This window comes from Mytilus trossulus, chromosome 3 (assembly GCF_036588685.1).
Source record: "Mytilus trossulus isolate FHL-02 chromosome 3, PNRI_Mtr1.1.1.hap1, whole genome shotgun sequence".
In the NCBI taxonomy this organism is placed as follows: Eukaryota; Metazoa; Mollusca; class Bivalvia; order Mytilida; family Mytilidae; genus Mytilus; species Mytilus trossulus.
In genome coordinates this window covers 48,295,618-48,403,099 of record NC_086375.1, presented here as the reverse complement: position 1 = coordinate 48,403,099, position 107,482 = coordinate 48,295,618, and the positions used below count along the sequence as shown (strand labels likewise).

The 107,482-nt window shown below is 31.4% G+C and overlaps 7 protein-coding genes across 11 annotated transcripts; 3 read left to right on the top strand and 4 right to left on the bottom strand.

Annotated features, from left to right (window-relative positions):
- The first annotated feature begins 291 nt into the window (after positions 1 to 291).
- LOC134711701 (serine/arginine-rich splicing factor 4-like) lies at positions 292 to 12,577 on the top strand. 3 transcript variants are annotated; one of them, XM_063572482.1, is made up of 10 exons: positions 292 to 397; positions 1,907 to 2,041; positions 2,555 to 2,625; positions 3,426 to 3,545; positions 4,239 to 4,280; positions 5,358 to 5,393; positions 8,919 to 8,988; positions 10,605 to 10,678; positions 11,389 to 11,520; positions 11,982 to 12,577. In XM_063572482.1, exons 2-10 carry the CDS (start codon positions 1,919 to 1,921, stop codon positions 12,181 to 12,183), a joined length of 870 nt encoding a protein of 289 aa, XP_063428552.1. In that variant the 5' UTR covers positions 292 to 397; positions 1,907 to 1,918; the 3' UTR covers positions 12,184 to 12,577. The 3 variants fall into 3 exon arrangements, with proteins under 3 accessions (XP_063428552.1, XP_063428553.1, XP_063428554.1); XM_063572483.1 differs by lacking the exon at positions 5,358 to 5,393 and having other exon boundaries at positions 324 to 397; XM_063572484.1 differs by lacking the exons at positions 4,239 to 4,280; positions 5,358 to 5,393 and having other exon boundaries at positions 324 to 397.
- Positions 12,578 to 20,741: 8,164 nt separating this feature from the next.
- LOC134711700 (serine/arginine-rich splicing factor 6-like) lies at positions 20,742 to 34,339 on the top strand. Of its 2 annotated transcripts, XM_063572480.1 has the most exons (10): positions 20,742 to 20,903; positions 23,526 to 23,660; positions 24,993 to 25,063; positions 27,506 to 27,631; positions 27,914 to 27,958; positions 29,039 to 29,074; positions 30,750 to 30,819; positions 32,570 to 32,643; positions 32,867 to 32,998; positions 33,781 to 34,339. In XM_063572480.1, the coding sequence occupies exons 2-10, from the start codon at positions 23,538 to 23,540 to the stop codon at positions 33,980 to 33,982; spliced, it is 879 nt and encodes a 292-aa protein (XP_063428550.1). In that variant the 5' UTR covers positions 20,742 to 20,903; positions 23,526 to 23,537; the 3' UTR covers positions 33,983 to 34,339. The 2 variants fall into 2 exon arrangements, with proteins under 2 accessions (XP_063428550.1, XP_063428551.1); XM_063572481.1 differs by lacking the exon at positions 29,039 to 29,074.
- Positions 34,340 to 47,945: 13,606 nt separating this feature from the next.
- Positions 47,946 to 59,908, bottom strand: LOC134711698 (fasciculation and elongation protein zeta-2-like). Its single transcript, XM_063572476.1, has 8 exons — positions 59,547 to 59,908; positions 53,309 to 53,417; positions 52,493 to 52,651; positions 51,958 to 52,066; positions 51,393 to 51,649; positions 50,287 to 50,362; positions 49,697 to 49,762; positions 47,946 to 48,167 (listed from the first exon to the last, which is right to left on the bottom strand). The coding sequence occupies exons 1-8, from the start codon at positions 59,858 to 59,860 to the stop codon at positions 48,151 to 48,153; spliced, it is 1,107 nt and encodes a 368-aa protein (XP_063428546.1). The 5' UTR covers positions 59,861 to 59,908; the 3' UTR covers positions 47,946 to 48,150.
- Positions 59,909 to 62,046: 2,138 nt separating this feature from the next.
- On the bottom strand, positions 62,047 to 68,943 carry LOC134711697 (uncharacterized). Its single transcript, XM_063572475.1, has 2 exons — positions 68,741 to 68,943; positions 62,047 to 67,740 (listed from the first exon to the last, which is right to left on the bottom strand). Exon 2 carries the CDS (start codon positions 67,717 to 67,719, stop codon positions 66,988 to 66,990), a length of 732 nt encoding a protein of 243 aa, XP_063428545.1. The 5' UTR covers positions 67,720 to 67,740; positions 68,741 to 68,943; the 3' UTR covers positions 62,047 to 66,987.
- A 2,964-nt stretch (positions 68,944 to 71,907) lies between these two features.
- Positions 71,908 to 82,207, bottom strand: LOC134711696 (retinol dehydrogenase 13-like). Of its 2 annotated transcripts, none has more exons than XM_063572474.1 (8): positions 82,122 to 82,207; positions 78,712 to 78,849; positions 78,135 to 78,250; positions 77,200 to 77,355; positions 76,460 to 76,564; positions 75,160 to 75,369; positions 73,785 to 73,992; positions 71,908 to 72,104 (listed from the first exon to the last, which is right to left on the bottom strand). In XM_063572474.1, exons 2-8 carry the CDS (start codon positions 78,789 to 78,791, stop codon positions 72,005 to 72,007), a joined length of 975 nt encoding a protein of 324 aa, XP_063428544.1. In that variant the 5' UTR covers positions 78,792 to 78,849; positions 82,122 to 82,207; the 3' UTR covers positions 71,908 to 72,004. The 2 variants fall into 2 exon arrangements, with proteins under 2 accessions (XP_063428544.1, XP_063428543.1); XM_063572473.1 differs by lacking the exon at positions 82,122 to 82,207 and adding an exon at positions 82,090 to 82,106.
- Positions 82,208 to 82,290: 83 nt separating this feature from the next.
- On the top strand, positions 82,291 to 91,074 carry LOC134711694 (retinol dehydrogenase 12-like). Its single transcript, XM_063572471.1, has 7 exons — positions 82,291 to 82,471; positions 84,953 to 85,071; positions 86,005 to 86,160; positions 86,957 to 87,061; positions 87,320 to 87,529; positions 88,091 to 88,298; positions 89,061 to 91,074. Exons 1-7 carry the CDS (start codon positions 82,365 to 82,367, stop codon positions 89,173 to 89,175), a joined length of 1,020 nt encoding a protein of 339 aa, XP_063428541.1. The 5' UTR covers positions 82,291 to 82,364; the 3' UTR covers positions 89,176 to 91,074.
- A 2,471-nt stretch (positions 91,075 to 93,545) lies between these two features.
- LOC134709496 (uncharacterized) lies at positions 93,546 to 104,869 on the bottom strand. Its single transcript, XM_063569656.1, has 9 exons — positions 104,650 to 104,869; positions 103,223 to 103,362; positions 100,660 to 100,801; positions 99,331 to 99,452; positions 98,254 to 98,364; positions 97,137 to 97,182; positions 95,448 to 95,508; positions 94,716 to 94,806; positions 93,546 to 93,741 (listed from the first exon to the last, which is right to left on the bottom strand). Exons 1-9 carry the CDS (start codon positions 104,750 to 104,752, stop codon positions 93,604 to 93,606), a joined length of 954 nt encoding a protein of 317 aa, XP_063425726.1. The 5' UTR covers positions 104,753 to 104,869; the 3' UTR covers positions 93,546 to 93,603.
- Between the last annotated feature and the right edge of the window lie 2,613 nt (positions 104,870 to 107,482).

Below are 107,482 nucleotides of genomic sequence, written 5' to 3'. Positions count from 1 at the left end.
GAGTGGGTCGACTTTTTAAGAAGTGGGGCGAGTTTGCTAAAAGTAGGGCGATTAGTTGTAGGGCGATTCGTGAATAGTATACAAAGAAGGATAACTCTTGGTCTACATAGGATATTGATAATTCGGAGTGGTGTAAATACCCTATAAAGTCAATATTTATTAAAACTAACAGATTAAATGGTTTTGGCATGCAATTTAGTACATTTGAAATAAGAAACTGAAAATAATTAATATGATATATGTGAAATATCACCACGTGACGAATACTCATGGCCGCGCATTTTTGTTGATTTTCACGTCTGTAAAACTCTTTATACAAGCACCGGATCAACGTAATTTAAGTTTAAGCTCTTTTGAGAGACTGATTTTGGAAAATGCTGTAAAGATCTGAAGAGACGTAAGTAAGCTTCCCTAATCATTTCTAAGTTAAATAATTTGTGTAACATGTTTATATTATTTAGTTCTAAGTATAAAATTATTGAGATTCCTACAACACAACAGTAACTGTTGGAATTATACTAAGATGCTGTGAACAAAGCACAAAAATGTGCAAAACAATATGCAGTTTTGGTCGCGTCGTCGGTCGGCTGCGCTTGCTTCCCATTTTCTTGTGTAATGGATTTTGCATTGTTAAATAAAATATAAATGCAGTCAAGGATTTGTATATGCAGTTAAGTGAAAGTTTTTACGCGGCATTTCTTGTTAATTTTTGCAGCCTAGGCTAATTTGTCCTAGCTGCCGCAGTTAAATTTGTCCTCGACTGTTTAGGTAACGACTAACGGGTTGTTTCGTCCTTGACCATTTCGCCCCCATGTGACTAATTTAGAAGTGTTTTAAGGTAAAAAAAAAAAAAACCCATCAAAATCCAAAAACGATTACATTCTTTTGAGATGCAAAATAAATTTAACTTTGATACATCTAGTGGATCACTTGCCTTAAAATTTTATAAAATGCTCAAGTACATGGTAAATAAAGGCAACAGTAGTATACCGCTGTTCAAAACTCATAAATCCATGGACAAAAAACAAAATTGGGGTAACAAACTAAAACCGAGGGAAATGCATTAAATATAAGAGGAGAACAACGACACAACACCGAAACGCAACACACACAGAAACGGACCAAGCAACAGGCAAACCACCTCGAGAATAACAAATATAACATCAAAACCAAATACGTGAATTTGGGATAGACAAGTACCGTGCCACGTCTTATCTCAATATCCCAAAAATTAGAGAAAACACAAAGGACTTAACGTTAAAATGCAACACACACAGAAACGAACAATATTATAACAATGGCCATCTTCCTGACTTGGTACAGGACACTTTTAAACGGGAATAAAAGTGGTGGGTTGAACCTGGTTTTATGGCATGCCATAAATAAGTTTGTAAGTCGGTACACAGAATAGTTTATGTCATGATGTGAAAACACAACCATGTTTGTCTATTTGTTATGATTACCTTGAATGAAGATTTGTTAAAATGATTAAAAAAAAAATACATGTGAATCCCCTCACAGGAGTTAAATAATCCTGTTTTCAGTAGTCTGCCCCCAATTTTAAGATAAAAAAAAAACATGAAAAATTTTAAACTTCTAGTTACTTTAATATCTTGTAAACTATTATAGATTGATCATATAGATAGCCACTGTAAAAAAAAGAAAAATTATCAGCTGCTAGACTAAATCTTCGAATAAGACAACAAAGCTGAAACCGTCCATCAACTCCTTAATGGAGAATAAGCTCTTAAATGAAGGGTGTTCTGAACATTTTACTTTTATTCCTTTTATCTTGTTTCTATCTATAAATCAACACGACATGCAAGATGTACCATTTTAAGTATAAAAATATTGCAATAAGGAATGAATAATGTGAAACATAAATTTGTCTCTTGTTCCTTTTCAGAATAAATTCAAAATGGGAACCAGAGTATATCTTGGAAGACTGTCACATCATGCAAGAGAAAAAGATGTTGAAAGATTTTTTAAAGGCTATGGAAAAATAAGAGATGTTATGTTGAAAAATGGTTATGGTTTTGTTGTAAGTTGTAAATCATGTAAATAACAGTATAATATCTACATATTATTGCAAATAATTTTTAAACTTGAATAGTGCAGGGATACAGGCGATCCCTCTATCAGTCTCTCTGGTAAATGACTTCATAAAGGCACACTTAACTGATGAGTTTCTTCGATGAAGGACAAACTCGAAAGTGGTCTATTACTTCTGCAGAGATATGTCTACTTTTTGAGTTTTGTCTAATACTTGAAAACACAAGAATTTAGAAATGTTGTATGCACCTTCTTTAAGTTTATAGTCTTCTTTGATAAATTAAGGAAAATATTTCTTTGTAAACATGCCAGTGATCATTAATTGTATGTTGCACATAAACAGATGAAAGTTACTGGCCTTAGACCAGACATTTATTTTTTTGGACAAAATTTCAGAAATTTCTCATTTATAGACTGGTTAGGCAATTATTTAGTTGCATATAGAATTTCATGGTTTACAAATTTTATTAATGATAAATATGATGTCATATATTATTTCCAGGAATTTGAAGACTACAGAGATGCAGATGATGCTATTTATGAATTAAATGGGAAAGATTTGTGTGGAGAAAGGTATAAAGATGCTCAATTTATGAATTGTTTAAAATAATAACAGATTGTTATGCCCCCTCCGTATCGTGGAGGGTATTTAGTATTACCATTGTCCATCTGTACATCTCAAGTTTGGTTTGTGTTTTTTAACTTTAGTTTTCCTCAACCAAGAATTATGAAACTAAAACACAATGCTTATTTTGGTAGCATCAGTTCAACCGTTCTAGATTTATGGCCCTTTTAAAAAAATATTGTATATTTGTTTCATTCTCTATCTTAAGTTTGCCGCAACCAAATGTTATTAACTTTATACACAATGTTAATTTAATACTGCAAAATACAGATCAAGCTTAAATTTTGAGGGCTTTACAATGTATGAATATGTGTTGCTTGATTATTACAGAATAATATAATAGAAAAGAAAGAATACTGTTGATTCATTTTAATTTGTGGTATAGCAATTATTCGTGTATTTCGTACCATTGGCGGCATTGACAAACCACAAATTAAAATGTAATATAAAGTATCAGTTTTCCATAGGTTTGTATGGAAGCCATATCCTTAACCTACAACAATAAATGAATCTACAGTATGGGGTGTCTATCTGTGACACAAAATTTGTGTTGCAAAGACAGGTCTTTTATTGCTGTTCTTTATCTTAAATGTGCAGAGAGGTTTAGAAAATGTTCTTGGCAAGTCAGAAAAGAGGAACAGTAACAATTCATATTAAAGGGATTACAGGAAATTTAAGGCGACCTGCATTGATTATAAAGTAAGGCATGTAAGGGCCAAATATATTTTTGATTTGAATTTGTTTTCAGATGTACTGTTGAGCATGCTCGTGGAGCTCCTCGAGGTGATGATAGACGTGATGGGGGTAGAGATAGAGGAGGTTATAGGGACTATCCTCCACAGCGTAGCCGACGAGGAGGAAGAGACAAGTAAGACAATCAGTGATGCATGACAATCAGAAATCTTGTATTTTATGGTTGGACTAACTTCATCAAGCAATGTTTTGTTTTTATCTCCTTATCTAAAGAAGTTAATCGACACAAAATCTCATTGTAATACTAGTTCAAGGCAGTGGATCAACATTTAAGCCAAAGGAAAAAATGGAGTTAAAGTATACCTTTTCTACCACCTGAACAGTGTCCTACATATGCATGAAATAAGTGCCAAATTTGATCCATCTTAATAAACAAAACTTTTTGAGGTCATATAGTATGTACCTGTAAGATATACATAAATTGACCACAATTCTTCCTGGCAAAGCATAGTGTTGATGATGTTCAAAATTATATTTTATATTGATGAGAAAATCCCATGTGAATTAAATAGAACACTATAGATTACTTGACATGACCTAAGGTTTCATAAATTTCAATTTTACTTAATGACTCGCTAACATACTCAGTAACAGTAACTAAGTCATAAGCAGGAAAAAATGTGCAGAAACCATTAGAACTTGACTGATATTCCATGTTTTTTTGTTTTTTTTTAAAGCTATTAGAATGTAGTATTAAACTACCAATTTTCAAAGATACATGTATATAACAAGCGTCAAATTTTGCTTTTGATCTCGAGTATTGGTGAATCGTGTGGTTTATCTGACAATGACTTCTTTTGAATTATAGTAATAGAAGGGGTGGCTTTGGACAGAACAACAGTGCTGACAGGTACAGTATTATATATTTTACATAGAAAATTAATGGCTTAAAGTGGAGATTCCTTATTGTTAGTCCTTCTATTTGTTTTGATTTCTTGTATTTCTGTTGTTAAAAAATTTGGGACCTCTCAGCACTGTTGGTTTATGATTTATATATATCCGTCAGGGTTGATCAGTTAATCCATGGAAGTACCGATGAATGGATATCTCCTTAGAAGCATGATGTGAAAACAAATATATTGAACATTGTGTGCATATATAGAACTGTCCTCAATTGAGGATACAGAATGATATTAAAGATGTTGAAGATGAAAAACGAGGTTTAATATGTTCCTATGTTGGTGTATAAAAATGATGATTCCTTAGTTGATGTAGCAACATGACGATAAAGATGTTCCTTTGTTGGTGTTGCAAATGAAGTTAAGATGTTCCCTAGTTGACATAGCAAACGATGTTAAGATGTTCCCTTGTTGACGTAGCAAATGAAGTGTAGATGTTCCCTTGTTGATGTAGCACATGATGTGTAGATGTTCCCAAGTTGATGAATAAAATGAAGTTAAGATGTTCCCATGTTGATGTAGCTAAATGATGCTTCAGATGTTCAAGATGTCAGTTTCTTGGTAAAAACTTAATGAATGTAGCTTTTCAGATCAGCTTTATACTATGAACATAAAAATTTAAACGCCAATCTTGAACCTTCTGAAGAATTTTCTAAAAATGAAAAGGATAAGTATATATGATTTTCATCAAATTGTGATTTAGTTTGTATAACAATGATTCTTTAAATTTCTTTACATGAATTGAGTATTCACTCTTTTTTTAAATTTGATTATTAAAATGATAACTATACTGAGATAATGAAAGTCATGACTTTACAGTAAAATACTTAAATATATAGGTAAAATATGATTGTCAACATAAATAAATATTTTCAGGGAACCAATAACTCGAAACATTGTAAAATTGTGACTAGAAGATCATATTTAAAAAAATACATTTTTAAAGTTCAGTAAAAGATTTCATTAAATCTAACATTCAGAATGTTATTGTATCATCTGACAATGACTTTTTTGAATTATAATTATAGAAGGGGCTTTGGACAGAACAACAATAGTGCTGAAAGGTACAGTATTATATGTTATTTAGAAATGAAAAGCCCTGATTCTCAAATTTCTTAACAATGGTTTTATTTGGCTTGATTTCTTGTTAATTTCGCTGTTTTCGATATGGTGGTACCTTTCAGCACTGTTAACTTTTGATTTATATATCTATCCATTGGTCAGGGTTGATCTGTTTATCCATGGAAGTACTGATAAATGGATATCTACTCATTGAAGCATGATGTTGTTAAATTAATGCAACTCCCCAATTGAGGAAAAAGAATGATGATTCCTTAGTTAGATTAGCAACATTGCCATTAAGATGTTCTTTCGTTGATGTTGCTTATGATGATTAAGATGTTCCTTTGTTGATGGTGAAAATAATGATTAAGATGATGATTGTTGTTGTTTCAAAGGAGGATTAAAATATTCCTTATTTGATGTTTCAAATGACAATTAAGATGATTCATTGCTGATGTTGCAACTGACGATTAAGATGGTTCATTGCTGATGATGCAAATGATGATTAAGATGTCTTGTCGATGTTGTGAATGAAGTTAAGATGTTTCCATGTTGGTGTAGCTAAATGATGAGTCAGATGTCCAAGATATAAAAGAATCTGTCAGTTTTTTGGTAAAAATATAAATAAGGTAGTATAACATGCAATAATCCTGGATATAGACAGCTTTATACTATAAACATGGAAACAGAAATTCCATTGTTGAGGTATCCAACGGATTTCTCAATGATAAAGAATATAAGCATCTTTAGAATTTCAACCATAAAGATATGTTTAAGTAATTGACAAAATTAAAAGAGAAACTTGTGTAAGAAGTAACATTTGTAGTGTTTTTTCAACATAACTATTAAATACACCTTCAAATGTAACATGTTTAAACATTAAATGAGCAAATACAATTTCTTTTTCTTTTAATAAGAACTTGTAAGAGTACTCTCTTAATAAACTATGTGTTAAATGAGATTTTAATAAACCTTTAAGGACAAGCATTTTTGAACTATGAATTTACCAATAATCATTCAGATTCTGAAAAAGTAAATTTTTATACGACCGCAAATTTTGAAAAAATTTTCGTCGTATATTGCTATCACGTTGGCGTCGTCGTCGTCGTCGTCGTCGTCGTCCGAATACTTTTAGTTTTCGCACTCTAACTTTAGTAAAAGTGAATAGAAATCTATGAAATGTTAACACAAGGTTTATGACCATAAAAGGAAGGCTGGTATTGATTTTGGGAGTTTTGGTCCCAACATTTTAGGAATTAGGGGCCAAAAAGGGCCCAAATAAGCATTTTCTTGGTTTTCGCACTATAACTTTAGTTTAAGTTAATAGAAATCTATGAAATTTTGACACAAGGTTTATGACCACAAAAGAAAGGTTGGGATTGATTTTGGGAGTTTAGATTTCAACAGTTTAGGAATTAGGGGCCAAAAAAGGGCCCAAATAAGCATTATTCTTGGTTTTCGCACAATAACTTTAGTTAAAGTAAATAGAAATCAATGAAATTTAAACACAATGTTTATGACCACAAAAGGAAGGTTGGTATTGATTTTGGGAGTTTCGGTCCCAACAGTTTAGGAATTAGGGGCCAAAAAGGGACCCAAATAAGCATTTTTCTTGGTTTTCGCACCATAGCTTTAGTATAAGTAAATAGAAATCTATGAAATTTAAACACAAGGTTTATGACTATTAAAGGAAGGTTGGTATTGATTTTGGGAGTTTTGGTCCCAACAGTTAAGGAAAAAGGGGCCCAAAGGGTCCAAAATTAAATTTTGTTTGATTTCATCAAAATTGAATAATTGGGGTTCTTTAATATGCCGAATCTAACTGTGTATGTAGATTCTTAATTTTTGGTCCCGTTTTCAAATTGGTCTACATTAAGGTCCAAAGGGTCCAAAATTAAACTTAGTTTGATTTTAACAAAAATTGAAACCTTTGGGTTCTTTGATATGCTGAATCTAAAAATGTACTTAGATTTTTGATTATTGGCCCAGTTTTCAAGTTGGCCCAAATCGAGGTCCAAAATTAAACATTGTTTGATTTCATCAAAAATTGAATAATTGGGGTTCTTTGATATGCCAAATCTAACTGTGTATGTAGATTCTTAATTTTTGGTCCAGTTTTAAAATTGGTCTAAATTAAAGTGCAAAGGGTCCAAAATTAAACTAAGTTTGATTTTAACAAAAATTTAATTCTTGGGCCTCTTTGATATGCTGAATCTAAACATGTACTTAGATTTTTTATTATGGGCCCAGTTTTCAAGTTGGTCCAAATTAGGATCTAAAATTATTATATTAAGTATTGTGCAATAGCAAGTCTTTTCAATTGCACAGTATTGTGCAATGGCAAGAAATATCTAATTTCACAATATTGTGAAATAGCAAATTTTTTTTTAATTAAGAGTTATCTTTCTTTGTCCAGTATAGTAAGCAAGAAATATCTGCAAGAATTTTTTTTAATTGGAGTTATCTTTCTTTGTCCAGAATCAACTTAAATCTTTGTTATATACAATATACAATGTATATTAACTTTTTACTACCAACTGATAAATTTAAATAATCTTTACTATTCAGTGATAACAAGCAGTTTTTTTACATCTTAATATTTTATGATGTATTTAAATGAGTAGTAATTGTTGCAAACTCCATTAGAATATTTTAATTGAAATTAGTTTTGGAATAAGGGAAAGGGGGATGTGATTAAAAAATTGGGTTCAATTTTTCTCATTTGAAATTTCATAAATAAAAAGAAAATTTCTTCAAACATTTTTTGGAGAGGATTAATATTAACAGCATAGTGAATTGCTCTAAGAGAAAACAAAAATTTTAAGTTCATTTGAATACATTCATTCTGTGTCAGAAACCTATGCTGTGTCAACTATTTAATCACAATCCAAATTCAGAGCGGAATCCAGCTTGAATGTTGTGTCCATACTTGCCCCAACCGTTCAGGGTTCAACCTCTGCGGTCGTATAAAGCTACGCCCTGCGGAGCATCTGGTTAAAGCCTAAATTCTGACTTCAATTTGTTAAAAAAAAATATAATGTTGCAGGATATTTGAATCTATGAGGGGATGGGAGGCACTGAACTTATTTTACAAAATTTCCAAGAAAACACAACCCTATCAATTTGAAAACCAATTTGTAGGCAAATTACTTTGGGATGTTCAAGTTTTGAATTGCATGAGGGGATGGGAGGCACAGAACTTATTTTACAAAATTTTCAAGAAAACACAACCCTATTAATTTGATTGCCTATCATCCCAACAAGAATTCAAATTTTGAACATCCTTTAATCTTAATGCTACTTGATTATTAAAATAAAGAAAAAAATATATAATGCACAGATATAGAAATAAGTTAACATTAAAATAAAATTGTGATTCCAAAAGAAGCTATAGTACTTGAAAGTAAGCTGAAAGATTTAACAACAAAAATATATGGTGAGCGGAACATTAATGTCATGACCAATGTAAAACTGCATGCCAGAGTTAATATTTTGAGCAAAGGTCTAAAGAAATTATTCTGTTACAGGTATGGACCCCCCACAAGAACGGAGAACAGGTTAATTGTAGAAAACCTTTCTTCAAGAGTAAGCTGGCAGGTATGTATGTTATTTGTGCTTGGGTTTTATTTTTTCTCAATAGATTTCAAAGTCCTAATAAAATTTGAAGATACTAGACCTTTGTCATTGATAAAAAAAAATTATTTTATTTATATATATATATATAATGAACCAAGATGGAAACTAATAAATCATTGAATGTTCAACACAAAATTGAACATTTAATCACTTCCTGTATATTCCTTTTAAAATCACCAAAAAAAAAGAATACAAAAACAAATCAAACCTTATATAAAAAAGCTTGTTTTTTGTAAGAAGATAGTATTTTATGTCTTGTGAACATGATTTCGTAAAAAAATGGTTCCCTGCTTTCTTTCATTCAATTGAAAGAAATGCAAAACTTATTTATTAATGTGGAAATATAACCTATATTTGGCACATTTTAAGGAATATATAGATTGTGATATTTTACATATTAAAAAAATAATGTTTCATATCTAAATAGTATTGTCTTCTCTCATAAGCACCCTCAAAGATGAGGTGACAGGAGCATGATGAAGGATGAAGGGTCTAATCACAGCTTCCTCCCTTAAAGTGCCACAAGAAATGGCAACTTCAATGTGTTTCACTCTTGTTCTTGCTTATGATGTGTTGACTGTGAGACGAGGGGGTCTAGCTAGCTTGATGTTCATCCTTCAGAAGACAAAGAGGGTCATACGCTGATGGGAAAGTCATGCTTTTCATGACTAGCATGGTCAATCTTTGGAAAACACAAAAAATGATGAATGTCAGTTGGCTAAAGCTATCCATACATCCAGATTGCATAGATCTTGCTATCTTCTCATGTTCAGAAAAAGAGCAGAATACTGCTGCAATGTAATGATGAAATAAACAGAAATACACTAGAAGTCCTGATGCTCTCCCTAGCAAAGTTTCATAAATCTCTCAGGCGATGTCAGTTTCTATTCAGTAGAGGTAATTCTGTTATAAAATTATACACATCTTTTTAATGTATAGAGTATAATGTAGTAGAAGTAAGAAAATTTGGATTTTCAAAGCAAGTGTTAAGAAAATCGGTAATGATTTAAAATATTGAAACATTAAAAATGATTGGAACACGGAAATACATGTAGATGTGCAAAAATGAAAAAGAAATGTGAGGATCGTAAGGCTTTTTAGTGTACTGGTGTTTATCAATGTCCTTGATTTGTTTTTGGATGTTCATATTCTTTATATGTTATTTTTATGACTAAAAACAAATATGTTCAATGTCATTGATACTTATATTTCACTAAAAGCTTTGTGATTTTGATTCTTTAATAGATTGTTTAAAAGGTTGCATTCCCCCCAAAAAAATCGTTTTATGTAAATTTTAATTTTAATGATTACTCTTGTGATTCCGAACTTTTTTTCAAATCAGCCTTGCTAAAATTTACTTTCCATGAAAGCCTATAATTCAAAATGCCAACAATATTCAAGTAGTTGCTTCCATTCCCCAAGATTTGAGCAAGTTTCTCTTTACAGAAAACCAAAATATTTTTAAAAACAAGGTGTAAATAAAGGTAGGTTGGTAGGTATAATGCAGTCATGAGGAAATTGAAAAGATATTTTTTTTAAAGTGCATATCTAACTTTATTATGCAATTTACTTTAAAGGATTTGAAAGACTACATGAGACAAGCTGGAGAAGTCACATATGCTGATGCACACAAGCAGCACAAAAATGAAGGGTAAGTCATTACAATATTTGGAAAGATAAGAATTGATCCAACTCTTTCAAAAGGCACTAGCCTCTAAAAAATGAAGTTGACATATTTGTTACTAAATAAGGGACGACCTCAAAAGATTGATGTAGGATAAAAAAACTTAAATCAAATAGTTTGGGGGTAGGGGTCAACATTGCTGCAAGTTTTGTTCATCAGCTCCTTATATATCCATATAGGTAAATCAATTTTTCCCAAATTAAGTTGAGAAGGAAGGGTTCAGTGAAAAATATAGGTGAATTAAGTTTTTTTTATCCTACATTGAACTTTTGATGTCGTCCCTAAGTAACTGAATTTACACACAAACATAAAGTTTCCAATCTCATGTCTGTAAATGAAGCCCTTGGGGATGGTTAACCTTTGAGTTCGTATCAATAAGTATATATCACTCTTATCAGAAAAGGTACTGCAAGTAAATTAAAATGAAAGGGCAAAGATATTTTTTTTCTTTTAGAGTTTTTTTTCCTAATGCATGTAGTTTAACGTGCATTAGGAAAATAGCTATAATTTTTAAAGTATTGAGGATTTTAAACCTTAATACTGGATTAAAAAAACATTGGTGGAAAAGTTATTCTATTTACAGGAAATTGAATAAAGATACACGAATTGTTCATGCCATCATGGCATTATAAAAGGGTTTTAAGGAAATTTTTAGTAGATATATAATTCTTTTGCAGAGTTGTTGAATTTTCCTCATACTCCGATATGAAGGCAGCTTTGGATAAATTAGACAATACAGAAATCAATGGTAGAAAAATCAAGTTGGTAGAAGACCGACCAAAAAGTAGTAGTAGAAGCAGTAGGAGAAGGTTTGTACAACTTATATTGCAAAATTATTAAAATTATATTTATTGGGATATAATTCGATTTGTCAAAATTTTACAAAGACACAAATAAAAAAAGTTTTATGGATAAAATAAGGTAGTGGTTTTTTTTAAGATTGTCACATGTCACTCACACCATATCGGTCTCCTGACTAGCTTTAACTTGCAGGTCTGTTATATTCATAGCAGGTTGGTTTTGGAAGATGATATGGTCTGTTGTACTAACCATTCTTTTGATCTTTCACATGAGATATAGTAAAATGCACATTGCTGTAAAATATTATATGAATTATGTTTTCAAAAGTTGAAAATTCTGGTCTGAAGTTATTGAAGACAATTATACCCAACGTGTACTTATTCACTTGTTAATTATTATGACTTTGAGGTATTACAAATTACAAATTGCCTGTGAGTAAAGAATTGACCATAGATTGAATTTATTTAAGATCTCCAAGTAGAAGCAGAAGCAGATCCAGGTCAAGAGGAAGAAGGTCCAGGAGTGCAAGCAGAAGTCGCAGCAGGAGTAAAAGTTCAAGAAGCAGAAGTCGTAGTAGAAGTAGAAGTAAATCAAGGAGTCCAAGTGTCGACCGTAAAGAGGCTTCAAAGTCCAGATCAAAATCACCAGAAGAGAATGGAGATAAAGATTGAAATTACAGAACAGTTTGATCATCTATTGATATTTTCATCATCTATTCATCAATTGCTGTTAACTATATGAACAAATATGAATTATTTAGTACATGTTAAAGGTTAAGTAGTCAATGGCATAATATAGCATTTGCTAGATAAATGCTGCTTTGCGTGATGTATTAATGTTTTTAGACCATTTCTGCAGCATGATATATCACAAACCATTTTTTTTAACTCTTTATGTTGAATTTTCTTTCAGGCAATGAAGATGTAAGAGAAATATCATTGTAAATATCTTATATCTTTTTATAATACTGTATTGATCACCTGTGAATAAATGTCATTCATAATGTTCATTAAACTGAAGAAAATCAAAAAAAAATGTTGACTTTTAAGAGTCGCCCCACCTGTTTCTTGTATCATTATTTTGGATGAAAACCCCTTCAATGATTAAAATACAACACATTCTAAATTTCATGCATACCAATTGGACATGAAAACAACACTGAAAGTCATGGTCCAGAACATATTCAACTATGTCACCCTTCGTATATGTACACAAAATTGTTGTTTGATCTCCAATTTAAAACCCCTTGGAGATTGGGAATGAATAAATGGGCCATTAGTAAACTTCTACTCCTGTGGGTATAAATGATAATTAGAAGATGTGGTATGATTGCCAATGAGACTATTCTCCGTGTATAAACCCCCATCAATGTAGACATAAAATCAATACTTGTACCAAATATCTAAGTATATATAAACTCTGAATATAAATGCCATAAAAGGCTATAATAAATACCAAAGACTGTAAAGTGGATAGTTGCACGACATAAATCTACACATATATAATAATATATAATTCAAACATCAGTATCAAACTAAAAACTCTTCAAGTATAAAGATTGACTGTGTCATGCTACACAGGCAATAAAATACTGCAAAATTCATTTTTAAGTGGGAAAACCCAACGCCGAATTTAATTATTACAGAATTATACCAGTTTCGAGATGTGTGTTTGAATTGTTGAAAATGAGAGTGATGAAATTACCCAGGAAAAATTCATTTAATTATTGTGAACTTTCCGTTTAAAGAATGGAATTGCAATTCTCCACCATAGATATTAACAACTATATGACATATTACTGCTATTCAACAATGAGCAAAACTCGGTACTGCATAGAAAGCTATAAAAGGCCATGTAATGACAAATGTAAACCAATTCAAACAAAAAAATGAATCACCTGTTTTATGAAAATAACAACAAAAAAACAAATATGATAAACAGCAACAATCAAAATGACAAGAGTTTCAGGCTCCTTACTTGAGACAGTCACATACACAATGTGGTAGGGCTGAACATGCAACTAACCCCTAACCTGGGAATCTGGTATAAAAAGTACTGTTCAAGAACAAACTAAAAATCAGCTGAAAATTGTTTAACCCATCAGATATATACCAAGCAAACTTGTCAAAAAAACATCTAATAAACTAGTAAAGTGATGCCCCTATACTCCAAAGTAACTATTATAACAAAATCGTTGTAGGATTTTCTTTGAGATATAATTGAGTCTGAGAGACAAATGATGCTGCAGATGCAAAGGTTTATTTTAAAGTACAAAAAGTTGAGCAGTACACATGTCTGTGATTCTTTAAAAAAATGACCTCCAACCTCCTCCATAAAGAGTAAATAATAAAAAAAGAGCATTCATAGTGTAAAAGATGTTTTGCACCTCACATACAAGTATATACTCTAAAAGTGATGTTCAACTATCTCTTAAAAGGAGCAAATATCAATATGAATCAAGAAAACAACCACATGCACACCTTCAATATTGGTACAAACTGTTAAATAGCCAATAAAGTGTAAACTTTCTAGCATTCAAACCCTGTCCTACTTCATTTATTTTTGTCGGCCAAAAAAATGAAAATTGGGAAGTAAATCCATCATAGAAGAGCTGTCAGCATATCGCAATGAAAAATTCAGAACTATTATTTATGTTGAGCCGTGCTTGGAGTTTGAATTGTATAACCTGGTAGGGTTATATGTCTTCCTGTGGACAATTACCTTGTGAAATCCTGCTCAGCATGTTGGTCAAAAGTAGGGTTAAAATTCATATTACATTATACACCTGTTCTCGACCTAATTATTCATTTAAATTACCGTTTGCCAGTGCAGTAGCGGGTTCAGAAGGGTAGGAGTTAAAGTTCAGGTTTAGAACCCCCCTTTTTTGAACGATCAATGCATTTACATGGGGACAAAAAGTTGGACCCCCGCTCCCCTTTATCCTGGGTAAGGTCACCCCTTTTAAAAAAAATGACTGGACACGCCCCTGGGCCCCTTATTCGTAATGGATATTATAACTTAAAGACATAAAACAGTCTTGTTTAAAATTGACAGGTGAATAAAATGACAACAAAAAAATATTATTAAAATGAAACTTTTACTAAAACAACATATACCCCTATATAGCATGTTATAAAAAGTCATGAGAGAAACAGGATGCCACCATTCTTTTCTATGAAGATCTATGAATACTCACACTTTTTTAAAGTACAAGCATGTGTGAGTTTTGAAGTACAAAAGTAAATACTGAAAAAGTACTCCCCATAACAAACAAATATTCACCTCAGAAACTAACAAAACCTTTGCATAGACTTATTAAGAAGGGATATAGTTACGATACTGTTGTCAGGTCATTAAAGATTGCATATTTTGGCGTTAATAGTGATTCACTTGTAGTTTTTTTGCATCTGAACTAAACACATTTATTCAAAAAACAGTTGTTGGGATGACACGGGTTATGTTCTTCTCATATATGTTATGATGGTATGATACTAAACCCCTAACGGGAAGGATTGTTCCTGATGTTCATAGAATGAAATCATAATTTTTCAGTCAGTTTTATTGAAGTCTGGAGCTGGCATGTCAGTTAACTACAAGTAGTCTGTTGTTGTTTATGTATTATTGTCATTTTGTTTATTTTCTTTGGTTACATCTTCTGACATCAGACTCGGACTTCTCTTGTACTGAATTTGAATGTGCGTATTGTTATGCATTTACTTTTCTACATTGGCTAGAGGTATAGGGGGAGGGTTGAGATCTCACAAACATGTTTAACCCCGCCACATTTTTGCGCTTGTCACTAGTCAGGAGCCTCTGGTCTTTGTTAGTCTTGTATTATTTTAATTTTGGTTTTCTGTGTACATTTTGGAAATTAGTATGGCATTCATTATCACTGAACTAGTATATATATGTTTAGGGGCCAGCTGAAGGACGCCTCCGGGTGCGGGAATTTCTCGCTACATTGAAGACCTGTTGGTGACCTTCTGCTGTTGTTTTTGTCGAGCCTGCAACTTTTGTTGCAGAAAGCTCGACATAGGGATAGTGATCCGTCGGCGGCGGCGTTAGCTCTTAATAGCTTCATATTTTAGAAGGTACAGGACCTGGATGCTTCATACTTTGTATATAGATGCCTCATGTTACGAAGTTTCCGTCTGTCACATGTCAAATGTCCTTGACCTCATTTTCATGGTTCAGTGACCACTTGAAAAAAAATCAGATTTTTTGTAATGTTGAATTCTCTCGTATTATAAGTAATAGGATAATTATATTTGGTATGTGCGTACCTTGCGAGGTCCTCATGCTCGTCAGACAGTTTTCACTTGACCTCGACCTCATTTCATGGATCAGTGAACAAGGTTAAGTTTTGGTGGTCAAGTCCATATCTCAGATACTATAACCAATAGGGCTAGTATATTCGGTAAATGGAAGGACTGTACGGTGTATATGTCCAACTGGCAGGTGTCATCTGACCTAGACCTCGTTTTCATGGTTCAGTGGTTATAGTTAAGTTTTTGTGTTTCGGTCTGTTTTTCTCATACTTTATGCACTAGATCTACTATATTTGTTGTATGGAATGATTGTAAGGTGTACATGTCTAGCAGGCAGATGCCATCTGACCTTGACCTCATTTTCATGGTTGAGTGGTCAAAGTAAAGTTTTTGAGTTTTGATCTTTTTATCTAATACTATATGCCATAGGTCAACTATATTTGGTGTATTGAAATATTTTATGATCTATTTGTCAGTCGTGCAGGTTTTATTTTACCTAGACCTCATTTTCACGGTTCAATGCTCAGTGTAAAGTTTTTGTTTATTTTTCTTATAACAAGATCAACTATATATGTTGTATGGAAGCATTGTTAGCTGTACATGTCTGCCTGGCATGGTTCATATGACCTTGACCTCATTTTCATGGTTCATTGGTCTTTGTTTAGTTATCTTGGTTAATGTTAAGTTTATGTGACAGTTTTTAATAATGCTTTATACTTAGGATTTTCAACATAACATCAATGATTAGTAAAGGAGGCGAGACATTTCAGCGTGTGCACTCTTGTTTTCTTTGGTCGGGTTGTCTCTTTGACACATTCTCCATTTCCATTCTCAATTTTAAATACACCGTAGCTGCGCCATGAGCGCATAAAACGCCCTTTGCTTATTCAAAGAATAAATTTCAATTACTTCTCAATGTCATATCGGACATTCATGAAAACTAAAGGGATATACCATTCACCAAAGTTTCATGATAACTTCTCAAAGCATTGACTGAAAACTGGTTAAATCCCCCCTTTTTAATGAATAAAAATCACATAACTATGAAACGTAAAATCTAAAATTTATAAAAATCAAAAAGAGATATATAATGATGGTAAATTGAGGTGAAATATTTAAAGAAATAAATTTTAATATTTCACATAAAACGTGAATCTATTCTTTCTTGTAATTGACAAGCACTTGTCTCAATCTGTTGTTCCTATTTACCTTAATGGTACTTAATATATTAAAGAATATAGGTGTTGGGGGGGGGGGGGGTATGAGACAAGTGCCTGTGATGCAATTGTAGAAAATAACTATTCTTGTATAAAAGGTTTTGTTTAAAAAAGATATAATTAGAATGTCTTTAATGTTATGTAACTTTTAAAATATAATTTTTTTATGTGAAATTCTTCCCATTTGACACTTAGAATATATATAAGGTTTGACAGCTTAAACTCTAAGAAGGATTTCCTTTAGCAAATATATCTTATTCTTTTCATTGTTCACCTAAAATTCTGTCTTATGCAACTGTCTTAATTATTCAACCCTTCCAACTCTTTCCTGTACATCGTACATCACGGGAAGTTACGTAAATAGATATAAATAATTCACCGAAGTTTCTTGAAAACTGCTAAAAGCATGTTTGAATTATTGTCCGAAAACTGGAAAATCACCCTTTTAAGAAATAAAACCCCTCTGATAACACTGAAATATAGAATCGAAAATTTATTTTAAAAAAAACTAAAAGGGTAATCATGTCAATAGATATAAACAATTTATAAAAGTTCCTTGCAATTTGGTAAAAGTGTTTTTGAGTAATTATCCGAATATTGGAAAAATCCCCCTTTTTCAATGAAAAAAAACCCTCAAACTTGAAATCTAAAATTTAAAAAAAAACAGAAAGGGAGCTCACGCCAATACATATAAACCAAAGTTTCATGAGAATTAGTTCAAGCGTTTTTTTTTAGTTATTGTCCGCCAGACATCAAGTTACGGACGACGGACAACGGTATACCATAATACGTCCCGTAAGCGGGCGTATAAAAATTACTGTTAAGTTATCATCCATTCTGGCAAACCATAAAATCTCAACGAATTGGTAAAGCGAAAATAAAGTTTACCGGCACTTCCTGCAATCAGGGCCGTAACTACACTGAGGCAAAGGAGGCAAATGCCTTATGTTAGAAAAAAAAATGCAACAAAAGATTGTCTTCAAATCAATTTTTTTCACGGAAAGTGTCTTGCAAGAGGCAAGTTCCCTTCACTCTCTGGTGTCGCCCCTGCATGTTTTTCGTTATCTTCTTTCCATTTTCCTTTAAGTTTTCAGAGTTGATGGTCTATTGTTTGTACTTCTAGATCGGTGTCCCGTGTTTGTCTTTTGTTCATTTTATATGACTATATAGTCTGAGTGTTGATATTCCTTTGTAAACGCGGTTTTGCAATGTTGTTTGTCTACCGATGTCCATACATTGTGCGAGAAAATAATTTAAGAATATACGATGCTACTGGACACAAAAAAATGTCCTTTCTGCATGGATAATTGAAATTTATATCAAATAATATAAAACAGGTTTTGTTTTGATAATAAAACTAGATAGCTGACATGGTTTGAATAAAATTAAGGTCACCTTTTCCCCGTTATCAAATAATTTGAAAAATAACCAAAAAGGGTTAAAATTGCATGACTCGAAGTCGAGTTGAGATCCTTTAACAGAAAAGAAAGGAATATGGTGTATACACGTTCACATGACCTATAATCACACACAAAGTCAATGCATAGAAAAAAATACAAATGATCAATGGTCAAAGTTTTTGTTTCTTTTCTTTATCTTGATAGGTCTTCAACAATACTTTGAAAGAATCATTAATGCCGTAAAACAAGGTGAAGATGGTCCGTAGTGTGGATTTAAGCAATACTAGTGCATTGTCACTATATTTAAATCTAGTCATAAAAAGTATCACCCGAAGAAAATCTAAGCACAATACAAAACAAGAACAAACAGACAGACAGACAGACAGATCCGGTATAAATAATTATGAGCATGACGATTTTCGCTTTATCCTACATATCGGTCTTTTAATATTAATGTTGTCTCTAGAATATAAATTTTTTAAATTACAATGAATCTGTGTTTTTGCTTTGGGACCAGAATATCGTCGATTTTTTTTTATAGCTAAAAATCAATTAAACCGAATAAATGCAAGAGAGAGTCTGGGAAACGCTCAGAGTGCACGATTTTGCGTTATTTTTCTCAGAGCTTCTGGTGGCCTTGAGCGGCCCCCAGACCCCTCGCCAAATTTTGTTCGCTATGCTCCGCGAATACATTTTTGCCTCACTATTAAAAGACGCTAGTTACGGCCCTGCTGCTGCGCTTTATGGTACAAAATATAAAAAATATAGATAGGATAGGTCGCGGATTTTTCATCAATTTATTGTCAATCTGGAAATATTTTGTTAAATGGGAGAATATGTCATGCAATAGATACTTCGAACTGAAAGAGAGTGTCTCGTTTATAACGCAGACCAATGTGATTTAAAATTGCATCGGACTGAACTCAGTTTCTTTCGCAGGTTATAGTTAGTATAGTTTAAACATATTTATTTATAGTGGATTGGGAAACAAGTTTTGCAACTTATGTTAATCCATTTCGATTTTGCGGGTGCGATTGCTGCCTTGTAGCGGCATTAGCCTGATATTTTCGGAAATTTACATGGATGTCATTTACGTGCAAGAGACATGGCTCTCTCTTAACACGGGGCAGCCATTTATCGTCCCCTTTCGACGGACTATATCGTTTCTTCAAGACCATACTAGCAAATGTTGTCAAGGGAGAGCCGAAAATAAAGTCCCTGAATTTTTCATCCCGGAACAAGAATCGAACCAGGAACCTTTATGTTAGTAGTCCGATGCACTAACCACTACACCACGGCTCTTGCAGGTTAGTGCGGCCAGCTCAGTGAGTTTTTGACACAATGACAATAATGAGTATATCAATAATATGGCGTACATGCACTAATGTATATATATATAAATTATATGTCTCTGGTTATAATTAATGTGGGACTAATTAAGGGATTTACCACTTGATTTTTAAGAGGGGGGCTTAGATGAATTTTAAAAAAAAGGCAGGACAGTAGTTTTGAGTAAAAAAAGGCAGGATGAGCAACTTAGCAAAAAAAAAGGCAAGATGACAATTTTAAGTAAATTGATCGGTATTGGCACCCTGAACAATTCCAAAAAAGATAAAAAAAAAAATCCGGCTATAGGGATAAAATTATCGTTTTTCTGCCATAGGCAATTGTTTCTGTCAAGTGGGGTTTACTATCCACACCCGTAGGGAAAATCACGTGATTTTCTTGCAGGTGTGGATAGTAAATCCCACTTCTGTCTGTTTTTCCCACTTGTGTAATTAGGATGGGTACACAGATTCCTTACGGCTATTATGTGACGGGTTGGTCTGCGCACAATTAGTCGCGCTTGCTGAGGAGTGCTGATTTAAACTCCGCGGTAGTAGTGGCGCACACTACTGAGTCTTCCAGATGGTTCCAGTTTATTGCAGTGCGCACAAAAACATCTACACAAAAATAGAGTTCTTGACAGAAACAGATACTACAATATATCTCTTACAGAAACAAGTGCCGTTTCTGCATGATATTATGGTCCACAATTTGTCCCGCATCGTTTCGGTCGTGGCACTAAATAGAAATGGTCCATAACACAAAAATAACTAAATGCTAAAAAAAAAATCGCTTCTATTGGTACCAAGTTAACAAAATTTGGCCAGGAATAACCACACAAAAAATTTGAAAAAAAGCTAGCAATCACACAGGGACTTGTTTCTGTCCATAGGAAGGTCGACTGTATATGTATAAAAGCTATTTATATGGTTAGTCAAGGATTTGTATAGTTATAACTATACAAATCCTTGGGTTAGTCGACCTTCCTATGGATAGAAACAAGTGCCTGTGAGCAATCAATAGTGAAAAATCACACGTGACGGATACTTATGGCCACGCACTGTCCTTGATATCCAAGTCTCAAAAACTCTTTAAACAACGATCATTTGAAAGCATTTTATAAAGTTAAAGCTCTTTTACGATACTGATTTTGGAAAATGCTGTAAAGATATTTGGAGACGTAAGCTTCCCTAATCATTTTATGAGTTTAATAATGTGTTATAGCATACTTAAAGCATTTATTTCTACACGCGCAGCAATTGCTAAGCTAGTTGTTAACAAGCTACTATTATTATTTACATTATTTGAATTGTTTTTGTTATCAAACCATGTCGAAGTTGGGTGAACAATGCGCAAGTAAAATATCGATAAAACATTTTCTTTCATGCTTTTATGTCTATTTTAATGTTTTGATGTTTGCTTGCATTCTCCTTAAACTAAATTTTGAAGTAAAAGTGACCGTTACGGAGATTCTTTTCTACATATTTTAATCGACCTAAATTTTTTCAACCGTTAAAGGATTAGGTCGTTTCGCCCTATTTCCATTTCGCCCCATATTTAAGATATTTTTTTTGAGACCCAGCCGAGATTAGAATTGCCAATTAAGAAAAACAAATTTCCCTCAATGAAGCGTATATAATTAATGTACAAACTGAATTCAAAATTTTAATTTTCGAAAATGGAAATTCTTGTCCATCAATTCAAATTTTATGGTCTTTATTATATCTACAACAATGTAGATATTTTTTTACTCTTTGGTTTGAGAAATTAAAAAAAAATAATGAAATCAGAGTGTTATCACAGTCCCCAAAAATATGTGTGATTTCTCTGAACAGTGTCTACAGATATCTTATGTGTATGCAGAGCTCCAGATAAGATTTCACAAATTGGGGTTTTTACCCACCATTTTCTTAAATAATTGGGTGATGAAGTTTTTTAATTGCATTATCAATTCCAATTCACCCCTCAGGTTGATATCAAATTGGGTTTTTCACCACCAAGCTCCTTAATGAATTGGGTTTTTTCATCGACACAATATTGAATATTTAGGCAATATCAACCCCAAGTGTTTTCCATCTAAATATGTTCCTTTCTTTGTTTAGCTGTTTTATTTGGTTTGAGGTTATGGTTAGGGTTATTTGCTAGCTGTTTTATTTGGTTTATTCACTGAGGAGCAGTTGTAGGTTTACATTGTGTCCCGTTCCAAACCTTTTGCCAGTTTTGTATTTTCTCACAGAAAACCAGATATGTGTATTCACAGGCACTCGTCTTATACCTTCATATAATAAATTCTGAGACCAGTGCCTGTGTGCATGGTAATGTGTATTCATTAATTAACCGTAAAATAAATAAAAAATAGTATATAAACTCTAATTATACTTGAATGATTTTGTTTTATTCAATTTACATAAATCTGGGTTTAGTTGTCTTTTATTTAGAACTTTTGGTTTCTGATGCTTTATCATTTTCATAATTGTTTTGGCCTTTCACTTTTTTCAACTGATTTCGATTTTGATGAAACCCCGTGTTTATTAGAAATGTTCTCGTTATGGTACACACACACGCCCGTGCATTTGATGGACGCTTTCTTAAAACACTGGCTGAGTCTTGTTATCATCATAACTTTCCCTCAGCTTTTCAAAAGAAGCCGAAAACATGCTTCTATTCAATATTTTTACCGGACATTCACTTTCGTTTTAATTCAATGTATGTTATGATAAATCCCGAGCAATGCGAAAAAAATATGACTACATGACACACGTTTATTAGATAAAAGCCGAGAAGATCGAAATGTTTACAAAAACACGTGTACCTCTTGAGCAAGGGAAAACTCAAACAGGGACCCATTTCAGGTACTTGATGCAGGGATCTATTTTTAGACCGACTGGAAATTTCCAATTACAAATATTATAAAAATAGTTTAGGCGACGACTTTAAACAGTTAAGGGTAAATAACGCAAACGGTAGTCTATAAAAGGATTGAGAACTCATGGTTTCGGCATATAATTGGGTTTTCCGTTGAATTAATTGGGTTGTTGAACCCTGCAATGGACAATTGCATTGGGTTTTCTAATATTTGTATTGCGTGATCACGCAAATATGCAGCTTATCTGGAGCTCTGTGTATGCCTCTGACCTAGCAGAGGGGTATTCAGTTACCCTTGTCCATCCATACATTCCAAAGTTTGTTTCCGTTCTCCAACTTAGTTTACCCAAACTAATGATATGAAACTTAAACAATATACACAATGCTGATTACCACTAAACACAGATCAAGTATAAATTTTGGTGACAACTCTTTAGCTGTTCTAGAGTTTAAGCCCTTTAAAAATAAAAAAAAATGCTGAATTTTTCGTTTCTGTTCTCTTCCTTTGCCTCAACCAACTGTTATGAAGCTCATACATAATGTTTTTAACCACAAAATACATATCAAGTTTGAAATATTGGTGGTGTTACTTTAATTGTTCTAACTTCTACAGTTATACTGTTCTTGATTTATGTTCCTTTATTATGTTTTATGCAAGTGGGGGCATCATCTGTCCAATGGATACATTGGCCATTTATTTACTTAATTTTTTAAATCTTAACTCGCATGTATTCATAAGATAATGGACAGAAATGTTTTGTGTATAAACAAACATTGAGAAATAGTGGCAGACCAAATAAAATTTTACTACTTGGGTAAAAGTTTTCATCATTATTCATGAATATGTGCCAAGTCTAAAAATATGGATTGGAAATATCTTATTTAAGAAATGAAACATAACATTTTTTATTTGTACATATATCTTGCTCTTTTTCAGAATAAATTCAAAATGGGAACCAGAGTATATCTTGGGAGACTGTCACATCATGCAAGAGAAAAAGATGTTGAAAGATTTTTTAAAGGCTATGGAAAAATAAGAGATGTCATGTTGAAAAATGGTTATGGTTTTGTTGTAAGTTTTAATTACAGTATACACATGTAACATCTATGCCAAGGCTCTGGGTTAAAGACCAAACCTTGACCTATAATGGTTTACTTTTATAAATTGTGACTTGGATGGAGAGTTGTCTCATTGGCACTCATGATACCACACCTTGTAAATCAGATGTACATGTATGTGTGTAACATAATTCTGAAGTGCAGTTATTACCTTGGCACTTCGCAGTGATGTGTCTACCGTAATCAATGCCATTTTGCCTGTCTTTTTAATCTTAAACAGAAAACACAGAAACATTTGTCTTCATTGGTATTTTCCAAATTACAAGATTGTTGTGGTTCAAGCATTTATTATGGGAGAAGCTAGTTATTGGTTTGCTGTCACCGTGTTGAAATCCAATGACAATTAGGTAAACGCTAACCTTTAAAAGTCATAATCATCTTTGATTAAGTAATGCACAAGGATATAGGTAGAGAAATAAAATGAAAAATATTTGTTCCAAGTTTTGAGCCTTTATTAATGAAGTTTTTAAACTTTGTATGTTTAGAAGTTTCATATGGCTTCCATTTTGCTGAACTAGTTTAAAAAATTGTTCAGGGGCAAGCTGATTTTCCCACTACATTGAAGACCCATTGCCTGGTGGCCTTGGGTTGTTGTCTCTTTCACACATACACCCTTTCTATTCTATTCCTTGGAAGAATGCCAGTGAACCCATAAAATATTAGTAGCACACAAACAGAAAAGTTATAGGCCTGAGACCAGACATATTAAACTATTTCGTCAAATTACCATAGAATAAAAAAATATTATACATTTTTAGTTTATAGGCTGGTTAGACAAATGGTAGGTTTATAAAAAAGAAGATGTGGTATGATTGCCAATGAGACAACTATCCATAAAAGACTAAAATGACACAAACATTAACAACTATAGGTCACAGCACGGCCTTCAACAATGAGCAAAGCCCATACAGCATAGTCAGTTATAAAAGGCCCCGATAAGACAATGTAAAACAATGCAAACGAGAAAACTAACGGCCTTATTTATGTAAAAAAATTAACGAAAAACAAATATGTATCACATAAACAAACGACAACCACTGAATTACAGGCTCCTGACTTGGGACAGGTACATACATAAATAATGTGGCAGGGTTACAGCACATTTACCTTACCTAACAATGACTTCACGGTTCAGCTAACAAGCAAGCTAACCAAAGATATTACCATTAGCTACATACTGAATGAAATGTGCTGTAAACATGTTAGTGTTTGCATAATCATTCATGAAATTCCATGGCTTATGATTTTTATAAATGATAAAAATATTGCAATATATTATTTCCAGGAATTTGAAGACTACAAGGATGCTGATGATGCTATTTACGAATTAAATGGGAAAGATTTATGTGGAGAAAGGTATAAAGATGTTTAATTTATAAATTCATAATAGTCAATTTTAACAATTTTTTTTACCTCTTGTAAAGAAGGTTTATAACATTCAATCTTTATAATTGTTAATTTTAGTTTTCAGTTCAAATTACCAAATTTTAGATTATAACTTATTTAATTGATTTAAATATACTTTTCAAAATATTAAAAACTATCAATGAGCTTTAAGGCAGAACTTGTGTGAACTTTTTGTTGGAATCAATCTTAAATTCTTAAAAAAAAATGTAACCTTTAAGGCAGAATTGATTGTTTTTGATAATAGAATAAAGCAGAATATATACATGAATATGGATTGCTTGATTTTTATACGACCGCAAATTTTGAAAAAATTTTCGTCGTATATTGCTATCACGTTGGCGTCGTCGTCGTCGTCGTCGTCCGAATACTTTTAGTTTTCGCACTCTAACTTTAGTAAAAGTGAATAGAAATCTATGAAATTTTAACACAAGGTTTATGACCATAAAAGGAAGGCTGGTATTGATTTTGGGAGTTTTGGTCCCAATGTTTTAGGAATTAGGGGCCAAAAAGGGCTCAAATAAGCATTTTCTTGGTTTTCGCACTATAACTTAAGTTTAAGTTAATAGAAATCTATGAAATTTTGACACAAGGTTTATGACCACAAAAGAAAGGATGGGATTGATTTTGGGAGTTTTGGTTTCAACAGTTTAGGAATTAGGGGCCAAAAAAGGGCCCAAATAAGCATTATTCTTGGTTTTCGCACAATAACTTTAGTTAAAGTAAATAGAAATCAATGAAATTTAAACACAATGTTTATGACCACAAAAGGAAGGTTGGTATTGATTTTGGGAGTTTCGGTCCCAACAGTTGAGGAATTAGGGACCAAAAAGGGACCCAAATAAGCATTTTTCTTGGTTTTCGCACCATGACTTTAGTATAAGTAAATAGAAATCTATGAAATTTAAACACAAGGTTTATGACTATAAAAGGAAGGTTGGTATTGATTTTGGGAGTTTTGGTCCCAACAGTTAAGGAAAAAGGGGCCCAAAGGGTCCAAAATTAAACTTTGTTTGATTTCATCAAAATTGAATAATTGGGGTTCTTTAATATGCCGAATCTAACTGTGTATGTAGATTCTTAATTTTTGGTCCCGTTTTCAAATTGGTCTACATTAAGGTCCAAAGGGTCCAAAATTAAACTTAGTTTGATTTTAACAAAAATTGAAACCTTGGGGTTCTTTGATATGCTGAATCTAAAAATGTACTTAGATTTTTGATTATTGGCCCAGTTTTCAAGTTGGCCCAAATCGAGGTCCAAAATTAAACATTGTTTGATTTCATCAAAAATTGAATAATTGGGGTTCTTTGATATGCCAAATCTAACTGTGTATGTAGATTCTTAATTTTTGGTCCAGTTTTAAAATTGGTCTAAATTAAAGTGCAAAGGGTCCAAAATTAAACTAAGTTTGATTTTAACAAAAATTAAATTCTTGGGCCTCTTTGATATGCTGAATCTAAACATGTACTTAGATTTTTGATTATAGGCCCAGTTTTCAAGTTGGTCCAAATCAGGATCTAAAATTATTATATTAAGTATTGTGCAATAGCAAGTCTTTTCAATTGCACAGTATTGTGCAATGGCAAGAAATATCTTATTTCACAATATTGTGAAATAGCAAATTTTTTTTTAATTAAGAGTTATCTTTCTTTGTCCAGTAAAGTAAGCAAGAAATATCTGCAAGAATTTTTTTTAATTGGAGTTATCTTTCTTTGTCCAGAATCAACTTAAATCTTCGTTATATACAATATACAATGTATATTCACTATTACTGCCAACTGATAAATTTAAATAATCTTTACCATTCAGTGATAACAAGCAGTTTTTTTACATCTTAATATTTTATGATGTATTTAAATGAGTAGTAATTGTTGCAAACTCCATTAGAATATCTGAATTGAAATTAGTTTTGGAATAAGGGAAAGGGGGATGTGATTAAAAAATTGGGTTCAATTTTTCTCATTTGAAATTTCATAAATAAAAAGAAAATTTCTTCAAACATTTTTTTGAGAGGATTAATATTCAACAGCATAGTGAATTGCTCTAAGAGAAAACAAAAATTTTAAGTTCATTTGAATACATTCATTCTGTGTCAGAAACCTATGCTGTGTCAACTATTTAATCACAATCCAAATTTAGAGCGGACTCCAGCTTGAATGTTGTGTCCATACTTGCCCCAACTGTTCAGGGTTCAACATCTGCGGTCGTATAAAGCTACGCCCTGCGGAGCATCTGGTTATAGAATGTTTAAGTTTAGTTTATGATTTAATTTGGCACCTTGTGAAATAGGAACAATTCAATTTAAAGAGATAAATAGGAACTCTGAGAATTTAATGCAACCTATCTGGTTGACAAAGTAAGGTCCAAATTTATTTTAGATTTGTATTGTTTCAGATGTACCGTTGAGCATGCTCGTGGAGCTCCTCGAGGTGATGATAGACGTGATGGGGGTAGAGATAGAGGAGGGTATAGGGACTATCCTCCACAGCGTAGACAAGGAGGTAGAGGAGGAAGAGACAAGTAAGACAAACTTTAGTTCTGCATGACAATCAGAAATCAGTTGAATTTAATTATTGGACAAACTTCATCAGCCATTACTTTGTCTTGATTTCCTATACATTAAGAAGTTATTACAGTTTGCAGTAAGATCTTGACTGATATTCCATGTTTCATAAAAAAAAAACCAATAGATTTTAGTATGAAAGCACAAAGTTTTGAAGAATAGAAAGACAAAAATTGCTTTTAATCATAAGTTAGTGAAAAATTTTGTATTATCTGACAATGTCTTCTTTTGAATTATAGTTACAGAAGGGGCGGCGGCTTTGGACAGAACAGTGGTGGTGACAGGTATAGTATTATATATTTTATGTAGAACATTATTGGCTATAATGTGGAATTCCTTGTTATTAATCCTTCTGTTTGATATCTTTACATTTGGCTTCTGTTGTACTTCTCGGCACTGTTGAGTGTTTTATTTATATATATGTTATTATATATACAACTCGTCTAAACATCAACCCAACAATGTTAGATCTGTAAATTTGCTTTCGCAAATATTTTGTTCTTCCCTCGCCGGGATTCCAACCCATGATATATATATATATATAGAGAGTCTATAAGAATCTACCAACCAGTAAACTTAATAGGTAATATCCATCTATCAGGGTTAATCAGTTTATCCATGGTAGCATTAAAAAAATATAGAACTGTCCTTACTTGGTGATGCTGAATGATGTTGCAGATGTAAATTGATGTTCAATATGTTCCCATGTTGGTGTTTTAAAATGATGATTCCTTAGTTGAAGTAGCAACATGACAATAAAGATGTTCCTATGTTGATGTTGCAAATGGAGTTGAGATGTTCCCATTTTGATATGGCCATTGATGTTAAGATGTTCCCATGTTGATGTAACTTTATATTAATAACATAAAATAAAACTGACCCCAAAGCTTTAAAGGATTTTTTAAAAGCAAATAGCAGGCTTTTGTCATGTTTATTGGTGAAAAAGAATGTTTCTGTTTTAATGAGTTGCATTTTGTTGAGATTGACCGTTATAATATTGATTTATGATTTGAAGTAAAATTGGAAAAATATGTTTGAATATATTGGTTTGAATTGGTTATGGATCACAAAATAAGGAATTATTTGAAATTTTTAAGAGCAAGAGAGTAACTCAAACTTCAGTTTTGCATAACATAAACATACTAAAACAATAGTATCATAAATATAAAATAAAAGACTAAAATATTTTAGTGAAAATCTGATTTTCAACATAAAAAAAATCTATGCAGGAAACCAATAATTCAAAAATGTAAAATTGCATAGCTTCAAACTACAAATTTTCAAAGATCAATTGAAGTTAACATTAATTCTTAGTGCAAAATGTGGTATCATCTGACAATGACATTTTCAAATTATAATTATAGAAGGGGCTTTGGACAGAACAACAATAGTGCTGAAAGGTACAGTATTATATATGTAACATACAAATTAACAGCCTTCATTTTCAAACTTTATAATGCAAGTTTTGTTTGGCTTGATTTCTGATTAATTCTGTTGGTTAATACGGTTGGACCTCTCAGCACTGTTAAGTTTTGATTTATATATCTATCCATACATCAGGGTTGGCTAGTTTACCACAGAAGTACTGATGCATCTACTCCGAGAAGCATGATGTTGTGATAAATTAAAACATTGTGTGAGTTAATGAGACCAATCTTAATTGACGATACAGAATGATGATTCCTTAGTTGAATTAGCAACATGAAGATTAAGATGTTCCTTTGTTGATGTTACTAATGATGGTTAAGATGAGACATCGTTGCAAATGACGATTCAGATGATTCTTTGTTGTTTCAACTGATGATTAAGATGTTCCCATGTAGAAGTAGTTAATGAGGCGTGAGATGTATATGATAAAAAGAACCTGTTAGTTTTTCAGTAAACATTTAATGAAGGTTTTTATACATGCAATAAACCTGGATGAAGGCCGCTTTATGTTATTAACATTAACATATAAACCCTATTATTTGAAAGCATCTGAAGTAGTTTCCCATTAGAAATGAAAGTAAACTGAAGAATTAATGAAAAGAAAATGTTTGACTTTATAAATGTTTGTCCATCAAATTATGGAATTATTATAATGATAAATCTACTTAATGAAAATTTTAAATCTAAATTTAAATAAGGATGCTTAGATAAAATAAGCAAAGTACTTTAAATTGTAAGAGCAGTACATGCTAAATGCTACATTAATAGTTGTATAATTTTTTTCAAATAGCTTTCAGCTGAATTAATTGTACATTTAATCATTGAATAAATAAATACAATTTTGTTTTCTCTTTAACAAGAATTTGTTGTCGGAGATATAACTTGAGCCTTAAAATGTGTCTGAAATGAGATTTGAACATTTAAGGACAGGCTATCTTTGTTTGAAGATGTTACAATGTTGAAAACATTCAACATTGTAACAAGTTGGGAGTGTTATTGATAGAAGTGCCTGATGTGGGTTGGTTATATTTTCTAAAGCAAATGTGGTGGATTTACAACATCAATTGATAATCAATCAATAGAATGATATACTGTAAATTCAGAAATTATTGCGTGCATTTATTATTGCAATTTTGTCATTTTACACTTGAATGCGATTTTTACGATTTTGAGAAAAGTCATGCTTAATTTAGTTAAAATATTACAAAATGCGAGTTTTAATTACTGCGTTTACAACTCATTCGCATTATTCGCAATAATAAAAACCTCGCAATAATTTCTGAATTTACAGTAGCATAAAAATTAGTTTTTGTGTGCGATTAAGGATTTTACCACTAATAATTAAGATTCTTAAATGGTGAAATCAGAAATGAAAACCAATTCCTTCATTCATATATAACTTGCTGAATCCTAAAGCTTGTAGATTATTAAATAAAGACAAAACTATGATACACAGGTGTAGAATTAAGTAAATATTAAAATTTCTGTGGCTCCAAAGAGGGAAAAGTACTTGAAAGTGTATTATGTAGTCCTGAAAAATTTAACAACAAAAATTTAGTGCAAGCAATATGAATAGTGTGAACAATGTATAAATAATGCAAGGGTTAATATTTTAAGCAAAGAAGTATAGTAATTATTCTGTTACAGGTATGGACCACCTGCAAGAACAGAGCACAGGTTAATTGTAGAAAACCTTTCATCAAGAGTGAGCTGGCAGGTATGTGTGTTATATCTGTAATAAAATCTTTATGGCTTTCCTAATTTATGTTATCAATGCTCTTGTTTTATTTACTCTCAACACATTTTAGAGTCTTTAAGGTAACTTTTGAAGATACTAGTTGTTAGTCATCAATAGAAAAATTGAACTTGTTTATCTCTTTATATACATAATGAACCTTGACACAGAAGTTAATAAATTATTTAATGTTCAACACAAAATGGAACACTTTCACTATCTTTATATTCCTTTTAAGATTATCTCAAAAAATATTCAAACTAAATTATATCAAAAAGTAGTTAATTTTATAAGGTGATAATGTTTTATCAGTCTTGTGAAATTTATTTCCTAAATTTTGGTACCATGCTTTTCTTTTCAATGCATGAACCATTTGCACAAGCGTTAATATAATCAACATTGCAACATTTAAAAGGAATAAACAGATTGTGACATTTAACATATTCATGTTTTATACCTAAATAGTATTGTCTTCTCTCATAAGCGCCCTCAAAGGTGAGGCGACAGGAGCATGATGAAGGATGAAGGGTCTAATCACAGCTTCCTCCCCAAAAGTGCCACAAGGAATGGCTACTTCAATATGTTTCACTCTTGTTCTTGCTTATGATGTGTTGACTGTACAACCGGGGGTTTAGCTCGATGCTCATCTGTCAGAAGACAAAGAGGGTCCTACAAGGATGGGAAAGTCACGCTTTACATGACTAGCATGATCAATCTTTGGAAAACAAAAAATATGGTGAATGCCAGTTGCTCAAGGTATCCATACTTCCAGATAAGATAGTTCTTACTATCTCCCTATGTTCAGAAAAAGGGTAGAATACTGCTGCTATGTTATGATGAAATAAACAGAAGTACACTTGAAGTCCTGTTGCTCTCTCTAGCAAGGGTTCAATAATCTCTCAGGCGATGTCAGTTTCTATTCAGTAGAGGTAATTCTGTTATAAAATTATACACATCTATTTAATGTATGAAGAGTATAATGAAATTATAAAGATAAAAACAGTCATGTTTTTTGTTGAACTTTCAAAGCACTTGTCAATTATACCTATATAGATTTGAAATGTTGAAGAAACATTTTGAATAAGAGTAACATAGTAAAAGTTATGCAAAACATACAAAAAGTATTAAGGCATGTGTTTGTAAGGCTTTTTGGTTACAGTTGTTTAAAGATGCTATGATTAATTGATACTTGTTTGTTTTCGTCCTTTGGCAAATGTTTTGAATGTCATTGATGTTTTTTTGAAGGATATAAAGATTCAAGATTTGGAAACTATTTGAAAGTAGTGTAACATGTCAAGTCATAAAGTTTCAAATTTATTTTTTTATATAAGGATAAGTTTCCATAAAGTACAAAAACCTAGGTGTCAATTGTTATTATTATGAATACTCAAAACATTAAAAAAAGCCTTAAAACTTGCACTGCATTCAGAAGTTCATTTAATGTGCCTTACAATCACAAGCATGATTCGATTCCCTAAATTTGGCCTAACACAAGAGCTTTGAAATCAAAACACCAAAAGTTTTCATGCAGTATTGTTGTTCCCATTCCCCATCATGCAGCCAGGATTTTTGTAAGTTTTTCTTTACATTGATAGCTTGATAAAACCAGAAATATTTTCCAAGAATGAGGATTAAATATAGGTAGGTAGGTATAATGCAAAGTTATGTGGAAATTGAAGAGATGCAAATTTTTAAGTACATATCTAACTTTGTTTTACAATTTTCTTAAAAGGATTTGAAAGACTACATGAGACAGGCTGGAGAAGTCACATATGCTGATGCCCACAAGCAGCACAAAAATGAAGGGTAAGTCATTATAATATTTTTATTAGATGAATATTGTTGATTTATTTATAACCAAGCAATAAATGTTCATGCTTTGAGAGAAAATAATCTATTTTAAATGTACCTAGTTTGTGTTTTCATATTTACTCCTTTCAAAGGAACCCAAAAATATTATTCTTGTAAAACTATTCTTTTTGAAAAGGGTTCTAAGGAATTGTTTAATAAATATGTAATTTTTTTGCAGAGTTGTTGAATTTTCCTCGTACTCCGATATGAAAGCAGCTTTGGATAAATTAGATAATACAGAAATCAATGGTAGAAAAATCAAGTTGGTAGAAGACCGACCAAAAAGTAGTAGTAGAAGCAGAGGGAGGAGGTTTGTACAACTTATATTACATTTAATGAGATTTAATGTATTGTGTTTTAACCATATTTTTAATAAGTTGCCTTTTAAATACAAATTATGCAAAACGTTTCATCCTCTACTGTAAGATATTTTTATGATATTGGCAAAACAAAATATATAAATTTAAAATAAATATGTATCCTGTTATATTGCTTAGGCCAAAATAAAATAGTATGTGTGGTTCCAGATCCATCCTTGTAGTTAGGGTAGGAAGTAAGGACTTTAAAAATAACTTATGATTATTTTTACATTGAGTCCATGGAAGCAACATTCTGACTTCAATGGCGCTGAATAAAAAATGTTTGTAAAAAAGAACTATAGGGTAGATACTCTACTGTATTTTTTGTGATGCTTGTTATCCTTATGTTTTACATAAGATATGTTGAAGAACAACTTTATAAATATTCTATGAATTAAGTACTGTAAATTCAGAAATTAATGTGAATAATGTGACTTGGTGAATATTGGTATAATAAGAACTCTCATTTTGATATCTGATACATATATCCTGAAATCGCAAAAGTTAATCTCAATTTTGGGCATTCTTCAAAAATCGCAATAACAAATACAACCAATATTTTCTGTATTTATAGTATACACAAGTGAAAATGATGACCACCTTTCGGGTCTGAAATAACTGAAGACAATCATACCCAAAGTGTACTGATTCACTTGTTTATCATATTGAATTTGATGTATTACAAATTCTAAATGTTGTTTATGAGTAAAGATTTAACCACATTTTATTAAAGGTCCAGATCTCCAAGTAGAAGCAGATCCAGGTCAAGAGGAAGAAGGTCCAGGAGTGCAAGTAGAAGTCGTAGCAGGAGTAAAAGTTCAAGAAGCAGAAGTCGTAGTAGAAGTAGGAGTAAATCCAGAAGTCCAAGTGTAGACCGTAAAGAGGCTTCAAAGTCCAGATCAAAATCACCAGAAGACCGTGGAGATAAAGATTGACATTTGGGAGTTGTTTGATCATATTTTGATGTTTTCATTTGCCATTTAAATATATAAACACTTGTGAATTATTTAGTGCATAAGGATCAATAGTAGTTAATGGCATAAAACAGCATTTGCTAGATGAATGCTGCTTTTGTTGATGTAATAATGTAAACTTTCAGACTTTTTGGGAGCATGCTAAATCACAAACCATTCTTTTAACTTTTTAATGTTGAATTTTTTAATGCAATGATGTAAGGGAAATATCATTGTAAATATCTTATATATTTTGTAATGCTGTATTGATCATGTGTAAATAAATATCATTGAAAATGTTCATTATACTGAGGAAATAAAATAGATTTGCAAACTGTACATGGCGCATATCAATTATAGAGATGATCCACCTGTTGTCTATCCACTACTTTTGAAGAAAAACCTTTCATGGATAGAAGAAGATGTGATAGGAGAGCAAATGAGACAACTCCTCATCCAAGTCTCAGTTTGTAGTCTCAGTTTGTAAAAAGTAAAGCATTTTAGGTCAAAGTACGGCCTTCAATACTAGGCTTGGCTCAAACCTAACAGCAAGCTGTAACGGACCCAAAATGACAAAGAGTAAAACATTCTTTAATGAATTGGGTCCTGCCAATTAATTGATGGAAGGTCTCTAGTAACGAGCTTTTATGTGTTTTTGTCTATCACAGCTTGTTTCTGCTTCTTCTTCTTCCAATAGTTTGCATACCACCTCTGGTGTATCATCACAACATGCTCTCTTTTAAAACCCTTGGAGTTTGTTGATGGATCTTGTACCAATAATTCACCACCCCTCCCCTTTCATTGTCTTGTACAAGGAAGAAAACATTGAAAGTCATGTTCTAGAACATTTCAACTATGTCAGCATTTGCATATGGACAATTGTTTCTAATCTTCATTTTAAAACCTCTTTGAGGTTGGTAATGAATAAATAATCACTTGAAATTTCTGCCTCTTGTGGTTATCACCTATTGGTAAAAAAAATAATCCTATTTGCATTTAGTTCTTGGTATTTGTTTGGTTTGTTTTATTTTAGATAATTTTGTGTTTTGCTCAGAGCTCTAGTTATAAAAAAAACAATGATACTCGAACTAAACATGGCTGGTATTTCTGTATAATAATTATCAAAGGTACCAGGATTATAATTTAATACGCCAGACACGCTTTTCATCTACATAAGACTCACCAGTGACGATCATATCAAAACAGTCAAAAAGCCAAATAAGTACAAAGTTGAAGAGCATTGAGGACCCAAAATTCCCAAAAGATGTGCCAAATACGGCTAAGGTAATCTACTCCTGGGAAAAGAAAATCCATAGTTTTTTCGAAAAATTCAAAGTTTTGTAAACAGGACTTTATAAAAATGATGATATAAATGATATTCATGTCAACACCCAAGTGCTGACTACTGGGCTGGTAATATCCTCAGGGACGACATGTCCACTAGCAGTGGCATCGACCTAGTGGTGTAAAATAGTTATCAAAGGTACCAGGATTATAATTTAGTACGCCAGACGCGCGTTTCGTCTACATAAGACTCATTTCTTATAAAACATATTTTACACATCAATTTAGTCCCAATTACTACAAAAGGAGATGTAACATATTTTACACACATCAATTTAGTCCTAATTACTACAAAAGGAGATGTTTTAAAAACATGTTTTACACATATCAATTTAGTCCTAATTACTACAAAAGGAGATGTTTTATAAACATATTTTACACATATCAATTTAGTCCTAATTACTTCAAAAGGAGATGTTTTATAAACATATTTTACACATATCAATTTAGTCCTAATTACTACAAAAGGAGATGTTTTATAAACATATTTACACATATCAATTTAGTCCTACATACTACAAAAGGAGATGTTTTATTAACATATTTTACACATATCAATTTAGTCCTAATTACTACAAAAGGAGATGTTTTATAAACACTAGAACACACCCGTGATATCGCGGGTTCGTGACTGAATTAAGGTATACAACTATGCGCAAGCCTTTATTTTAGTATTAGTATTGTCATCTGATAAAGTCATGCCGATTATAAGATACACAGTTTTTCTCTGCTTTCAAATCTTTCTGTTTGAACCTGTCGAACTGGAACTTATCAATTATTGGTAATATTAATTATTTGGAAAACAAAAGGTCCTGGAATGGAGTATTTTTTAATCAACAACATTGTCCTATATTAGTTATAAATAAAGATAAAATTCTTTGATTCGCTGTTTTACGTCATGTATGCCCACTAACAAATTGAAAACTGTTCCTCATTTTTAGTCTTGTTATCTTAGAAAGTCTTAATGATTAAAATACTACAATAGGTAGCTATGGGACAATTTAGTAGTGTCAACCCTGTGATTATGACCCGTGTATATAGCATATTAACCCTGAATACACCGTTTGGTGGTGCGCCTGTCAGATGCGGAACGTACAGATTAGGTAATAGGTAACAGGTGAATATACTATTGGTATCAGTATCGGACTCGACCCGGAACTTCTTAAATTATTGGCAATATTAATTACGTTGAAAACAAAAGGGCCTGGAGTGGTGTAATTTTCAATCTACACCTTTGTACTATATTAGTGATATATAAAGTTGAATTCTTTGATTCGTCGTTTTTACGTGATAACGGCTGAAAAATTGGACTTCGTAATTTTAGTATTATAGATATTTTACACATATCAATTTAGTCCTAATTACTACAAAAGGAGATGTTTTATTAACATATTTTACACATATCAATTTAGTCCTAATTACTACAAAAGGAGATGTTTTACTAACATATTTTACACATATCAATTTAGTCCTACATACTACAAAAGGAGATGTTTAATTAACATATTTTACACATCAATTTAGTCCTACATACTACAAAAGGAGATGTTTTATTAACATATTTCACACATATCAATTTAGTCCTACATACTACAAAAAGAGATGTTTTATAAACATATTTTACACATATCAATTTAGTCCTACATACTACAAGTCAAAAGGAGATGTTTTATAAACATCAATGAGATGATGTAGGGACAATTAAAGAAGATGACTTCCTTCTTTCTGGTCCAGAGCTTGACAGTGATGAGTTGTCACATTTAAGCATTTCTTATGATCTGACACTTCCTGCTTTCAAATTATAAGAATTGAGTGGGACAATGCCTGTATTCTTATTCTTTAGTTTTAAGTCGGTGAGGGTTTGAACAGCATGTTCAACAAATGCCTATGGTGCTTGAGCAGAGAGTTACTTCCTAAATGTTAATAACTTACCACCTTTGCTGAAGACAAACCCGGTAGAATAATATACACTTAAAAAAAACCCAATACAAATTTTTTTACATTCAAAAGGTAAACATCAAGATATTTCTTTGATAACTTTGATAGGCAGACATGTAAAACATGGATGGAAACATTTTACATAAGTAGATCTATGAATGCATTTTTGAACCGGTCATTTTCAGGAACAGAAGAATTGTCAGAATTCTAATAATATATATCGTAGATATATGAATGACTTACAGAATTTGTCCGAACACCATGATTACCATATTAAAGATACCCAAGGGATGTGCAAACACATTAGTCGAAAACATTCTGATAATGTCTTAGCAAACTAAGGGGACGACCATTTGATATTCTTGGGGGGGGGGGGGGGGGGGGGGGCAGAAGGATTTGTTTTTGATCGGTTATTTATTTTTGTAAACTGAGAGGACATATTATTCATTTTCTGCACTATTGAAGCAAGATTTTTCATTTTCATTAAAGCAAGGAACTGATCATTCATTTTTTACCACTATATTTATGATATTCGAAAAACATACAATTTTTTGAATATTTGTTAATTATGAATGATTAGATATAGGAAGATGTGGTGTGAGTGCCATTGAGACAACACTCCATCCAAATAACCATTTAAAAAAAGGCAAACCATTAATACATGTATAGTCAAGTCATTGTGTACCATTTAATCAGAATACTAGTAGATCATTATCCCCTTCAGAAATTGTAAGATTCAAGATTTCATTCATAACCTCAGACACATACTTGTGTACAATAGGACAATATATACCAATATTTTAAGATAATACATAGCGACACAGGACAAACGAAACACAAATACAAAGTAATAAGTATTTGGATGGAGAGTTGTCTCATTGGCACTCACACCACATCTTCCTATATCTATCTATATATTATAATAGACAATTGGTATAATTAGATTAAGTATTTTATAATTTTCTGAACGAAAAGAATCATTTATATTCCCAACCAATATACACGTATTGCATACATAATGTATTGTATTAAAGTTAATTTAGTTTGGTTTTACCTAGCCTCTTTCAAAAGTATTGTCAAACATATTTTGCCTAGCGGAGCGAGGCAAAAAAAAATATTGAAGGGTTTTGGAACCGCTGAAGGCCCAATAAGCTATAGACCTGCGGAGTTATTTATTTTCAATACATTGCAAGTCAGGTAATTTATTTTCAAACTACCACAGAACAAACCATTTATTTTTGTGTTTATCAAGGCTGAGTTATTTATTTTCAAAATCCTCCTGCCCCCCCCCTCCAGAATATCAAATGGTCGTCCCCTAAATGAAGGAAAGACAAAACACAACATTAGACAAAAGTTAAAAAACAAAAATATCGAACCCCAAGACAAATTCCCTAAATAACTGGGACGTGGAAGTAGTACAGGAGTTAGAATTTGCGAGTTGACATGAATTATCATTGCTATGGTAATAATTTAAAATTTAACTCTTGACAAAAACGTTAGACTTTTATAAATACTTTCAATTTTCTAACACAGAAATAGATTACCGTTGCTATATTTGGCAAAAAACCTTAAGGTATTTTGCCTTTATTTGTCCTTTTTAACTTTTTCATTCAAGCGTCAAAGGTGATCAGTCTTCTGTAGACCAAACCCATGTCTGGCATACATATTTTGAATCCTGGTAAATATGAATAGATTATTTAGTCTGTTGTAAAGCTGATTCATTCAAACTTTACAAGTTAAAAGGCTGTGCTGATTTACAATACGTCGATGAGATACCTACAGTGCATCTGAAATAGAGGGACGAAAGATACCAGAGGGACAGTCAAACTCATAAATCGAAAATAAACTGACAACGCCTGGCTAAAGATGAAAGAGGACAAACAGACAAACAATAGAACACATAACACAACATAGAAAACTTAAGAATAAGCAACACGAACCCCACCATAAACTAGGGGCGATCCCAGGTGCTCCAGAAGGGTAAGCAGATCCTGCTCCACATTTGGCACCCGTCGTGTTGCATATGTTATAAGAACAAGGGTAAATAGTCTAATTCAGTAGGTCACATTCATAAAAGGGAAGTTGATTGTAGTTACATCGTAAGGAACATATCCGATATCATTTGTGAAACGGTTAATCCATAACGGTCAACCAATCAGTCGTGATGGCGCGTGTAAAACTAACGAAGGGATGATTTCAATTGCACCGTTTGGAACTCTTGGTTTAATAGCTTGAACCTTCCTTGTGAATAAACTCATCATAGATACCAGGAATAAATTTAGTATATATGCCAGACGCGCGTTTCGTCTACAAAAGACTCATCAGTGACGCTCGAATCCAAAAAAGTTAAAAAGGCCAAATAAAGCATGAAGTTGAAGAGCATTGAGAACCAAAATTCCTAAACATTTTGCCAAATACAGCTAAGGTAATATATGCCTGAGGTAGAAAAGCCTTAGTATTTCAAAAAAAAATAAAAAAAATGTAAACAGTAAATTTATAAATATCACCATATCAATGACAATTTATGTCAGCACAAAAAGTGCTGACTACTGGGCTTGTGATACCCTCGGTGAGCAGCAACCCTCTATCAAGAAATCATGATAGGAAATGCCAGCACGGGAATATCGTATCAATTGGGAGATATATACCCCGTATGCAGGTGATGCTGGAATGTTGCTAATTTGAAATGGAAAGTTCACAATTGGAAAGCTGAAATCATATCTTTTGTCGTAAAGTTTTGTTTTCAACCGACCCCATTGTCAATTTTTAGATGTAAGTCAAGATATGAGGCCCACTTAAATATATATGTTGTATCCTTAATCTCTAGTTCGATGGGATAGATGCGTTCAATATAGTGATTTTAAGGCTCTTAACTGCTGTAATAATCTGATTGTAATGGAATTTTCTATGTTTACTTGAAGATCGTGTTCTGCTATGGGTCTGTTTGCTGTTGTTTCTTTTTCTGTCATATTAATACTTCTTTGAAATGTTCATTCCACCTATATAACTCTCTTGTTTTCTCTCCAACGTTATTAGATGACCCTGTTTGTTTTTTACTGGCATGTTGGTGTTTTTTGTGGCCACACAGTTTCTTTGTGGTTTGATAAACATCATCCATCCTTAGCTCTGAAGCAGCCTTTATAACCTTTTTCGCCATTCCTTCAATGATTTTTTTTATCTTTTCTAGTGGCTTTCTTAACCTTCTTATTGTAGTTGGAGCATTGACCCATTAATCCAGCTTTTAGTCTATCAGAGTATGTATGACAGACCTTTAGTTATTTCCTGTTGTCAATCAGATTCCAGGTCTCTGGTTTTATCCATCTTTATGTGTTTGTTGTTTGAAACCTAAGATTTTTTCACTGGTCTTTTTAAACAGTTTTCGCACTTCTTGCCATTGTTTATCTACTGTTTTACTTTCTTCTATGTAGTTAGATTTACAATTTTCTAGAACTTGAAAGCAGTTCTTTTGTTATAATTTGAGGTCATGGTTGGTCAATCTGATGTTTTATTCTCTGCCTACTGGTGATACCCAAGTCAGCTTATCCATTGTGTGGGAACAGTTTCCCAACTAGTACAAGATTGTTCAGCCCACAAAAGTCTACTTGATATTCTCCGTTTTCGTTCATGATTCCACTTCCATGTTTTTCATTATTCTCTCAAATTATATTTCCATGTTTTCCATTATTCTCTCAAAATTCTGTTATGTCACACTTTAGCATTGAAATTTCCCATGATGATTGTTATGTCTTTTTGGAGGATTTTCTCTTCCTCAGCTTGGAGCATTTCATAGAATTCCAACTGTATTTCTTTATCAGCTTCATTTGTTGGAGAATAGACTAGAATGATTGAGGTATTTATAGTACTCAGTCTTGCTGTCATTATTCTGTCATTGACTAATTGTATTCAATGAGTGATTTTGTAGACGCTTTTATGTTTGCTGAGGAGGAAGGCAATTTCTCTCTGGTGTTTGTCGTCTTATCTTCCAGAGCATATGATTTTTTTCTCCTGTATTAGTTAGATTTTTTGCCAAACCCTTTCCATCTGCATTCACTTATCCCTAGTATGTGCAACTTGTTTTCCGTCATTTTTCTTACATTTGGGAAATCGTTTGTAGTCTAGACTCTTACACTTCGGTGTTAACATGAATATCAATTATGTGTTCATTTTAATAAATTTCCTGTTTACCAAACTTTGAAATTTTCAAAAGACTAAGGTTTTTCTTATTCCAGGCATAGATTAATTACCTTAGCCGTATTTGGCACACCTTTTGGGAATTTTGGATCCTCAATGCTCTTCAACTTTGTACTTGTTTGGCTTTATAAATATTTTGATATGAGCGTTACTGATGAGTCTAATGTAGACGAAACGCGCGTCTGGCGTACTAAATTATAATCCTGGTACCTTTGAAAACTATTTACACCACTGGGTCGATGCCACTGCTGGTGGGCGTTTCGTCCCCGAGGGTATCACTAGCCCAGTAGTCAACACCTCGGTGTTGACATGATTATATCAATTATGTGGTCATTTTAATAAATTTCCGGTTTACCAAACTTTCAAATTTCCCATGTACGAAGTTTCAGTCTGTCGTTTTACATAGTGCATCAGTGATCAAGGTTAAACCGTGATTTATCTTGTCAATGTGAAGGTTTCGTAGTTTGGTCTGCTTTGGTTATTTAGCAAAAAGTTACCTATTTTTGGTGTATGAAATTTATTTTCCAGATGTACATGGTGGTCTGGTAGGGTCATCTGACCTTGATCTGATTAGCATGGATCATGGATAACGATAAGTTAATGTGATATTAAGTCATAAAACCTTTATCACAAAGTTTTTCACAATCAACTCAATCCTGACCAGGTGAGACATTTCAGTGACTGTGTGTGTAATCCTCGTGTTGTTTTTTTTCCTTTTTAGTTTCTGCACCTTTGAGTTGGTTCTCAAGGGTTATGCCACTTCCCCTAGTATATATACCACTACTGTGGATTCATTATTATTCGTTGGATACAAATTTTCGTGAATTTCGTGGGTACAGATGAGAAACGAACTTACATGTCAAATTTTCCATAACGTTCTATACAGACTTAGGCAAAACCACGAAATTTAAATGTCCACAAAAAAGTTTTTATCAATTCATGAAAAGTGGTACCAACAAAAAGAAATGAATCAAAATTTCTAGACTTTAAAATGTTATTCGCATCTGTTCAAGCACTCTGCATTAATTAAGGAGTAACAGCAAAGACTAGTTAGGTTGGAGTCAGAATTAAGTGTTTGGGTAGTCACATGTCTTCCATTAGACTGTAACCATATGAACTAGCACGTTACAAATCCAGCTCAGTATGTCAGTCTAGTACAAAGCAGGGTTAATATTCATATTACATTAACAGGTCCTCATTTATACATTGAACGTATAGGCATTTAATTTACAGTTGGAATTTAAGGGAGGACACCTAAAGATTGATGTAGGATAAAAAACTTAAATCAAATTGTTTGGGGGCTGGGGGCAACATTGCTGCAAGTTTTGTTAATCCAAAATCGATTTTACATATATCCATATAGGTAAATCAATTTTTCCCAAATTAAGTCAAGGGGGTAGGTGGTCAGTGAAAAAACTATGTGAATTAAGTTTTTTTATCCTACATTGAACTTTTGATGTCGTCCCTAAACAGCAAATCATCTTCATCTTTCTAAGCTGTTCTTGTTAAAATAACAAACCTGAAGCAATTGTTGATGATGAGATAAAACAAGCATAACCTTGCCTTCTTCAAATTTTCTTTCAGTTATCCAATGATAATCAAATATAAAAAGACTACTGGTTTCATTCAGCATTTTAATATTACTGTTAATCACAAAACACAAATAAGACATCAATATAATTGGCAGAATTATATGTTAACATACTAACTATAAATGTTTCATACCCTGCAAATTGATATAGTTTAGTTATACCAGTTTGTCAATATGACAATGAGTTGTGTCATTTTTGTTTTTTTACATCAACAGAGTTTTGCTACTTTCACGCTATTTAGAGTTATCAATAGTTAAGTAATTTTTCTTGTGTTAAGCATGAGACTTTGGAATACTAATGGGCAGTGATTGAGCTGCAGAGTTTTGCTACTACCAGGCTTTTTAGAGTTATCAATAGTTTAGTAATTTTTCTTGTCTTAAGCATTAGACTTTGAAATACTAATGGGCAGTTATAGAGCTGCAAACTTTTAATTCACGTACTAGGTAAGCAAAATTTTCAAATTTTATTTTTATTAATGGATATTATTGTATCTCATATTTTCTTTATAAATTATAGACAATTCCGGAATTTCTACTTAATTTTCTGATAAAGACTATTTACCAGTTAAAAGATTATTGTCAGAATAGCCTTTAAATACATTGTTAGTGTAAATAATTACATTATTTTTTTATCTTAATTCATATCTGACTCTTTGAGATATTAAAACTCAAAGTATGCAAAATTTATTGTAGAAACTTCTTGTTTGAGTCCACGATGTGCATAAATAACAGCAGATTTCTCTCTGTATAAAGTGTCAAAATCTTTTTACACTGTAATTTCTTGGATAAATATAAAATGGATACTTTATTCATATCACAAACTATTGTAAAATTATTGCAATAGATTTAGAAGACTGTGACTGGATTCAATGATAAAAACTTTCCTTACAAAATTACAACAGATATATATTAATGGTATTTACAGTTACTGCATTCTATATGTAGTGTTCTTTTCCAGCCATGAAAGTTATCAATCTGAGACAGACATTGCTGCTAAAGTATGACTTCTTATTTAGATTTTTTTTAAACTTTTAAAAAGAAGCACAACATACTACTGCAATAGTCTATTTCTTTTTGTTTATTAAATATTTGTAAATGTATAATGAATAAAACAAAATTTCCATATTCTAAGATTTTAAAACATATTCCATATATCTCTGATTAAAATGGTATTGGCTTTAAAACATTTAACATCTGCATATTTAAGTTGAATGGTTTCTTAACTTTAGGATAGATTGTAACCTTATCGGTTGTATGGTTTCCTGCCACAAATAACTTTATAAACTTGTTAATTAAATTGGTATTTCTACCATAGTACTTAGGAGAGGATATGAATGATTGGAGTGAGTTGAATTCACAATTTCACTTCCCACAGGGTATTTAAAAGCAAGTAGACACTCACAAATACATAAAAAGATATATAATACTTCTTAAAACAAGACAAAATATACAGTAAATATTACACTATGTAAGTCATATTTGCACATTGCCCATATATATACACATAAATAAAGCTAACAACCATTGGTTTCAGCTTACTGGCATGAGTGAGTAAACATTAACAATGATAAACTTTATGAGAGATTTCTCACGAGATTATTAACACTTCCATCTGTACAAAACAAAAACTTTTATCACATACAAAGCTAGTTAGAAATATGTATACCTCAGCACAGTGTACTACAACTATTGTCTTCTTATCTAGTTTAATTAAAAGTTCTATGATTAAAATATTGAAAAGTATATTTATATAATGTTTACTTGCCATATACTTTATATGACAAAAAAGTTGGCAATTTCTCTTGGTTATTAAAATCGCTACTTTTATCTCTTTCAGACATAAAAAATTAAAAATGTAAATATTAAATTAATAAAAGACAATTTTATTCTCATTGCTAATTCAACAAAATTAACATTCATGAATCATTTTATGTACAGACATGAACAAGATAATAAAATCCATGAGTAAAAATTGCAATTGTACTTCCTGAAAACAACGACCTCCAAATATAATTTCCCTTGTATACACAAAGTGATGTTAAAAGCTGCAAATAAACAGATACCTTCGGTAAATGGTAGAAGATTCAGTGTCATTTTCAAAGGGTTCAGAAACAAGCAGGAAAAAAAAATCAGTATTTTAGTATGAATAATGTTTATATTTAACTCTTGATACTATGCATCAAGTGTTGTTTAAGAATCCATTAATGAAAATATCCACAAAAATGTGAAATATAGTATAATTCTGGTGCATATTGCAGATCATTTCAAGCAAAATTTATGAAGCTGGTTTAATTACAGCAATGTTCATCATGTCATATTCAGGTTAAATAAAAAATAACATCAAATGATTTAAAAAAAAATTATAGTACATTGTAGGTCATTAAAAGAGAATATAAACAAATGTAAATCATAAGTATATAAAGCCTAATAAATCGGTGTATATTTGATCTGGTAGAAAAGAGACAAATTCAGAAATTCTGAATATTTGATTATTAGAAATATTGGTGGGATTTTACCTCATGTAAAACATATACTGTTAACCAACTTATTTTCGCAGATACTTTATTTCGCGTTTATCCCTATCTAGTCAACTTTGCGGCTATTTAATTTCGCGATATTCTTATTTACTAGAGGTGTTTAAATAAGGTAAGATCCAAGTTAAACATATTCGCGAAATTAAGTTGGTTTACAGTATTATAAAAAGACCTGTGAAAATATAGTTAACTGACTTCAAAGTAAATTAACAGTTCATAAATTTATCACAATCATAATAAAATAGTATATTAAATGTGTGATGCAGATGCAAAAAAATAAAGCATTGTTTTCTGGAGCTGGCCAATTAACAAATTCACTGTCAAAGAGTCTATACATGGATCACATTACAACTATGACAGATGTCTTTAACTGCCTTTCAAAAAGGCTATGCTTGGTGTATTAAAACATAAATACTCTTTGTGGGTACCCCGTACCATCACCTCAAAGAATAATTATTTTTGTCACTTAATACAACTAATAGGAAATGTAAATCTTCAACCTAAATCATATATAAAAATTTTATCAGAATATCTATCTTTGCTAAAAACTGTTATAAATGACAGACTTTTGTCGTTAATAAAACCATAAAAATTAAGAGAGAATAGAAAAAGATCTATAAAATAAAACAATATCACAGTTAATATTTCTTTTGATTTTTAAATAAGGAAAAATTATTTAATCTAAGGGGCATGAGAGACACTAATCTTTGTGGATTTCATGAATTTGACTATCAATTCAAACATAGCAATTAGATTTTAAAATGTCAGACACTTCATATTTTTCAAGGATACATTGTCAAAGTCATATTTCACATTCAAAACATTTTTATTTTTATAGATAAACTGTTTCCAGGCATTGAAATAGAGAATTTTAGAATAATAATTATTCATCCTTCAATTACTTCCCCTGAAACAATTAAAATTTGTATGCTTGAAAAACTGTGAGCTCAAAGTAATAAAAATTGTTTAACAAATAATAAAAAAAAAATTAAGCACAAAAGGAAATTTAATACACTTCTGTAGAATAAAACTTGTTTAACCAATACATATGACAAATGCAAGTCAAATAAGTAGTTCATCGCCTGTAAAAATATGATAGTCTTATTCTGAACTATATCTTCATGAAAGATTACCATATCTTAGTATGGTTTAAAAGATAAAAAAAACACTTTTTTGATTGGTCATGGATTATGAACTAAGATGAGATGTATCTCATAAATTATTCAAGCGCTGCCTTCAAAATATACAAATAAAATACTGCTAACAAACATTCACACAACTAAATAATAAAAAACATTTTGCATGTGCTATGGAACTGTAATATCTTTGGTAACCATTTGTTCTATGTGGGACACAAAACTGAAAAAGAATATAACAATATAATTTCATGTTAAAGGATAAATTATATGATTCATTCAACAAACATTGAAAATAACAAGAATGTGTCCCTAGTACACAAATGCCCCACTCGCATTATCATTTTCTATGTTCAGTGGACCGTGAAATTGGGGTAACATCTCTAATTTGGCATAAAAATTAGAATGATCATATCATAGGCAACATGTGTACTAAGTTTGAAGTCGATTGGACTTCAACTTCATCGAAAACTACCTTGACCAAAAACTTTAACCTGAGGCGGGACAGAAGGACGAACGAACGGCAGACGAACAGACGAACGGACGCACAGACCAGAAAACATAACTATCGTAGGTGGGGCATAAAAATAAATCACAAGTTTAAAAGTCTACATTACATGTATTACATATACTTTCCAGAAGTTTTTGTTAAATAAGATAACTGAGATGCTTTTTTTTGTAATTATGTTAAAGGGTAACTAGCTACGAGATATATAAAAAAGTAAGATTTTTTTGGTTTAATCAATAATGTAAGTGAAAAAGTGAAATAATAATTTGCTTTTAGCAGCAAAAATGGTTCAATTTTGGCAAATTAAGTGAAGAAACATTGATAAATACTCATTCACTTGCAAGTGAATTAGTCGACCTCATTAAATCCATATTCATGTGAACTTCAATTTAACCCCTAACTAGAGATTGACAACGCATGAATTATACGTGTACAGGTTATTTAAAGAAAAAGAATGTCAACACTGAAAGTGAATCTACGGTAAATCATTTGATTACTGATTCAATCTATATAAAATCATTCTTATACGGTTAAAAACAATGATAAACATACATTTTTAATCTATAAGATAAAATCAAACAGACCTATAAAAATCCTATTGCACCTGTTGGTTTAATCTATTCATATCATTATTTATGTTTACATCTCTTGTATGGTCATCTGAGGTCAAATCAATAGTTTGCAAGTGAATTAGTCGACCATATCTTAGTATGGTTTAAAAGATAAAAAAAACACTTTTTTGATTGGTCATGGATTATGAACTAAGATGAGATGTATCTCATAAATTATTCAAGCGCTGCCTTCAAAATATACAAATAAAATACTGCTAACAAACATTCACACAACTAAATAATAAAAAACATTTTGCATGTGCTATGGAACTGTAATATCTTTGGTAACCATTTGTTCTATGTGGGACACAAAACTGAAAAAGAATATAACAATATAATTTCATGTTAAAGGATAAATTATATGATTCATTCAACAAACATTGAAAATAACAAGAATGTGTCCCTAGTACACAAATGCCCCACTCGCATTATCATTTTCTATGTTCAGTGGACCGTGAAATTGGGGTAACATCTCTAATTTGGCATAAAAATTAGAATGATCATATCATAGGCAACATGTGTACTAAGTTTGAAGTCGATTGGACTTCAACTTCATCGAAAACTACCTTGACCAAAAACTTTAACCTGAGGCGGGACAGAAGGACGAACGAACGGCAGACGAACAGACGAACGGACGCACAGACCAGAAAACATAACTATCGTAGGTGGGGCATAAAAATAAATCACAAGTTTAAAAGTCTACATTACATGTATTACATATACTTTCCAGAAGTTTTTGTTAAATAAGATAACTGAGATGCTTTTTTTTGTAATTATGTTAAAGGGTAACTAGCTACGAGATATATAAAAAAGTAAGATTTTTTTGGTTTAATCAATAATGTAAGTGAAAAAGTGAAATAATAATTTGCTTTTAGCAGCAAAAATGGTTCAATTTTGGCAAATTAAGTGAAGAAACATTGATAAATACTCATTCACTTGCAAGTGAATTAGTCGACCTCATTAAATCCATATTCATGTGAACTTCAATTTAACCCCTAACTAGAGATTGACAACGCATGAATTATACGTGTACAGGTTATTTAAAGAAAAAGAATGTCAACACTGAAAGTGAATCTACGGTAAATCATTTGATTACTGATTCAATCTATATAAAATCATTCTTATACGGTTAAAAACAATGATAAACATACATTTTTAATCTATAAGATAAAATCAAACAGACCTATAAAAATCCTATTGCACCTGTTGGTTTAATCTATTCATATCATTATTTATGTTTACATCTCTTATATGGTCATCTGAGGTCAAATCAATAGTTAATTAGATGGCGTCTGGGCTAACATACACACGAAACGAACCTACATATTATCTACACCATGCTCTGTATACTGTTTATTTTAGACTTTTGGTAGTTTGGATAAATGTTTTACATTGTTATAAATCAAATATGAGAATTTGAGTCAAATCAGTGACCATGAATTTGACAGCTATTGCCCCTTTAACTGATCTGACTGTGTTGTGTTAGTGTAATAAATATTGCTCAGATATGTCATCAAAATAGACTGCATCAGGATTTACATCTAAATTTGACTCAAAAGTGTAAAATCTTTCTATTTTCAATCCTAAGTGTTCATATTATTTTCTTATTACTAATATGGGTTTATGGAGGAAAAACTGTTATTGATGACCGACCATACAAGGGCTGTATAGCCAGTCAAGGACGTTGAAAACTTCCATTTGTGTCATTGGTGTAACTTATCTTTTAATACATGAGGATACACTTATTCTCTAATTTGGTTTTATGAGTCTTTGTTTACTCCTTGGTTTTGATTGTTGTTGTCTTTCAATCTATAATAATACATTCTTTTGCCACTAGCCTTACCTTTAAGTATATAATCTGTTAACAATGTAGGTACTGTAGGACTGTCTGCATTTATAGCTTTCAGAACTGAAATTAAATGTTTGGTAATTACAATGCCATTTATTTTCAAATCAAGCCAATAAGAAAAATGCTTTTAAAAAATCAAATAATTTTAACTGCTTTGAACTGAGCTGCCATGTTCCTAGTGCATCTAAAGAATTTTATGAAAATATTTTTTGTGTGGTTCAATCCTAGTTTAGTGTCCAAATAACTGAAAAAGTAAACAATGATGCACTAGCTCTTGTCTGGTCTATTGATCACATATATGATAAAAGTGGTATCTTTTTTTTCTTTCTGGGAATGACACCGATATACTTTTTGTAATTTTGAAAATTTCGTGTTGATGCTCATTATTTGAATGTCTGTATTTATCTACTAACAATATTTTCCAACTTGGCAATTAACAATCTGACACTCATTTTATACAGACAAACATCAGTTTTTGAAGACTGTGTGTTGATCTCTGTATATGTTAGGGTTGCTGTCTCAAGGACTTAAGATCCCACTACTGTTCATGATAAAGTGCATTCAATTAAATTCTGTTAACTTACTCTTAATATAAATCTGTAACTGTTCTGATGTTGGTGGTCCTCCAAATGAATGGTATGGTATTACTGTTGTCAAGAACTATAATAACAAAGAATGCTCAATTATTGAACCAAAGATAAAAATAACTTTAGTGAAATAATTTTAAATAGAATACTGATGTGTTGATGAATGCAATATTTACTAGATTTTTTTTGTCCATTTATCTGTGTTTTGTTGTATGTTGAACTGTAAAAAGTTTAAATTGGAGGATTGTAATTAATTGCATGTATGATGCTAGAAAATTATTCTGATGATCAACTCAGATGAAGACTAAATGAAAATGCACCTTTTTGCTTTAATATATAATTATTGTAAATTTTGCATGGTTTTAAATGTTTTTTTGGGCAGCTACTGAAGCATGAAAATGAGGTCAAGGATAATGGACAAACATGTATGACAGAAAGCTCTAAATATATAAAGCATCTATATACAAGGTATGAAATATCCTGTCTTCTACCTTTTGAAATATAAAGTTTTATTCGAACATCACCTTCACTAGTTTTCGTTAAAGGGGAGATAATAATGAACTAATGTTGTGTATATATGTCAAGCACCTGATCAACAAAATTCATCCTGGACAATATGCACACTAAGAACATGTAGTATGTGTGTTAAAATTGTCTACAAATAAATATAGGAGAGCATTGAATAGTAGAAGTTGCAAGAAGAGTATGAAAATTTCAGCAAAAGTTATCAAAAATTGAAATAAACACTAAAATATTGCCACATCTACTGTAAATTGACAAAATAATGATTGATTATGCAAGGTGTCCAAATACTTTGGTTTTTTCTGCAAGGATAGGCTTATTTTGGACCATGAAAATGTGTGAGTTAAATTAGGATGTTGGAAAACTCAGGTGTCAGATTAGACAGGTTACACTATATATGCTAACAGAGTTCTCCCCAGGGCCTATAAGCATTAATGTGTTAAGGATTTGATGCTACCATTTTTATAATCAAGATGGCATTTACCTGTTCACAAAAATGCTTTATGAAATATCTGGGGAGAACACTGTGCAGCAGCAAAATGTAAATTTTCAATAAAACATCAAACTTAATAGATACTTACTGTACTGACAGGATTATCAGGGTGATTGTTCATACTGCTGTTTTTTGTTTTTTTCTTCTTTTTATCCACGTTATTATCTCTACGTTTTTTCTGGATTGTCAGCAGCAGAGAAATAAACTGATTTTTCAATTCTTTATCATATTCTAGTTCATCTCTTAAGGCTAATTCACGAATCAGTATTTCTGAAAGTTCTTTGATCACAATTTCATATTCTGCTAAAACTTCATTTAAAGCTGAACAAGACATTTCTTTTAATTCTACAATATAAAAGGAATAATATGATAAGGGAACTGCAAAGCAGAGCAATAACAGTGTTTGTCCTTTACTTAAAACTACTTTTTTTGGCTAGCGCCTTGTTAACACTTTCATCCAGGCATTAAACACAGAAAGATAACTTGTGTTTGCATTGTTTTTCAGCGGGATATATAAAGAGGTACTGCAATCATGGTAAACTGGGACTCATAAAAAGCTATCAGAAGCATAAATATATTTGGCAAAAGGTTTAATTTTAATCAATGTTATGTCTATGACATAAAGGAAATTGTCCTAAAGAATACTTTAATACCTGATTCTGTATAACAGGGAAGAATAGGGACTGGATCCCTGTCTGGCTCTACTGGGACTACATTCAATGTGGTGGGATCTACTGTTTCATCTCCATTTAAAGGTCCATCCTAAAATAAATGATCAAACACATGATTGTTTTTGTATAATTCATTTCTTTATTAATGGGAAAGAAGGGACTGTTAGTTTTTATGACTTTTAAAATTTGTGATCATTGCAGATGAATATGTTTGCATTCAAGAAACAACAATTTTGTTAGACTAATCAACATGATCATTATAAACACTTACACAGACTTCAAGTGGCTGATCAGGATTGACTGTCTTGGGAAAAGTTCAATCTAGAGGACAATAATTTTTTTCTTATAGAATTTCACAAATCGTGATTTTTAGCTTTTTTCCATAATCACGGTTGTGCAATAGTGACAATAGTTCACGTCTAACTCATAAAAGTTGGCTGGTATATAGTTCTCCCTTTTCACTTTTTCTGTACTATGTGATAAATTAATTAAAGGAATCATTTTCAAGACTGATTACCTGCATCATAGATTCTATTTCACTTATAACCTCTTCAGCAGTGGCTACATAATCTTCTGTTTCTGGATGCTGTAGACTAGATACTATGAGACTATGCATATCTAATGCCTGGGCTATTTCATCATCATCTGACAAATCTAAATTCATTGGTTCACTAGCCTGCAAACAAGAAAAGTATTGTCTTTTTCAGTTAAGTCCATTGAGCCTGTTGTTATCCAATTCTACGAAAATATTCTTCATTTTTCCATACATACATATGCATGTACATGTAACCAAAAGTTTGAAGTAAAAAGTGAAAATACTGCACATGTCAGTCTCATGATGAACTGCTAAATCTACAGGCCCGTAGCTCAATTTTTGAAATTTTTACAGGTCTGGGAGCAATTTTAGAAGCCTGAGCTGCCTGGGCTGCCGTTCAGCGTGAAGACTGACATGTATTATAATGTAGTTATCTGACAATGATATGATTTTGGCAAATTGCTAATTGTTTAAGGCTTACAGTTGCTAGCATCAATGTAATTTGGTCTCTTATGGATAGTTGTCTCAATGGCAATCATACCACATCTTCTTAAATTTATTAACATTGAGTGAAAGTTACAGTTTCTTATCCATTCTATTCAGGTAATAAAGTGTATCCTTGTTCTATGCTGAAAGTTGTCTATCAATAGATTTAAAATGTGGTGTGAGTGCCAATGAGACAACCCTCTATCTACATGTAAGTCACAATTGTTTTTGATTAATTGAAGGTCACATAAATGTACTTAAGTAAAATAATAGAAAGAGGACTGAAAGAAAACAGTACAAATTGTAACTCACTTTTCCTTCTTCTAAATGTAAAACCTTCTCTTTCATCTGTTTGACGTAAGATTTTGACCAATCTATTGGTAAAATGTTCCCATAATTCCCTGTAAGTGTCCACCACATTCTGCAATAAAATTAATGGAACTTGTTGATGGTCATATTTCTAGATAGATTAATGTGATATATTACTGCTTCAGTACTGATTATATTGAGCATAAAAAGTACATAAACCAGATTGGTGAATGATAAAATGAAATATTATAGCTTTGATGAAAATACTGTGAAAAGTGTTTGCTAATTAAGTGTAGAAAATGATACAAAATTGCAATTTTCAAGTCATTTAGATTGTCAAGAGTAGCATTTGTTTGTTCTCTCAATTTTTTTTGACAGTTAGAGATAAATGTCACAAAACCTATCTTTCATATTCTATATTTTATATCTGATCGTAGTTATAACACTTTTTCCTTTTAAAATCTTACATCCAACATTCAAATAAATCTATATGATTAATGTTCAGTGGAATATAAGAAGATGTGGGGTACATGTCAATGAGACAGCAACCAAGCCACAAAAATAACCAAAAAGTATCTAGAGGACAAAATACAGTCTAAAAGGGTTGAAAAGCCAGTCAAGGTCGTTAAAAATTCCATCATTGACTGTCTAAAAACAAAAGACATGTCTGTACAATGTCCAGTAGTACAGGTCTAGTGTTTATAAAAGTTGTGAATAAACAAGAATGTGTCCACAGTACACGGATGCCCCACTTGCACTATCATTTTCTATGTTTAGTGGACCGTGAAATTGGAATAAATTCTCCAAATTGGCATTTAAATTAGAAAGATCATATCATAGGGCACATGTATACTAAGTTTCAAGTTGATTGGACTTCAACTTCATCAAAAACTACCTTGACCAAAAACTTTAACCTGAAGCGGGACAGACGGACGAACGGACGGACGCACAGACCAGAAAACATAATGCCCCTCTACTATCAAAGGTTGGGCATAAAAATAAATAATCAATGATCAGTTTTAACATTTTGGTCATAAAATAAAGGTACATTATAGGCCTAAATTAAAATATTGTTTGTTTCCCCAATCCTACCCTGCCAAGCAAGGTGTGGGTAGGTAGGTTGGGAAATAATTTTATTTTTTCCAAAAAGCCTGAATAGTATTATGGTATATATTGGACAATGCTGTTAGCCTGAAAATCTGAAATGAATAAAATAATTTTAGACTTAGTTTTGACAATAAAATTTTATGAGTATATGTGGTCCGCCACTTTTATCCAGAGATAGGCTCGAGCATTGGCACGAATGCAGGTTTCCATTCATATTCATATGAAATATATATATATATACGTAGTACCATTTATACAGGGTCGGTCGGGATTGGGGAAACAAACAATATTTTATTTTAGGCCCTAGAGTATAACAAAAAGGTATAAATTTATAAACATTTTTCAACAATTGAATTAAAGCTTTCATTATTCTATTAGCTTCACCAATAAATTAATATTTTTTTTCTGTGATGAACCATGACAAATGTTGGAGAGTGTGTGTGATTCATTTCGACCTTCAAAAGAAAGCAAATACTCTGTTTCTCATTAATTGACTTACACTGGCCAAAGTCTGAATCACCTTGTGTTTACTATACACTATGATTAAAAATATTTTAATTACCATACAAAATCAATAAAGATATTTTACTGTTGTTTTACTTTTTAAATGTTTTTAGATACCATATTAAGATATTGAAAGGTCTTAGAAAATCTGTCAATTAATAATATATTTACTACAGTCATGATAGTGGTTTTCCATAAATTTTCAATAAGATAAACAGAAAATCAATACACTTGTTTTCATCACAGCTTAGGTTGGGGTAAAACACTTCTGTACATATTCTCAATACAAATTGATGATAATAAAACATCTATGCACAATGCACATAACAGATACACCTATGATCTAATAAATGTATCTATAGCTATAGCCATAAAAGAACATATACATGTGTAAAACCATTTATGTTAAGACAATTCAATTTTGGTAATGAACAAAAAATAATCTTATCAACATATATTCCATGACTGAAATAAGTTTGCAAATACAAAAGAACTAGTACATTTCTATTTTGGTGCATTGTGTTTGAGTTTCACTATGGGAGCAGTCTGAACAATACTTTTACTAGACAAAGTGTTTTAATCAATCCTATACTCTTGGCATCAAATTCAGTCAATAAAAATTTACTGGAATTCATGACCAAATGACTCACTTATCGATCAATACTCTTCAGTTCTAGTATGCAAACCACTACAAATATGTTATAAATACATAATCAGGATAATTGGGTTCATATTTAATAAGCATGATAGGATTAAGTAAATAAAATCTATAAACTTTCATCATTTTAAAACTGACCTTACATTGAGGAATACTGATGTTAATTATGCATGATACATTTGCCTGTTAAACCATTAAATTTACCATCAATATTTATTGCTCATTGAGTATTTGATTTTTTTTTATAAATTTCATATAGTACAAGAATAGCAGAGATTTGCCTCTTTGCCTTGAAAGCAAATATTGATCATATTTCAAACATATTCATAATAAGATCAATACAATCTCTACCCCCCCCCCCCCCCCCCCCCCAAAAAAAAAAAGGAATAATAACCGAAATATTGGTTGGTTCATGTACATGTACAACAGACCACACCAACTGAAATCCTACAAGACCTTTAATATTTTATTTAATCAATTTGTTACAAGTATTTTTCTAATTACATTTCTATTATAAAACAACCATGACAACAGTAAATCTGAAAAGAGTAATTGTATGATGACTCTGTGAGTGACCGCGACAAAAATAAAATAAAAATATAAATCAAATCAAAATGTCAATGGTGTTACCTAACATGCAAAATGCAGAATATGCTTGACCAATTGGATAATTTGAAAAACTATCTAGTAGGTGATTCTGTTACAGATATTAGCTATTCACTGGTACCAATGTCTGATCCAATATTTTTCGGTTCCAAAATTACCATTAATTTAAAGACTATTTTTTTTTTTACTGTTGTTTTAATAAAAACTTAATTATTGCATCTGCTTGACTTTTTATTGTCTTTTCAAGTAATGATTTTTACACTGCAGTTTAGGCCGTAGTTTTTTTATTTTTTAGTTTTACGAACCCTCCTACCCTAATTTTTGCCAAATAGGAAAAAAATTAAAATTAAAAATGTTGATTTTTATTTTTTTTTTCTCCTCCGACCCAGTGTTTTTCATGCAAAAAAAAAAAATTTTAGTTCATCACTGCATGAAAGAATCTAAATTTATGCTCTTGGTGATTTAGTAAGTTGTTGCACATTGATTTTCAATTCAAACCTTGTCAAGAAAAATAAAATAGTTGTTACACTAGTAGAAAATCTCCTGGTGAAATAATAATTTTTTTTTTGATATTGACGGTTGGTATTAAAAAAAAAATCAGCAGCAGCAGTTTTTTTTTTGTTTTTTTTTTCGTCCTCCTACCCATTGGTTTTGTCAAAAAATTTCGTAAAACTAAAAATATAATAACTATGGCCTTAAAGCTGCAAAATTATGAAATGATCATATGTTTATGTAAATGGTCTTTTGTTCCGACATTGGAAATTTTTGGGCAGAAAGAACTGACTAGCTGAAAAGTTCTGGAGGAACTTATTAACTACAAAGTTACTTTGTTCTTTCTCTGGTATAAAAGTTTCACCGCAACAAAGTGACTAGCTGAAAAGTTCCAACAGAACATATCAACTAGTTAGAAAGTTCCTTTTTTCCAAATTAGTCAAAACTGGAACTAATAAACTAGCCCAAAAGTTCCAACGGAACTTATTAACCAGTCACAAAGTCCTATTTGGAAAATTGATGCAAAGTAAAAGCACAACATATTATATTTGAACCTTTCAAAGGGGAACCAAGATACTGATTACAAAAGTCAAAAGTATTCCTCCCTCTCTTGTGGGTACTATGAATACTAATTTGCATGAAATTGTAACTTATTCTCTTTTATGTAAGCTATGAAATACAACTTAAATTTTGCTAACTAGTTGTTCTGTTCAACCAGAACTTTTTGACTGCACTCGGAATAAAACAAATAGTGGCAAAGTTCCATCAGAACAAAATAACTTGTTGAAAAGTTCTGCCAGAACAAAGTAACTGCATTTTTTTAGTTTTGGTTCATTTGTATGTTTTGAATTTTAGTATAAATGGGTCCATTTCACTGAACCAGTATATATGTACATTATTGTTCAGTGACCAGCTGAAGCCAGTTGAAGACACATTTGTCACTGTTATTTGCTTTCTAGTCAGGTTGATGTCTTTTAAAGTCTTTGACATACCAGTACTCCCCATCTAGCTTATAAGGAGTGTCAATCATAACAAATTTCCTAGATAACACCTCATTATAGAGTTACAAATAACTGACATCTGAATTTTTTTCTGGAACTCTGTAAATTCTGTCTTAGAGAGGAATTTTATATGAATACCATTGCATCAAACCAGGCAAACAAAACTGAAGGTAGGCAGTATTTTTACTTTAGATAGCCATGTTTGCATAGACCATAAAAAAATATGGATAACTTCAAAATGTATACTAAATACTGACTTGTATATATGCACAATTTACAAGTACAATTAAGAACATTTTTTAACAAAAAGATACTAACTAAAAAAAAAAGGTCAGCCTGATTCTTATTTTGTTTTGTTATAGTAGTAAAATATATCATTTAAAAGAGCCTGTTATATAATAGCCAATGAGACAAGTAGATCCACCATCTGAGTTAAATTGCGCTAGTAGCCAACACAAAATGTCATAATATGAATAGTCCACTGTATTGCCTTCAACTTTGAACAATAAAGTAGTTTACTTTTAAAAATTGTTATTTTGTTTATAAAACCACTAAAGATGACTGATACAGCAAATAGTGAGATCAAATGCATCCATATATATATAATCATCATTCCAATTTTCTTATTCTAAATAACAATCAACTGTAACTAACTTAAACAAATTCTAAATTTAACAAATGTAACAAAGAAGCCAATTAAACAAGCAATTAAACTTAATCTATTTCCATATTTTTTAAATTTTTTTTTAGCAAATTTTAATATTTATACATGTATATTTAATTTCTTATATATTAATCAATCAAATAAAATTGAGTATGGATCCATGGAATATCTCAAAGAGGCAACAACCCGACAAAAGAGCAGATAACAGTGGAAGGTCATCCATGGATCTTCAACAGAGTGAGAAAATCCAGCACCCAGAGGAGGCCCTCAGCTGGCCCCTAAATAAAAATGCGAACCAGTTCAATGAAAATGTAATCCCTGGCCGCTTTATACAGGCACCATAAGGAGCAAAAACCTTAATACCAGAAATATCAGTATATGTATTTAACAAACAAACCAAATAACATTTTACAGGGAGTAATAAAGTGTGGGTTCGTGGTCTCTGGAACCCAGACTGGTGTTTTAACTAAAATGGGTACTTTGGGGGCCAACTGAAGTTCAATCGAGTCAGAACGACTGATATCTCTTCAGTTCGTCTGTTCCTGCAGAGTCACTGTGTCCGGATACTTTGGCCTCTTCCACCAATTAAAGACTTCCTGATGTCCCATCACTACCTGTGTGTTGGCATGGGGACGGAGATAATTTTTCCTTGTAAATGTTGTTGAAAATACGTAAGTGACACATGTATCTCTTCTACAGATTTAAGTGTACCCTTGAGGGAGCTCAGAATAATAAATGAATCTATCAGTACATACAATTTGTATGCCATAACCATTTAATGTAAATGTGTTTGTGCGAATAAAATATTGTCTATATTGTCTACATAAATCTAGAAAGTTTTGACTTTAAAATTCATAAATCATTCCTTTTAGCAAGTTGAAAATGAACATCTCATATGAACATTCTAAATTCTTAGTCCAAATAATTATGACGTCTTGAACACAGGCACTGTACGTGGTCTTGAAAGGCTATTATATTTTTTTTCTTTGATAATTATTTGGACTAAAATGTCCTATGCGTTATTTAGGCAGCTCAGGGCTATTGTCCAGACCTGAAGCTGTGAAATAATAATTCTTATAGTTCCTATTATATTTTATGACCATGTCAATGATTATAAGAGTTGCTGTTTATCAGCATCCAAACTGGTGTCTGATGGTGTCTTTTTGTATTTTGATCATAAATCTTGATTTGTTAGTGGCAAATACTTACTGGCAATCTTTAACTACCTCTTCTTGTGTTCTAACTTGGACTGGAGCTATATGATCTACTTTGTCCTCGAAATTGCAGAAACATTTTGTGATTTTTTCATCAAATGTATTCACCAAATCTTCCAATGATTCAGACACAGTTTCCGCGAAGTTTTCAGAATGTTCACTTTCTTCATGAGCAGTTGACATGTCCGTGTTTAAAAGGCTACTTGTTTCACTTACACCTTGAAAATCACTATACTCTGCAAGTTCCTCATTCTCAAATTTTGCAAGTGGAGCCTCGAAATGTAGCTCCGCCATTTTCATTCCCCGCATCCTGACATCTCTGACCTTCACCTTTTAGATATTTATTTTTTATTTAGACTGAAGTGTTCATTTCATCAGAAGAAAGACAACTCAACACAGGCACTTGTTTGAAAAAAATCATGTGCACGATACTATCTGGATATCTTATGGCTTATTTATTTTTCAGATTCTCAAATTTAATTTATCATAATGGAGAGAGGGATAGTTAATTTTATCACCAATTCAATCACTATTAACTATGCAGACTATATCTTGACGACCAGTTTTCGTCTGTTGTTACGCAACTTTTTTACGGACTTGTTTTCTAAACACCATCTCATATTGAGCTGATATTTAGTTTGAGAGTCTACTGTGAGTGATAAAGCGTTTTTTTGTAGATTATTGGAGAGTCGGTTTATTGGCTATCAAACCACATCTTATTTTTATTGTGCTCAAATAAATCAATTACAATCCAAACTTATTTGTGTCCACACTATTTTGAAAAAAAAACTTCGTTAACCCAAAATGTTAACCAAATGTTAACTGCTAAAAGATTTGATCTATTTTTCAGAAAATAGAAGAGAAAAATTCATTCAAATTTTTAGTCTGGACAGGATATTTTGACCACCAAAGTCTTTCAAGATGGTCCAATTTTCTTTAAATTCCATGAAGTTTTGAAAAGAAGAAGTGTCTTAAAAAAATTAACCATTTCCTGTAACTTACTGCTGAGTCAATTTAACAGTAAAATGGGGAAAAAATGAACAAAAATGATTTTTCAATATTTCCCCCAGATATCGTCTTTTGAGCATTTAAGAAATCTTATGATCAAGAAGGTTTGACACAGATATTGAGGTCTTTTTAAGTTTTACTTGGACACATTTGTAGACAGAATGTAGGAAGTTTTATATACGCCAAGTCGTTTCTAAAAAAAAGTTACCATGCTACTTTAATATAATATAGTTTGAGCCATGTAATCTTCTTTGGAATGTTGACTTGCAAATTATAAGACAAGTGCATACCAAATTAACTTCACATTTATAGTGGTTAATCTTAATATCATAAACTTTGCAGCATTCTGTCAATATCATAATAGACAGGCAGAGCAACATAAACTCCATGGAGATGAGATGTGACAATGCCAATGCCAATACATATATGCATAACAAGTATAATTGACCTACCACTAGTGGTTCCCCTTAAATTGAACTTATAATAAACTAATTTTTTTTTCATCGCCAATGGAAACAGCAGGTCTAAGTTTTGCTTTTCAGGTAGCATGTTTATGAGAATTCTTTGATATTTGATAACTATATCCTTGCTGTTTCATTAAAATAATGAAAATTCTACGCTCATGCTAAATATTTGATCAATACATAAGCAGTATAGAACAATGACATTCTCATGTGAAGAAACATGACATGTACTGTGTGAGAGTAGAAATCAAGATAAATATGGTACTAACAACACCAGAATGTTGTTTCCAATGCACAAAGTTTGTCCTAAATAAAGTTGTGTTGTTACAAACTACGGTCCCATATGAGTGAACAATGGAAATTTGCAAACATGGGCTTTGCTTATTATTGAAGGTTAAACTGCGACTTATAGCAGTTAACTTGTTACTTGGTCTCTTGTGAAGAGTTGTCTTATTGGCAACATTATCACACATTTTTTTTATTAACCAAGTTGCATTTTGAATGCATCAATCCCTATTCAGTAACATGTTATTAAGTCTTGGTTCTTGGTAGTTTATTTTGTTAAAACCTTTGTTTTTGTTTGAACAGTTTTACATTTTGACCTGCGAGCTTTTGATTATACTGTATGAGTATTATTTATTTTTGAATGCCATACAGTGACATTTAATGCTATGTCTATATGTTTTATTCTCTGGTGGCTGACTCATTGGTTATCATTCCTACTTGATATAAACTTTGAATTGTCTAAGCAACCACAGAGTAACAGGATCCACAGGTCAGGTAAAACTCCTTATTTTTTAAAAGAGTGTGAATGAGCTTCCCTTTTTTAAAATTAGCCTTGGAGGTTGTTTTTTTTTCAATACATTTTTCTGTCAACATATCAGAAATTATCTCAAGAGTGACACATAGTGTTATTTTGAAATAATTCAAATGTCACTTCAGATTTTTTTGGGTAAATAAACAAATTGAGTATTAAATGCCTCAAACTGCAACTTATATTAGCTGGCTCAACAATAAAACATGTCAAGGTATAAAATATTTATTAACATATATAATCTATCAATTTGTTTGCAAAAATATTTCTCTATAATACAGTAATGACATGAATGTGGTATGAAATGTAAAAAGAGACACGATTGACTTACTTACAAAACAAGCCATCATAATTCAATTATCATCTGTTTATACCCCATGAAATTTATTTTCCCAATAAAAAATTTAAAAAGTTGATCCTTTCTCAGTAAAATTCAATACAAAAACAATTTACAACCAATTAAAATTTACTTATAACTTGCAGTTAAAATGTTATTATTAGTACATACTGGTATATGTAGAAAAAAATACTGAAACATTTTTTTAACAGAGCAGTGTCCCTTCTCTCTCAAATGATTTTTCAACAAATAAAAACAAATTTAAATATTGACATACATGTTTTATGTAATTGTAAGATTGAAATCAAATTCAGTATCATACATATATGAATTTTAAAACCAAGCTTATGAATCAGAAAGTAGAGCTATGAGTCTAAGAATTGGAATTGGTTCTATTTTTCTGACCTATTAGTATGAATGTTTGTTTAATCATTTTTTTAACTAAAAAGAGTAGTTGAAAAATGTGTTCAACACATTGATCAAATTATATATCTAAACAGAACAATGAGGTGGCTTAATACAACCATGCTAATGCATTAAAGCTGACAACTTGATAAATCATTTGGTTCTCTTGTCAATGACACTGATAATTTTTGTGGAATTTAAAATTTATCAAATATACCCCTTCCACTATCACATTTCCATGTTTAGTAAACTGAAAAATTGAGTTTAACCATTAATTTGCATATATTCTAAAAGTTCACATCATAATGAACATAGGTGTGCCAAGTTTCAATTGGATGTTACTTCAATATTGTATTAAAACTACCTTGAAATGAGTCATTATTAACCTGATACAGTCGACAAAATAAGCAATGCACATCCTGAAACAGAATGCCCTGTACTATCCTAGGTGGGACATGGTAACAATACCACTATCATATGATTTGTCATGGTATGCATCTGTCTTTACTAATTATTTCTTATAAAAAAATAATGGCTTCAAAATTCTCTCTTCAGTTTAGCAAGAAGTGTACCAGTGATACCAATAACATTGCAAATTAAGACTACCAAAATAAAAAACTTTCTAATTTTCCATCTGTTGTGTTATGTCTATAAACAGAGCATGTCTTTCAGTTAATATTTTCAAATTTACAAAAGGTGGAGTCAGTGATTTTTTATAGTTCAAGAGGTTTCATACAATTCAATTTCACTAGTTTTTCTTAAATCATATAGTACACGTTGTTTTGCATATTTATAAGATTAATTAACAATTTAACTTTGTACCATGCAGTTTAATGAATTGAATATTTTAGTCTCAAACTCATTCTGTTCAATTGGAGGTACTAAATTGAGTTAGTTCTCTTTGGTAAAAAGGCAACTTTTGGAGATTTGGAGAAGAAATATCCCCCCGAAAAGAAGAGACATAGCTACCTACTTCTGCAAACTAAAACTGACTAGTATCAACAAAATGTACAAGGCAGAAAATGTATTTACAAAATCAGATCATTTAAGTATGCTATAAATATAATAATATAGAGTAATAGAATTCATAATATAGTATTTACAAATAACAAAACATGTTTTAAATTATTCCTTTATATATATATACAAAAGTATTGCTGTAGATGTATATCACATCAGTATTCTATCACACAAAACTCCTTTCAACAAGCTGCCAACAACTGCCATCAATAACTTCAAAAAGAACATTGCTACAAAGGTTTTACTCTTTGGTTTAAATAGAAAACTACACAGCAAAGAAGCTGCTGAATCATATTGAAATGCCATTTTTTCACATTATTTTGAAAATCTGGTGTTTTGTATAATTACGTTTTTCCCACTTGAATTAAACAAAAAAATATGAATTGCTTAGTGATAGACTTACAAATTGTATCATTTCCTCAAATGAATTGACAATGAATGAATGTGCTAAATTATTTCTTTTTTTTAGGTATTTAACAGGAGAACATGGCATAGTTGTAAAGGGAGCTAATTCTGTTCAGGAATGATTAAATGTCAGTCAAAACAGAACAATTATTCCAATCTATTTAAAATACAATCTTTTTTCCCCAGTTTCAACATTATTTGACAGAGTTATGCATAATCTGGTCATATTTTTTCCCTGTTCATTTTAAACACTTTATTATCCAAAACTTTCTAAATATGACAACTCACTTATCAAAATATAAGTATCAACATGATGGATATACACAAAATTGGCTTGTCAAAATTTAAGAAAAAGACCTTGGACTTCCTGGCATTGCAGTGATCTACATCTAGTTTTTTTTAGGATTACTATTGGGTAAGAGACATTGACAATAAACCCTGGCTGCAGATCAATACCCTCTGGTTACATCTTAAACACTACATCTATTACTACTTTGAGATCATAAACATCTTTATCTGTATTTTTTCAACAAGAAACACTATTATATTTTTTCTATGATATACATAGATCTTTGATTCTTAACAAATGCCTTCTGTACAAAAATAAATAAAAGTACTTATCATACAAATGTCAATGAACAATAAATAATTGCATATATCAAAAGAATAAAATATTCTTGATTTGGCTCAAACATGATAAAATGCATGAAAACATGGCTTCAATAAATAAATAATGATCCATTTATAAACATATTCAATGAATACTAATGAAATGTACAACTTCACAACAAAATATTCGTGTAAAATTACAAGTTTTGTTAAAAAAAAAACACAAGATAAAACACCCTGATTTAAAAATTCAAATTAAAACTTAAGTAAAATACAGTAATTAGTGACCATACTGAGAAGTATATTATTGTAAGTAAACATATGGATGGATTACCTGATCAGTAGAGTGATCATTCATTTGGTGCTACAAAAAATCTTAGATTCAAGCAGCTTCACAAAGACTGTCAATCAAATATTTCACAGATAACATTTCTTAGGGTACAAATGAATTTATTATTTTTTACTGAGTATACAAATTTTTGGTTGTCAGTTTTCTAACAAGTAAAGTTCAAAAGATGAAAAAAATCTTCAATAATATTAAAATGCAGAAAATTTCCTTTGAATGATAATTAAATTCCAGTGCCGAACAAAATATTAAAAATTCTTAAACTACATGTAAAAGTAAATAAAACGAATTTTGAGAATCTATGTCTTACAATTTTTTTTATTTATCTTCAGCCTGAAATTATCTTTCATAGTCACAGGTTGTGCTCTTGACTTAATTTTGTTCATGAATTTTATTTTACAAATGTAGATCTGCATAAATACTGTTTATGTTTTACTTTTAGTCTTTTTATGATTACCAACAACTGCATTTATAAATAATAATTAAAATCAACAGTACGAAGAAAATTGCAACCTATTTATAAACAAACAATTTTCAAAACCTAAATGTATATGCAATTACCCCTTTAAAGATAACACAAGAAAAATCAAATTATTGCCTACAAGTTTTCATTTCACACTGTTAAAAGTTTAATTTATCACAATTAAGTTAAGTACAAATGTTATACATAAACTGTTACAATCCATAAAGGGTCAGTCTATTAAAGAAATCACCAATCTGTTTGCGTTGTGCTTTTCTATTTTATGCAAAAAGAAAATAGTGAAATATAAGAGTTTGATATACATACAACGGTAAAACAAATTTTATGCCCATTCACTGTACAAGTCTGAGGGCTGTCATCAAAACAAGCTGGTAACAAGACCAAAGCAAATGTATTCATAAATATAAGCAATGTATAGGCAAGCATAAGATTGGACTACATTGACTGTACTAGAGTTTATAAGCTGAATGCGATTTTCTTTTTGAGTAAAATATGTGACCATTTCAGCAGTTTTGAAAATATTGCACATTATAAAGAGGAATAAATCAATTAAAATTTGATTACAAATTGTATCTTTAAATATTCCAGATTTACAAATATATCTTTTATGTTCAGAATTACAAGTAGAATAAAACTATGCATACATGTACCATTAATTTTGCATGACCCTTGTACTTTTCAGTCTTTGGAAATGTTTTCCTTTATCTTAATACTGCCTTCTTTGAAGGTTCTACAAATTAACTCAAAAATGTCAAATCAATTCATTTGTTCATTAAGCATATATTAATGTTTACAAGTTAAATTCAAATTATCATTATCAAATCTCAAACTCTTTTCGTCATCCCAGCACTTTCAAAATAGATATTGCATATACCTAACTTCCATTTCAAAGACACAACATGTACAAACAGTTAACTGTAATGTACTTTAAAACATCATATAAACATGTGTCATCTACATTTAACTTACTGAAGTATGCAATAGCTTAGTTTGAACAAAACTTCATGTGCCATGTAAATATGCACAATTAAGCTTATAAATATAACAATTTTTGTGATATTTTGTCTAGATTAAAACTTCAATCTCAACTTTAAATGTTGTTGGATTGTTAATGTAACAGCAAGACATGAGCACTGAGTAAGGCTTTAATAAGCACTACTTCTTTCATTTATAATCACATGTACACAATTATGAAAAGAAGATTATTTTACACTTCTCAGCAAGAACAACTTAATGCATCATACTTGCACATATATAAATCTAACAGTAGTACATAAAAAATACAAACGGGTTTGGAATGTTTTATAAACTGGTTTGAATTTTAGGCACAATTAAGATGTGTCTTTATATGGCAGTACTCTGATGCCTTCTAATAATGTTTCAAAAACAACAAAATATAAAATCTCAACAGTCTATACATAACATGTCATAATGATTTTAAATTAATATGAGAATTGCACAATATGGCATGGATGTGATTCACAACCACTACCGGCACCACTGTGAACAATGACACACTACAGATATGGTCTACAAATGTTTTTGTGTCATGTCCCTACAAGAATTTGCATTATATTTTCAATTTCTTCTGGAAGAACTTCACCCTTACATGTAGAATTGTTTACAGAGGCATTGAACAAAGATGCATAACTTTCTGAGATGACATTTGAGTGCACCGGGAACGAGTGAATAACTTCTTCAGCACTAAGAGGTGTCAATTTCATGCTTGACGCAAGAGTTGAGAATATGTCAAAATCTGTCTGTGAGAAATCTAAATCTGCTAACATGTCTTCCACTCTAGTTGGTGATGCTGAATGAAAGTGATGAGATTGGAAAAAGTCACTTTTATCACACCTTGTTCTTTCATCATGTGGTTTCAATGCATTTGGTTCTGTACAAGAAACGTTAGACAATTCTACAAAAGTTTCTATTGGTGGTAGTGGACTAGTGGTTGCTTTCGATGTATTTAGCACATTTGTGTCATTTTGCAATATATGATCATGGGTTGCATGTAAATCTGGTAAAATGTCCATTGAAATGTCAGAATTGTCATCTAGTGAAAAAGAAGCACTGTCTGGTAAACTGGACTGCACTCCATCTTTTTGAAGTTCAACTTCAATGTGTTTTAGTGTGTTGAGAATGAGGACAGATCTAAGAAGTGAAGGTTCAACTCTTTTCACAGGACTTGATTGCAGTTTGAACATTGAAATATCTAGTATCGACTGTCTCTGAAAAACTCCAGTTTCTGCAGGTTCATCAAATTTTCTTTTCAGTCCCATGTTGAATTTATTTTTTTAAGTCTGAAATAACAATAATAACTTTGATTAAAATAATTCATATAACAACTGGTGTTTTGATCAAGACACATTGAAAAAAGATCAAAGAAAACATGACATTGATTTTTCCTGCTGAAAAGATTTTGGTGAAGGGAATTTATTTCCACTGAACTGTTTATATTGTCAGTTCCACAATACATCCTTGGACCCTTCAATCTTAGATACGTTTATATTTTAATTGAAATTTTATGACAAATTTAGACAACCATGAAAGTATAATTATTCATGTTTATGTTAAATAATATGTATTTCTATTTGGATATGGTAAATCTTTCTGCCCTTTTTCAATACAGAAAATAAAAAACATTGCACTTCAGTATGAAATGATGTTAAAATAATTTGTTTTTGGAATGAAAATTGTAATTAAATATCTTTGAGAATACCTTTGACTATGAAGTTGTACCTTAACGGTAATAGATTCATTCACCAAATTAGTTTTGAGCTCTCCATTCAGCTTTCTAAGTAAATGGGATTTTCCAAATAGACAACAAAGTTCAATTTCCAGAAATTTTATTCTATTTATAGAACCACTTCCTGTTGCCAAGTACACAAATATACATACAATGCTGAGTAATGCGATTCAAAAAGAAAGTGTATAGTCAATTACGAAAGTTATGATCATTTCGTTTTACTCCTTGAGTAATTTGTCACAAAACAGGCAAAACTAACAAAAAACATGACCAAATAATAATTTATTAGGACCATAAAATCTCCATCTTGGAAAAGCTGAGCCTCGATTTGATCTCAACACTGATGATTTATACGATACTCTTGTTTAACGTTTTAAAATGAAAACACAGAAAAAATTTTTACTATCAGTTTAAGTATTTACGTTCCTCTTAATAATTCTTATAGTGCTACAACGTATACGACGATAAATAACTTTGTTTGCTTTCTTCGAAGAGATCAATGACCCCTGAGAAAGTACGAAGCATCAAAATGCTAAATAATGTTAGTTACTCACCAAAGGCAAAGGATAAATCTACGTCTTGATGGAGAGGATATATGAATGTTTTTCTTCTTCGGAATATATCTTTAACCTGACTTTGTAGAACATAATTGAGATCCCTCGCAAATGCCAAGGACCTTCTTTCCTTCTATCTCCGTTCTTCCTTCCCCGCTGTACCTACGTTACCTGTATGCCGATATTTCATTGGTCAAAATTTCAACTAATCATATATGCGCATCTAATTAAAAGTCAAATGTCATACGAATAAGCGCACTGCTGCACAAAATATATCTTTAAGACGCTTGAAATATAGTGGGTAATACGAAAAGTCACGCCAAACGAACATGCAAATTTTTTACGGATCATTTATATGTATACCCCTTTTTTTTGTGTTTTTTTTTTAGGGAATTATTTTGTAATATTGGTTCAGAACTTTTTTAAGGCACAGGAGCTGGTGGGATGGACCCTCCTTTTTTCTCATATTTTTTTTTTGGGGGGGGGGGGGGGGGGGTAACTTTTAACAAGTATTTGTATAGTAAGACATACTATACAAAACGCTGCTTTTAGTGTTCAAATAATCTGTAATATCAAAAGTAAATTACTAGTTTATAGTAATGGACTTCTGGTTTATATCTAATTCATTTTCACTGGTATAATAGTCCCAGTCTGTGTGTATTTATTTTGTTGTGCTTTCAAACGCATTTTGGACTCAGCATTTGTGATATCAACCCCCTTATTCTTCAAGAAATGTTTCTTTAATTGTGTTTAATATTTTTTTATGGTGAATTCTGTTAAAATTAACCAAGGATTTGTAAAAGGTCAATTCAATTTGTCACAATGATATACATGTATAAGAAACACAGCACTTCAGTGGCGGATCCAGAGGGGGGGTTCCGGGGGTGCGCACCCCCCCCCCCCTTTATTTTTGCCGATCAATGCATTTGTATCGGGACATATGTTTTGCACCCCCCCTTTGCCCTGGGTTAGCACCCCCCCTTTCGAAAATTCCTGCATCTGCCCCTGGGCACTTGCAAATATATGACAAACAAGATGTTCCAATGATTGTGAATCACTCACTTGGTATAAAATATGATAATTTTCTTTTCTTCTTTTAGTATCAGTTGTGGTTGATTTATAAAGTTTAAAAAAAAGAAAAAAGAATAATATCATTAAATCTTATAACTAGTAGTGTACATCACTAGTCAAAATTTTGACGGGAGGTATTATGGTAAACGAATGTTCGGTGTCTCTCCGTCTGTCCGTCTGTCTGTCCGGCGTAAATATGTCGCACCGTAACTTGAGAACAACTTATCCAAATTTCATGAAACTTGATATAGTTGTTTCTTATGATAGTCAAATGATCTGTATACTTTTTGGTGAAAAAAAATATTTATACTTTTTGAGTTACAGCACTTTGTAACTAAAACCGTGTGTTTTTTTGTTCACATGTGGCACTGTATCTCAAAAACGATTCTTGATTATTGCTTAAAACTTTACACACTTCTTAGTTATAGTAATCTTAATATCTGTATACTTGTTGGTGATTATTCAAAGTTTCATTTTTGAGTTAATGAGTATTTTGTAAAAAAGGGGGAGTTTTTTTTTTAAATGTCGCGCTGTATCTCAAAAACGATTTCTGATTATTGCTTAAACTTAACACTCTTCTTTGTTATATTAATCTTAAGATCTGTATACTTTTTGGTGATGATTCAACATTTTATTTTTTAGTTATTGATTATTTTGTAAAAAATGGGGAGTTTTTTTTATACATGTCATGCCATATCTCAAAAACGATTTATGATAGTTGCTTAAAACTTTTCACACATCTTTGTCACATTAATCTAAAGATCTGTATACTTTTAGGTAATGACTCAAATTTCTATTTTTGAGTTATTGAGTATTTTGTAAAAAAAGGGGAGTTTTGTTTTACATGTCACTCTGTATTTCAATAACAATTTATGATTATTGCTTGAAACTGTACACACTTCTTTGTATATTAATCTAAAGATCTGTATACTTTCTAGTTTGATTCAAAATTTTATTTTAGTGATATTTAGTTTGTTGTTAAAAAACCCAGGGTAAGTGGGGGTCACATGTCCCGCTGTGTCTCAAAAACAAAAAATGGTTATTGCTTAAAACTTTAGAACCATTTATGACTATTGCATAAAACTTCCACACAAGACGTTGGGCGTATCATGCGCTCATGACGCAGCTGTTTATTACAGTTTTTCTTCAACTCCAGACTATTAATTTATTGATCAATGCAAAATAATCTATAAATGTCACCACAGGGGACGTAACTTGTATTAGGAGTCAGTTGACTATTTCTGACTTACTGAATGACATGTGTGGAGCAGGATCCGCCAACCCCTCAGGAGCACCTGTACTCACCAACAGATTTGTTAAGGGTTCATGTTGCTCAGTATTTAGTTTCTATGATCTTCTAAATTGTGTTTTGTATTCTGTTGTTTATCTCTGACTAGTTCTTTTTCTTTGTTTCCAATGATGTTGTTAATTTATTTTCGACTAATGAGTTTGGTATTTTTTGTCTCTCCTTTGTGCTGAACACTATTGCTATATACTGTTGCTATCTATTCATCTTTGATTTTGCAAAACAACCATAAAATAGGTAAAACTAGTTGTTCAGTACAATAACTCCAAAAAGTAGCTAGTTGACAAATTCCATCCATGTTGCCTTTACTTGTAGACTTGATTTAACTGTTAAACATGTTTGCTAATAAAAGTTTCACTCTAGCTAATGGTTTCTGTAAAACATGAAAAAAAGAGGCTATCAAGAGCCTATGTCTGACTCTCTCACCTTGGTCAGGTCTATGTGCATATTCAACAAAGGACACGCTCCAACGTTGACAACAAGACAAGAATTCATAAGAAAAATCTCCAAAAAGTGCATTGTTTCCCTATATGTTAAATTTTAGTCATAAAAGCCATCTCAGTTCATGGGCAATGTCATGGGATAAGTATTCTAAACTAATTATACCAAGGATGATTTAGGCCAAGTTCAGTTTTATTTTGGCCAAATAGTTTCAGAGGAGAAGATTTTTGTAAAAGTTAACAGATGACAATGATGGACAACGACAGACGACAGTGATGGGCCAGGAGAGCTAAAAACTATATTGAAACTCCAACAGTCATTTCCTGTACCTTATAGTAAACATAAACTCTTAAAAGTTGATTTCTATTGCCACAATCAAGTATGTACACATTGCATTTATAATTTATATTTACAGATCATTTATTAATTATCTTAACATAGATATTTCAATCTGTTAATCTGGTCCACTTTTCACTTGTCAACCAGAGTCTCTTTGCTATATTTTCATTATTTGCATCTCCTGTAACTTCCTTTTCTTGCATATTACTGTAAGAAAAAACATTAGATGAATAAAAATTATCATCTCTGAGCTCTCAAGATATTTATCAACCAATGAAATGAAGGAAAAAGCATATGCAGGTGGACTATTTTCTTATGCCAGAATTTGATGTTTAAGAATGGCCTTCGGTTGGTTACCAGGTCACTTTTAAGCAACTTTGAAATCAATATCAGTCTGAAAAACAAATTTGGAACAAGTGTATATGGTCAGAGGTCCTATTATATGAGTGGTCAGGTAGCATTTGAAAATGTTGATACCATAAATTTGATGGTTAATTATACAATGGGGATGGGCAATGACCCCAAATGGAGAAGCGCACTAAAGCACAATGAAATGGTCTTGAATTTATATGTTTTGGGAATGGATGAGTAAAAAAAGGTCACATGAATGTCATGATGATATGGAACACATGGCCTTATGGTAATACAGTTCGTGCCAAATATCAGATTGCAATGTCAAATGATTTTTTTTTAGCCAAGACAGACAAGTATGAGAACCAGAATAACCAGGAAGAAGAAAAAAGTATCACAAACAATACCTCCTTTGATTAAGGGGAGACTCATTCAATTTTTATCATAAAAATATCAGGTCACTGGGTGTATTGACCTTTGACTTTTACATGGAATATACTTGATCCTTACCACAAGGGAATAAGGAAATACATACTGGTCACAGAATAAATGGAATCAAATCACTGAAATCGAGGTATTGGGTTTTGATTTGCAAATACAAAATTCTACTGTCATCTGTAAATATGTTTGCAGATGGAGAGCAAGAATTCTTTTGAATAAGTTATTGAAATATCGTGCCAACAGCCATTAGGTAACAACATAAATCTGAAACTCTTAGTAGGTGGAGATTGTATGTAGAATTCTATCAATAGATTTCACATCAAAAGATTTGAACTGTCAGAAATTGGCTGCTAAAGCATCACCAAATAAATCCTAATATAGACATCTACAATCTGTTGATACCTGTATCTTGGCATTGCATAAGTTAATGTTTTTCTCTGACTGTTTATGACATCTTTACACTAAATCCATTGGAAGTGTACTGATTGATAATTTTGTCTTATATGCACTTTCTTTTAGTTGTTTGTAGATTTGAACTAGCTGTCAGTAACTGTGAATACTCTCAGATCTATACTTAGTGTCTTTCTGTTGTTTGGATGTTCAAGTACCCAGCCAAGTCCAATTGTGTTTGTAGTATTTGTATTTTTATCCATCTGATGAGTTAAGCCTTTTTCAACTGATTTTTATAGTTCATTCTTATGTTATACTGTTACACCACTGTCACAGGTTAGGAGGAGGGTTGGGATCCCTCTAACATGTTTAACCCAGCAATATTCTTTTTGTATGGCTTGTCCCAAGTCAGGAGCCTGTAATTCAGTGGTTGTTGTTTGTTTATGTGTTACATATTTGTTTTTCATTCATTTTTTGTACATAAATTAGGCCTTTAGTTTTCTTGTTCGAGTTATTTTATATTGTCAGTTCGGGGCCTTTTATAGCTGACTATGCGCTATGGGCTTAGCTCATTTTTGAAGGCCATACTGTGACCTATAGTTGTTAATGTCTGTGTCTCTTGTGGAGAGTTGTCTCATTGGCAATAACACTACATTATTTTTTTATTTCTTTATTTTTTTTCTCAATATTTTTAAGTTTACTTACTAGAAAAGTTTACCAGTTGTATTTCTGACGTCATGTCCAATAGCACAAAACACTGGTGTAGCTGCACCTTCTTCTAATGTTCTCATCACCACATAATTAATTGGTTTCATAAAAAAACTAGAAATATATGATTTGTTAACACTAAGATGGCGTCCTAGATCTGATTTTGTGATTCCAGGATATGCAGCATTAACAGTTACTCCAGTATCTACAATAGTAAGTGAATAATACACAAAGGTTTTGTTAAACAATTCTTTATACACAACTGAATACTAATATCTGTTCAACTTCAGCTATATAAAGAACCTTCAAGAAACCTAACATTGGACAGAAAATTTATAAATAATTTATTTACTTGTGGTTCACTGCATTGTTATCATACCAACAAAATTTGTTTGCCAAGTAAAGAAACAAATTTATTTCGTCTTGAATTACCCAACCATCAAATAAACAACTTCTTTCTTTCAATCTGCCATCATGTTTATGCATGAACATTTTGTTAATAAACTTTAATAAAAAAGTATTATCAATGTTTTTGACCTTTTGTTCCAACATTCGGTTAATTTGGGTGATATGATACAGGTATATTTTTTTTTTCATAGTTGGTGACCACATGTAGATCTGACGTCTTTCTGGTTTTTGTAATTTGTTGAATTGCTGTCATTTTGATGTGATCATTTTTAATTCTCCGTTCTATACATTTGTACAAAACAATTATGGTCAGTTTAATACAATAAAGGAGGATAGTGCAGTATTAACCTTTGACAAAAAGCTGTCTAACTCTTTTTTTTGGGCAAATGACCAGAGCTGATTTTAATCCCCTACCATAATTTATATTGCCTGAAGTGGCATGCATAAGTGATGTTGAACATTTTCTTTGGAATACCCCCGGCCGGTATTGGTTTTTATCATAAATGATTTTTATATATTAACCACTGCATCATGTTTTAAAGTTTTACTGAGTCACAGAAATCCTTTCTCTCATTTTAATAGTGCATCTTCAAATATGAACTAACACATTATTTATGTATGTGCCTGTCCCAAGTCAGGAGCCTGTAATTCAGTGGTTGTTGTTTGTTTATGTGTTACATATTTGTTTTTCGTTCATTTTATTTATATAAATAAGGCGGTTAGTTTTCTCGTTTGAATTGTTTTACATTGTTATATTGGGGCCTTTTAAAGCTGACTATGCAGCATGGGCTTTGCTCATTGTTGAAGTCAATACAGTGACCTATGGTTGTTAATGTCTGTGTCATTTTGGTCTCCTGTCGACAGTTGTTTCATTGGCAATCATAACACATCTTCTTTTTTATATCATGTAAAAAAAAATATGAAGCAAGTGCATTGATAAAAGATTTGTTTTTTTAAAACTTACCATCCAACCTTTTAGCTAATTCTTTTGTAAATAACATAATTCCAAGTTGACTCTGATCATAAGCTTTTCCAGCATCATAATTTGTATCACTATTTAAATCTTCAAAGTTTATTTTCCCTTTTTTCTGTGATATAGCGGTTATATTTACAATCCTACTAGGAGCACACCTCTTTAATTTGTCCAACAACAAATTTGTGAGTAGAAAATGACCTGAAATATGTAAAAAGGAACTAGATACTTAATTTTAGAGTTCTTGTTCATTACAGATTCCCTTAAACACAACATCATGTATGCAAGTAAAATTTCAACATGCAAAACATGAATTTGAGTAATTAATTTTGTCAAAGAAATTTTGAACGTATACCAGTAATTGTGATCAACTTCGAAAATTCCACTTTTGAATCATTGTCCTGTTCTTTCTTGTTGAACTTAATTTATCACCTGTGTTTATAAGGATAAAAATTTGAGAGTGAATACTGTGGATTCATTTGTTTTTGTAGGTACCAATTTTCATGGTTTCAGGAAAACTTGCATATTCATGGATATGTGATTTCATAGTTTTGGCAAAGTCTTTAGACAATTTTTAATTCGTTGCACATTTAGATTTGAACACACAAAATCCATGAAATTGTTATTCAATGAATATTACTGAATCCACTGTTACAGAAGTAAAACAAATCTAGAGTAATACAATAGAGATTACATCATGTATCTTTGTTATTCAAATCATATATTCTGATTCACATTCTATGGTCACAAGTAAATGATTATCTGCAAAAAAAATAACTTTGCATGTTACACATCATAAGTAGCTACATTTCTTAACAAACGATTTCCTCTTTGAATTAAATGTATTTATTCAGACATCTCAGAAGTGCTTGTCACTGTGTTTTTAAGTCTCCTAGGCTTTTGTAAATACAAAAGAGCAAAAAGCTACATAAACTTTATCAAATGTTTTAACAAACAGTTTTGTCACTTATTGATACTGTTAAGCAACATCTAAAATCAGACATCAAGCTTAAAACTAGCACAGTTGTCATGAATGTATTGTCATTTCAAAAGTTCTAGTTCTTCACAGAAAAGAGTTATCCCCTTTGATGAAATAAAAGTTACATCCTTATTAAAATGCATTGTGTAAATAAAATGGCTTAACCCTAATCTATACTTTAGTTGTTAACGTCTACGTTACTTAGTCTCTGATGGAGAGCGGTCTCTTAATCATACTGTATCTTCTTGTTTTGTATATTGACATGATACTTGAATGAGTTGAAAGAATACTGTATTAGTGTCTAATCCTTACCTAAATAATTCACTCCTAACTGCATTTCAATACCATCTTTAGTAATTTGTTTGGGACATCTCATTATCCCAGCATTATTAATTAATATATCTAAACGACTTTCATCTGAAAGAAAAATTTAAGTAATGAAAAAAATATCATGAATTATTTTAAAATTGTTTGGATGATGAATTATAATATTTGTGTTTTTCAACATAATGCAAAAGAAAAATAATACTTTTCAGTTAATATTCAATACATGGTTGGCATGCATATGTCAAAGACTATACATTAATTATTTAATAATCCTTATTATCATTTCACTAAAGGGTGAGTTTTCTTTTTTTTAAGTCAGCACACTTTTAATTATAACAATAGCAATAAATAGTTGATACAGTATTGATAATTTTACTGTCATGTTTATATCAAAATAGGTATTACCTATTGAATCAATGAACATCATATTATAAACCAACATTGCAAAACTTGATAAAAAAAATGTGTTTAGTATATATATGCTAATTTACAAATATAAACACAAAAAGAAAGATCAAAGATTCTGTACCAAGACTCAACCAGATATTTCGACATAATTGTAATCTTACTAGATACACTAAATGCTTTGCTCAAGCGATACTTTGTTATTAGACAAATATTAGCTAAAACTGCACACATTTTTTTTTATCAAATTTAAATAGGTTCCCTGTATTTGCAATACACTATTACACTATAATACTAAAATTATCATGATTATAACTTACTTTTATTAAAATCCTCTGCAAATTCTTTTATAGAATCCAATGATGCCAAATCGAGATGTTTGCAAAACACTTTTTTATTCCAAGTATTTTTTATTATTTCTTCTTTTGCATCCTCACATTTTTTCATGTCCCTACATGCCATTATAACTTTTCCACCTGAAATAAAATGTTAACTTTTTAGTTATGTCTGTTAAAGGGGCACTAGCTACAGGATATACATGTATTAACAATTCAATTTTTTTTTATTTTTTTTTGGTTCAATCATTAAAGAAAGTGAAATAGTGAAATAATTATTGGCTTCAAGCAGCCAGTATTGTTGAATTTTGTAAAAATAAGCTAAGAAACATCCATGATGAATTATTCACTTCCAAGTGAATAATTCGACCTTTTGGCACCTGTTAAAACCTAAAAATCCACTGCATATGTATGCACCTTTCCTAAGTCAGGAGCCTGTTTTTTAATTGGTTGATTTTTGGTGTAATTCATATTTCATATAGATTAGACTTTTAGTTTTCCTGTTTGAATTGTTTTACACTAGTCATTTTGTTGCCCTTTATCGCCAACTGTTTGGTGTGAAACCAGACTCTGTGTTGAAGGCTGTACTTAGATCTATAATTGTTTACTTTTTACACATTGTGACTTTGACGGAGAGTTGTCTCATACCACATCTTCTTATTTATATATATAAGAAATATGTATTTTTAAAATAGAGAAAAAATGACCTAAAAAATAAAGAATACATAAATGAAGGACCCCAATCAAGACCATCATGCACTATCAGTGTTGTTGAACAATACATTGTCTACACAATAATAAAGGTAATAAATAAGAAATCATGAGGAAAAAATCATGGACTTAGCAAAATATGAATAGTTGATTCTACTGACTATGTATCCTACACTGTATTCTATATCTATAGCCTGCTATACACCTACCTCTAGCTGCTAACATGCCAGCTGTCTGGTAACCAATGCCACAATTAGCCCCAGTTACTATCACTGTTCTCCCATGAATTCTCTCATCTCCATTAAATGTTATTCCATGTGCTTTCCTGTAAATAAGAATGTAACAGAAGTTAATTGTGTGTCACAGCATGTATACATTTTGTGTATACATCTATGCAAAATGACCAATTATGTCTACATATGTTGCATGTACAATTTTGTGTAATTTTTATCAAGATAATGTTGCTTATGCAATTTCTACTGATCAAGTTATGAACAGTCTTTGGTGGACAATTTATTAATAAAGTAAAACAAAAGTACAGTTTAAAAAATCATCCAAAATGTATATAAAATATCCACACACATATGGTTTTATAGTTGTTAATGTTTGTGTCATTCTGGTATTTTGTGGATAGTTGTCTCATTGGCAATCATACCACATCTTCTTTTTTATATTATCAGAAAAACTCAAAAGTATTATTGAATCTCCTTTACATGTTTAAGAATATTTCAAATACTTATCCCCTTATTATTTCTCCTTCCATGCTTTGCTTATAAAAGGCCTTACCGTTTCAAGATAATTACCATTCCACCAATTGCTCCAATGGCAAAGGAATAAGTTATAGCTTTAGATGAAAATGAAGACATTTTAGTGTTTTAGTGTTACTCCTGGTATAAACTATATGTTCATGTTAAATACTTCAATCTGAAAAAGAAAAAGAAATCTATATCAATCATGGAGTCACAATATGTCATATAGATATGGTTTCAATGGATGCACCACTCGTCTTTAAGCTGATCATTATACTCATGATAAGTAAAAGCAGACAACATAAGTGAAGAGATAATTCCATTCTGAATGTTTGCAAAGAAGCATTTTTAAAACATTGCTTATGAACTAGGATAACTTGTCAGGGTATTGGGAAAGGAGTTTTATAAATGCATGAATTCATTGTAAAAATATATATTTTACACATATATATTTTAAGTGAGTATGATTTCTAATTTGATTCAAATCAGCCATAATAATTGCTTGCATATAGTAATTTTGCATGAAAATTATGCCCAACAGATATTTTGTACATGTATTCTATATGAATAGTATCAATGACATTTTAGTTTAAATAGGCAGAAGAACACACACCTACACAAACTTTTTCCAGATAACATGATATCCATATAAATTTATATTTAATTTGGGTTTATTGTTTTGTACAAAAATAATGCTTTTAGTTTTCTAATTTGAACCGTTTAAAATTTTGTTATGCACTGAGAGCTATGCAGTTTGGGTTTTGCTTATTGTTGAAGGCTGTATGGTGACCTATAATCACTTACATCCACATTGTTTGGTCACTGGTGCATAGTTTCCTCATAAGTAATCAATCATACCATATCTTCTCAATTTCATAAAATATCAAACATAATTTCCATCTCCATTGATGGTGAATAACCTGCTAATCATACCACATCTCCTTATTTTTATACTGGAATGTCTCTGTAAATCAGATTTTCAATTGGATGTCCTTGTTAACACTTCCACCTCAAAAGTGTTTTTCAGAACTGGGAACAGTATATCACAATATATATGTTCCTGCTCAGAATGACAATTAAATTTCAAACAACCCACACAAATCTAGATTCTCAATTATTCACCATAAGATTTCATTTGTAAACCATTTTCATAACAGTAGACCATAAATGACATGCCTTTAACTTGTATCTTAATGAAACTTATAAAATATATGTGCAGTGTAATTTTATACATCCAGGTTCATTATGTTAAGCTGTTGCCATATTTTAGTGGCCTATTTTGGCACATGTCAATAATGTAATGTTTTTAAAATTTTCAGGTAAAATGGTATTGAGAACATTTCATAAATTTTTGTTGTGTTCAAAGGGAATTCACTTGAATGGAGAAAATTTTGGTATAAAATAAGATGATGTGGTATGATTGCCAATGACAAAATAAATGAGACAAGAGACAACTCTCTACCAGAAGGCAAATGACTTAGAAGTTAGCAACTGTAGCTCAGCATACTGCCTACCACAATTAGAAAAAAAACCATACAAAGCAATTTATAAAATGCTTGAAAATGAATCTATTTATCCAAAGCTGCTGCACTTCAAATCAAAAGTGCATCGGGAATGTGCCCCAGCTTGCACATCATATAAAGTTATAAGGGGACATAAGTCACATAACTGAAGAACAGTAAAAGTGAAGCTATCCAACTTTGCAATTTTGTTTTGTGGTGATTAAATTGCCTAAAAGTCTCATAACATTTAACTGAGTCAACTTTACTTAAGAAAGAGAACAGAAACAAATAATTCAGCAATTTTGACATTTGTAAAGGGGCTTAACAGTGTATCCAACACTCTGTCTGACTGACAAAACTTTAAAAAAAAAATTGGTTGAATATATAGTAAAAAAGTTCAGATTTCTCTTTCCGTCAGACAAACCCTTAAACAGTTTGGCACAGACTGGCTTAACTCAACTGTTAAAGCAACAACAACAAAGATCATAATCGATCTGTATTTTTTTTGTGGTAAGCATTTTGTATAAGTTTAATAGCATTTGGTTGAGACAAACTAAAGTTAGAGAATGGAAACAAAATATTCCATTTGTAAAGGGGCATAACTCTTGAACAATAAAAGTGACGCCCTCAAAATTTTAACTTGATTTGTATTTTGTGGTTATAAACATTGTGTATAAGTTATAAATTGGTATAGGATTTAGTATAAGTTTCATAGCTTTTGGTTCAGGCAAACTAAAGTAAAAGAACGGAAACGAAAAATTTAGCAATTAGTCCAGTTGTAAAGGGCATAACTTGAGAACTGTTAAACATGTTGAAGTGCTGCTAACAAAATTGAAACTTGATCTGTATCTTGTAGTTATAAGCATTGTGTATAAGTTTCCTAGCATTTGGTTTAGGCAAACCAAAGTAAGAGACCAAGTTTTAAACTTTAGTACAGATAGACATGGGTAAAACTTAATGCACCCTTTGCTACAGCAGGGGCATATAAAAAGATTAAGAGTTGTATGAATACAGAAATTTGAAATAAGAAAATGTTTATCAACGTTTATCAAACATTATAAAGACTAATTACCATTCATTCTAAATTGGATTTTATTTCATAATTAAAACCAAAAAAAACAGGCAGAAGATACAGGCACAAAAGTAAAACTTAAGACTGAGGAACACAAACTCGTGTGAACATGATGATTTTTTTAAGGGTGACAAGTGTCAACGTATATTTGTTCCACCTAACAGAAGTTCCAGTGGAAACTTTATTATAAACATTGTCATAATACCTGTACCTGTCGGAACAAATATTCTATACTATTTATTCCGTTAGGAACATCTACTGTAATATTTATTCCTGTAGAAATAATATTCTAGAATAGTTTTTCCATTTGGAAGTTATATTATGAAGGAACTTTTATTCCGTGACAACAGTAGATCCTGCTCCATCAGAGCTTATGGTCAGATGATATGTTTTTGAATGTCATATAAATTTGCACAATGCATGCTTTTTCATTAGACATAGTAACGTCACAATGAATTCTTAATAGTACCGAACCCATTCAAGAGGGGGGATAAGACCTTTATTGGGACTTTGGGATCAGGTGTTTTTTAAGCTTCAGATTTCCAGATTGACCCTTTCGGGATCCGTGATTTCTTTTTTTCAAATTTCAGGACTTCAGAATTTCATGTTTAAAGCCCTGGATTTCGGGATCAGGACCCCTCCTACCCCCATTAAAAAAAGATATATATTTATTTGTATAATTTACTGAATTGATAAATAAATGAAAGTAAAATGCTATACTGCAATCAAACATTTATAACGTACATGAAAGGTATTTACCATATTAAATGTGGACACTATGTAGAAGATGAAGCAATTAAATAACATGTGAAAATTATATTTATATAAACCATGAACATACAAGATAACAAGGTCAAAACTTTCAAAACAAACCAATTATTAGATATATTATGACTCTTGGATTCGTTCACTTCATTTTTTGTGTGGTAAACGTGGTTACATATACAATGCTTTTTTCATTAAGAAGTAAAGTTAAACATATAATCTTGTTTCTCATGGGTGCAAAAAAATAATCTACACTTTACCCTAATAATTACCTCCCTTTAAAATACTGGTACCCGATCGCCGATATTAGGATCCAGATTACACGCTTTTGTGACACCGAAAAACTGAAAAATGAGTCGACCAAACCCTTTCGAAGGTCTTCCCAACCCTGAGGCGTTGTATGAATCCTGGTGGCCAATTATTATAGCCTTTGCTATTGGTATTGGTTACGCTTTAAGGTGTGTTTACTGTAAAGTGCAAGACCTCAGTCCTGTCTCATAAAGTCTCGTTTGACCACCCCCCTTTTCCCTACATATCAAAGAGTTTTATCATTGGCTCTGAATTCTCTCTTATAGATATTTCTCGATATTCTTATCATACTCTTAATCAAGAAGCGTTAGTCAGCTAAAACAAATGAAGTTGGGTAGAACTGTGTGACTTGTCTTATGTTTGAATGTCCCCCTTATACACCTTATTGCTATTAGCCTACTCGGCCAGCCGTCCCGACCGCTTGACCTTTTGACGCATACAACAATCACTTTTCCATTGTGGCGTCAGATATTTTGTTTTATGACGTCAAAATTTTACGGGAACCTGTGTGATATCTGGTAATGGCGGACAAATAACAATAAGGTGTATTCCATCATATCAAACTAAATTATTTGTTCTGTTATATGACTGTATAAAAGACATTGAATTGATTGTGTTCAGTGGCAGATCGGGAAAAAAAATCATATGTGGGGGCCCTGTCTGGTCATGCTTTACTAATTCCCTAATATAGGCTATATTATCAAAGAAATTTTCTCCAGATTCCCCAGAAGAATCCCCCCCCCCCTAAATTCGCCTCAGGTGCTATTAAGTTATAATAAGAAACCACTGTTCAATGATATGGTTTACACTGGTTATAATGTATATTCTGGTCAACTGATGTAATTTATTTGATTCATAAAAAAATGGCTTAAATAGTGCTAGACCCAATAATTATGACAAACCAAAAATCTCCAATGTTATTGCCTCAATGCTTAATTTCACAGCATCAACTATAAAGTGTGTTACCGGGTTATAAGCACCTCATTGAATCTAGTGTATATAACTTCTTATTCCAGCCATCATACTGCTATTGTTATGTCACCCTATTAAGTTTTACCCTGGAAAAGTTTCTTGAATTTTTTATTAACGATCTCTTACTTCAGTTTGTCTCAACCAAATGTTATGAAACTTATACACAATGCTCATTATCAGAAAACACTGATTTACAGTTGAGTTTCAGTGTCATCAGTATTACTGTTCTACAGTTATGATGCCCTTTTACAAATTCAAAAATTGGGATTGTTGTTGAGCCTTCAACTTTTGTCTAAAAAGCGAGACATAGCAATCCTTCATTTCGTTGGCTGTGTCCACAAATATTCACACTTGTTTAAAGTTTATGAAATTTTAATAACTTTCTTAAACAATCCTGGATTTCTACCAAACTTAAACAGAAGCTTGTTTATGATCACAAGATAGTATCCAGAAGTAATTTGTTATCCATTTTTTCAGAATTTTACTTATAAATGGACTTATTTGTTTGCCAGGAAACATAACATTCACTCTGTGGCTCAAGTTTTCAAAATTTTATTAACTTTCTAACTATCCTGAATTTGTACCAAGCTTGGACAGAAGCTTGATTATGATCAAAAGCTAGTATCTAGAAGGAAATTTAGTTAAAATTTTGTTCTTGTTTTTACGTATTTTACTTATTAATGGACTCTTCGTCCAGTTAACATTACATACAGTCTGCATTAATTTTTTTTAAACATTTATTAGATGCATATACTACATGTACTATCCTGGATTTTTACCAAACTTGGACAGAAGCTTCTTTCAATCAAAAGACAAAATAGAGAAGAACATTTTGTTAATGTTTTCCCTCATTTTTGTTGAGTCTGTGATAAACAGCAAAAGTAGGCAAGACACCGGGTTTTGCAGATCGCTTACAATTTTTTTTCAATTCCTTACTCTAACTTTAAATAGTGAAACTTAAACACAATACTTTCAACCACAAAACCAAGATCATGAAGATCAAGTTGGAATGTTGGTGCCATCATTTTACTGTTATGGTAATTAGGGTTATGAAAAAATTGAAAAAAAGATACTATAAAATCACAGGCCATAGATATGGCATGGGCGCATAAAGAAATTACTATAAAATCACAGGCCATAGATATGGCATGGGCACATAAAGAAATTAACATTTAATTATTTTAGAACAACAGTTTAAGGTTTCAATAAAAAAATTCAAAGCTTTATATGACAAACATATGAAAAAAAGTGATTTTTGATAATTGCTGAAATGAAAATGGTTTAGCTAAAAACATCAAAGCTCAGTGATGAAATACATATTTGAAATAATACACCTCTATAACCTACTTGAAATACATGTAATACACATCTATAACCTATTTGAAATACATGTAATACACATCTATAACCTATTTGAAATACATGTAATACACATCTATAACCTATTTGAAATAATACACATCTATAACCTGTTTGCAATAATACACATCTATAACCTATTTGAAATAATACACATTTATAACCTTTTTGAAATAATACACATCTAGAGTTGCAAACTTCCAAGAGATGCTATCCAGCACTTTGATTTTTCATGTGTCTGATATCCAAGCTCTTTAATATCATTTCTCCTTCATGATCTTTCTTATTTTCTTATTCAGACAATACATGAGAGGAGCTCGTTGTATGACAGATTTAAAACTGACGGGGAAAGTAGCAATTATAACTGGTGGCACAAAAGGTATTGGAAAATGGACAGCACTGGATATGGCCAAAAGAGGTATGCTCCTTCATTTTGAAATTTGTGAGCTTTTTCAAAGGACAAGTATTTTCTTAATGGTAGTTCAAATTTTGCTATGATCCTTCGGTAGATTAAAATACAATACAAGTATTTCCTTGTAAATGGTTATGACTAAAAAAAAAAGACCTTTCCTATGACTTTTGAATAAGATAGTTTATATGTTTTATTATTAAAGTTGGTCAGAGAAGACTATTGTTAGTAATATAGGCTCTGAATGACAAATTAAATACCTGGTTGCAAAAGAAGGTACTGAGTAAAAACACATTTTTGGTGTCTTGAACTAAGATATGCCAAGTATAAAATCTGTTTTGGTTCTTAAATTTTACTGGTGTTTTATGCTTCCCTAAACAACATTGTACACTGAGTTTTTATGAAAAGTATGCTGAAAGGGTCTAGTATATTCCTATTCCCTAAGATTGACATAGACATAGACATAGATGTGAACACTGGTGTTTCATAATTTGCTTAAAATGTTTACTTAAATTTCTACAGGTACAGTTATGTTCATTATCATAATGTAATGTTACTGTTTTATAGAATTTCTCTCAGATCTTAATGGACAAGGATTTTCCTGCTGAAGTTTGCTGGTTTACTCTGGGTACACTTGCTTCACCAATAAAAATGACTGCCATAATATTTAGCTAAGAGTGCTGAAATTAGAATTAAACACAGATTATCAAAGAAACTTTTCTAAAAAGAACAGTTTATTCCAGTCGCGGATCCAGAAGGGGTGGGGTGACGATCAATGCATTTGAATGGGGACATACAGTTGAAACTCCAGTTTATCCTTGGTTGGGAACCCCCTGTTTATCCTGGGTTAGGAACCCCCTTTTAAAAATGCCTGGATCTGCCCCTATAATACACATTTATATAATGCTGATTGAATGTATCATACTTTTCCTAATATTTCAGGTGCTAGAATTTATATCTGTGGTAAAGACAAAGATGAAGGAGAGAAATGTATTGAAGAAATGAGAACAACAGCAAAAAATGAAAGCATCTTTTTTATTCCATGTGATTTAAGATCATTTAAAGCTGTTAGGGAGTTTGTGGAAGCCTTTAAGAAAAGTGAGTTTAATAAACAATGTATAAACAACATGGCTAAATATATCTATATATCTATCACGTAGAATTAACTTTACCAGTAGATAAATATTAGTGTCATATTCAGGGATAATCAGAGTATGACAAATGTAACATATCCATATTTATCATTTACTGTCCAAAATTGAGTTTTTATCTAGAAGTTTTTATTTTTTTTAAATTTTCCAGTGTTATTTAATGGCCTTTGGGCAATGGGGGCATTATATGTTACTCTTTACTGTCCATCTATCAGATAGTCCCTCCAATTTGTGTTTTTGCACTCTTTCTTACATTTTCCTCATCCATATTTTATGAAACTCATTCATTATACAAGGAACAGAAATTTGCAGACAGAGTTTGAATTTGGGCAGTGAGTCACTTATCGTTCTAGTGTTATGCCCCTTAATAATCTCTCCCTAACTTGAGTTGCCTATTAAATTCAAATCTTATGAAACTCTGACATACACAATTCTAGGAAACCACAATACACAACAGTTCGAATTTGTACAGGGAGTCAATTACTGTTCTGAGTTATACCCCTTTTTAACATGGAAAATAGTCAAGCTTGAGGGAGAGAATTGTGTCCTCAGACATGAATTCTCATATGTTTTGTAAACTTTGGCCTGTACAATTATTTTTCTGATTGAGCTCAAATTTTGTACTCTGAGCACTGAGCTAAGTTTTCCCAGGAATCAATCAATCAATAATTGTTCAGTGATAGATCATAAAAACATTTAGAAAGCTATATATGAATTAGAATATTTTGAATTGTTAATTTCAGAGGAGACCAATCTTCACTACCTAATACATAATGCTGCTGTAATGATGTGCCCAAGGGAAGTTACTGAAGATAATTTTGAATCTCAATTCCAAGTAAATTTTCTAAGTAAGTAATGTTTTTCTAAAATATAACTCAGATGAAGTTCAAATTGGATTAGAACATACAAATATGTTTCTTGACAAATGATAAAAAATACATAAAAGAGAACATTATTTGATTCTTGTAGAAATACTACATTTTATCCTATCAAGTATAATGCCTTGTTTATATACTCATCTTTTCATTCATCAGTTTAAGATTTAAAAACAGCCTGACTGAAATGTTGATATTGTTTTACTAATGGTGAATATTTATACATTGTAGGTCCATTTCTATTGACACATTTGTTGTTAGACATGTTAAAATCATCAAAACCATCTAGAATAATTAATTTAGTGGCACCTGCCTATTCACTAGGAGAAATAAAATGGGATGATATTACTTTAGAAAAAGATTACACAACATCAGCAGGGTTTGGACAGAGTAAACTAGCATTAGTCCTGTTTGGAATAAACCTTGCTGTGCGTTTGGAAAGTAAGTAGTTCTGAATTACTGTGGCTTCATTATTATTTGTTGGATACCAATGTTAGTGGATTTTGTGGGTACAGGTAAACCACGAAATCAAATGTTCAACAAATGACAAATTTTCTATAGGCTTGTATAACCTCGGCAAAACCCCGAAATTTAATATCCATGAACACTAAAGTTTTGCTTTATCCTCAAAATTGAATCACCAGTGCAAATAAGAAAAAGAAAATTATACTTTGATCACAACTTAACAAGTTATTTGCCATGCATTTCAAACATTTATGCTTTAGTGTATAATGGATGTTAAAGACTTCTGCATTAAAAACCTAATGCATGTCCAACTGGATGACTACCTTTTTGGTCGGTTTGGTGCAACAACTTGTCTTTGTTGATATTTAAGTGATTCTTTGATTGTTCAGAGTAATTAAACTATGTAATATATGAACAGAAAAAGAATCATCTTTTGTAGCTCATGAATGTCATTTGACCACTGTAATTGTAAGATTTTCCCCCCAGTTTAATTCAAAATCTTCTTTTAACATAAATGTTTTCCATAACTTATTTCAGAAGAAGGAGTCTCTGTACATCAAGTTCTGCCTGGTATTGCCAAAACCAAAATTTATAGACACATGCCATTCCAACAGAATGGATTTGTTGCAATGTCATTTGGTCCTATCACATGGTTTTTGATGAAAACGGCAGATGATGGTGCTCAAACAGTCCTATATGCCACTTTATCAGAATTAGCTGGAAAAACTACTGGATTTTTATATAAGTAAGTAATGCCAAAGAGTTTGTGCCACTAAGCATCCATAAAGTGCTCACATATTGATTCAAATGTATGTAAAATTGTAGATAAATAGTCATACATGGAAAAAATACTCCCTATGGAATAAGATTGGATTATTATATTGAACCAACAGCATTTTCCTGTAGGTTGGGTCACAAATGATATATGCCATGAAACCTGTTTTTATGCTAACAATCCAAAAGTGTAAGACTCTTGACATAATGTTATACATCATAGGTCATAATCAGTCTGATAATCACATATGATATACTGTAAATTCAGAGATTATTACATGTTTTTTATTATTGCAAAAAATGCTGCAGAGTTGTAAACGCAATAATTTATATTCACATTTCGAAATATTTTATATGAATTCAAGCGGATTTTTCTCAAAAATAACCTTCATCCAGTCCTTATTTGAAAGGTCAAGATGCCTTAAAATGAATAAAAATATGTAAGGAACAGGTGGCTTTGACCTCATACAACTATAAACCATGACTGAAGCATGCCTCATTACTTTCTTCCAAAATCAATGGTTGTCTCATTACATAACCATAAAAGCTGAGCATAGATTTAAATTATAAATTCAATTCCTGAAAAAGTGTAATCATAAATAACTTTAGTTAATATTCTGACTAATTTATGATATTCGATTCATTGCTGTATAAGTTAGTAATGAAATTGTTATGTTCAATAAATTCTGAGATGTAGACTGAAAATTTGTAAATGCATTGAATTCTATTGTAGGGAGTGTGCAATTACAGAATATGATGACAAAGTTAAAAATGAAGATTTACAGAAAAAGTTATGGTCAGAAGCTTTGAAGATGACAAATATAAAAGAATTTGGAGTTATAGAATGATAACAATGTATTCTTGTTGTAAAAAAAGATCTGAAATATCAATCGCTTATTTCAAATTTAGAAAGGATTGCCTCAGAGAAAGAACAAGTACATGATTTTAAGATTTACAGCTGTTATTAAGGTGCATTCACACGATACGATTCTCCGTTGGATTTTCCATTCGACTTGACACCGTCGCACAGGTAAATCGTACAGCGTTCTGTTCACACGATACGATTTTCCATTCGATTTTCATCAGATTTGAACAAGTGCTTTTTATATATTTCTAAACGCAGCAACTTCCGAAATTATCTTTAAAATTTAATTCTAATACAACCTTTCTCTTCAGATACATGTATTATGTTTTATACCCAGGTCCACATCGCTCAACAGAGTTACGTAATATTAAAATAGTTCACAATAATGTATGTAGCTTACCACCTAAGGTAGATTTGATTGAATGTGAACTAGGCACATATGATATTATTGCTCTTTCTGAGTCCCATCATTATTTACGAAGGCTTTGTGAACCGGCTGTAAAACCTAAAATTTATTAACGATGGTTGGCACTATATATATGGATCTAATGACACGTAGACTTCCGAAGGCTTTGTAAAACGATGGCCAGGTTTATGAACAAAAAAAGAATATGTCTCCTGTACGAATTAAAAACGTTTAGAATGATGCAAAAATCGGAATATTGTCGATTAAATTTATAAGCTTGATTTTTTTCAATCGACTGATAAATTTAGTCGATTTGGCGTTCACACGGTCCGATTCCAGTTAAAACGTCGAATGGAAATAGCGTACGTTTCGATTTCAAAACGACGTTTCGACTTGACATTCGACTTCAGATTTTGGTGTTCACACGATACGATTTTAGTCGAAAGCAGGTGCACAGGTCAAAATCGAAAGGAAAATCGTATCATGTGAATGCACCTTTAGTTGTAAAAATGTAGCAATCAGAAACCCTGTACTTTTCTTTTTTCTTTTAATTTATATGCATTGGTTGTGATTGATTGCTTAAATATATATTTTATAGTTATTAAAAGAACTATTATTCTTGAAGAAACCATTTTTGACCATTTATTCATTCATAAAACAAGAAAGGAGAAGGCATCAGAAGGACACTTTTTTTTTGCCCCTGAATTATAAAATTTAATTAAATTAAAAATCTGCTTGAAAGCTTTCATTTGTAGATTTTGCCTTTCTTTTTTTGTTAGAGCTTCAAACATCTTGAATTTTGTGCTTAAATATTATATTGCCTCATTGTGAGATATCATATAGGCTTTACCCAAAAATGTATTTTGCTACAAGACATATTATATATATTTGAAACAAAATCTACTTGGAAATTGGCCATTTTAGGAGAAATGTCAATTTTGAAATATCGATGCTGCCATGGTGACATCCCAAGTGACAGATGCCATGGTGACATTACAAGTGACATTTCTTCACATATGTGTCAAGATAATATCAGTTTGTTCATTGATCATTTTAACATAATTTGAAGTCTTGAAAAATTTAACCACTAGAACTAATTGAATTTCAGTGGCCAAATAATGATAATACCTTTTCCTTTTTTAAAGTCTAACTGAAGGGATTTTTTAGTTCAAAGTATGAAACCATAGTATAAAATGCATGTAAGATCACTTATCTCACAAGATCCATAAATGCAAGTACTGTTGCTGACATATTTTGAAAAGCAATATACACAAACTAGCTTAGATATTTTCTTAAACTGTATAAGATTGAGGGTATTTTGTTGATAGAGGGTAGATAAATGTATAGTAGACTAGAAAAGGAATAATTTTGCAATTTTCTTTTTATCCATTTAAATACACAGTGCATAATACATTTATATGATCATACATTTATAAAAGTATATATATATTTACAATAAATTTGAAGTTATTCTCATGCATTTTTATTATTACCTCCCTTACTAAGTTGGCAGTGTACTTTAATCACCTTGTATGTCTGTCTGTTATTTAGATTAGCTTCTATACAGTTGTATCATGTTAGCCATTTTGAGGTCTGCCAAGCAGTTTCTTGTCGGACAATATTTTTATTTTTGCCTGTGCCAAAATGTCTAGTAACAACTTCACCCTGTCTTGCCTAAAAGACACTGGGAAAACATATTTTACTATGTTTATGTTCCAATTTGCCAGACTTAGATTTAGAACATAAATTATTTATACAATAAAACTCAACATGTATCAGAAATGAGCTCTCCTTGTGAGGGTAGCATACTTTCGAATAGCATTATAAATTCCATTTAATATATATCAATCAACATGCATGAGAAAAACAAGCCAAAATCATACAATACCTAGAATACCTGTTTTTAAGTCGCAATGCAACAAAATATTGTCCAATAGAATACATTGTAAACATTACAGATATTCTAAAACATGTGTTGATGTAAACAATAAACAAACACATAACAAATACATGTGCTCCCGTACTATTATTAAATATATTTAACTTGACTTCTCATGAAGGGAATGATTTTATATTTGTTCTTGATTATTTGAGATTCATAATGCTAAGTGATAGGGTTTAAGGAATATTTACTCTCTGCTGTTCAACCACTTAATTTTTGCAGATAGTTTGAAATTTAAATAATTCTATAACAACACATTTTATTGTCAAACTCTTCTTGTCTTCTATGGAAGGGAATGATTTTATATTTAGTCTGAAGCTTGATAAGTGATAAGTGGTAAGCAATTTTTCAATCAGCACTGCAACGGTGCAACCTTTTGATATTTGCCATTATTTTGCAATTTTACAACACTGAATGTACATCTGACAAGAGACAACATTAAGAAAGAAAAACTTGAATCATAATTTCTTGTCAAATGCACATATACCTAGTATGTCCTTACTATCTACAAGGTTTTAAGTTCTGTTGTAAGGATTTACAGGAGTTGGGATGACAAGAACAGGACTGACAGACCGATGGATAGAGTTCTGTTTTGGTTTTCAGAGGAGTATTTTGGCTAAAATTCAAAGTTAAAAGGGGCATAGTTCCTAGAAAGAAAATAGAATAAATAAAAATTTCCAATCATATGCACATCTACATAGTTTCAGGAAATTCTGTTGCTTGGTTTCAGATGAGTTTTGATGACTGGAACAGTACAGACAGACAGATAGGTCCAAAACAATACACCCTACAGTACTTTGTTCTTTGGAATAGGTATACAAATTGAGAATGGAAACAGGGAATGTGTAAAAGAGACAACAACCTGACCAAATGGCAGAAAGACCCCAAGGTCACCATGGGTCTTCTTTTTAAAAAGCTTGTTATTTTTAAACAGCAGTGAACATCTTTAATTTATATACATGTCCCATCCTTTTATGCAGAATTCCTAAAATGACATCAATTAATTTGTTGCACATATTTTATCATTTGATCAACAATCAAATGTATGTGAATAAGAAATTTACTGAACTAAATTTACTAAGACATAAAACAATGAAGAAACTGATCAAAACACAAAAATTAGATCCACACATAACTGGACAAGATGGTGTGATGCTAATCTGACAAGTATGTGCACAGTATAATAATATTAATAATATAATGGTAAACAGAAAGATTACCATAATCACAACAAACTCTGAATCATTGAACAATGAAAAAGAGGTCAAGTCAGATAAAACTGGCCTGTACACCTAACAAAATTTCTATTTACCAACTAAAGTTAAACTGCCATGCAAACTGTATAAATTATAACTGCACCAGGTTTTCTGCAATTTTATAAAATGATATTATTATGAAAGAGAAGAAAACATCAACTGACATTTCCCATACTTAAACCACAAGGAATCCATAATCAAAATATGGAATGTCTAGCTTCTAATTTCTTACATGTTTACATTGGTAAAATTTTACCTCAAGCAATTAATTCCAGAATAGCATACATGTAATACTATGCAATTATCAGGGACATTCGTTGTAGGTGTAACAAAACACATGAAATTAAACATTTAAATAGTGGTAGGTGTTCTAAGAGTAGATATACCATGCAACCCTCCAGACCCCTGCGCTTGTTTACACTGCATTAATGAACTTAAAAAAAAAAAGTTATAATTTATCAAAACAGCTAAATTTAAAGTAAACTTCTTATATTATTTTGTTTGTCATTGTTAGGTTGCCGCCTTATAGATAAATACCTCACATCTTCTTGCATACAAATTCAAAATTAAAGATTTTAATCATGAGATTCAATTGTTTTTTAATGATAAATACTTCTCAAAAGAATCAGCATGATTCATAATCAAAGAAATGATCATTATTGGGTAGCTCTAAATGGTTACTTCAAGTTGTTTTTTTATCCATTCTGATAAACTTCTCATATTTTCAGAGAATTCACTGACAAATAAACTTTGTAATTGAGATAAATTTATTGATATAAGTTATATTTTTCTGATAATAATATTCTATCACAAGACTTTGTACACAAAAATATTTTCTAAATCTGAGTCTTCATGATCTTCATTTCCATATAACAACAGATTGGCATGAGGAAGAGTTGCTGAAGTATCTATCTTTTTCACCCACTTGTCCAAATCAACCTTGGTCTACAAAAAAAAGATGTCAATATACATTTGCATTTTTTTTTTTGAAGAATTATCACAGCTACTTTTGCATAGGTACTATTTCTGTACTAAACATATGTAGTACAAAAATGTACTGGAAATTTACTTTTAATATTTAGTACTACATGTATTTCTTTACTTTAAAATTATTGTAATATTCAGGTACTTGTATTTTACAGTACTTGATTTGTACTAAATATTTTGGTACAGAAATATTACAATATTCCATGTTTGAAAATCACAATTTTAAGAGATTTAAAATAGAAAAACTTTCAAAATGCTGAAAATGTAACGGTAGTAACCACAAATCTGTAGTACCTAAAATTCAAGTACAAATTAAGTACTGTAAAATACAGGTACATAAATATTACAATAATTTTAAAGTAACAAAATAGTACTGAATATTAAAAGCAGTTTTCCAGTACTACAGATTTTTAGTACAGAAATAGTACCTATGCAAAAGTAGCTGTGTATATGAATCTGTCTATTTTAGATACTGATATTGACTGAATAACCTTAGCATGATTCAAATTAAATTTAGCTTTAGTGACCCAACATTTCAGACATTGGGCTGCAATTTATTAAATACATGTGTAACCTCTTTGAATTATTGAATCTTGTAAAAGTCAAGATAATATTTATTTTTTTGTTGCAGATTTATAACACTTAAGAAAAACACAATACCATTATACTGTGGATTCATTATTATTTGTTGAATACCAATTTTCATGGGTTTCTTAGGTTCAGAAAAACCCTGAATTCAAATATTCAACAAATTACAAATTTTATATAGGCTTTGTATGCAGAGATTTGAAAAACCATGATATCAAATATCCACCAAATTGCAAGATTTCCTCAATTCGTGAAAATTGATAAACATGAAAAAAAATGAATCCACAGTAATACTACTAAAAAAATATATCCAAGCATGTTTGATCTTGTATTGTATTATATACCTGTAGAGGTGATATAGAATCTTCCATGCTAGGTACTGTCACAATAATAGTTCCTGTTTTCTTTAAAGTGTCATACAAATAGTTCCATATCCTGAAATACAATCAATACATATGTAAATAACTACAAATATGCATGAGGTTTGCCTTTTGTATCGTATCTTATATATATATGTGATCACTAGACCAACTATAATGACCTTGATATTTTCACAGTACAGTAAACTCTTGTTTTCTAGAACAAGGCTGACCTGAAATTTTGGATTTTTGGTCTGTCAAACTTCAGGTTTTTTGTTTGAGTTGAACTACAGGTATCTCGAAATATTTATTTGCTCCAGCTGAATTCAAGATAACCAGAGATCACGGTTTCTGAGTTGATGGGTTAATGATGTACACACATCAATGCCATGTATTTATTCATTCACATTTTCACAGTTTTTTTGTGAAAGTTCATACAAGTTTTTTTCTTACTGGAACAATATTATGGAAATTAATAATGTTAAACATTATTTATTATGGTTATATTTAGTAACAAATATAAGATAAGATGGGAATACATAAAAAGACATTTAGGGGCCTTTTACAGCTGACTATGTGGTAAGGGCTTTACTCATTGTTGAAGGCCGTACAGTGACCTAGAGTTGTTAACCTTTGTGTCATTTTGGTCTCTTTTGGAGAGTTGTCTCATTGGCAATCATATCACATCTTCTTTTCTATATTTAAAACTAGTTTTACCTTTCTTGAACTTCTTTGGGCATGAAAAACTCAAACACATTATTAAGAACAATGATGTCAGCTGAAACAAAAGAAAACAAACAATGAGAAACACTATAAATAAAAAAAACAGATCTAAAGAAAGATTTATTGTGAATTATTTCCCACTAAGTTATACCTATACTTCAATTGGTTTTATGTACATGCTTAACATTTAAAAGATAGTTTTAGGTAAGCAGGAAGTAAAACATCAAATTGACTGCAAACCTCAAAATTCAAGCAAAACGATAACAAAAGTGCCTCAGACTTTTATTCCTTGCGAGTGAATTTGTTCAAATCATTTCATTGTTATATAAATTCAATAGACAACTTTCGAGTTCAATGCATATCTGTCAAAAACTCTGGTTTTTCAATAACGTCATTTGTGTGTTTAGGGGCGTCGTCACTTCCATTCCAACGTTGAGCAAGTGGTTGGAAAACTATAATTCTATATTGTACAAATTATTCGGCAAATTGAATTCTCAAAATTGACAATCAGAATTGCTGTCATTAGGGAATTGTCATTACGTACCTTCAGAACAACCATAATTTCTAGTTTATCCTGAACAATGACGATCACTAAGACCCTTGATGAAAGTAAATAGTGCAGGGATACAGGCGCCCCCCTCTATCTGGTAAATGACGTCATAAAGGCGCGTATAATTAATGAGTTTTTCCAGTGACAGATGAACTCGAAAGTGGTCTATTGCCATGTTGTTTATATAACTTAGGGAAGTAGTCTGTGAACACAGTCTTTAATAAAGGGCTGCACTTAAGCGCATGATACACCCGTTGCTCTTTTAACTTGTCTTTTATGCTTTAAATGAATTTATATGATCAACTAGAAATAGTGTGAGCCCTGTCAAATACCCCCCCCCCCCCCCCAAATAATAAATAAAAATGCACAAAAAAATTGGCACTATTAAGGTCAATAGATATAAACAATTTATCAAAGTTGCATAAAATTTAGTGAAAGTGTTAGTTATTGTCCCAAAATTGGAAAATCCCCCCTTTTATAAGCATAAAAATTCATAACACAGAAATGTAAAATCTGAAATTTATAAAAATTGAAAGGGAGCTTACATCAATAGATATAAACAATTCACCAAAGTTTCATGGACATTCATGAAAGCCTTTTTGAGTTATTATCCGAAGTGTTAAAAATCCCCCTTTTTTTATGAATAAAGCCCCATAAATCCAAAACTTAAAATCTGAAATTAATAAAAATTGAAAGGGAGCTTACATCAATAGATATAAACAATTCACCAAAGTTTCATGGACATTGGTGAAAGCCTTTTTGAGTTATTGTCCGAAGTGTTGAAAATCCCCCCTTTTTAATGAATAAAGCCCCATAAATCCAAAACTTAAAATCTGAAATTAAAAAAAACCGAAAGGGAGCTTACGTCACTAGATATAAACAATTCACTTAAGTTTCATGGAAATTGGTGAAAGTGTTTTTGAGTTATTGTCCGAAGTGTGGACGACGGACGGACAGACAGACAACAGTATACCATAATACGCCCCGTCTCATAGACGACGGGCGTATAAAAATACAACCTGCCACAAAATTCACAACCTCAATTATTTATCTACAATCTAGTTTTTTTTTACTATTCAAATTACAAAATACTTGAATCTACTCATAACCTGAGCATTCTTGATATGACCTACCTTTCTTAATCACATCAGTACAATTTAAAACATCCTTATGTAGAATCTACAAAAAAATATAGGATGGTAGTTTATACTCAATATATATTATTTGCAATATGTTTTAGTTAACATGATTTATCTTTTGGTTATGACAATGCTATGAACAAGCTTTCAGTAACTATAAAACTTGTGCTTTGCATCTTTTATCTTTATGATGGTTGTTTTTGTGCTTTTTACTGATCTGATTAGTCAACCCATTTCCAAATGATTGTATCAGTTTGTTATTAAGGTTTTGCTGATAAAACCATCATCCTAAGTATGAGGAAGTGTTGAACTCTCTCAAACACATTTATCCTTGCCACATTCTAGATCCAAGTCAGGAGCCTGTAATACAGTGTCATATTAGTTTTTCATTTTATTTTTGCTCATAAATCATTCTGTTATATTTTTTTTTAATTGTTTTACATTTTGTCACGTCCATTGGCATATCCAGGGGGAGGATTCCAGGGTTGGAACCCCCTTTTTTTTTGGAGCAGCAATGCATTTGAATGGCAACATATAGCTGGAACCCCCCTTTGTCCTGGGTTGGGAACCCCCTTTTTGAAATGGCTAGATCAGCCGCTGAAGACATAGTCTTTATAGCTGACTATACAGTATGGGTATTGCTTATAGTTGAAGATTTATGGTGAGCTGTATGTGCTTAAACATGCTTCATTTGGACTCTGTTGGATAGTTGTCTCTTTAGATATTATACCAAATCTCCTTTATTTAGACTGGTCATTAATTTAGTATTAATGGAAAGTCATTTTTTCATTTGCAAAAAAAGAAATAGAGTGAAATTACATATATCATGCCAAAAGAACTTGTTTTCTTTCTTTTTAAAGATTTCTCAACCCTCACCTGACTTTTTAAGAATTAAAAGCTTCTTTTTGTAATTTTTATTTAGATGTCATATCATTTACCAAAGCCTAAGCACATGATGTATAAAAGCAACAGCTTATCGTTTGTTTTGTTTTATATACATTTTGTACTTGTACATATTGTTGCAACTTTATAAAAGAAAGCATGTTCATTCGTGGATGTTTCCTTCTAATAGATTATAAAACATCACTAGAGTAATGGAAAGTAACCATACCTGAACTCTGTCTGTCATTTTGTATTTGTTTAACATTCTCTTTTGTAACACACAAAAACTGACATCAATTTCTATGCCTATCAATTTCTCTGCATTACTAAATATATAACCCTAAAAGTAATAATGAAAGATAACTCATGATGGTTATATCTGGCATACTGTCTATCATTATTTACATTGCAATAAAAAATATAACATAAACAACATGAACTATGGCATACCTACTATCTATGAAGAATTCATTTTATATGTCTTGCCTATATGTTACTTTATATGTTTTTTTTTCTAAATTCACCATTAATTATCTTTTAATATAACTATCTATTGGCATACATATTTGAGCTCTATTGTACCAGTTATAATTAACCTCAAATTTCCCAAGTGACATCTCCATGCAAACACGTTTAAATAGTTTTTCAATTTGTGTATTGACATAACCATATAAAACTCAAATCGATGAGTACATTTTAAAATACAATCTATATTTGAAAATTTAGTTGCTTTAAATATAAGTTAGTTGATTGATCAAAGTATACTGCCAAATTAAAGCAACTTTTCTTTACCTTTCCAGTACCTGAAAACAAGACTTTTTTCTATGTTGTGATGTTATACTATTGTTTCAGAAAAAGGGAGAAGGTTTGGTACCATTTAAATGTTTAATCCTGCTGCAAATGTTTGCACCTGTCCTAAGTCAGGAATCTGATGTACTGTTGTTGTCGTAGTTTATGTAATTTATACGTGTTTCTCGTTATTCGTTTTTTTTTTTTTTTTTTTTTATAGATTAGACGGTTGGGTTTCCTGTTTGAATGGTTTTACACTAGTTATTTTGGGGCCCTTTATAGCTTGTTGTTCGTGTGAGCCAAGGCTCCGTGTTGAAGACTTTTTTAAATTGTTATTTGGATGGAGAGTTGTCTCATTGGCACTCACACCACATCTTCCTATAGGTGCACAAATTATTTTGTTACAAAATAATAATGTAAAGCATAATCTTTCTTCATTTAGGACCTGTCAATTACAGCACAGATTTATGTGGGTTTTTTCGGCAATCTTTATATGGAACATTTAATTCCTACCTACCCCATATAACAATGCTCCTGTTCTTGACCCAACATCTACTACTGTTTTAGCTCTTAAATCAGGTAACAGATACTGGTATATGTATTTAATCTGTGGTACAGATGCTGAATGTGTAATGAAAGCTAGAAATAAATGTATTTATCTTTACTTCACATACAAATTAAGCAATTCCATTACACATTTGTGTTATGGTACTTATATTTTTAAATTGTGTGGTTTCAAATATCAAATAACAAACCAAATGCTATCTTTTGGGGTTAATGTTGAGTCTAGGAATTTTGTTACAAAAAGCTCAACACAGGGATAGTGATCCAGTGGCAGTATTGGTAGCTTTAACTAACAAATAACAAGATGCTTTGGCAGGGAGCAGCTTTATACCACCACAGAGGTAGAACTCTGAACAGTTGGGGCAAGTATGGACTCAACATTCAAGCTTGATACAGCTCTGAATTTGGATTTGGATTATTAAAATATAAAATGACATCAAACAGTCATGATTAAAATTAAGATTAACTAATAGTAACTTTTAAAAATAAATTTACAGCTAATCATCTCAAGACAATCATCATTTCTTAATGCATAATTTTCAATCAGTGTAAGGTAGGTAATCACACATATAAATAACAGTATTCTTTAAATGGAATTGGATTACCTCCCTTACACTGCTTTTAAATTGTCTAAATTGTCATTTAACCAGAAAAACTCTTGTTTTCCCCCTTTTTTGCCCCTAATTGCTAAATGATTTAAGCCATTACCCCCCCCCCCCCCCAAAAAAAAAAAACATAAAAAAAAGTATGGAGTATGGAAACTTCTGGTATAATTTGCGGTTGTATAAACAGCTTTACATTAAGTACATGGATGCCCCACTTGCACTATCATTTTCCATGTTCAATGGACTGTGAAACCGGCATTATAATTAGAAAGATCATACCATAGGGAACATGTGTACTAAGTTTTAAGTTGATTGGACTTCAACTTCATCAAAAACTTACTTGACCAAAACTTAAACCTGAAACTCCCATTTTCATTTTCTATGTACAGTAGATTGTGAAATTGGGGTCAAAAGTTTAATTTTGCTTTAAAATTAGAGAGATCATATCATAAGCAACAAGTGTACTAAGTTTCAAGTTGATTGGACTTCAGCTTCATCAAAAACTACCTGGACCAAAAACTTTAACCTGAAGAGGGATGCACGGACTGATGAACGAACGCAGACCAGAAAACATAATGCCCCTCTACTATCGCAGGTGGGGCATAAAAGCCAACACATTTTCATTTCTTTTTTTTTAAGTACAGAATTTGTAAATTGAAAATATAATTAATGCTTACTGAGAGGTTTAACATCATGTGAGCCACATTTCTGACAATAGTTTCTGCTCATTTTGCCTTCATCACACAAATCATCTACTGTTTCCTCGTCATACAGAAAGGCATCAACATGGACTGTAGTAGCAGGGTCACAGTCACTGTTCTGAAATATAAGTAAAAAAAGGTATTTTTATTCCTAGTTACACAGTACATGATTAGTCATTATTCTGTAAATATCCTGCATAAGTTGTGTGAGTGTTAATTTAAAAAAAAATTATTCATAAAAAAAATTTGCTTCCACTAGTATTTCAGGTTGCATTTCTATTAATATTGACAATGCAATTTCCTATAGGAACTCCTTTTACGGCTAAAACTGTACCACTTTTACTATGAAGTTTTGAAAAAAATCATATCCTAAAATTGAAAGTTCATATGCACCACAATTTTTTCAAAGGTCAAAATATAGGGCTGTGCGGCATATTTTCAAAGTTCATATGCCCTGAACTTCTCAGAGTTAAAACTAACACTAATTTTCTTAACTACCCCTACCTCGAATGAAAGGTTACCACAGATTTCAATGTAAACAATATGCACATGTTTATTTACTGGTAACATTCCCAAGTTATGTCTCTGTGAGATGGAACACAGAGAACATAACTGGGAACCAGTATGTAAACCAAATTAATTTTCTATGAATGTTCAAGATCTCCCAAAAAGAGGCCTGCTGTATTTACAGCATTTTGATTTAAAATAAATTTCATGGGCATTTTTAAAATCCAATTTTGGAATGCCTATTCAGTATTGATTGCAGTTTATAGCCAATCCAATGTTCCGTTTATTATGAAACTTAATTACATGTAATTATATAAAGATAAAGAGATACAATTCTGCACTATTGAATTGTATACCAATACTTATCCAACACAAGGAATGCATGTGTCCATTTTTTTCTAAAATGACGTCACGAGTTTAGGAAAGTTTGATTCCTAAGTATAACTAAATAAAGTTTAAAGTCTCCTTGTACCCAATTTCCTGTTACACCAATTTAACTCCCTGAACAGGTAATGTCCAATTTAACTCACTGAACAGGTAATGTTTAACAAGCTCTATAAACCCTTGTGGTTATGTAAAATTATGCTTATTTTCAAAATATATATGTATATGCCACTAATCTAGTTGTTACCAATTATGTTAATCAATTGTATCTGATTTTATGCTCTTTATGGGCCCTGTTATTTAGGAAATAAAAATATTCTATTCTATTCTATTCTATTAATAGGGGCATACGATACAGTTTTGATCCTGTATTTACAAGTTCGTGAAAATTTGCTTTTAGGCTATTTTTTACCTGATAAAATCAAATATGTAATAAAAAATATACCTTCATTTGCTACTTTTTGAGTAAAACGAGGTCGAAATTTTGTATATTTGCTCAAAATTCAGATTTATGGCTGTAATTTCTTTTTCAAAAGAAAGACATAACTTTTTTGTTATAAAAGATAAACACAAATTGTTTTTTGTTAAATAATTGGTAATTTCTGTATTTTATAAGTATCATAAAAAATTATGCATTTTTTTATTCAGAAATAACTCATATTTATCAAATGTTCATGAATTGAGGAAAATACGTCATTTTTGGCTGCATGTTTTTTAAACTAAACACATTTATTCTAAAAACAGTTGTTGGCATGACACGGGTTATGTTCTTCTCATATATATATGTTATGATGGTATGATACTAAACCCCTAACGGGAAGGATTGTGCCTGATGTTCATATGATGAAATCATAATCTTTCAGTCAGTTTAATTGAAGTCTGGAGCTGGCATGTCAGTTAACTGCTAGTAGTCTGTTGTTATTTATGTATTATTGTCATTTTGTTTATTTTCTTTGGTTACATCTTCTGACATCAGACTCGGACTTCTCTCGAACTGAATTTTAATGTACGTATTGTTATGCGTTTACTTTTCTACATTGGTTAGAGGTAAAGGGGGAGGATTGAGATCTCACAAACATGTTTAACCCCGCCGCATTTTTGCGCCTGTCCCAAGTCAGGAGCCTCTGGCCTTTGTTAGTCTTGTATTATTTTAATTTTAGTTTCTTGTGTACAATTTGGAAATTAGTATGGCGTTCATTATCACTGAACTAGTATATATATGTTTAGGGGCCAGCTGAAGGACGCGTCCGGGTACGAGAATTTCTCTCTACATTGAAGACCTGTTGGTGACCTTCTGCTGTTGTTTTTTTATTTGGTCGGGTTGTTGTCTCTTTGACACATTCCCCATTTCCATTCTCAATTTTATTATCAAAATTTTAAAAAATCCCCTAATTACAGTTTTATAAAATTTGAGTCACATAATCTCCCTGCAAAATGAAACAAATTTATCTTTGAAAAATAGGGGTCCATGAACTCGTTTTCAAATTAAATCAGTTTGAATGATAAAAATCAGTTGAAAAGTGCATCTTTTCCCGATATGTCATAGTTTGACGTTGAGAAAATAACATTTTACGTTAGCAACTTCATTACCTCACCTGCTCACCTGTAACTGTATCGTATGCCCTTAACTAAAGTACAGTTCACCTACCATACCAATAGTTGGTGTCTGTATGTTTTCAGTTGCAGACACAGCATTCTGGGGTAAACTCTGTCGTATGTCATCTCTAAGGCTGTTTAGTATAACATCATTTTCCTTGCAGCATGTATCTCTAGCTTCATCTAATAAATCTATAATTTCATAAGAAAAAACTATTTATTTCTGGGTCTCATTTGATATCACAGGAAAAAGAGGACCGTAGAAACAACAGAAGTATGTAATCTAGGATTTCTATTTTATTCTTGTAGTCCAAACATCTGCAATTCATTTTATTTCTGTACCTTTATTTATAATTCAGCATAACTCTTATTTGGAACTTTACACTGCATGCACTGTGAAGTATGTAACTACAAATTTCATTTTATGACAGAAACATAAATCTGAACACAGACAATTAAATCATTATCTCCTGTATATTCCCATGTAGCAGTTATATCAAGGAAAACTTTTTCACATGTACTTCCAATTTGCTCCAATGCACATTAAGTACTGTTGTGGCCATCATGTACATTAATTCACAAACTATTTCATATACATGTGTAAATGTATATATCTATTGTGTTCAATTTTCAAAGATATAACTCCTGTGCAAGTAGTTGAACAGTGTTGAGTTTCCAACTACTTCAGGACCTTTCAGACTTCAGAGATATATTTTGTATATGAATTTAATAAAAAAAAATGTTACAAGAAATGACCAGTTGATCATGTTCAAAGTGGTGACCATGAGTATGTAACTGAGTGATCCGTGTCAAATTAAACTCATGAGTTTGTTAATTTTGCTATCTTCTGCAGACTGGAAAAAAATGTAGTCCGACATCCCACGACCCCACCTTGTCTGGCAAAACAGCTGTTAGACAACAGAGTAATATCTGACTTGAAAAAATGCACATCAAAATCCAGGTAAGTTTTTTTAGTTTCTGAAACATAGACTGCATATAACTTTTATATATCTAGATCCTATATCAAAAAGCCGTACTAAACATGCTAAAACAGCATAATTATTTGGGCTCGGTCCTGCCGTGACTAAAAATTTTCCTCAATGCATCAGTTTGTACCTGGGAACAGTATATCTAATATACATGTTCCTGTTTGTACTCATAGTAGATTATTTGGTGTAAAAAGGCATTTTTTTTTCAATTCCTCCAGATAAACCTTAAAACATCCCACCATTAAGCACACAGACACTTGTTTTCTATCCATGGCAAGATCTACTAGGGATAGTTGATCATATACATGATATAGGGATAGCATAATATCTTGCCATGGCATGGATAGAAAACAAGTGCCTGTGATTAGGAATTAACAAGTGCATGTGGATTTAAGACGAAATACCACAGGAGTTTGAAATCCTATCAATAAAGGGGTAAAACTATACCAAAGACAAAGTCGACTATCACAGTAGAGCTGGAAATACTTACCATCTATATTATTCTTTAACCATCCTAGAAACTGAAGTTCATCTTTGTCGCTTAAACGTGACAGAAATTTCCTGAACTTCTCTTCTGTCTTACTGGTGTCCATCCCCAAATTTTATTTGTCTCGAAACGTGGTCAAAATGTCAAAATTGAAAGTGAAAGAAGGGTAAATTTAGATGCAATTCCGGACAAGATATGCTCCAATCTTGCATTTAAGGAAGGGAGATAATGTGCTGGATTTAAAATTTCCAAAAATCTAAGATTTATATCATTAACAAATCGTTTTATAAATAGAGAAATATTTATAAAGAATAGTAAATAAATTATGAAATCTAGTGATTGTAGAAGTTTGTAATCAAATTTTATCTGATATTCCATTCTGAGTTCAAGTGTACTAGATCATAAAAATGTTTAAGGTTTATGTACCCTTCTGTAGCCATTTTTGTACGAATTTTTCAAACCTCAATTGTATCAACACTATAGATATAATGAATAATAGAGAAAGGCCATTTAGTACACATTCCAAGGGGAAACTTAATGCAAAGTATTATATTTTACTGTGTCATTGCATTTGATAGAAAAAGAGGACTTTGTGCCAAATAAATCAAGATTTTTGTGGAAAATCCACAGCCTTTAATACCAAGATTTTTGTTTTAAAATTTGAAACATAAATTACTCACTTGATTTTCTATGATATGCTAGTGTTTATTTTTCACAAAAAGTTCTAAGCAACCTGTAAATTCCAAAACACCTCGTGCTGATTCACTAAAGTCGAGCGCACCCTAAAAGGTTCACTTGATTTTGACCATATTTATATTTGTTTTCACCAATAACTACATTTATAAACTTGTTTTAAGGAAATCAATGCTAGCACTGCATGTAATAATTCTATATCTACCAGTCATCAAATTGCCAAATATGAGAGTACAAGGATAAAGGCTGTGGATTTTCTATAAAAATCTTGATTTATTTGCCACAAAGTCCTCTTTTTCTATTAAATGCAATGAAACAGTAAAAAATAATGCTTTGCATCAAGTTTCCCCTTGGAATATATACAAAATGGTATATCTCTATTATTCATTATATCTGTAGTTTTGATACAATTGAAGTTTGAAAAGTTCGTACAAAAATGGCTACAGAAGGGTACATAAACCTTAATATTACAGGAAAAAGTGTAACCACATTGTGTGATAAAAATATAATAAATCTCATACTTAATAATACATCCTATAAGGCACTAAAATTATCTTCCTCTTTCATAACAAATTGTTTTAATGCAAGAAGTAATCTATTGTAATAGATTTTCATTATACCTTTAATCGTTTATTCACATATATACATAATTGTTTGTATTTTACTACCATGTATAGCAAATTGTTTATCCATTCGGTCATTACCATTTATTGTAAATGCGTTTGTGCCAATAAAATATTGTCTATTGTCTATTGTCTATTGTCTATAAAATATAATAGATCATAATACTAAAGTGTACTTGTTCTGTCTTGTAATACACAATTTAGATTGATAAAATTTCCATTATGTATTAAAAAAAAAACATACAAACTTAAACTGGAGCTATTATAAAAAAAAATCCATCAGGGAACACAAAATGTTTTCAAATCAGACATCAGGTATCACAAGCTAGTACTGACCAGTACTCGATCTCAAAATGAGACAATTTGGGAAAGGTAAATTCATAATCATTTAGTTACCTGTTTCAAAAATATATCATACATGCTCACTCTGAATTCCAATAAGCTTGGTTAATATATTGATTTTTTTTAAAAGAAAATAGAATCATCTTATAGAACCCCGACAAATCATTGTGAACATGCAGGTTTGATAAAAAAAATTATTCATGCATGTACCACAAGAATGATTTGCATATACAAAATTTGTTAACAGCAAGTAATCATATGATTCTAAAATAAAACTAATCCAAAAGTATCTTCATTTCACCTAGTTTTTGCATTGTAAATGACTTAATTGCAGAAGTTGTAATAAGAAGACAAATGATTAGTATTTGCTGTGATTGCATTTCAGAAAATGTAAATAGATAACAGCTGGTTAGTGATTACAGAGACATATATATATGTGTATATATGTCTCTGGTGATTATGAATCCCCCTAGACTGGTACTCAGCTGTTATTTGATAAGTTTTTGAAATCTGTATATTTGAATTATTTCGAAGGCATACTGCATACTTAGGGATGGAACCAAGCTAGCTTACGCCCTGTCTGATACTAGCATTGATTTTGATTTTACTAAATATATATGGCTATACAGTTATGAACTCTTTTAGTATAACATCCTGTTAATTCTTATATTTTGGCATTTTACAGAGCTGTGTTTTTTTTTAAGATTGTAAATGAAGTCTTTATACAGACCCTAGGATGTGTATTGAATGAAATTTAAATCTGGAAGATATGACTTATTCATGTTTTGGAATTGCTTTGAACTAGCTTTAAGCAACTTTTAGTTTTCTCAGATCAGTACCTTGTGGATTCTAGTTTTTTTGAAAGGTGCTGATTTTGGATAAATGCTGCTTACCTGATGATTTAAGCCTTTTCCAACTGCTCTTTACATTGTATTGTGCTGTCCCTGAATAGGGAGGAGTAAGCCTGTAATTTGTTATTTGTTGTTGGTTGCTGTCTGATGATTAATAGTTTGAAATGAAAAGTTTTCCCTGGTTTATAAATGTATAGTTTTTGCCATGAATATATCAAACCAGAAATTAATATTGTTATAAACTATTTCATTTGAAGACTTTTTGAAGGAAACAAATCAAAAGACCAAACTTCCATATATCTTTTCCTTGCAATATGAATCACATGC

Coding starts and splice junctions, on each gene's coding strand:
- LOC134711701 (XM_063572482.1), top strand. CDS start 1,919: ATGGGAACCAGAGTATATCTTGGAAGACTGTCACATCATGCAAGAGAA. Junction 5,394..8,918: donor AACAACAATAGTGCTGAAAG/GTACAGTATTAT, acceptor ATTCTGTTACAG/GTATGGACCCCCCACAAGAA. Junction 11,521..11,981: donor AGTAGAAGCAGTAGGAGAAG/GTTTGTACAACT, acceptor AATTTATTTAAG/ATCTCCAAGTAGAAGCAGAA.
- LOC134711700 (XM_063572480.1), top strand. CDS start 23,538: ATGGGAACCAGAGTATATCTTGGGAGACTGTCACATCATGCAAGAGAA. Junction 25,064..27,505: donor AAAGATTTATGTGGAGAAAG/GTATAAAGATGT, acceptor GTATTGTTTCAG/ATGTACCGTTGAGCATGCTC. Junction 29,075..30,749: donor AACAACAATAGTGCTGAAAG/GTACAGTATTAT, acceptor ATTCTGTTACAG/GTATGGACCACCTGCAAGAA.
- LOC134711698 (XM_063572476.1), bottom strand. CDS start 59,860: ATGCGGGGAATGAAAATGGCGGAGCTACATTTCGAGGCTCCACTTGCA. Junction 52,652..53,308: donor TACATTTAGAAGAAGGAAAA/GTGAGTTACAAT, acceptor TCTTGTTTGCAG/GCTAGTGAACCAATGAATTT. Junction 49,763..50,286: donor GTTACAGATTTATATTAAGA/GTAAGTTAACAG, acceptor ATTTAATTTCAG/TTCTGAAAGCTATAAATGCA.
- LOC134711697 (XM_063572475.1), bottom strand. CDS start 67,719: ATGGGACTGAAAAGAAAATTTGATGAACCTGCAGAAACTGGAGTTTTT.
- LOC134711696 (XM_063572474.1), bottom strand. CDS start 78,791: ATGTCTTCATTTTCATCTAAAGCTATAACTTATTCCTTTGCCATTGGA. Junction 73,993..75,159: donor ATTAGCTAAAAGGTTGGATG/GTAAGTTTTAAA, acceptor TTACTATTGTAG/ATACTGGAGTAACTGTTAAT. Junction 72,105..73,784: donor ACAACTGGTAAACTTTTCTA/GTAAGTAAACTT, acceptor TTTTTCTTACAG/TAATATGCAAGAAAAGGAAG.
- LOC134711694 (XM_063572471.1), top strand. CDS start 82,365: ATGAGTCGACCAAACCCTTTCGAAGGTCTTCCCAACCCTGAGGCGTTG. Junction 87,062..87,319: donor ATTCCAAGTAAATTTTCTAA/GTAAGTAATGTT, acceptor TATACATTGTAG/GTCCATTTCTATTGACACAT. Junction 88,299..89,060: donor ACTACTGGATTTTTATATAA/GTAAGTAATGCC, acceptor ATTCTATTGTAG/GGAGTGTGCAATTACAGAAT.
- LOC134709496 (XM_063569656.1), bottom strand. CDS start 104,752: ATGGACACCAGTAAGACAGAAGAGAAGTTCAGGAAATTTCTGTCACGT. Junction 99,453..100,659: donor ACATGATGTTAAACCTCTCA/GTAAGCATTAAT, acceptor ATTTATTTCTAG/CTTTCATTACACATTCAGCA. Junction 94,807..95,447: donor CCCAAAGAAGTTCAAGAAAG/GTAAAACTAGTT, acceptor ATTGTATTTCAG/GATATGGAACTATTTGTATG.